Source organism: Anas platyrhynchos, chromosome 2 (assembly GCF_047663525.1).
Source record: "Anas platyrhynchos isolate ZD024472 breed Pekin duck chromosome 2, IASCAAS_PekinDuck_T2T, whole genome shotgun sequence".
NCBI classification, from domain to species: Eukaryota; Metazoa; Chordata; class Aves; order Anseriformes; family Anatidae; genus Anas; species Anas platyrhynchos.
In genome coordinates this window covers 140884436-141005000 of record NC_092588.1, presented here as the reverse complement: position 1 = coordinate 141005000, position 120565 = coordinate 140884436, and the positions used below count along the sequence as shown (strand labels likewise).

The following is a 120565-nucleotide window of genomic DNA, read 5'->3' as shown; positions in this document are numbered from 1 at the left end:
CCCCAGCTCGCGGTGCAAACGAGCAAAGAAATAAGCGAAGCCCCCCCCCCGGCTCCCGAGCCACCCTCCCGGCCCGGCTTCAGCGTGTTTGTGTGGGTAAGTAACTCCTCTAATTGCTATTGGAATAGATCCATGCCATCCGCGCTAGGGAACTAACTGTGTCTATCTAGGTTAATGCAATTAGCATGCACGCAACATATTGCTCCCACTTTGCGGCAGCTTTGAAAAAAAAAAAAAAAGGGGGTGGGGGGGGTGGGGGGGGAGGGAGGGAGGAAGACGACAGCGAGAGCTGATGCACGGTGTGTGATGGGCAGTAATTATACCTTGGCTCACCAGGGTCGTTCCCAGCCGCTGGGACAGCCCAGCGCTGCCTGCCCGGCCCGGGCATCTGGGGCTGTGCCGAGCCGTCGGGGCCGAGCCGCGGGTGCCACGGGAAAATCAGCACCTGCGGCGCCGGGCCGAGCCCCCCGCCCCAGCACCGGGCCCCCCCCTCGACCCCCCCCCCCCCCGGCCCTCGCTAGTGGCATTTGCAGCCCCCCTCCTCCTTCCCCAGCCCCCGGGCAGGTGCAGGGCCGGCCCCCCCGGCCCCGTGCAGCGGTGCAGCCCCCCCCCAGCACAGCCCCTTTGCCACCAGTTGCCCGACGGCTTGTGTGTGTGTGTGTGTGTCCCCCGACACTGCGGCGTTCCCAGGGTGACAGCGGGGGATGCTCCGCAGGTGGGGGCAGCCCCATCTCCCCTCTCCGGGGTTTTTGGGGAGAGCTTTGTCCTGCTGGGGGCGACGAGCCCAACCCCATGACCGTGGAGATGGGGCAGGAGGAGGGGGGGGGTGTCGCAGGGACAGGGGGGCCCTTTCTGCTTGGAAACCCCAAGCGGAGCGAAGGCGCTGAAAGGAGGGGACCTCCTGAAGTCAGACAAAGACATCACTTGGAAACACTTGGGCAAGGGACGGCAAAAGGGGTGGAGAGAAAGGGGAAAGTGTCCCCCCCGCCCGCCCCGGCCCCCCGGCCCTATAAGAGCGGCCGCCCCGGTGGGGTAGGGGCTGGGACCGGGGCCGGGCTGCGCGGGGCTCCCTCCCCGCAGCCTCTTCCCCCAAACACAGGGCTCCGAAAGGTGTGCTCCGGGTTTATTATTAACAAACACAGGAAGAGTCCACGTGCGGCAATAAATTATTTTCACAGGTTCCGGCGTTATTATTATTATTATTAATTATTATTTTTCCTTTCCGAAAAGGTGCTGGTGGAATAAAACTATTGCATATCTTAAAAAAAAAAAAAAAAAAAATCAGGATAAATTATATAAATTATACATTCAGAACAGACGATTCTACCTCATTGTGGCTACTCCGTAATAAATAGATAAATAAAGTTGATTGCCCTTAAGAGTCTGAATCTTAATTTACAGCGGAGGTCTCCACGTACAGCATGTACAGGGCGGGGGAGGGGGGGCGCGCAGCCCACCCTCACGCCACGAAGTCGAAGGGGGGCTCGTTCTCGATGTCGTTGAGGGAGGCTTTGTTGGGCACCTTCCGCGGGTCCTCGGGGGTCCACACTTTGGCTGTCCGGATGATGTTTTGTTCCTTGAGCTGCTTTTCGTCAGTCCACGACAGCGAGTGGCCGGCCAGCGGGGGGAGGCCGTAGTCGGGGTCGCTCGGGGAGGGGGATCCTGGTGGGCAGGAGGGTTGAGGTTTTTTTTTTTTTTTTAGGAGGGAGGAGAGAGACAGAGGGTTATTGCCGGGGCCGCCCCGCCGCGCAGGTGAGCGCCGCATTCCTGCGGAGCCGCGACGGGGCGGGCCGGGCCGGGCGATGGGAGGCCACTTACTTGTGCCGCGGTGGCAGATGATGATTTTCTTGGGCTGGCTGGGGCTCTCGCTGCCGGCGCTGCGCAGCGGCAGGTCGGACTGCACCAGCTCGCTGAGGAAGTTGATGTAGCCGATGGCCAGGCGCAGCGTGTCCACCTTGGAGAGCCGCTTCTCGTAGGGCAGCGTGGGGATGTGCGAGCGCAGCCCCTCGAAGGCGTCGTTGATGGACTGCATCCGCCGCCGCTCCCGCACGTTGGCCGCCTGCCGGAGCTGCTGCAGCTCCGCCTCGGAGCGCACCCGCCGCCGCCGCTTGGCCGAGCCCAGCGCCTGCAGCCGCCCCCCCGGCGACAGCAGCGCCGCGCCCGCCGCCCCGCAGCACTCGTAGGCGAAGCCGGGCGAGGCGGGCGACGGGGGGAAGGCGGCGGCGGCCGCCTCGCAGCAGTAGCCGCCGTCGGGGTCGCCGCCGTCGCGGTAGTACTCCTGCAGCTGGCGGCTCAGCAAGTCCACGTCGGGCTCCAGCAGCCCGTCGGCGCCCAGCGCCTCCCGCGGGGCGGGCTCGGGGAAGAAGTCCTCCTCGTCGAAGTAGGGGGGCGAGGAGAACGAGTCCAGCCCCCCGGGGAAGTGCTCCAGCAGCACCGTCTCCATGTGCCACCGGCCGGGTACGGTAAAGGAAAGGGGGGGTGGGGGGAGTGCAGCCCCGACGGGGCGCGCCTCCGACGGCTCCCGACGGACCGCGAGCGGCGGAGCACAGAGCGGAGACGTTGGCAGCGGCCGGGGGGCGGGGGGGGCCCTGTCCCCTCTCCCCTCCCCTGCCCTCCCTCCCCTCCCCTCCCCGCCCCTCCCCTCCCCTCCCGGCCGGGCCCGGTGCCGCCGCTCTCCGGGGAGGAGGCCGGAGCCGGCTGGCGCGGCGGGGCCGGCACGCGAGGGGCCTTATAGCGACATCCCCGGGCGCGTGCCAGTGACCGCCGCCGCCAGCCAATCAGCGCCGCACGGGGGAGACGCCCCCCCCCCTTGTCCCCTTGTCCCCTTGTCCCCCCCCCCTCCCCTTCCTTCCCCTCCCGTCCCTCCCCGTCGGGGCTGGCGGCGCCGGGGACGCGGGGACCCGTCGGGGCTGCCCGCGGGAGAGGGGAGGCGACTTCGGGAGCCCCGAGGGGGCGGGCGGAGAGGGGGGACCCTGATGTAACCCCCCCACAACAACGCGGGTCCCGCAGCCCCGGGGCTGAGCAGGGGTGCGGGAGCCCCGACGGCGCCCCCCGCACGTCGAGGGAGCGGCTCCGGGGCGCCCCGCGGGCCCCCACCGGGAGCCCCGGGCACCGAGCGGCTCCCGAATAAATCCCCCCGGCTCCCCCAGCCCCGCCGCGGGTGCTTTTGCTTTTTTTTTTTCCCCCACCCCCGCTCCGATCGCCCCCTCGGATCTCGGAGCTCGCTCGGTTAATAATTCCCCGAGCGACTCTCACTGATGAAAGCGGTGCAAATTCTCACCGGGGTGAAATGGATTACCCGGCAGATTAGGGGAGGATTATCTCCGGCATTAGCGCCGCGATATTCCGCCCGGCAAAGCCTGTCGAGGTTGATGGAAAGCGACTTCCCAGCGCTCTACCAGCGCGGGCAGAGATCAAACCCCGAAGGGAAAGGCACCCCGCTCTATCAGCAGAGCAAGACAGGGCCAGCTCCACAAAAATAATAAATGACCCGACTTCAAAGCGCCTGACAGCACCGTGATAACGCCGGGGAAAACGTGTGAGTCACAGGGGGGGGGAACAAAGAGCTTTGCACGGCGACTTCTTGGAAAGCCCTGCCGCCCGACGGGCAGCATTTACAAACCGGGCCGGGAAGGAGGAAACCTCCCCGAGAAACCGGGGCATCCCCCGAGAGAGGGGCAGGGAAGGTGGCAGCCTCCGTGCTCGCCTGGAGGCAGCCTCGACCCCGCGGGAGACGCCCGGCACCGTGCCCCGACGGGGCGCACCCGGGCTCCGGAGCCCCCGGGACAAAGCTCCGGGGGATTTCCTGGCCACGCCGCTGGCGCCGGGCCCTCTGCCAGGCGGCCCCGGGGATGGCGAGCCTTTGGGTCGGTCTTTCAGCTGAAGAAGCGCTCCAGGTCGTTGAGCAAAGCACTTCGAGTGGCCCCTGTCACCGCACACTCCTGCGCTGATTCACGTCTCGCAGCACGCTCCGTGTCCTGCTGCACGTCACACAGCCCGGCACCTGGAGCGGGGCCAATCCCCAGAAACAGGATTTTTTTTCCCCTTTTTTTTTCTTTTTTTCCTTTTTTTTCCCTTCTCAGAGCCTTCTCCCAGCGCTGTGTCCCTGTCCCTTGCCGGGACATTTCTCCTAGACGCTTTGCGTGGTGGTGAAGCATCTTCCCGACATCCCAGCCCGGCGGCTGCGGGAGGGGATGGGGAAGGAGGAGAACAGCAGCATCTCCGCCTGTGCCCGGCGCGGCCGCAGGTGGCCGGGGTGACCCTGCCACGCTGGGCACTGACTGTCGTCGCCTCTTGGTCGTGGCACGACACACGGGGGACATAAAACATAGGTGGGGTGCTGGGGAGACCCTATAGGGCCGCTCCTTCGGGAAAAAAGGTCATTTTGGGGGGCGTTGTGGGTGCCCCAAAGCCACTCCGGGGCCCTCGGGGCGAGCAGGGGGATATTTTGGAAACCCGCTGAGCTGGCAGCATTGAGAGCACCTCAATCCAGCACTCACGGGCTGCCAGGGAAAAGGATTTCGGGGACTATCGCTGGAAGCAAAATGCTGGGGACGCCCCACACCACCCAGACCCACAGCGGTGCCCTGGGGGCGTTAGGGGACGCGTGGTGCCGCTGCCTCCTCTTCCTCGCCGGGACACCTTCATGTGCAGGGCTGGGTGAGGCGGCGAAACCCCTGTCCCTGCGGGCTCGGCTCGGGGACAGCAGCACCCGGGGCCGCGCCGGGCTGAGCCGTGCCCGCGGGGCGCTGCGGGGACAGCTCCGTGCAGCAGGGACCCAGCCGCATCCCCGGAGAGCAGCCTGGCGCGGGGACCTCTCCCCTCGGGTTGCCCAAGGCTTTACGAGAAGGAAACCTGCGAAAAGCGGGAGGGAGCGGCAGCAGCAGCACAGCCCCGGCAGGGCCGATGCACCTGGGCAAGCACCGCCGGTGTGGCTAACGCCCACCGTCGGGGCGGCAGCGAGGCTGCCCGGCACCGCCCTGCGGCAAAGAAATTGTTCGACGGGCGCCCAGCACGCCGGTATTTCTATTCCCCGGGTGCAGGAAGGGGCGAGGGGGTCCCCCAAGGGCCACGTTTGCTCCCCTCCAAAAGGCGAGGAGCACAAGGGGAGCCCACCCGGCAGCCTCCCCGGCGGGGCTGGCCAAGTGACCAGGAGGGCCTGGGACAAGGGACAGGGAGAGGGACCTCGGAGGAGGGAAGCAGCACCGCTCGCCCTCGCTGCCTCTCGCTGGAGGCTCCCCGAGGATGCTGTGCACTCCCCGAGTCCCCCTTTCAGCTTCAACTTCAGCCCCCGGCTGTGCGCCCACCGTGGACCTGCTTTGGGCACCGTTTTGTCCCCAGGGGCTGGGAGACCCGTCCCGACTGCGAGTACCCGTTGTGGAACCACAGGTGGAACGGGGCGAGCAGCAGCGAAGCCCAAAGGGCAGCAGAACCACAAGTCTCGGGGGCCAGGTGTGTGGCCCTTTCGGTCCAGAGCCTTCTGAAGCACTTCCAAACCCATTTGGTTTGGGTATAACCCAGGAAAATGAACCCTCTTAGAGCTAAGGTAAGGCCCCAGATGTCCTGGTAAGGCCACAGGGACACAATAGGGCAAATAAAGAGTATGACTTTTTTTCTTTTTTTCGCTGGATTATGAAACGCACCGGCTGCTATTGTGACTCTTTGGGCTCTTTCAGAGGTACACTTTTTGGTGCAGAAGGGAAGCAGGAGTCTTTTAAAAGACTAACCCTGTCAAAGCTGCCCCGACACCTGTACGAATGCCATTTTGGCAGGAAAGGAGAACGAACACAAAGCAATCCCTGATTTCAAACGGCACTCGGGCTAATTGAAAACACAGCATCTCCTCCCTCCCGTTTCCCGTTAAAACAGCCATTTACCGCATTGCACCCCCGGGGGGGCTGCCTGCCTTTTTTTTTACACCCCCCCAACGCACCGAGGGGGAGGCGAGCGGCCCCACGGCCACCAGCGCAGCCCCCCCACCCCCGTCCACGCGTGGCCGCTGGCACCGGGAGGGCGCAGAGGCTCCCGAGCCCTCCGCCGGTGCCTTGCCAAGAGATGAGGGCTGCGGGGAGCCCTCCCCGTCCCCCTCCACCACGGGAGGGCCATAAATAAGGCGGGGACGAGGCGCTCCCCCCTCGGCGCCGCTCGTGGGGCGAGCGCTGCGCCGTGGGGAGGAGAGGAGGCACCTGCAGCCGGGGTCGGGCTCCCCTCGGCGCTGGTACCTGGGCGCCTGGCTGGTAATGCAGCGTAAAGAGCCTCCTTTCAGGCTCTTTCAAGGCGAGATCGCGGAGGTCAGCGAGCCTACAAACCCCCCTCTGTCGGCCGCACGGCCCGGGGTGCCAGCGCGGCAAGCTGGAGAGCAGGCGCAGCCCATGGGAATCCCAACACTTGTGCCGGCGGCGGGCGGCGGGCGGGGGGCGGAGGGAGGGCTCCCCCGGCCCGCCTTTCTCCCCCGCTCCCCCGCCCCGAGGAGCCGCTGAATGTAACAAATGAGCTGCAATCGATCTGCGGGCACGGGGGAAAATCAAATTATATGGTGCGGCCGGCGAGGTGCGGCCGGGCGGCTCGCTCCCCGCCGGCTGCCGCTGCTCCGCTCCAGCATCCCCCGGCTTTCCTCCTCTCCATCCTCCATCCTTCCTCCTCCCCATCCTCCATCTTTCCTCCTCTCCATCCTCCATCCTTCCACCTCTCCATCCCTCATCCTTCCTCCTCTCCATCCTCCATCCTTCCTCCCCCCCATCCTTCATCCTTCCTCCTCTCCATCCCCGACCTTCCTCCCCCCCATCCTTCATCCTTCCTCCTCCCCATCCCCTGCCTTCCTCCTCTCCAACCCCTCAGCGCTGCCCACCCTTGCCCTGCTCCCCCTGGGTTGCCTCCGGGACCACCTGCCCGTGCCCGGGGGTGTCTCCCGGGGCTCTCCGAGTCCCCAGGAACCCATCCCAGCCCCCCCGGAGCCTCCCGGCCCCGCCGTCGGTGCGAGCACCCCCGCCCCGTCGGGCAGCCGGGGGCGCCGCGCCCGCCGCCGCCTGGGAGGGCAGCACCTGCCGGGGGGGCGAGAGGAGGGGTTTGGCAGCGAGCTCGTACCTGAGCCCCCCTTTTTTTATTATTATTTTCTGCCCCCAGACGTGCCCGAGCCGGGCCCGAGCAGCCCGTTCTGCTTGGGAAAAAAAAAACCTCGGCCGAGCCCGGCGTTTGTCTGCGGCAAAGCTGCCGTCCATGGGAATCTCGCCACTTGTGCCGCCCGCAGCCGGGAGGGGGCTGTGCTGCCTTTACAAAAAGAGACACAATTAAGCAAAATGCTCAATGAACATTATAAATGATGTGCAATCGCCTCGCAGATTGCTTAGCAAATCAGATTATATGGTTGCCCACGGATGATTTCCATGCGCTTTAAAACGCAAACAGGTACTTTCTGATTTTGTTTTCTGTCATCCCCCTTCCCCTTTTTTTTGACCAAAAAAAAAAAAAAAGTGCTTTAAACGTTGCGGAGAAATGCCACACGCTGAAAGGCGGCTGTGTGAATATTCACGTTCTCCTTTGTTCGCCCCTGGATTTCACAATAGCCTGGGGAGGGCACGTCCACTGCGCTCTTGTAAATTTACCAACCCCTGACTAAAACCGCCAGGCACCTGCTTGGCAGAGCACAAAGCTGCCCTACGTTTCCACCAACAATTTACTGTTTCGTCGGCTTCTAAATCGGCCTGACAACAGAGGGGCGCAACGCTAGCTTCGTTTACAGCAGGGGGGGCGGCCGAGCTCGGGGACATTTCGGGAAGGAGCCCCGCGCACGGCGGCGCTCCGAGGGGGGAAAGGGTCCCTGCGGAAGACCCTGGCCGCACTGCCCTCTCCTCTCCTTCCCTCTCCTGCTGCAGGATCCCCCAGCTGAGGACCTGCACAGGACGGCCGCCGTGCCTGCAGGAGGGTTTGCTGACAACAAAGCAAAGCAGGTGACGACGGAAAATGCGAAGCGGGTGAGCAGGGGAAGCGCAGGCTCCACGCTGTAACGTGTGAAGCCAGGCTCCCCGGCATCAGCTGGAAGGAGGCACGGTGGCTGGGCTTCACTTTTCTTATTCCTGACGATTTCTCCAGGCTGAGCCCTGTCCCAATGGATGATAGGATATTTTTCCATTCCTGTAAACTACCACTGTCTGTTCCACAAGTATATCAAGCACTAAATTAAGTAGAATTAAGTTTTTCCTCTCATCGCTCCCCTTTGTGGGCCAGAGACTCTTTCAGTTCTCTAATTTCCTCCCTCACTTATGATCATTTGTTCTTGTGCAAGTGTGGGGTCCCATTAAGAAACCCATACTCTGCGCCCACAGGACGTCCCTTAGGTTTATTTACAGTTTCCATGTTCCTTCCTGGCTCTCATCTAGACAAGGTAAGAAAACCATACTCAGTACTAGACAGATTTAAATCACCTTTCCCTGACCTTTCCTAAGATCTTCTGGGACAATCAGATCTGTAGTTTTACGCATTTGTCCATGAGAGCCCTCACAGCTCCTTGGAGAATGCCATCAGCCCTTGCCTTTCTGCCAACAACCCTCGTGTACCACGAGCGTAATACTTACTTTTGCCATGGCCATGTTCCTTCAGTGGCTTATAGCCACTTGGTCATTAACTAGTGCCCCAAGGTCTTTTTTTTCTTCTCTATCTGGCAAGGATTACAGACACCGCAGCCCTCGTACATGTTCTTATCACACACCCAGGGTGCATGACCTCAGTACTGGATTTACTTTCTTCTTTGTCATCCTGCTACTCACAGCCATAGACTTCCCCCTGATGATTTTTTCAGGACTCCTCAGCTCTGAGATGCCCTTCCTGCTCTGTGACTTTGTCAGATGTTGTTAGCAGATTCCTTCTTCTGTTCTGAAAGTGTTCAAGAAAATTTTCCATTGACTCCATACGACCAAAGAGGTGACTACCCTGGGCCATGGCATGGGTCCATCCAGTCCCCTCACCTCTCTGTGACTGTGCCAAGAGCTCAGGGACTTCTTTTTTGCAGAGACTGCTTCTGTGTGACTAAGAGCTCTTAACAGAGCTCTTTCTCTTCTGGGAATTTGTCTAATGGCTGTTAGAACTTAAGCAGCACGTAGTTTTAATACAATTATTAGGTCCTGCTCAGTAGAGCTGAGTTTTGAATGGCTGATTCCTGTTTTGGAAGCAGGTACAAGGCTTAGAGGTGCAGGTAGAGCCTAAAAAGGCCTAAAAGCACCTGAGGGGTTCCCATTCCTCCGGATTCTCTCATCAGCGAGTGTGGCACCCCACCAGTGTGGCTCCTGAGGAAGCGTCCTACACAGGTGATGATTTGTTGAATAGTCTTGGCTGTAAGTAGACATGGAAACTATCCTGATGACTTTTAGCTACGAAGACCTGCCTTGGTCGTTGAGTTCAAAGAAAGGATTTCCAGTGGAGATCCCTCCGTCTCCACTTCTAGGTGCAGTGAGGTTCTTCTCCAGCCCAGAGGTAGGTGCCTTCAATTCCCTGGCTCCTTGCTGAGCCCGCTGGCTCTCTCTTGCATTCTTTGTTGATCACCTGCCTCTCACCATCCCGGGAGCCTTGGGGCTGGGTGCCCAGCACCTACAATTCAGGCATTGCAAAACCACATCTCTGCATCCATTTAGCCCTGAGGCTTTTATCATTGTGGCCAATTATTAACCAAGCCAGGGACATGAAAAACATCTACACGAGGAGATGCTGCATTTTCTTTGGAAGTTGTCCACACATTAATTGTGCTGTTTACCTCGCCTGGCACCTCTTCTCCTCTGCCCACCTTCTGGTAGGCAAGGGAGAGCATTGTTCACCCCTCTCTCGAAGCACCTTTCTCATCATGAGGATTGCTATCGTGTCACCTCGCAATGATCTCTTTCTGAGACGAAGCAAGCTCCCTTCCCTTCAGAGTGTATTTTTTAAACATCTTAACAGTTTTTGCTGTTCTCTGCTGTTTTTCCCTAGCTTTTCTTCAAATGTCCAAACTGGACACTGTACTTAAGCTAAGCCTCAGCAGTGCCAAGTAGAGCAGAATAATTACCTCAGTGTTTTACCCAAGACACTGCTGCTAATATATCCCCAAACAGCATTTGTTTTTCTGCATGAGTTTTATTTAGCTTTACCCACTGTGTGGCTCACTACAGCCAGTCAAACCATCCCGGCAGTATTGCTGCCTTATCAGTTCTTCCCCATTTCACAACCCATGCATTTGGTCTGTCTTTTGTTTTAAAACTGCATTTCGTATTTGTCTTTATCACACTCAGGCTTATTGATTTCAGACAGGCTCTCCAATCTGTGAAGATCAATTCGAGTCCTGATCCTGTTCTCCAAATCAACCTTTCCCGGCCTGTCCCAGCCAGCGCTCCCAGGAGTTGCATTATGTGCTCCCTTTTCCAGCAATTTACTGTCAAAAACACTGGGGCCACAACAGATGCATGCAGGACCCCACTTGGTACGTCCAGCTTTGACAGTGAACCACGGCTCAGTGCTCCCATATGATTCAAACAAGATGTGCTCATTCTAATCCCTATTTCATTTAGATCTCATTACACAATTTTGTTTATAAGAAGAGCAAGTCTTTTGACGCTAACAAAGTCAACACACATCACATCTACCCCTTTACACACTTGGCTAGTTAGTCCTTCAAATAAGGACACTGAATTAATTTGAAGTGATATGTTCTTGATTAATCCCTTTTGATATGTGCTACTGCCTTCTTATCGCTTATGTGCTTACAAATTGATTAATAATTGACTCTCATTATCATGGTTATGCTGATAGATTTACACTTCCCAGGATCCTCTTCTTTGCTCTTTTTTTGGGATTGTAAACACATGCTTCTGGCATCAATGTCCTGTGGGACCTCAAGCAAGTGACTTAGGGTGTCAGTCATTACTGCCTATAACTTCAGTCACTCAAAAGCTGGACATGAATTAGGAGACAGATTCAGGTCCTTACACACAGGAATATGACACACACGGTCCATCATCACGTTAAATACTATACAGCATCCAAGACATTTCCCGAGGCTCACAGATAGGACACAGGACCCACCTTTCTGGAAGCTCAGCTGGAGGCTGTGCATACCTGAGAGAATTAAAAATGGGATAGGACATGTGTTAAAGTGACTGAATCCCTCAGTTGTTCATTAAGAGTCAAGGAAAAAAAATAATGGCTGTAACAAAACACCTTCAGTAGGGAACTTTCTTTAGCTGGAGTCATTTGGGCTTTGGAGGTGCCACTTCTTTTTCCTAGGTAATACAAGGAGCCAAAAGTTTTTAGCTTCAGGTTAGAGGTCTCATATTTAGCCAGCTGCATGTTTTACAAGGCATTGTGACATTTAAAGGTTCAAATGCCCAGTAAAAGCTTTGTATTATCTAAGTGCCTAACTTGCAGACTGGCCCATGTTTATTCTCTGATTTTCAGTACTACTCAAGATACACAGGGCAGAAAGTTAGTACTGAAATCTGGAGTACCTTCTTTACACACTTATCGCTCTCTAACAATAATCAAGAGAATCTGCACTGATTAAACGTTAGTTTGGGTGTTTCTGTTCATTGAGAAGAATCCAGATTTTTATAATTCAGCCCTATCTATTAAGTGCAGAAAAACAGACTTTTGACTCACAGGGTGTTGTGAAGTAACCACATGAAAGCTTACAAGGCACTCAGATCTACGGTAACACAACCACGTGTACCCAAGGCAGAAGGTTTTGATGTACCCCTTAGTAAAGAATGCAAAACTGGAAACTCCCCTGTGCTGCCCATAGCCCCAAAATGTATTATGACCTTCCACGAGATCTACAGATAGGTCACTGATGTCCATGAATTAAGAGAACATAAAACATCAAATTGGGTAACAACTGCCTCCTATTTGTTACTGAGATGCTCAAGATCTCTTCCGGACATCATGAGTCCCAAGGGTTCATGACCACCACAAACCCATGGGTTTGAGCTGCATGCATGCACTCATGCTCATCTCATGTGCAAGATCTCTATGATGAATTGTAACTAAACAAACAAGTGTTTGTGCCTTTATCTGCAAGCTGTCCAAAATGTGCAGGAATAATTCCACTGCCAGTTACATATGGGCTGTTTGATTTAATCCATGCCTCCATCGGCTTCCACATCAGTAGATCCACAAGGAGTTATCATCTAACAGTTCAGATCCAAATGAGCTGCTGCAGTTTCCCACCCCAGCATGAGGACTGAACCCGAATTACCCTAGGCCACCTGTCCCTGCTCACCACTGCAATGTACAGTAGAGGGATTTAGCCCTTATTTGTAATCTTTTGTCTGCAGCGTTGTTGTTTGGGTGGGGCTGCACCTGTTCGTGGGGAGTGGGAATCCCTTAATTAACACTGTGGGGCTGGGCAGCGAGAGCAAAGGCTTAGGGGAATGCGTGTGAATCCAGTGCCCTCTTTATGCCATGCCAACTTCAAATCCTCTGCTGGCCTTTATGGCTCAGCTCCTGCATTCCCAGGACTTCTGCTTGGTATTTCACACAAGGGATTTTCCGTTCTTTAGAAGGTAGAGATGCTGCCTCCCTATATTTTGGATTCTAGGGGTCTGCAATTGTTCAGGAATAGCTGTTGAAGGACAATAATAGATTTTACGATGTACTTTTGGCTATGGCATCACCAGTTCTTCCCTGCAACCAAAAGCAAATTGAGTTCATACAGTGAGCATGTCTCCAGTGCTTTGAAGTGTCATGTTAGGAAATACAGCCTGAGCCATAAAGTTGATCCAGGTTATACATGCTACTGAATGCTCACAGATGATGCAGCCCCAATTTCTTCCCTCACTAATCCCAGTTACCTACTAAACCTCTCATCCATGTCACTTCATTTTGGTGACCCCTCATTCCCTCCCTCACCCCTCCTGGACTCCTCTCTGTCCTTGACACTCAACCTCCCAGTGCCCAGAGCTGCCACCTCCTTTTGCTAGCCATGCCATTCCCTCCTCTCTCTCCTTGCTCAGGCTCTGCCTTTTTCAAGTCAAATGTTGTCGTCTGCCACCAAAATGCCAGCAGATAAAATGCAGAGGCTGTGGGAACTCTCCTCTGTTTATCACCAGAGACTTCTGAAGATGGGAAGGCAGACTGCAAGTAAATTCATGCCTAGACCTTGCAGTCCTGGGCTGAACTGTGCTCTGTTAGAAGGAAACCATGGTGTACTTGGCTGGCAAACTCTAGCAAGCTTCTTTTACGTGTGAATAGAGACATACCCAAACCTCACAATGCACCCAGTTTATTCTAGCCATCATATTAAATGTACTCTTTTTCCTGGTCAGCTCTCCACCTGCCACTTCTGGTGATTCCTTGGAAACTGAGGCTTTGTTTCTAAGGTGCAGAGCGGAAAGGAGCACGCCAATTTTCAAGTGGTCAGTAAACATCACACTTTATTTGGGAGAGGTTTAAAAGAGCCTTTAGCTTCACGTCCCTTCCTCAGGGGATAGAAGCCAGAGCTGCAGGCGGGTTTTCCAGCTGAAGTCCGTGAAGCCCTGAGGATCTTCTCTTGTGCTAAAGGGACTGTATGAGCGGCAGGCTTGTGAGGCAGCTCAGCCACTTGCAAACCTGCTATTATGTATTTAAAAAACACACTTATTTTCCTGGCATTTTCAGCCCCCACCAGCCAAAGCTGCTGCCTCTGGGCGCAGGCCTCGCTGGTCGCCCTCAGGAAATGGCGCATTTCTGGCGGGCAGCCAGGGAAGCATGGAAAATGTGGCCGAGGTTTTGGGCACAAAACCCACATTTTGGTCCCGGGTTTGCCACGGCTCCGGGCTCCCTGCACATCGCCGTGCTGCCCTACGGGCCCGGCGGCTCTCGCCCCGTTACCGGCCCCGGCAGCGCCGCGGCCCGGGCTCGGTTCTCTGCCGCCATCTCGCGACGCCGAGCGGGAGGGCGGCGGGCTGGGATGGCGCTCGGCCCCGCCGCCCTGCCGGCCCCGGGGAGCCCTCGGGAGGTGCTGAGGCTCCTCGTGAGGGCCCGGAGGGGTTGGAGGTGCCGTACAACACATCATTCCCCTTGAGCAGGGTGACACGGGTGCCCTGGGCCTGCTACCTTTGCTCCTTGCTGCAGGACATAGCACCCGTACTCCCCTCTCCAAACTTAACCCAAATCACATTGTCCGCCCTTGGCAGCGTGCAACTGAGGATCCGACACCCATACCTTCTTTGAACCTGTCCTAATAACCATGAAGATAAACAGGGTCGAGAGCCAGCTGTAGGGAGTTTATGCGGCAAATGAGAGGTTCAGATATAAGATTGATAGCAATTAGATTGCCACCTGCTATCTCTTTAATCCGTATCCTGGATTTTTAATTGGGGGGGAAGGGTGGGCTCTTGGCACATGAATACATAAGGACTATCTTAAAAGGCACAAAACATTAGGATTGCATCCCTGTCATCACAAGTGGGGCTGCCCCAGTTTTTAGTTTTAGCTTCTACTGTGAATTTTGGTCCGATTTTTCAACAGTTTTGCCTTGAGCCTTCTAGGATTTCTGTACTCTAGACTCCTATACATAAGTTTATTTATTTACTTATGTATTTTGCAAATGCAGATGATTTCATTTTAGGTTTGGCCAGCTCTCTCCCAGTTTGGCTTCCTGACAACCTTCTGCCGTCAAGTGGCCTGCATTCATTTGCATTGTGTGTGATTTTCAGCAGGTCCCTATCCGAGGCCTATTCCTTCTGGCTGTTACCCAGGTGAGCAGTCCTACTGCAGTCAGCGCGATAATAGCTTCCAGTAATTGGTACTTCCACAGGTTTGCAGGGTCAGGGCTTGCTTCTTCCCCCGCTTTGGATAGCTCTAATCTGCTTTCAAGTCATGCTTCATCAGAAAAAGGGAATGCCAAGAATTTTGAAAGGTTTGCTATCAGGTTCCACAAAGGGATATGCTTGGGAGAAACATGTTGATTTTGTTGGAGAGATACATAAAATAGACTATGATTTGCATAAGGAGCTACTGAGAGGGGAACTGAATGAGGGGCTGAGGGAAAGGTTTTCATTGACTTCAAAGAGTATTGGATCAAATCCACACTGAGCATCTGCAACTTCCTTTGATACAACAACAAACTGAAGATAACAAGCCTCTTCTCTCCATACACGCCGTACCTAAGGAATTATGTGGAAAAAGACTTTGAGACTGGCACCAGCGAGTTTCAGAAGAGAAAGTAGGTCTGTATAATCTATTCGGGAGAAGCTGTAGTTTCTAAGTGATCTAGGGTTGCAGCAGGTCTGTCTGAAAGCAAACATACCCTAGAGGTCACTGCAGAGCAGCCATCAGTCACTCTGCGTTCTGAGCGAAAATTGTCAGATTATTCTGGAATATAAAACTAAATTAAAAAAAAAAAAAAAAAAAAGTATTTTCATGTAACCCTGAGTAGTCACTGTTCATCCCTCTCCAAAACCATACAACTATATGCTATACCTCCACAAAGCAGGTTCACAAAACCTTATCCCATCATCTTTCTCATCGAGAACACCACCTTCTTTGTGCTATACCCTCCACTTCATACTCCTACTTACTCCCTATGCAACACCTCACCCCATGAGGTCTTCCTGCTGTGGTGCAACCCAGCCTCAACATCATCATCATGCCTGCATCACACCTCCCCAGCACCCACAAGCTGCTGCTCCACCATGGTCCCAACAAAAGGTTTAATTTGTCCTTTTCCAGCCAGTAGGTTAGTTCTTATAGCAGATAGGTCCCTGCAGGTCATCACAGGTAGAACTGAACCCTTCTGTTTGGCTGTAGTAACTTTGGAGGAAGTGGTTAAGGGCTTAGTTAAATTCCACTGAAAAGTGGAGGAGTTTTGCTATGTCTCTTTGGAGTGGTTCATTTGCTGTCTGTGCTGTAGGCAACACTTTTATCAGCACTTTCCGCCTATTCTTGAGGCAGGTGTACAGCAATAAGGTGAAACCTTGCAGAAAAGAAGACAAATTGGGGCAGGGGTGATAGAAATAAGAAGAGCAATGGGGCCAAAGTAATAAGCCATCACAAACATTTCTACAGGCCTTTTCAACTGTGGATTTCAAACAATTTGCCAGAGTTAAAAGAATAAGCCTCTCAGCAGTGCTCATAAGTCCGAAATACATGCCGTTTCTTTCACCTACTGCTTAACTGCTGTCACCCCTGAATTCTGTGTCCTGAATTAGGACACAGAAGCTGTTCATTGCTCAAGGCAACAACGCCTGGCAATTTAGGGTGTGAGAGGCTAACTCAAACTGTAAGACAAGGCAGCATTTAGAGTCTAGAGTTGGCCAGGCCACTGCCTTACAAAAAGAGCCATGGATCTTTAAAACCAAGTGGTCAGGCCCTCAGTTTGACGTCCTAGCTGATAAAACAGGAAAGGTGAAAGCAGGGGCAGAACCAATCTTTTAACAGCTGGCTATAGGAGAAGACAAATTTGTAAACTGAAAGAGGGACAAAGAAAAAACATTTACCCCCTGCTTTTAATAGAGATTCATTCATAAAAGTAAAGTGAAGGCTACAAGGTCATAGAAAGTTACATGTGATCAGTTTTTGGAAAATGCTCTTCTTACAGACCAAGCCCAGAGGCAGCGGCTATTTGGACTATTGCCAAGGAGAAGTGTCATGGAGGCCCTTTTTTTTTCCTTCTCTGGGGGGCTAAGGAAACTCCAGCTAGACATATTGTACATGACAAGGTTTAATGACCTTTGTTCATAATGGACCCAAGCGTGAATACCCAAGTGCATTCAGGAGAGGCCCAGGACTAAGAGGTAATGTAAAGCCTAAAATAGAGAGTGAAGATTTTCTGGATTGGGAATAGGGTCATTCCTGGGGCAGTGGATGTGTGAGGGGTTCATTTTGCACCTGGTATTCTGATTAACAGTGCGGTCAATCTCCTAAATTTCTCAAGCATGAACACCTGCTTCTAGTTCTGTTCAGATCCTGGACCTTCATAAGACTTTCTCCTTCAGCAATCCAAGAAAATGCAGTGGTATCCCATGGCTCAATCAGAGCTGTCCCCAGGAGACTGTCACCTCAGGGAGGAGAGACCTCAGCTCACCCATTCCTGAGAGCTCGCTGCGACCTCTTTGCCTGCCATCTTCTACGTGCTTTCAGTCCACTGTCCATATCCTCATTCTTTAGCACTGACTCCTGGAAAGGAAAGCAGTTGTGCTGACAAACTGTGCATGCAGGGAAGGCAAGCTGGGTGAGCACATCTGATGCTGCTTCCCCAGAGCCTTCAGGCCACCCCCAGCACACGCAGGTAGCTGCTGGCTCAGGTGGGCACACAGCTGGTGTCCGATCATCTCTCTGGCACCAGGAGGAGCAGACTGGGGGAGCCAGGAGGGCTCAGGCGCAAGGCGAGTGCAGTCTGGAAAGCCAGCATCAGGGGGATATTACAAAGGGATTTCTGGGGAGGAGAGAGGAAGGATACCACAGAGCAAAGGGAAGCCGGAGGGAGGGTGAGGGGGGAGGAGAGGGAGAGAGAAGACAGTATAAGGGAGGATAATAATGAGCATGAGTTTCTTTTTCTTCTGCCCAGTGGCAAGCTGCCAATCCCTTCCAAACACATTCCTCTGCGCTACTAAAACCAATCCCCATGGACACACCTGCCTTGAGACAAATTCTTTCAGTCTTGAAAAAATCTGGGCACTTCTTCAATAAAGAGCTTTGCTTTTAAACTACTTTGCCTTTGTGAATTTTGGCAGCAGCTCACACTTGGAGAGCTTTTGAGAACCCTTTCTGTAATCAGATTTCCCTGCCCTGCCGCAGGGACTGCAGGCGAGTCACTTCCCACAGCTGTCCCTCAGCTTCCTATTCTGTGACATGTGGCTCACCACTGCCTCAAAGGGCTGCGGCGAGGCATCATTTGTGTGTAAAGAGCTGTGAAATCCATGAGGCTGATGGGGTGCTGAGCATTACACGGCATGCTGTGAGCGTAGTGTTACCACAGCTCATGGCTTGGGTACAGTAGGAGGTGGGACGGGCACAGGAGCATGGCTGGAAAACACTTGGCTGTCCAAAAAGTGCAAAAAGTCACCAAGTGAATGGAGTGAGAGGCAGTTCGGTTGTGTGCTGGCAGGACTCATTTCCACACAGCAGGGCCAAGGTTGAAGATCAGGACATACCAGCACATGAGTACTAAGCCCTCACCATCTTGCTTGAAACCGCAAAACAGAGCAAAACCCAAACAGAGGCTTTCTCAGTTCCTTCTCAGGCACCAACCACATACAAACTGGCTCCTGAGCCATCTCATGCTGAGATGCTCGTTCTGGGATGGCAAAATGCTATTTTTCTCTGAGAAAAGTCTTCCTTCTGGTGCACTTCTGACCAGAATCTGACCAGGGTGTCAACAAGCTTGAAGGACAAGCCAAATGGATTGCAGCATGGTGCCACAGGAAGGAGCATCCCTACAGTCCTGTGGGTACATGGCTAAAATATTGGACATTTCTGGTGAAAGGAGGGTGAAGCTGCTAGTAATACATGAGTAACTTGCTCCTTCCCTCCCAATCTTCCCTCTGTGCTCACAAAGAAAGCCATTCTGCCTCCCAGACAAAGAGGTTACTGTTAGCAAGCTGCTTTGCACCATTTCTATCTAAATCTGGCATGGAATATAAGAACATCAGTTCATTTTAGGCTGCATGGCAGTACGCGGCACAGCCAGAGACTACAACTGCCTGTTTCCTAACCAAGCCTGTGCCACCATTGCTCTGAAAAAGAGCGCAAGCATTGCTCTTTGTGTGCCAACATTGCCCTAATTTGGTTTAGCTCTGGTTTTAATACCATAGCTAGAAAAATGTGTGCTATTTTTACTTCCTCTCTTTCAATAATTCACTCCTCAAAAAACTATCAAAAGAAGTTTTAGAAAAAGTAGGGTCTGAAGATCAGGATGACATTAGGAGGCAAAGTCTGATTCTGGCTTGGCTGCAAATTTAATTTGTAGTCTTGAGCAAGTCAATTAAATTATTCTTATTGAGCCTTCCCTCAGCAAAATGGAGAACAATTACTTGCTTGTAGAGATGTTACAAAGACCGAGAAAGGCTTGGAATAGTTTATTTAAGATGTTAAAATCTCCTCAGAATTATGTAGAAACATAAATTAGGGTATGTAAAAAGGTTATTTAAGACACAATGGGAGAAAAATTATCATCACTGAAACTAATTAATGCAATAGCAATGTTGAAAGACTTCTCACACGTAAAGAATGGCACGCTGACTTAAAATCACCTGGTAGAGTATATTCATATCAGAGAAGCAACTGTTCTTTATTTGCTTTGGTGGAACAAAGTCAGTGCAGATGCACAAGGTACAACTCTTGTGGCCTATGACACTCTTTAGTAGCGTCTTCTATTATTATCATTCATTTATGCCCTCCAGAGGGACCTGAGAGGTGGGCCTGCACGAACCTCATGAGGTTCAACAAGGCCAAGCACAAAAGTCCTGCATCTGAGTCAAGCACAAATACTGGCTGGGTGGAGAATGAATTGAGAGCTGCCCTGAGGAGAAGGACCTGGTGGTGTTGGTCGGTGAGAAGCTCAACATGAGCCAGCAGTGTGCACTTGCAGCCCAGAAAGCCAGACGTACCCTGGGCTGCATCAAAAGCAGCGTGGCCAGCAGGGCGAGGGAGGGGATTCTGCCCCTCTGCTCTGCTCTTGTGAGACCCTACCTGGAGTGCTGTGTTCAGCTCTGGGGCCCCAGCACAGGAAGGATGTGGAGCTGTTAGAGCAGGTTCAGAGGAGGGCCACGAGGATGATCAGAGGGCTGGAGCACCTCTCCTATGAACACAGGCTGAGGGAGTTGGGGTTGTTCAGCCTGGAGAAGAGAAGGCTCCAGGGAGACCTTACAGCGGCCTGCCAGTACCTAAAGGGGGCTACAGGAAAGCTGGGGAGGGACTCTGTGTCAGGGGCTGTGGTGATACAGGACTCTTTCCTCAGGCCATTTTGCTGTATGAGAGAGGAGGCTTCAGCTGCCCAGCTCAAACAGCCAGTTGCCTACCATGATGTTCAGAGGCGAAAGGTAATTGCTGTCTGGGCTCAGGCAAGCTTCTCCACTCAGTCATAGTTATGAACTTGCCTGTTCACTATGAGGTGGTCTCTGCCAACCATTCATATCCCAGGTGCTGAACTGAGGGCAGTTTGCATGCAAGTCTGTGGCATTTCCTCTTTCATCCTCAGAAGGTGTCAGTGAGATCTAGTGTCTGCGGGGACAGATAAGAAATGTTTATTTTGCCAGTTCCCATACTAGTTATGCTGATCTAAAAGAGAACCCTTTTCATCACAAAATGACTGTGCACGTCTTAAGGAAAGCGTAGGGAAATTTAAAACCACTGTCAGCACCCTGATGTAAACCCACCCAGATGAAACAAAACTCCACATTAACAAGCGACAGGAGGTATCCAGCTCCACTCCACGCTGCTATCTGCAGCCACAAAGAGCACTCTAGCTTGGTATCCCTCCCAAAAACTCAACACTTGGGCAGGTGCTGTCTGATCTACCAGCACCTGGCTGAACAGAGGAGTCCAGCTAGCTCTGATGACAACCTACCCGTAACCATCTCCAACACTACATCAGACATCAGACCAGTAGCAGCATCTATTCGCACTGCTTCATACCTCTGAGGACCTCTGTGCAATTTTGTTTTAGGCTGGCTGTGGTTATAACAGTGCCCATATGATGTTTGTATATGAGTTATGAAATTGTAGAGTTCTCCCTTAGAAAGCACCAGGAGAATGAAAAACTGCAAAGCTCCAAGACACAAGATTAAGAGCAAAAGTAATAGAGCTCTGCTTTCTAAAGACATTGAACACTTTTAAGAATACACCAGGCCACAGAAGTCTAAGTAAATGAACACACCCTTTTTATTACTGAGGCAACCGAACCAGGGAGAATGGAAACAGCCTGTTATAGGTGAAGCCAAATGAGATGTTGCCTGGTAACTCTCAGCAGGGAGGCATTTAAACCCAGCCAGTTTCATGAAGCTGATGTTCTGACTCAGAGATGATTTTCTCTGAAAAAAATAAATAAATAAATCTGAAAGCAGGAAAGCTCAATTTAACAAGCATATGATTTATTTTCCTGTTACAGAAAACCATGGTGATAATGCTTGGAGGAATTCAAAAGTATTTACAAACTTATAAAAGGAAGAACAGACTAGGCATGTTTTCAACAAAAGGATCACTTTACTGAACATGTTTTTTGATGTTGCTTATTTCCCCAAATACAGAAAACTTCACATTATTTTTTTATTTTTATTTTCAGATTCTGAAACTCCCAAGTGATAAGAGAAGTTTGGAGATATTACACAGATCATTATGTTATTATAGTATTATTTCTGTAAAAGGAAGTCCCAAGACCAAAGTCTACTTCATCCCTGCTATTGGACAGAGAATCAAAGTCATTGATTTAAAAGAAGAAAGACTCCATGTCTCCACTGGTTGGTTCCATTTCCTGGAACAGTTTTAAATAGGGTCTCCTTCAGGACTTTGGCTTTTATGGATTCCCAGAAAAGTCATTGACTTGGGTAAAGGTCTCTTGCATCAGGGGAAACTAAGCCTCAAAACTGATTTGGATGTTCATGTTATTTTCAGTTTCATTTAGGAAGATTTGATGATTTTATAGAAGTAAAAGCTCTGGCATGATCTGTCGATGTGCAACTGTGTTCCTGGGTGCCACAACTACTGTTCAGCATAGGCAAAGTCCAGTTTAGGAGAGCATTTCACTTGAAAGGTCTCCAGACAGTTAATGATGATATAAATGTGAACTATTGAATAGATTTTTGTAAATTAAAAAAAAACAAAAACAAAAAAAAAAAAAAACAAAAAAAACAACAAAAAAAAACATAAATAGATCAACACACCACACTAACGATGAAAGGCAAGCTGCCAAAGAGCTGTCATAAAAATGTGTATTTTATCAACCCCAATAGTAGCTAGAAAGCAAAGTTGCAACAGTGTAGTTGCAAAAATTTGAGTTCTGTTAAAAGCATGTTTTTCATAATCCTGTTGTATGAGCAGTGACAAGAAGATCTATGAGCCACAGAGATCCACTTCTTACTGACATGAGCTCAGTCTGAAGCTTAATGAAACACTGTTGGTACAGATCCTCTGCCCAGGAGGTGTGGGACCATTATCAAAGACATGGCCTAGATGGCCGTAGCATTGCAAGAGAAACAACCATCTTCAGCTTCCCAGGCACACATCTCCCTCCAGCCTCAAGAAGATGGTGTTGTAGTTTGTACAGAGCTGCTCCGTGATTGAGGCTGAGCACTGGAGGTGGAAGGAGGGGAGAGACAGCTCCCTCACCTCTCCTTGTCAGCAGTACAAACATTCCCAAAAGGACCTCCTTTCACAGGATGAATCTACAACCAGATTATGACTCACAGGAAAAACCCTCAGTTCACAGATCTTAGCGACAGGATGATCTTCTAAGAAGGAGAGCAAAGCAGATACAGAGAGTGTCTGAAGATCTTTGTCTGTAGGATGGACACTGAACATATAAATAGACTGGAAAGGACAGAAAAGATAAACCCATTGGGGGGTGGGTCGGTTTGTGATCAATTCAAAGATCTGTATGCAGATAATCAAAGCAATGCTTTAAGGACCTACAAGTGTATCTTTTTAGAGCAACATTCATATCTGTGCACCTCAAGGAGGTGAAGAGCATGGCTGATTAGCAGGTAGACAGTGGACAGCATGGATAATGGAGACCTACCCGAAGACCTCTGGCACCGAACACAGGAGGTGGATGGACCAGGAGTGCCCGTGAGTAGCATTTAAAGATAGGGCAGCATGAACCAAATGTGGGGTATTAACGACAGTGTGGAGCCAAATCTTGGACACCACATAAAACACAGAGGCTAACATATGAGAATGTAAAGGGTAGATACACAAGTGGAGATCGTAATGCATAACAGAGTTCATAACACAATACAAGGAACTGGTTACGTGCTTATAAAGGAGGTCTGTAATTAGGATATAATTTGTTACACTTGGTAGCAATGATACTCCAACAGTTACTTGACCATACTGTTATGCTGGTACCTATTGTGCTGTCCTGGATGAAGATGAACCCACTGGTGAGATGGGTGGGTGGGTGAGTCTTTGGGAGAGGTAAGGCTAGAAATACATTCTGAAGTAATCACTTGTGGCCAGTGGGTAAATGTCTGACCCCAAACAAACATGTCCCAGAAGACAAATTCAAAATATTTTAATGCCAGATAGTATAGGAAAAAAATGGGAGGATCTAAAAGTCTCAATATATAATGACAATTACAAGTTAATTGAGACACTTGCTGTAGGTGCCTCTCATGGGTCAACTGAGGATCCCCCCTCACACTTCTTCCAAAATTACCAAAATGGGAAATTTCCAAAAATGGGAAAAAAATATACCCTGAATAGCTGTCAGGGGTTCATTATAAAGTTGGAAACAAACAAACAAACAAACAAATAAACTAAACCACCACAAAAATGGGAATGATTGAAGGGACTGGCCCTTTCCAGTCTAGGAGAGAGATGACTGAGGGAGTCGAAGCGGTGGCCACAGAAGGGGAACTTCTCTGAAGGAAGAGAACCCCTGGAAGGCAGCTGTGAGGATGCAGGGAGCATCAAGGCTGTTCAGGGCAAATAGTCGTAAGCTCATAGTGCTGCAAAGCAAACCTAGTTTTCTCCCCAGTGCCTGAGCAGCAGTAGGAAGACCCGAGCATTGCACCTCATTACCCAGTGAGGATGTGGAGTCTCCATCACTGCAGAATTTGTGAATGGCTTAAGCAAACATTTGGTAGGTCTGAATTAGGAAGCAGTGACCCTGTGACTGGGCGAATGGGTGGACTGAATCTCAGAGTACCTTCTGTTGTCTGTTGGCACACACTGAAGGTCACTGGAGGGCCTCTGAATAAATTATCTGTCCAAATGTCATCGCATAGCTATACTGGAATAACTACACTCCCCCCAGTCACGTCATTTTCTTCATCCAAAACCAACTGTATGTGTTTGTTACCTAGAAATCTACTCATGTATTTCATACCAAGAAGTGAGACTGAAGATTTCCAATGATACTGCAATCTCTGTATTTAGGTGGATTCATTAACACAAAGAAAAGCTATCTGTTAAGATTTGTGTCCCCAGGTATCACCACCAAAATGAACATACCTGTATGCAGACAACTTCAGTTCTAGCTGATCTCAGTGATCTATCTGGTCATCTCACGGTACTGGTATTACTTTCAGCTCTGTCTCAAGTACCATAAGCCTTGGAAAGCGATGGCCATCCAGTCCCAGAACCATACTTCTTTTCTGAACCACAGCAGAAAACAGATATTTATGTTAATTAAGAACAGAGATATAACAAAAACATCTGTTTTTAATAAGAACATCAGCTTCTTTCCTCATCCCTGTCTTGTAAGACTATTAATAATATTTGGCACTGTAGACGTTTTCTCACTGGCACCAAACTGTGCTAGAACCTCTTTTCCAAAGGGAATTATTGATCAGTCCACAATGGGAGCTTTTGCCTCCCCATTTCTATTTCACCAATAGTCTGGCACTTTATAAAGTTTGTTAAAAAAGTGGTTTCCACTAACTAGACACATTGACAGCTCAACTACACCTGTAAAGCTATAGTTTAAGGCCTGGCACAATACAACACAACCTCAGAGAGCAGAGTTTAGAAGAAGAAATGACATGTAAGACAAAACCAGAGTGAGGATGGAAAAGGGCTGGGTTGGCTCACCAAAGCAGCTTCTTGGGTGATGGTGGCTTCTGCATGCAGTCAGCAGTGCCACCGTCAGCCAAGCAAGCTGGTAAATCAGTCAGCAAGAGCCTCACTCAAAACTTCAACCAACCAATGAAAAATTAATGACAGCACAAAGATCTGCTTTTCCCAAGAGATGACCACAGCCATCAGAAAAAGTATGGTAGGTTGTTCCCTTGTGGGTGCCTCCTTTTAATATACAGGATTGCCAGTGCTCCTTAGTTGCATATTAAAACTTCGAGTGTGTTGTAAATAGGATCAGAAAACATTTGGGGGTTTTAACACAGAGAAATGTGAACATCCCGGGAATTACAAGTGAAGAATTCTTCACTTCTTGCTAGCGTAGGGTGACTTAGAGGGACTTAGAGACAGAAATGAAGGCAGACTCGCATGTGGGTCCTTTCCATGATTCTATTCAGGGATATACTGTAAAGTTTAAAAACCTCATAGCACAGGGCTTTCTGGTTATGCGATGCCTTCCTTGTCACTGTTAGGACAAACCAGGTTGCCCATGCTCAGCCTCTGTCCCCCTTTCACAAACGCCAGGCTCTTACTGGCACCTAGTGGTGGACGGAGGCACCAACACCAGCCACGAGCCTTGCTGTCATTAAGGCGATGATTGCATTATTGAATGTATGATTTAAAGCAAAATATCCAGTTAAAAGAGCCATGTGCATTTTTCTGCGATATTAGTATCACGAAGAAAAATCTGAGAATCTTCCTTGCAATACATTTTAGAGAGACATGATAAACAAGATGGCCCAAAAGCTTAAATAAAAAAAAAAAATCTAACCCAAAGCTCGGTGTTACAGCTTCAGAATGCATTTTATAATTAACTGTATGTGGCTTTCTCGGAGCAATGTAACTATGGAGATGAAAGAAGATTTGCAAACAGAGAATGACCAAAGGCTAGTGTTTGCGTGGGCTGTTGCTCAGTCTGTTACGTTAATCCATGAAGACAGGTGAGAAATGCACTCCTACCTCCTCCCCCTCCATAAACCAGGGAGAAATAAGACACAGAAGCAGGCAGCACCAAAGCAAACACACTGTGCAGATTCTCCTTTCTCCTGAGAGGGTACCTAGAGGTCCAGGCCCATTTCTTTCCAGCTTTCTGCCATCCATGCTACAAAACCTCTCAAACACCATGCCCGCCAGGCACAGGCCCCCAGAGAGTCACCTGGGCGAGCACAAATGCCCATACAGCACTTCTGAATCTCCCTGACATGTACCTGTGCAATTTCCTTTCTATTTTCAACAGATTTCAACAGGAATTCTTCGTTTACAGACACGAGGATCCTTCTGCTCATCCAGACATGGGGAAGACGTACCAGGTTCCTCCCTGAAACCCTGCAGAGCCAGGAGAGGTCTTTCTGCTGTAACACTGTGTGGGTTTTGCTTCTGACCCCGACTGACTCTGTCCCTTACACGCCGCCCACAATACTTGAATTTATTGTAGATGTTTTCCACTGCTAAAGGATCAATCTTCTGAGCTGTTAAACCAGCTCTCCGCAGAAATGGTCTCTGTGTGGTTTTACTAACAGTAATATCACTTAGATTCCTTAATAGAAACATTTTAGTACCCCAAAATATTGCTGTTCAAGATCATATTTGTCCTTTGAAGTATTTCACCACTTAATTTATGGATAAATGGACTTTCCCTAAACATATGCATTAGATTAGCCTTCGACACACCATTCCGCCAGCACATGTCATTTACTTTGATCCCTATTTCAGTCGTCCTGGATGGAATCCAGATAATTCTAAAAAGTGCTTTTTGCTGTATGAATCTCAGCTGTAGGTTTATGGTTCGCTGAGGGTTTAAGATTTCATTAAAGCACCACAATTTGCTATCTATAAAGGTTAGGGGTTTGTTGCATGTATTTCTAACTCTTTCAAATGAATATTTGGTAGCAGAAGGTAATAAATTATGGCATAAGTATATACACAACCATGTATACTTTGAAAGAGAGGAGGAAATGCTTTACATTTACCTGTAGCTAATGACCTAATGCATTGGAAAAAGAAAGGACATTTTTAATGCACTAGGAAATAAATGTGATGAATGAATCTCTTATCAAACACCTTTTTATTTTTTTCCTTTGTGATTGTTAGTGTCCTTCACAACATAATACATTCATGGAAAAAAAGTATTTTCTGACCATTTTGCACATTTAATCATTTTCAATTTCCTTAAAAGGTTTTTTCTTTTTTCTTGTTGTTGTTGTAGTTGCTTTTTTGTTGCTTCTCCCCCCCACCCCCGTATCAGTCTTTAAGGATTTGCATTATTTTATGCTTTAAACAAAAGTACCTATATTCTCTGAGAGCTAGATATTACAAAAAGCAGCATGACTGTTTGGTTATATTGTTGTTTTGTTATTAGTTTAGCAGCAGAAGCAATTCCCTTCAGTGCTCACCTCTCTTCGTGTCTGCCTGTCAATATCCATTGTCTAACACAAAGATTGCCTAAATTGAAGGAACATTTGAAGGTATTGAAGGAACTCTTCCACAGCTGAGCAATTTTAAATTTCTCTAATTTATCTGAATTTTCCATAGGTACTTTTTGGTTTTGTATTTCTCCTTAGAATATTCTGCAATGCTGCACTAGCTTCTGAAATCAAAAAATGTTTATTACCGACCTCCTAAAGAAAAACAGACATTACAGCAAATATTCATATGTATAACAACAGCTTCCTGTACTTGGCCAAAGGAAAACTAACCGTTCACAGTTATCTCCAATTTTACCAATTAATTGCTTAGTTCAAGTTTATCTTTAAGACAGCCATTTTAATACAGTTTTCCCCCCTCTTATTACCCAGGTATCTTGTCCCTCAGCTTTCCACTTGAAATTCTGATCTCTGATGCATCCTTTAAGGTAAAAATAAAAAAGATGACACACACAAAAAAGGGTGGATCATTTCATATTTCATATTTCATATTTCATATTTCATATTTCATATTTCATATTTCATTCCATATTCCTTTGGACTCTCAGCTGGAAATGTATAAAGGCTATTTTCTAGATCAAAAATGAGGAACTGTCCTTTCTGGTTCAGTTACAGAGAACAGAACACCATCTGCATGTCCTACTCTGAGGCACTCTATTTCCTTTTACTCAGACTTTAATGAAGTTGCAGAATATATAGTATTGTAAAGAGCACAGAGGTTAACGGCAGAGTCATTTGCAGCCAGAGTTTTAAAAGTAAAGGAAGCTAAAAAGGCAAAAATAGTGGAATTTAATTTAGGGAACAAGAAGGGGGTGGGGGCAGAGAGGGGGTCTCAGCTCCAGCACGAGGGGCCTGGCAATGAGACCATGACAAGAGCTGTGCTGGGGCATACCAACGGCTGGTGGTGTTCTGCATGCCGGGAGATGGCTACAGAAGAGCACAAGACCAGAGCAGACACATGGTGATATTCAGCACAAAGTATTTTGTGGCAATCTGTGTCTTAGAGACTTCTTAAACAGAGAATTATTGTCAACCAGAGAGAAATGCAGACCTGAATGCAACAGCTCTGCTGGCCCCTGGAGACCTTACATGCTCCAGAAGAAGGCATGGCAGGTACCTATAGCATTGCAAGTGTCCTGGAAGGGCCACACAAAGCACTCCAGCACCAAAGAACTGTTCTTCTCTCCTAACTGAGCTTTCCACTCCTCCCAAACAGACACTGCACCTCCTGGCACAGTCGGGACGTTTTCATGATGCTGTGAAATCTGAAGGACGTTACCTGAACAGGGGGTAGCACACACAGCAGTACCTTCCTGGTTCTGTGTAGTTCAGATAGATCCCACTAAATAGCTTCTAAAAAGGGATGAAAAAAGGGAAGTTAATAATGTAGGTCTTTAAAAGCTCACCATCTGGAACAAGCATGTAGGAATCAGATTCAAAACAGGAGAAAAACCATAAAAAGAAGGCTTCACAGGGGGGCTTTGAAGAACAAACATTAGCAGCCCAAAGAAACGAAGGGGAGGATGCCTTTGGATTAATAGCGAAGACTACCCCCTGCCCCCAGAAACTTCGAGAGCAGTCAGACACATAAATCACCCAGGTACCAGCGCTGGAGTCACGACCTCCGAGGAACTTGCAAAACATGCAGGATCCCAAAGGGTGAGCTTTTGGTACGGGGCTCCACAACTTCAAAGTGGCTCTGCAGAGGGACCTCCTCCTCCCTGCACAGCCTGGAATGAGGATCCTTGCTGCTGAGATAAGGACCTGGGCGCAGCTCGCATGGTTTCATCCCACGGTGCATGCTTTGCGTGCAGAGCTGCAGGCTCTGGGCTGGAGAAGGCCTGTGCTCCCCTGGGGCCTCACTGGCTAGTTACTGATATTATTACTAATATTAGTAATAAAGAAATCATAGAATCACAGAATGGTTTGGGTTGGAAGGGACCTTAAAGATCACCCAGTCCCAACCCCCTGCCATGGGCAGGGACACCTCCCAGCAGACCAGGTTGCCCAAAGCCCCATCCAGCCTGGCCTTGAACACCTCCAGGGATGGGGCATCCACAGCTTCTCTGGGCAGCCTGGGCCAGGGCCTCACCACCTTCTGAGCAAAGAATTTCTTCCTAATATCTAATCTAAATTTCCCCTCTTTCAGTTTAAAGCCATTCCCCCTTGTCCCATCACCACACCCCCTGACACAGAGTCCCTCCCCAGCTTTCCTGTGGCCCCCTTTAGGTACTGGCAGGCCGCTGTAAAGGTCTCCCTGGGGACTTCGCTTCTCCAGGCTGAACAACCCCAACTCCCTCAGCCTGTCTTTGTAGGAGAGGTGCTCCAGCCCTCTGATCATCCTCGTGGTCCTCCTCTGGACCTGCTCTAACAGCTCCAGAACAGAAGAACCCTCCATGCTGAGAACCAGCGTCAGTGCCACGCGTCTCACTCCCGGCCCCGGGTCATCAGGGGAAAGCCTGTGAAGAAACCACATGGCAGCAACTCCCTGAAGCAAGTTTTTCTGTGGTCCTCAGCAGCTTTGGTTACTGGGGCTCCATTCCTTTTTGGGCTACAGCCCTAGGGAAGGGGGACATGGTTACACAGGGGGACACACGGCAGCTGAGCGGAGGTCACCCACCACAGCACAAACCTCCAGCAACGCCTCCTGTCAGTCTGTACACGGTGAGCAGTGGATTCATGATCAGGAAAGAATTAACAGATTGGCTGAAAAACAATGAGGAATAAACTGTTCTAACAGCTTCCTTAACCAGGCGTGTGCCAGAAAACTGAGACTTACATCCTTGCTCATCCGCCATCAGCACAGCTTAAACCATGGGGAAAAAGCTCCCGTGTTCTGCCAGAGGTGGGGTGTTTAAAATGGTGAGCCTGGCAGGTATCAATTGCTTCTCACCACCACAGGTTTAAAATCAAATCAGCACTGCTGCCAGAAGCTGCAGCATGTACTCTAATTTGTGCAAGGGAAAAAGAAATCCTGCCGAGGCATTTATCTGGGGCTGTTATGGATTGTTCGTAAGGAGAGCATGGCCAGCATTTGCATGCAGAAACACTCGTGCTTCTTCTCTCCTAAATGCATGTTACATGCATTACTCTTAGTTGTATCGATCGAGTAATTGCAAGGGTGATGTGCTATCTGGACATCTAAGTGGCTGCTTGTTCACAGGGCGTGATTTGCAGCCGCAGCTGCTTTGCCTTTCCCTATAAATACACCTGTAGCAGTACCCAGTTTAATTTGGCCTCCAGTCCTTAAAAAGCAGACCCAAATACAAGTGCTTTTGCCAGTTTAAGCCTTGATGGTGTTGTCTGCTTTTTCTGATAGTTTCATTTCTGGTTAGGTAGTTAATACTGTATGATACAGAACAAAATATTCTGGTTGCAGGGCAACAAAGCCAATAATAGCTTTTAATATCAGATAACTTCGTTTTTATTCTAATTCTTCTAGCACAAATTCTAAACCAAAGCAAAAAAATATATATATATTGTGTGATCAGCCCTGTCTGTGCACACCCCTTCCATTGCAGCAGCCGCGTGTGTAAGGCGTTGAGCTCAGCGGCAGCCGAGGACATCCAGCGCACGGCGTGGGCAGCGCCACGGCTGTCATCGAGCCCCCTGCTCAGCCCCGTGATGCCGCGCACCGCGAGATGGATGGCAGGAAGGCTCCTGGATGATCGCCTCTGCTGTCTGCAGCGGCAGGGAGGGGGGCACGCAGGCGATTAATGGCTTTGTTCTGTATAATGAGACACAGTGCAGTGAAGCCAGAGTACCCTGATAAAAATGCTGGAGATGTGACGCCTGCGAGGCCTTGGACAACAATTCCAGGCTGGGGGGAAAGTGCTGCTGGACACGGAGGAGAGGCTGAGCCCTAGGGGCTGGCAGGGGACAGAGCCTCTCTCCCTCTCCTGGGCAATGTTTTGCCACTTGGGGAAGCAAAACCAGGGGAAGATCTGTCCAAAACCCTTCCAGTTAATCCCTGCTGCAGTGATTTAGTTGAGGAGGGGACTGAAACATGGTAGGGAGGCTTTGGAAGTGAGGGACCCAATGTGACGCTCCCCAAATGGCCTGGGGACAAGGAGCATTGGCAGGCACGGTGCTGCTGCTGGGCCGGCCGTGTCCCCAGGCCGTGCCTGGTGCTGAGGCAGAGCAGGTAATCAATGCAGCCCTCCCTTAAGTATCCAGAAAATGAAGAACGGTAAGAGAAAGAGATTAGTCCTGCAACTTGCATGTTTTAATGTAATTGACATTGATTTAACTGCTGGTTGTTGTGTTCTTTTTTTTTTTTTTTTTTTAGACAAAACTCAATAAAAAATGGACTGTCAATATCTTCCTTACAGCTGTCCGTTGCTGTTGCTACTCCAAAATGCTGCAATTTCGAGGCAACGAGAGATGAAACGAAGCGGAGCAGTTGCTCTGTGCTTTTCCTTGTGCTCTGCAGAGGAGCGCTGTGTATGGGGCGTGCAGGCAGGGCAGCAGCAGGAGCAGAAAGCTTTGGGTTCATCAGCCACAGACACCTCGTCCTCCTCATTGCCCATCTCATTACAAGCTGCTCCTTGATTGCAATGAGCACAGGAGCCGACAGGCAAATCCAGCTGACACCAATGCCTGTAGCCCACGTTTGAAGGCTCACACTTGATGCTGAGTTACACTCGGGCATGGTGTGGTGTTCCTGACCGCTGTCCTGCCTCACCTTGATGCCCCCCAGCTGCTTTTGGCACACATGGGGCACAGGTGAGCAGAGGTAGCAGTGGGCCAGCTCCTCGGCCACCTCACCAGCCCTGTGTCTCCAACAAAAGCCCGACCTGCCACCCTCCCAGCCTCTGCGACAAGTCTTCCTCGAGCAGAAAGCAGCCCTCTCCCTCCCCGCTTGGAGGTGTTTCATTTTTCTGATCTTCAGTGCTGAAAAACAAAATCATTGTCCTGTCATGCCTGTAATATTGCCTCCCATGGTTACAGCACATACCAAGCTTCGTAGCTAGGCAGAGAACAGGCCTGCATTTCTCCCCATAGACTGTTATAAAAGCCAATTAGGCTGTTACTTAATTTTCCTCCTTTCCCCCCCCCCCTCCTCCCCGTATGCACAAGGGGAAGCAGTTGAAAGTCTCCCCTAGCTACAGTATGCAAATTATAAAGTAAATTCTCCCCGAATTGTAATTCGGCTGGTTTATTATTAAAAAATGTCATCGGCAGGAGCTGCACACGGGGAAGGGTCGCTGCTCCGAGCAGAGCTCCTTGCCAGAGGTGTGCAGGGGGAGCAGCCCCCTCCCTGCCCTCCCTTCCCTGCAGTCCCCCCATGCACGAAGCCCCAGCACCGTGCGTGTAGGTGGGCGGAGGCGCGGGTGGGAGGGAAGCGGTCACGGTCCAGGCTATTCTGCTAATATTTATTCAGGCTCTAACCACTTCCCAGCCCAGGCTCTGCCTTGACTGACAGCTCTGGGGACAGGCAGAGCATCGCATCGTGCCTACGCCGGCAGATACTGAGCAGTCAGGCAGGGAGCGGTGAGGGGCGGCAATCACATGAGCCCTTCTCGAATTCAAACCTCTGTTTAGGCAGCTTGTGTTAATAAAGCCTCTCGACGTTACTACCTATGGAAAAAAATACTGAAATGGCAGCGTTTTTATTTTATATGCATCTGTAGGTACTCGGTTTTCCTCTCCTCATCTTGGCACACCTAATGCACGTCCCCTCCTAGGGATGTTCCCATTGAAACCTTTGGGAGCTTGGCATGCAAGGATGTGCTTGGACCTGTCGCTGGCAGTGGTGCTGCACGCCCAGGGCCCAGGAGAAGGAAGAAGACAGACCAGCATGAGCGCTCGGTGGGTAGGCTGTACCTGTGCCTGGCTCCGGCTTCCCCACAGAAATCCCCACTGCTTTTTCAGGAGGTGGCTGGAGGAGCTCCACATCCACCCTCAGTAGTCTCACCTCTCCCCTAACAGCCTCGCTACAACTCCACAGCGTGCTTCTGTCTGCTGAGGTAGCATGAAACTGAGCTCCTGGTACATGCAGGTGCTGTTACCACACACAAATGCTCTCCAAAGACACATGATAATGTTCCGGTGCTGGCTTCCAACGCTGGAAAAGGATTTCAGTAAAAAATCTTTTGGAATTGCTTTCTGCATCTTTACCCTCGGCTCCAGCTGGGCCCAGCAGCAGAAATGCTGAAGCATCATGGAAAAGTACCACCAGTTTCTGGGGGTAAGGAGACTTACACGGATTCAAAACCCACTGCAGCTGACTCATGGATCCTGCTGAGCTTCTTCTGCAGAGCAGCCTGATGTGATTTAGGTCAACGCCATCATCAGAAACACACAATTGTTCTGCCTTATTTGGTTTGCAGCTTAGTATCTCTTTTTGCTCATCACATGCTAAAGGATACCTAATTATTCTGACTTCTGTTTTTAGAGAGAAAAAACATAGTTTGTACCTCTGGAGAAGCTTAAGGAGAAGCCTTCTGCTGGAGTCTGAGGCTGGAATTTGGCCTGCCATGACAAATGCTTGGGTTGGCTTTGACCAAGTGCTCTCCAGAGGTCCTGCCCTGCCGAGGTTATTTGAGGATGTTAAATGCTGTGAGAAGTTTCTTGCAAAATGAGTGAGGAGGTGAATTCAAGGTGCAACGGATATTTTGGAGCTACTCCTTGCAGGAAGGCCCCCTGTTCAGCCAAACTTCATCCCCTTTCATAGCAGACAAGCCCTATGCCAGGCATCAGCTGGGAAGCAATAACTCCAGGCCATTTCCCTGGGCTTCCCCTTGTATGCTCCATCTCATATCATGCAAGTCACTTGAGGCACGTGGACAGAAATAACACATTCCCCAAACCTGTCTGTGTGATTTCTTATCCCCTGTACCTCAAGGCAGTGAAGAACTGTGGTGGCTCTCCTTCCACCCAGCGCCCAGAGCCTGAACAAAGCATTGAACGAGCAATTATTTGGCAGCAAGCGCCGCCGCAGCAGCTTCCTGTGGGTTATCTGAATGGATTTATCACCCTGAACTAAGCCCTGACCATCTGTTCTACCCTCTAATCACAAATGCAGAAAGAGCTAATTCACGGTTGCATCATAAAAAAGTAAAATATAAATGATTTAGGAGTGGGGTACGTTATGTTCCACACTCCAGCGAGGGGAATGGCTGTCCCCTTCCCAGCAAGTGGGAGGACCTGAGGAGCTGGGCTCACCAGAGCAGGTTTGTCTCCTGCTCATTCGTCTTAGGTATATTTAAAATTTGGGATTCACAGAAGTGCAGTCATGAACCTCCTTTCGTTCTCTCTCTGTCATGGTGCTACTGTGAGCAGGCAGCAGAGGTAACGTTTTAGCTGTGAGCTCAAATTTTGTCAGTGTCCATCCTCCTTTGCCCTCTGGAAGTCTACTGAAAAAAAAAAAAAAAAAAAAAAAAAAAGGTGCAATTGAACAACTCATGGGGCTGCATGGTAATGCCTTGGTCCTCCATATCTTGTATGGGGCTCGTCCCGCTGCCACCAGCCCCACTTCCCAGAGAGACAAACTCTGCTCTGAATCTGCAGCAGCTCGAGCAGCCCTGGGGGCTGTCAGTGGTCCATGCAGGAAGGTGATGCGGCACTCAAATGTGCTCTCGGCCAGACACCAGGTCCCCCACTGCCCCACTTGTGAGAGATGGAGCAATGAAGGGGGCCATCATAGAGTAGATGGGCAGTGGGTAGAGGGAGAGGTGGGGGAAAGTACCTCAGAACTAATCATTTGGCACCTGGGGTTTTGGATGTTTTCTAATTATTTATTTATTTATTCATTCCCCAGTTATCTAAAACCAGATGCAATTTCCTCTAACACATATGTTATTTGAGAAATAAGGAACGTCGGAAGGTGGGAGCTGTACAAGAGGTCACTCTAATTAGGAGGATTGCCTGAGGGATTCACAGATGTACAGCGCACAGGGCTGGCCTGCCTACTGTGATTTGCTTTCCTTAAGCTTTTTCTTTCGGCAGTACGTTGAGATTTTGTTATCATCTTTGGTCTCCAGAATATTTACCAGGTATTTGTTGGAAAAGACTAGCCTTCTGTCCCCCAGGAATGAGATGTTTTTCAATTTCATGACCTTTTAACTTAATTTTTAGGATATAAATTACTATTACTCATTCAAAGGTTGCCATACGTAAATATTGTGTTAATGTGATGCTCCCATGGCAAACAAACATGAAGGGAAGGGAACCCAATGCAGGGGAACGTGTTGAATAAAGTTTGGCTGTGGAGTTTGATTGGAGCACCTCCTAAGCTCTAATTGCCATTGTGAAAATGGGTGAAATTAAAAATACCTCTTGATATCTCGTTGCCCCCAAGATAAGAGCCATGGCCCTTCCCTGCTGGCAGAGAATGCACTCGTGCAAAGTGCCTCGAGGTATTGGCACCCAATGCAGCCTTCGGGCCAGTGCTGCAAAGCCCCAGCCCCAGTTAATTCCTGGTACTCAGCTGTCCTGTCACAGGAATTCCCAAAGGGATTTAATACCTGAATATCTCAAAGCTCACCCAGTCTCTAGTATTATGGCCCCTGACTAGTTTTTAATACCTGAAGGCCAACCTGGAGACCTCTAACTCTCTTTTTGGTACCGCAGCTCCTATTCATAGTAAGCAGATCTAGAATTAAACTCATTTATTTCAGAAGTCAACAGAAAAAAGTGTAATGGAAAGAAATTGGGTCTCGGTGTGTGATTCTTCTGCACAGCAGCAAGCACAGATAACTGTGTGTCAAAGTGCTTGTTTGTCAGAGCATACTCTAGTTTTCCAGCTTTAGATGTCATTACCAAAATCTCTGACATCTTGGGACATGGAGCAGAACTACATCTATATCCTCTCATAATTTGTTCCCTAATGCCAATTAAAATTAATGACTTGACATTTCGAAAATCCTTTTGACTCCTGAATATCCTTTTGGCCTTTAAGGCCTCATCTTTCAAAACCAGTCACCAAAAGCATCTTGTTTAGAGAACTTGAAATTAAAAAGTTGAAATTAATACACCTCACGGTGATTACATTTTTTTGTTCCTTCCCCCCTCCTCCCAATCCTTTTATAAGTAGGAAGCGCTGCTGATCTGTAGGATGCAGGTTAGCACAAGAAATTAATATCAGAAAACAGTGAGACAATCTAAGGGCATCTCCTTTTGTTGTCTCTTGGTCTAGAATAGGCCTTTGGCCAGCATGGCCCAGCTCAGGGAGGTAAGATTTTCCAGCTTGCTGAAAAAATATATAAATACACTGGCAAGATCACAGAATCACAGAATTGGAGGGGTTGGAAAGGACCTCAAGAGACCATCGGGTCCAACCCCCCTGCCAAAGCAGGTTCCCTAAAGCAGGCTGCCCAGGTAGACATCCAGACAGGCCTTGAATATCTCCAGAGAAGGAGACTCCACAACCTCCCTGGGCAGCCTGTCCCAGTGCTCCGTCACCCTCACCATGAAGAACAACATTCTTTCGCATGTTGGTGCGGAGCTTCCTGTGATCCATTTTGTGGCCATTACCCCTTGTCCTGTCCCCACAAACCACCGAAAAGAGGTTGGCCAAATCCCTCTGTCTCCCACACTTAAGATATTTGTAAACATTGTTAAGATCCCCTCTCAGTCTTCTTTTCTTAAGGCTGAACAGACCCAGGTCTCTCAGTCTTTCCTCACAGGGAAGATGCTCCAGGCCCCGTATCATCTTTGTGGCCCTCCACTGGACTCTTTCCAGGAGATCCCTGTCTTTTTTTGTACTGGGGAGCCCAGCACTGGACACAGTACTCCAGGTGAGGCCTGACCAGGGCAGAGTAAAGAGGGAGGATCACTTCCCTTGACCTACTGGCCACGCTCCTTTTAATGCACACCAGGATCCCACTGGCCTTCTTGGCCACCAAGTCACACTGCTGGCTCATCCAGCACAGACCACACGTGAGGGCTGCTGGAAGACGGGGTGAAAGCAGCCCCTGCTGGGTGCTCTCTTTGATATGATGGCTTTTCTCATCTCCCTGCATTTCCCTCAACGTTTAGCCAACTTCAAGCAAGAGCTGGCTTCAATTATGCTTTACACGTGGTTTCCGTGGATGACATCTCAGCATGTCAGTGAAACATCAATGAGCTGGAAGAACAAGCTGGTTAATTAGCATGCAAATAAGCTCAGTCCTTAATGAGAGAAAAGCTTTTACTAGCTCACTGTGTTTCCAACACGCTAGTTTCTGCTATGTCCTGCAAATAACATGTTTGTAGGTCAAAGGCATATAGGTGTGCGCATTTTTCCCCTACATTTCTGGCATTTCTGCATGTACCCTACCTGTGCCTGAAGCCTAAATTCTGCCTGGGTGACAGTGGACAAGGAAAGCCAGGTGAAGTTATCCCAATATGCCTGATATCTTTCAATGTCAGAGGCAGCATTTGTATAATAGAAAAATAATTAGCTCATTAAGAGGGCTAAAGAGCTTTCCATTTATCTGCAAAGTTCTGCTCTGATAGCTGTACTGGTAAAGAGTGAAAAACCCATGCCCCGTGTCCACGCAGCTATATTGCAAAGCCCTTGGAAAATGCTGGAGCCCTTTGGCCTTCCTGTCTGGGTGAGGTGCAGCTGGGGTCCTGCGCCCTGGCACAGGAGGAGATGCGTCAGCACAGCCCCAGCAGTAGAGGATCTGCTCTCAGGATACCCCGTGGGTGTTTGTACCCCTTGTATAGTGCTTCTTCCCCGTTTTGGATGTGTTGATGGGCACTCAGCAGTTGGCACGTTTCTGCTGACCACTGATTTCCCAGGGGTAGCCACTGCCTCCAAGTGCTTGCTGCGTGTTCAGCCCACCTCCCAGCGCTTGGGTGGCATCACTGGCCGTTAGGAATCCCCAGCTCTTGCCACAGAGCAATGCTTTATATTTTTTAAAGACAAAAATACCAAATCTTCTAACCAGTTCAGCTCAGTCATCATAAAACCCACCCCAAGGTGTGTGGTGTCATTATTATGAGGATTCATTTTGTTTTGCACCTCATTCCTCTGCTACAGCTGCCACCGAACAGGACATGCCAGTGACTTGGTTGTAACTCCAAGCAGAGCCTGGCCTCGTGTCCCCTTCTGCAGCTCGGGAACTGGCCACAGCCCCACGCCTGCTGTGCAGCAGTGCCATGTAAACCACATTTAGCGCTGTCCCCCCACGAGAGCAGACAGCTTGGGAAATACCTCTGATGGATGAACGTGCCAGGTGGCCCCAGGCAAGGCTGGTCAGGCCATTAAGGCCTATTGCTTTCCTCAGTGCCCGACAATCGGTCATTACAGCAGGATTTTGTAGCCTATATCTCATCCCGTAGTTCCAAACAGCCCAGGGACCCAAACCTGCTCCTGCTGCCTGAACCATCGGCTCCCCTCTGGCTACAGCTGTCGTGTCCATTGTTACGGGGAAAAGATGGGTTATGAGGAATGAAATCCTTTGTAGTACAAAATCAATTGATCTGAATGACTAAATCAATACAGGCCGCTTTGCCGACTGCTGTTTTCGTGTACCATTGAAGTTCTGGAGCTTTCAAATGAAGCTGCCACTGAACCTTCATTCTGGAAGTGCAGAGTTCTGCAGCACCAGGAGCTGGGGCACAGGATTAGGGCCCCCCTTTTCTCTGCCTTTGAGGGCAGAGAAGGAATAATAACTGGAGAACACCTTCTGGAGCTAGTAGGACCCTACAGACCAAAATATTGAAGACTTCTATGGAAGACTTTCCCATTTTGGCCAGCTAGCCAGTCCTTGCTCCACAGGAATGAAAACGTGGGATCGAAGGAAAGAAGCTTTCCACATGTTCTTCTAGTTAATCAAGGAAGATACCAGAAGCAAAAGAGCTGTGCATTTATTATTTCACTTGAAGTTTGGACTTGTCTTTATTGGATACGTCCTATTCTTCAGACTCTTTCCTCTGAGATCAGAAGTAAGAGAGTAAACACATGAAATGGGGACAGGCCCATGAACTCAAAAAGGTGTTTCCAGGAAATTTGCACTTTCTAGCTAGTGGATCATAACAGCTGTCCTTTACTGTTGCATTTAGCAACAGAGGATGGCACAAAGGCATAATTATGTAAGGAAATTGGGTATTTAGAAGGCCTGGAGAATGAACCGCAATGCCATGTAGAGGGTATGATTTCCAGAGACCATTTATTTATTTTTTCCACTCGATGATGAGTCAATTCAGTACCTCCTAGTTGTTCACCTAGTGCATGGCAATGATGTCTGTCAGGGAGTCATAAAGAAACCTTGAGTCACGTTAGGGCTCAAGATCAGCATGGAGCTAGACAGAACATCCTGAGCTCTAGGACACTGATATAGTTTAGGATTAGATTAGTCAGTGATAACCACTGCCTTTGCAGCTAAACTGAAGAACTTTAAAGACATCTCATTAGACCTTGCATAGCATGATTCTTGAAATGAGCTCTACTTACTCCTCCATATCCTTCCATTCAAGGAAACTGTGTAGCTAAATGGTCAGTAACTATCTCTTGTAAATAAGGTTTTAAAATAAAATGGAAAAATTAGATTAGATATTAGGAGGAAATTCTTTACTCTGAGGGTGGTGAGGCCCTGGCCCAGGCTGCCCAGAGAAGCTGTGGATGCCCCATCCCTGGAGGTGTTCAAGGCCAGGCTGGATGGGGCCCTGGGCAATCTGGTCTAGCGGGAGGTGTCCCTGCCAATGGCAGGGGGTTGGAACTGGGTGACCTTTAAGGTCCCTTCCAACCCAATCCATTCTATGATTCTGTTTTTCTAAGATAGTGAGCCAGATTTGTGGAGAAATGAATCATGTAGTAGAAGAGGTGTGGATTCATGCAATAGAGCTATGGATGAAATAATACATCACCATCCAAAATCCATATTCACTAATAAAAGACTTTGTTTGTTTGTTTTCCCCTGAAGCCAAGCTTGATGTAAAAATAAATAAATAAATAAATAGAAAAAGTTACTCTTGGATCTCAAACTCAACACCTGTTTTGCTCCAAGACCCTTGGATCCTTCTCAGGACTGGTAACAGAGATTTACTGGAGAAAGAGTTCATTTCAATTGCTAAATTGCTACTGTGCAAGGGAGTACAGAGTTTGAGGGAGTGACATACTGGCAGCCTTCTGCCATTGCTGTAGCATAGCAATGGGAAATCAGAATATATCTGAAATGTATTCATTCAATAAATTACACAGCAGTTGTTCCTTGCTAACATAAAGATAAAACAAGTGGAAGTTAACCTGGATGCTCCCACTGATCAGGGATCAAGGGTAACAGAGGGGAAGCATGGAAGTGCGGGTCCTGCTGCTGCCAGCGATCTTTACTGCCTCTGCACCTGCTTTGGGGAAAAAATGAAGAATCCATTTGTGTAGCTAGAGGTTTATCTGAGCCAGCAAAGTGGTCTGAAAAGCCTGGAATTATTCATTTAGGATCCTATTAGTTGTGATGCTCTCCACATATGAACAACAAGTAAATGTAGAGAAGTGTGCAGGGTCAAAGCATTAGACCTTCTCGTATCAAAAGCTCTATTGCAAACCAAAATCACATTGACAGCATCACCGATTTCAGTCTGCTGCTTTGCTGGTTCACATTCATTAGAAAAGTCGAAACCATGTCTGACCTTTCATCAACACAATCCAGTTTTGTATTTCTTGATATGCAGATGTGCTATATATTAAAGGTGCTTTTTAATGCCAAATCAAAAGCAAAATTCTTTTTTATCAAAATGAATGGCAGTTGTGCGCATGCAGTGAGTATGAGGTGTGCCCTGGAACAGCCTGCAGTGAGCAGCACGCTGAGCAGGGTGCTAGCTCCATTTGGCAGAAGCAGTTTGAAGCTGGCTATTCCCAGTGAACTGGAGGAACCAAAACTACAGTGTCTTTGTCCTAGCTTCTCTCAGAAGCACAGACATCACAATAAGGATGACTTAGAGGTGCCTTTTTCAAATAAGGGTCTATGGTCCACAGCACTGTCCTGGGATAATCATCTATATACTCTTGTCTGTCATGAAGCTGCACAAGTCTCATTTGGTTTTCAGTCTGTACAACTGCTGGTCATGACGGCTACTTTCATGTATTTGCCCACTGGTTACAGCTGTGGAGGAATGGACCTAGTTTCACTTGCTCTCTTTGCCTAAGAGAGCCTTTTACCTTGCAGGGCAGTGCCTAACCAGGACAGTGTTAGTTGAGGTAGGGTACAGTTTCTAAATGTTACAGTAGACACTCAGTAGTAAGAACACTTCTGGCAGCAGGTACTCGAGCCCTCTTCTCGAGGAACTTGAGACTCTTTTCTCCCAAATAATACTGTTACCCCTCATAACAGGTTGAAGAACCCCTAGCAGCGCAGAGAAATGGGGGCTGAATGTCAGTCCCTGATGCTTTCCTTCCGCTGCTCCCTCACTGCTCCCAAACTCCTCCATGCTGCTCCCAAACTGAGCCTGCAAGGGCTGCCCACAGGCAGCAGCTCGTCAAGAACTGCTCCCACATGGCTCCGTCCCAAGGGGTCCATCCCCCAGGAGCAAACTGCTCCAGCACGGGTCCCCCACGGGTGGGCAGCAGCTCCCCCCAGACCCCTGCTCCTGCATGGGTTCTTCTCCACGGGCTGCAGCTCTGGCCTGGGGCCTGCTCCTGCAGGGGCTCTCCATGGGCCGCAGCCTCCTCCAGGCCACATCCACCTGCTCCACCGGGGGCTCCTCCACCCATGAGGGGGCTGCAGCGTGGAGATCTGCTCCATGTGGGACCCATGGGCTGCAGGGGGACAGCCTGCTCCACCAGGGGCCTCTCCACAGGCTGCAGGGGAACTGCTGCTTCGTGCCTGGAGCACCTCCTGCCCTCCTGCTGCACTGGCCTTGGGGTCTGCAGTGCTGGTGCTCACTCCTCTCTCCCAGCTGCTGTTGTGCAGCAGGTTTTTTTCCCCTTCAATCTGCTCTCCCGGAGGCCTAACCAGCGTCGCTCCCTGGCTTGGCTCTGGGCAGTGGTGGGTCTCTTTTGAAGCCGTCAGGAGCTGGTTCTGCTCTGACATGGGGCAGCTGCTGGGCTCTGCTCACAGAGGCCACTCCTGCAGCTCCTGCTACCAAACCCGTGCCACACGAGCTCTACTAGTCTATATAGTCTATTATTCTATTAATCCTGCATTATTTTCTATGATAGCAATGCTTCAACAAGAGAGATAAATAATATCTATATGTACATACTAATAACTCATTTATATAATAATTAATACTATTAGTAGTAATAATAATATACACTACTACTAATATTAAACTAAGCAGTGGCTAGAATATAACCTGTCAATTAGGTAGCTGCAGACTGTTTTGCTCATCCTTAGGAGAGCATCAAGCCTGATTCCTTCCATTTCCTGAGTGACCCATCTGCCTCCCGAACTGTCATGTAGAAGGAAATATGAGGTCCTTCCCCCTCTGATCCTTAAAATAAGTTGGGTCATCACTCCACTTATGCATGGCCCAAGCCAAATGGTGCGCTCTGGGCATGTTCTGGGAATATTTACCCAGCTGAGCAATGCAAAAAATTTTGAATATTTTATTGTCTGATTCAGCTCTGGAATGAGTGTGATATGGACTGCTCTTGTCAAAGCTGGGGGAATTCTTGACTAAATTGTGGGCACACTACAGGTCTCTGAGAAGCATCAAATAAAAAAGTGTGGCATCTCTTGATTTATGTGACAACCAAACTCCAGTTTTTCAAAATAACAGTTTTGGGGATTTAAATGTTTATTTTCTACCTAGATCCTAGATCTCATTTCTGACACTCAGGTCAGAAATGAAGTGACAGAAACTCAGCTAATACAAAGCTAAAAACTGTGCAAAGCGTAAACCTACCCCCATCTGATATTTTTGAATCAAAGTCTGCAGTATATAAGGTTATGCAGTATTCTTTTCATTTCCCTAGCTTACTATTTTACATAAAGTAAGCTTATGTGTCTAGAATGGATGTTTCACAGTTATTTTGAATAACTTACTTTTTAAATGGACTTTTATTAGAAACAACTGAAATTACTTTGTTTTTCAAGACCTTCTCAAACAAAGAGAATGTCGCATTTTAATGCCAATAGTTCCAATACATAATAATGAAATTCTAATGTAAGAAATCTATACAAAATGAGAGGTAATAGGAAATTAATTCTCTGCCATTTACTGCACTCTGAAAGTTGCAGGTTTCTATATCCAATCATGTCTGTCAGTGAGAGTGTATCACTTTCCATCAGTCTCCTGCCAGCACCACAGCAATGATAAGAAATACATCCTCACCTTCCACTCTGCTCTGCTAGTATATTCTATTTTTTGTTTCCAGAGTTCTTTCATCCTGATTTCTGCATTACTGCTGAACACAAGGTAAAAATTGTACATAACATAAATGTGAATTTATAACAAAAAGATAAATCTTTTCCCCAAAGGCTAAAAGGCTACCAAAAAATTATGCTGCTTGTCAATGGAAGAAGGAGGGAGTATTGTGGCATCGTACTCATAAGCAGTATTGAATACGACAGATATAAGCCTCCTTAAACCAAAATAGACTATACAAGTGACTTGACTTACGCAAACATCAAAAAATTAAACAAACACAGACTACAATTTTTTTTTTTTTTGATGGTCAGGAAGTAAATGCCTCATTGTCATTCTCTTCTGAAATTCAGTTATGCGCAATACTGTCTGCATTGGCTTAACTTTTGTATGGTTTTTTTTGGTCACTTTTCTACAATTAAGTATACTCTTTTGAATGATGCTCCCTTAAATACTACAGTACATTCCTGATAACTTCACCAGAAAGCGTTTACTGGAGTGTTCTAAGCAGTGTTTTACCTGTTAGGTGCACCATCACACTTTGGCAACACCACGTTACCCAAGGCTGTTAGAAGTACAAATTCTCCACCCAGAACTGCTCCCTTCTCAGAGTCCATTTTATCTTCAAGTGAAAAATGAAGAATTTAAAGGGAGATTGAATGCAGCAACTTATCAGTCATCTGTCTTCTCTGTGTCAGGACAAATAGTATTTATGTTCATCCAGAGTATGTTTCTATCCATAATTATTAACTCTGGCAAGTTCCAAGAAATATAAATGGGGTATTTATATTTCAGCCTCTTCAAAGGTTGAAAGTACACTGTTATCCTAATTCTTCTAATTCTCAGTTCTTGTGCTATTTCACACACAAAAAAAATGTGCAATTGTTTTTAGACGACTTGTTATTTCACCAGACATCACATTTTCTTGCTTCATGAACACATAATTTCTGCAATTGTGCATGGGGGTTGAAAGAACATAAGAAAAAAATAAATATATATATGTATATATATATACTGTAGTTTGGAAATAATTTAAACCTATTTAATAAGTAGTATAATGTTAACACATATCAAATATTCTTGATCTACCAAATTTTAATCTATAGTTTTACAATTTAATCTTAAAATAGTACCACCTCCCACACCCAAGTCCCCACAAATATCTAAGAATTGAAGTTGGCTATGTAAAGTATGTTTAATTCAATGCTTAGGACAATGTACCAGATGCAGACATCTGAAGTGAGTTCTCAGAAACAAAGAACATCTTTCAGCTAATGACTATAGAAATATATGCTTCTTTTTGATAACCAGACCACAAGCCCCTTTTGTTTCATAAGTAACAACACTGCAATCATCTTTAAAATGCTTATTTTGGAGAAATTTGGGGATGATTAAATACGTTTGTACTGATCTGCCTCTGCACTTCCCTGTTTCATCAGAAAGCCTGGCTCAAACATTAGATCTACAATATACTCTTGAGGAGGAAGCAGAAGCCCAGTTACTCCTTGTGGAGAGTCATCAACCAATTTAACTTCATTCCAAGCTCTGTTATACTCGCCACGAACTAAACTACAGCCAATGCCAATTCTGTCTGCTATTACCTAAAAAGGAAAGAAAAAGGTGTTAATCACACTTAGCTTGTGCAACATACAGCAAGTGATGCTTAAAAAGAAAAGAAATACTTCAAAGGCCAAGAGCTTTCTTGATAGAGACTGTGTAAATCGCTAAGGTGTTCTGAACTACAGATCTTTGCTGTTGGTTCTGCTTAGACAGTGCAGGCTTATAAATACAATTTTTACCATATTCTGTGCACAGAAATGAAATCCTGAAAGTTTTTTACATTTTTTACAAATGGACACAGATATCCTGTGCTTAGACTGATGTGTCTCTATGAGAGATGATCTGTCCCTACAAAGGTTTCTTTGTAAACATCACAGTCAGAGAACAGTCGAGGGTATGAGAACACCAGTGCTGCTTCAGCACAAATAATTTATTCCCTCAGACCTCCACAAAATACGTCAGGAATGTTCTCTCCCCATGTATACCATAGATTTCAGATTGTACTCTTTCTCCTAGGCTTAGTGTCCTAGGCCTTTGCTTCTTTTCTCCTTTCCATCCAAGGAGGAGTAAAGTCCAGCTAACCAATGGCCAAGGAAGGAGGATGGGACAGATAAGCAGGCTTACGTGAAGCCAGAAAAAGAAATGAAGCTTCCCAGTCCGTGAAACTGGAGCATAAAAGCTGTTATACTCTGTCACAGAATACTGGACAGATACTGAATAGAAATTGTCCCAAGAAGCTTACATTTACAGCATGGGAAAAAAAAAATCAGGAAACTGCATAATTCAATATTTTACAGTTTACAGAAAATGTAAAATGTTTTGACTACCATTCAAATAACTTGGCTTTTTGCCATTTATCAAGTATTCTGCTGATATCACTTAAGACAATTTAATGACAACAAGAATGTTTACAGAACGAAGCGATGCTGGCTTTCATTCACTGGAAAATCAACTTTGCCAGTAAAAAATGACTTAAATATATACACAAGATTTTACATTAATATAAATATTATATTATACTGATGCAAGTATACTTTAGTTTATAATATACATTTAGCAGAAATAACTCTGTGTTGTAAAATAAATGTTAATGTACCTTGAAAAGTAAAGCCCTGTGGTAAAATGTCCCTTTTTTAACTTTCCCAATAGGCACAACATTGGATTTCAGTTCATATTCTATTTCACTTATATGAAGTTCCCAGCTGAAGTCATGTAGTTTTTCTTTTTCGATTGCACCACCCATCTTGTCTGCAACAAACCTGCAACAAATTTACAATTACAACAATTAAATCTATAATGTTTCTTGAATTTATTACAAAAATGCATCAGCAAAATGAAATGTACAGAAACAGCAAGATAATCATATATAAAACATTAATACTGTCTCTACGTGTGCTTGAATTGTTTTATACAGCAGCTGGTATTTTACATATGCTCGCTATTAAATCCAGATAAACCTAACTCAGGTCATTCACATTTGTCACAGACCTAAGCCAAGGTGCAGCAGCTGCCAGCGATTCTGGAGATGTCTGATGTAGGAACCAACTACTCAGAGAAAATCATCAATAAAAGTGAATTTATTGAAGAAGTGGTTCAGAAGCTAATGTTCATCTTCACAGCTAGTGGATTATGTGAGCTATACATGTATACTACAATCCTTAGCCCTAGCATTCATTTGAAGTAATAATAAAGACATGAGAATAAATATGACCAAAATAAAGGTAATGATCCCAACACAGGAAAGCAATGATATCCAGAAAGGGTACTTCAACCTCTACATGTGTTTTCTTACATCAAAGCCAACATCTGGGGGCAAGGGGCTGTCTTTATCCATAAAAGAGAATAGCTCCATCAAAGAAAGAGAAGATCAGAATTCACAATCTGTGCAAACACTGCCCAAAACAGTGCCTTTGGGGTGATTGTGCACAGATAGGATCAACCCCCAATCTGTAAGTCCCTGGCTCCTCTTACCCACACCTTCACCCTGTGCAGCTCCTGTATGTAAAGACCTTCATTCCTCACGGTGTCCTCAGACACAGACATGGGTGTTACTGAGGGCTGTAACTCCAGACAAAGTGTTGCAGAGCTGACATGGGAATCTGAGGCCATTGCCTCAGACCAGGAGAAAACCTGCACCACCACATCTCTATTAACTCTCTGTGCGCAGGTTCTGGCTTCAGTAAATGCGAGGCACTAGCAGGGGCCTTATTTCTAAAAATCTAGGGCCTACAGAGGTGCCGGTACCAACAGCATGGGCACAGGGAGCTGAGGTGACTGGATGTGATATCCTTAACCTGGGAATTAGTGGGTGAGCCTGAAGAAGTGAGGGGCTCCAAGCACTCATCTGCACTGCTTGTGCCTGCAGCCAGCCCTCAATAAAGGGAACAAAGCTTCCCAAGCCTGCATGCACACCACTCCCATGCATGCACAACAAGGTGCTGTGCTTGTTTAAAGGGGTGCAGCCAGCACCACAGCATGTCCCCTAATCCACGCCGGCTCCCGCCCAGCAAGCAACAGCAGGGACCCTGCCCAAGCTGCTGGGGGCTCCATCAGCTGCCCCCTCCTTCCCCTCCCATTCAGCTCACGCCACCCAGGCAGCCACTGAAAATGCCACATGCGTATAAAAATCCCCACAGAAAATATACTACTTCCGTTCCTGATGATTTTTTTTCACTGGGTTGTGTATTTGCAAATATTTCATTGGTGTGTGTGAAGAGCGGACTTGAAAGAGTATTTTACGGATTCCACCTTGAGGAAGGCAGCGTAATTTATACACAGCTGGATAGTTAAGGATGAATACCTGTCTTGTCAAATTTTGCAATCAATGGAAAAGTCATTCCTCATATCATAGCAGACCACTTCATTAAAAATGAAGGTTAGTAGAAGAAACAAATTCTGAGACTCAGCGGGATCTGACGCCAAACTCTCCAGATTCAGGAGGCAGCCAGGAAACTGGTGAGATAGTAAAGGTTAAACTGAGGAGAAGATGAAAGCAGCCACACTGCTTGGAGATGACAGTGATTGGTGCCCAGGCCGAGCAGTCGGGGTAACTAATGAATCACACATTGATAACAACGGTCTGTGCACACATCAGTGTGATCTTCTGCTGCTATTTAACCATCGGGATGTTAATTACAGCAGCACCTAAAAACTACATTAAAAAAATGTCTTGTGCTTTTGGGTCTACAGAAAAACAAACAAACAAACAAAAAACAGAGTTTTGTCGCAGGCCCCAGCTGGGCCCAAGCCCCAGGAGAGCCAGGCCCTCCAGCCTCTGCCCACCATGGGCTACAGCGAGGCTGGCACATTCCCCAGATGTGAACGGCTGCTGTGCTGTCTCAGCTACTGGGAAGGCCTACATGTGCTGCCGTGAAGTGCCGGTGAAGGTATAGGAAGGAAGAAATGGAGAGGAAAAGAGCTGTCTGGGGAAGGTCCAGGCAGAAGGTCACAAAGGCCTCTCAACACCTGACAATCATAGGGCTGCCTAAAAGTAAATGCAAACTGTATAAAGTTCCAGGTGCAAGGAACTAAAAGGACATCTCCTGGGAATCTGGACTTTCTCCTGCAGAGCACTGAATTTTTGCATTTCAGTCAGTTTTTCAATCCTCATCCAAAACTCACTGGAGTCAACAGAAGTGCTCATGGCACTCCTGTTTGTGCTGGGCCATACCCAAGTAGCAGTGACAAAAGAATGGCTTTATGTGCTTCCTTCTAGTCCTTTGTTTTAAAATTCAGGGGAGGAAAAAAGCATTAATTACTGATGTTGGATTGCTGTTCAACAATATTCAGGGTATTATCACAGCAAAGATCACAACCAAGAATAAAGGCAACCTGAATTATCACAAAATAGGTGGAATGTGAGGAGGAATGGAAGTGGACTTAGTTCATGAAACAAGTTCTCTAATAACATTGGGCCAAAGCTGATCTGGATTCCAAGTAAAGATGAGAAATATAAACTGAAAAATGTTGTCCTGCGATGAGAAAGCTAGTATTCTACCAAATGAACATATCAGCATTACTTACGGAAATATAATTTGGTACTCACTGTGCAAGAGCCACAACCTGTTCCCGCGTAGTAGTGAGTGGTAGGATTGTTTTAGAAGCATCATTAATATAATCCAGTAAAACGAAGTCAGGTGGTGGTTGCCATTGTGCATTTTCTTGATTTATTTCATCCTGGACTTTGGATATAACCTGAGTAACATCTATCATTTTTTCCTCTTCTTTTTTCCCCTTCCCTTTTCTTATATAGAAAACAATGTACAGTTATTTAGAGTACTGTAATCTCTGAAGTCCAAATCCTGAACAGGTACCATAACCAAATAGCAGAAGTATAACTTAAATGCTTGTTTTGCTTAGATAAAATACTGTGCATTTCACAGCTTTCATAGCAACTACAAAATCAGTATCTTACCAGGAGTATCATTAAAATCTATACAATCAGACAGCTTAGGATTTTTCATTTCTGGGAACAAGCAGAATTTGTGTTTTGTAAGCATCATGTCTTTTTTCAACATAGGTTTTGAGTAATTCTAGTGGGAAATATGACAAAATGTCTTCTATTTCTTTAACGGGACTGGCTTTTTTAAAGAAAAATAAAAATCCAGAATATTTCCAATATTCTTGGAAGGAAAAGAAAGAAAGGGCCACCAGAGAGTAGTGTGCTTGAGGGCACAATATCATTACTGTATGGTCTTCAAATTATTCTTAAAATTTTTACAATGTACAGCACTCTTAAGAAGGTATTGTACAAATCAGAAAGGCATATACCATTATCAGAAGTCTAATTCAAGCAATTTGTCTTTAGACTACTTTTCAAACTTTTCTTTTACCTATTGAGATTCATCATATTCACAAAAAGACCTTTTCATAGATTTTATAAAGCACATTTTTTAGAAGGACAACCAATTAAGATTTAATCTTCAAATTATAGAAAATTCACCACCCTGTTAAATAAACTGTTCTGGTTATTAATTATACTTACACTTAGAAAAGGAGACAAACTGTTTTCCTTATCTAATTTGACTCTATCTAACTCCAGCTAGGGAACCTTATAAAGGCAGATTAAACCACTACCTACTTGTCCACTTATAGAGGTAGGCATAATGCTTGAGAATAACCTGTTAAAAACAACAACAAAATGAACTACTCCCACCTCTCTGATGTCTGATTTGGCAAGTTTTCAAAATGACAGACTTCTATAGATAGTATAATTCTTGTTCCTTGACCTTTTTGTTCCTCTTTTTCTCCCCAGCTCTTCCCTTTTGTAGACCCAATATTTTACCTTCCCAATGAAAACTGCACTGCTAAGTGGTTGCACTCTTTGCAAATGCAGAGGAGCATAGAAAAGGAGAACTAATGGCAATTAATAGTCTCCAAGCTATTAGGATTCCTGCTATAAGTTCAGTCCAAATGTCCTGCAACACCAGAGAATCAGTGTGAGGAAGATGGCAGCCAATGCACTGTTCTACCACCAAAAGACAGCCATGACGCCTATTTTCTTTCCTTTTTTGCATAACTTAACCTCTCATCTGTCTTTCAAAATGGAGTAAATGAGCATTGGAAAGTATTTCCTCAAATGCTCTACGAGAACATAGTGTGGAAGAAATACACATATATCAGTCTACATTAAAGATAACATTTTAGCTCAGTCATTGTGTATATCAGATACACAACTGTTTGATCAAAAATGTTGCTATCTGTCTATGCAAATATATGTCAAACTATCAACTAGGCACTTCCTCTACATCTAATTCAAACACTTCCAGCAGACAATTATAACTCTCGTTTCTCTTAGCTTTCAACTACAGTTTATATAAACTAGTATCACTTTTCAAAAACAATGGTTTTAAACTGTGTTCAGTGGTACTCTGCAAAATAATGATGAACAAAAATGTATGATCAAAGGAAAAAAATATCTAGAAAAAAGTCTAAGCATGTTCAAGACTTGGAGTCAGCTATTGACCTTCAAGTAACTCCCATATATCTCACAAATTAATAGTAATAATGGTGTATGAATTATGGATTCAAAATGAATGACAATGGGGTTATAAATCATACAACTTGATCATGACATTCAAAAGCAATTATTTCATACTTGAAGAAAGAAGGCTTTGTATCCCTGCAAGTTTACTACGGGGAAATGGAGCCAGGCATTTGTTTTTTCCTATTTTTTTTTCTTGCTTTCTGGAACAGTTATGATCGCTAACAATGCAGTCACTTACTGTGTAATTGACATAAATTACATTAAAAAGCAACTATCTAAGGGTATCCTCACCTTACACAATAATAAACAAATACACGATCTTGTCAGAACAGCTCTGTACTTTGAGACTATGCAAAATGCTCTAAGTCTCCAGAGCTTCTTCTGAAATGAAGAAATCCCCCACAAGTGCACAGCAAATATCATTGGCTTGATCTCTCCCCATCTCTCCTGCTGTATTTAAGTAAACTGGCATATGCTTAGTGTGTCATGGCCAAAACATGCTGAGCATCAGGAGGACCTTCCAAATGAGCAGAAGTTAGAATAGGCCCAGTTGGACACTCACGATGCAGAATTTATTCTTTTGCATCCCGAAATAGGAACCTTCCACAATGTGATTCATTTCAGGTATTTAATATGAAATTGTTTAAACTGAATTCCAGAAGTGCTCGCAGCACAAATAACCAGCCAAATGTAAATGCTGTCCTGTAGCTCAATAACTTTTGGCTAGATTAATCTCACAATTTGGATCCTGGTTCAAAGTCAGAACCTCAACTCTTCACCTTCAGTAGCTATTACCTGTCAAAAATTTGTACTGCAGTTCTGAATGAACCTATACACACACAATTCAGAATGTAATACCTTGAGCCTTTTTCTCTACTGCTACTTTTGCTGAACGAAGATCTCCTTCCAGGTGGCTCCTGCTTTTCCTCTACTGGAGATACCAGTAAGCTATTGAGAACACAAAGCAAGGTCAGTTCCCATTTTCTCTCGTCTTTCTTACCGCAAATTTCACCTCTCACACACACACAGATACATACATACACAGAAATATATAAACAGTGTAAGAAATCAACAATTCTATTAATTAAGGGTCTGTATAGACAGTAGCATATCATAGTTCATGGATGAGCTTCAAGCCAAAAATTGCAAACGCAGTACCTCAGTTCCTATGACAGACACTCTTTACTCAAACCCTGCATTTTGTTATGCATTTTATTAGCATTTTGTAATGTCATCACTCACTAGAATTCACAGCCCTGAGATAGAGCCAAGAACCCCTGTACCACAAAACAAGGAGAATTTGGAAGTCAGGACTGGGTCCCACAGAAACCAGCATGATGCACGGTTGGCTGCCTAAGTGAGCTAACAGGAAAGCTGAGTAGAGTTTTAGGCTGCATCACATTACTCTCAAGGATTAGATACCATCCCTTTGTTTGCAAGGAGGCTGTATTTGGACTGGTTTTGCTCTTCTGAACAATCCTCTGGAACTAGGTGTGTTCTCCTGCCTTCTCTAAAAGGCACCCTTGTGGTGATGACTGTGCTGCTGTTTTACATGGAGTTCACCGGTTGAGCTGGAAGACCATGGTCCAGTTTTCTTTTCCACAGGAACAAGCTCAGGGTTAAATATTTTATATTAAAAGTCATTATGACTGGGACTAGAACTTCAGTCTCGGCTCTGTCAGATAAATGTCCTAACAGCTGAAGCAGAAAGCGCTGTTCATTAAGCTTCATCATTAGTGAAGCTAGTGAAGCTACAATGAAACAGAGTAAGACTGCTAAACCCCAAGCACCCTATGATCAATGTGCAGGTGGGAGGGGTAGGCTTAAATCCTCTTTCTGTACAGAAAGGAAATGAAGTTTACCACAACATTAGAGATTCAGACCTATTTGGTACCAGCAGACATGCCCATCAGATCAGTCCCACAAAAAAGCCTGCTAGGGCTGTACCTACTGAATTGTACGGATTGGAGGGAGCCTTGCAAGTATGAGGCATTTTTAGCCTCATTGCTGTCAAAACTGGGACAGTATTGAACACATCCTTTTCTGCTTTTAGTCAGGAATTTCACTGGAAGACTTTTTATCTAGAAATAAGGATGGATGTAGGCAGTATAGGAACTTTTTGTAGGTGTATGTTCTAAATTGAGAAAGAACTACCCTCATTTCCCTGTGTCTTGGCTGTCAAGCTGTAACATAATTGCATTTCACTGTCTCCTAAGGATACTGAAAGGAAAAAACAGCCAAATAAATGGGAGATGTTCTAATACAGTATGGGGAGGACAAATAACTACTAAGATAGACAAAGGAAGATTAGTGCAATTAGGATGTGAAAGAAAGACTCTAAAAACATATTTAACATTGTATTTGAGCTATTGTACTCTGTTAGGAAACTCTTCATCACTATTTTCAACCAGAATTCTATTTCCAATGGTAGCACAATAATAGAACATTGACAACTAGTAAATCTTAAGACCATACCTTGATTTTTCTCTACTGCTTTTTCTTGAAACAGGTGACAAGGTAGTCTGTTCATAAGATGAATTTTGTGGCTTTTCCTCTACTGCAAGGACACTGAAATGGAGCAAGATGTTTTTGCATTATTATTTGTAGAGATTGTATAGTACGTTAAGCTATGAAAATAGAGCTTTGATTTTAAAGGACAGTAAATATATTCATAAGCAATATATAACTGGAAGGAATAACATAGCAACTAATAAACCTGGTATTGATTCAGGGATCAGAAATGAAATATGGGATACCAATGATGGACACAAAAGTAACTGTAGAGTAAGATTGCTGCCAAGGTGCAAAGGCAATAAGCTGTATCGAGTCAAAGAAAAGAAAACCTGATAGTTAAAGACAAGCTTAGGGATTGACAAAGAGCATGGAAGGTTAACTTGTCATAGATATTCTCAGACATCTTTATGGTGTCATATACAAGCTTAAAAGGAAAGCTAATGACACTGTAAACCAAATATGTGATGTGTTGACAGAGAAGATGATTTTGGACTTGCAAAATACTGGTAGAGCATTCTTTGATCTCTGAGACTGTTTATAGGAAACGAGTCCCAGTTAAACAAGCTCAATACCAACTTCCTGCATTCAAATCTAAGAAGATTTGTTAGGTTGGCTTCAACTTAAACATAGAAGAAATAGACATAGGTTCTCTATCAAGCCTGAAAGCTTTGGACAGCCTCTTGGGACATTATGCTTAAAATTCCATGCATTTGTCTGTACAAGAAGACCATTAAATCACAGATTTCATTGTTGCTTGTTGACATTCAGCTTCAACAACATTATTATTACAGCAGATGACAAGCTTTGTTATAACTAATAAAATAACTGGTGTCCCATCATCAGAAATCAAAGGGTGTTAAATGAATGAGTCTTCATGGCTAAGTTTTCTAACGAAAAGTAGACTGACTCAAGTGAATGAATCTTTTCTATCTAGCGGGAAAAAAAGTTATTTTCCAAAAACCTATTTTATAAAATACAAATCTTTTGCCTTTTAGGACATGTAGCACAGTGCTAGGATTAAAACAGATCTCTCACAATACCAACTATATAGTAGTTTCATATTGGAAGCAGTGGAAATGATAGAAAAATGAGTTATTGCAATAAACGTTGGTAGATCAAACATGACTTACTCTTCTTGTGGTTTAGCATTAATGAAGATTGTGGCCCTACGGTCAGTAAGTTCTTGCATACTCAGTTCCTCCAAAGATAAAAGTTTAATTCCAGGTTTTATCTGCAAGAAAATTAAAATAAAAGGTAAGGCGTTCTGCTCAGTTAAAGATGAAGACAAAAAATATCTTAAAAAGGTATATAAAGAGTCAATCTTTAACAGAAGACTTACATGAGAACTTATAAAACCTGTTCAAAATATATGAAATCAGTTTCTTCCATTTTCACATTTACTCCATTTCTAACTTGTAATATAACTTGTAATTATTGTCATTATGTCATTGTAAAATCTAGGATAAGGAAATGTTCCTGCCTCTGAAGATTTTACAATTTACGATGAAATTTTCAAAAGCAACCAAATGCTTTGGAAGCATGCCTTTCACTGATTTTCAGTAAGAATAGTATTTCTAATTCATCTGGGCATTTTGAAAAGCATTTCTTTGATTTAAACTGAACAGAGCAGTAATTGGGGATACAGAGTGGGGTCAGTCTTTATATATAAACAGTGCTTCGTGAAAGAAAGGGTCATGACCAAGGTGAAAATACGAACCCTTCTTTATGTAAAAATAAATAAACTAGAAGTCTACAGGGTCATTCAGTGTCAGGTTAGTATTAAGTATACTGCAGTGAAAGAGACCAGAAGAACTGAGGTCTGAGAAAGGCTCTGGAAAGGAACTAGGAGCAACACTGCTTACACAGGATTGGGAAGAAGACTGCAACTGGAAAATAGTATGAAGATGATGAGATTTTACCCATGAGGAAAGATAATCAAAAGAAATTAGTATAAAAGCTGGAAAACTGCAGGACAAGAAAACACACCAAGGTATTTTAGGTAGTCAGACTCTAGCTTTTGCTACAGACCTCTTACTTTTGCTAAACTGAGAGGACAATTTTACTCTTTCTAAGTAGAGTAATTTAAAGTAGCTTACCTGACCATAATCATAGAATCCATCAGTAATGATATTACTTGATGATAAATAACCCATCTGGCTGTACTTTTGGGAAAGATTGTTATCAAGTAGTTTTTCCAAAGCAGCTTCACTGAAGTTATTTTTGCGCCCTGTTGACAGATTAATTTCTTCTAGGATGTCTAAAGCACTGTTAAACAAAATACAATAGCTCATCATTAAGTAACCATTAATTGCTATTACACAGTTCAGAGTTAGCGTTACAAAGGCTAAGGTACAGATTCATTTCCAGCTGGTAGCCTGGTGTCCTCTGGGCCAGCAAGGAGCTGGCTGTGCTACACTGAATTCTTTCTCTAGAGGAGAAAAATGCCTTGTGGTGCCAAAAGTAAAAGGAATTCCTTTTGGCAGTTAAACAGTTACATAAAGAAAAGCTGACAGGATACCACAACGTTTTATCAGAAAGATGCTGGGTACCACAGAGAACTGGAAAAAAAAAGAGAAATGTCAGAGTAAAAGGAATAATATTCAGAACTGACCGTACAATACATTGGCAGATTCCAGTTCAGTATTATGCAAGGAGTGAATACTGGTTTAGGGCTGTTCCTGTGCTTGGGGAAGGGGAATTAGGCAGAGATGTGCTGAACTCAGTTTAGCACACGAGCACAAGCAGTTATATCAGCACAACCAGGCTGGCAGTGCTTTTGCAGCATGGAAATAGAAACAAATAATCACAGGGGGATGCTGGAGGACAGGGATTCATTCCTTGGTGCTGAAACCCACAGACTGACAGCTTCTGACCTGAGAAACTCAGGAAAAGCTCACTAAGAAGGAGTAAGGAGGAAGCTTAATCAGGAGAAAATAACATAGTGCAGTTTTGGAAATATTTAGGAAAAAACAATGGAAGAAAGAGGGAGATACGTTTGAGTATGTAAGTGCACACTTACTCAAACACATGCATGTGCATATATGCACATGCAGACATTCTTCACATCCAAAGGAATAAATTTAATACAAAATGAACTCCACATTTATACTGCCTGTTTCTCTCTCTGAACTACACAGGCAGCCTCAGCTGTGGATGTTTTACAGGGTAGACTTCTGAAGGTATGTCAGAAGAAATCCAGAGATAAGTTTTGCAGACAAGGCAAGTGACAACCGTCTGTTTTAGAAGAAAGCACTGGGAGAAAACTGTGGAACAACCATCAGGCTATTTGTCATAAAAGAAATTTCAACAAGATCAGGCAATCAGCAAGTAAGCTAATGCAGGGAAGAAATTTCAAGTGGAAAAAGGGTAAAGAAAAGTCTAATGAGTACAGCAATGTCTAAGACATGACATTAGAGGCACATTTGCACATTAGTCTCATCTGGAGGAAAGAGAAGACAAAAAGGGACAAACACAGAAGCACCAAATATTCTGCGACAATCTGAAAACCAAAAAAGGACTCATGCAGAAATGGAAACCCGGACGCTTCCAACAGGGAAGAAAAAGTAAGGTGCAAAACCAAAAAACCCGCAGGCAAATTGAGATACAACTATTCAGGGACCTGAAACAAAAATAAATGGTTCATATGCTACGAGTCAGAGAGGAAAATGTAGGCCTATTACTCAATGTGGGAAGAAAACTCATAACAGATGGCACAGAAAAGACTGAAGTGTCTGCTGCCTTTTTTGCTTCAGTTTTGATATAATGGTTGCAAGCAGATGCCTAGCAGCAATATTAACAAGGAGGTAAAAACAGTAGGCTTAGCATGTCTAGAGTAAGCCGGAGAAGACAAAGTTTGTAACGCAGAAGACTTTCCCCATAGTACACTATGAAACAGCAAAAGCAAGCTCTGAGCTCTTTATAATTATCTTTGAAAATTTAGGGAGGACAGGCTGGGAGCCAGAAGAGTGGAGAAGGGCAAAGAGGCAAAGACACTACCTAGATTTAAAAAGGAAAACCAAGGAAATGATGGAGATCATTCAGCCAAATTTCAGTCTCCAGAGGACACCGTATCAAATTATTAAATAATCAGTTTGCAAGCAAGCAAGAGATAAGGTGTTAAGAAATAGCCATTATGTATTTGTCAAGAACAAATCATGTAAAGCCAATCTAATCCTTTCTGTGATGGGGTAACTGACTTAATGTATAGGTGCAAGACGTAGATGCAAGATATGTCTTGACTTTGAGCTATGTTTTGACTTTAATAAGTCTTTTCAAATATTCCTATTTGAATACTCATGAGCAAGTCAGGGAAATATGATCTACATGAAAATAACATGAAGTAGTGCCTGACTGGTTGAAAAACTATGCTTAATGTATTATTATCAATAATATGCTGTCAAACTGGAAGGACACATAAATTAGAGTCCTACTCTGATACTGTCACAAAGAAAGGATTAAATAAGAACAGTGCTCTATGCAAGATAGGGAAAATAATTACTGAGTTTTATTTGATGGTGGTATGACCTCAGCTGAAGTACCTCATCCAGGCTGGGAGACAGCACTTCAACATGGCATAAATAAATGAGGGAAATTCAGAGGTGTGTGACAAAATGATACCAGATTTCAAAACAATCTTCAATGTTTTTACTTTGTCATGAAAAGGAAATTGAGAAAGGGCCAGGGAACATGAGAAAATTCAGTAAGTTAAAAAAGCAAACAAACTGCTATAAAAAGGTGGTTATTCAATCCTACTGAAATTAGGACAAGATGCAATTGGATGGAATTACCACAAGGGACATTCAGAATTTGAAAAACCCTTCTAATTGCAAGGATACTTCAGCACCCAAACAGGTTACCTCAGGATGTTACAAAACCCCTTTATAATTGATATTTACAATTGCACTGAGCGAGCAAAAAAATTTCAGTGCACCTGACTCAGTTCCAGGGAGCACACAGATAGCATCCCCTTTGAGGGCGGACCTACATTTTTAAGGTGAATGCAGAATTCCCTGACAGACGGGTTGCAAGGAGCTGTGCAGTAACCAGAGGAGTGTCCAGCAGAGGGAGCAGGGCAATTACATATATTTTACTCTAACAATAAAAGAGTCACCCCGTATAACAGACCTGTGACATAATTCTTACAGCTAAAACAGCTTTTCTAATTCAGATATTAATATATGGATCTTGGAGTTTCTAAGAAGGAATAGAACTGATTCTCTTTTACATGGCAGTTCAGCAAGCCAGCAGCTAACCCGACAAACAATTTGCTGTGCATTGAACTTAGCCTGAAACCTTAATTTCAATTTCATATATATGAGGCACTCGCAGTCCCTAATTTTAATGGATATAAGCACATCTTTGATATAAAGCCTAACTCAGTCACAGGAACAATAAACACTTTTATAACTCTAGACAGTTCTTTCTTCAGACTTGCATTTTTTCTTAAGATTTCTGTTACTTTAAATCAGTGCCATTTCAGCTGTAACATTGGTAGTACAAAAGTAGTTTCTGCTTGCCAAAAAGCATAGCTTATCTTTGTCGTTCTGCTATAACTGCATAAAGACCAACTTAACAGAGTTCTCTCATTAAAATCTTCCCTCTGCCCCTTGATACTATTTCTACTCACCCCAGCCTGCACAGTTCGACAGCGGTGAGTTCATCACTTGCACAGACCATAACAGCCCAACAGGCATTTCTTCTGACTTCTTTGTTTTTGGAATGCAGCAGCTCAACAAGTGGTCCCAGTCCACCTGCATTTCTTAACTACAAAAAACACAAAGACATCGCTGCTGACACAACTCATTTATTCCATCCCAGCAAGAACAGCCTATCAAATTCTCCATCCAAAGCACTCAAGCCTTGTAGACAAGCATGGCTGGGCTGGCAGAAAGACATTTATAGGAATTCTCTGCTCCTGTGAACCTTGTGCAGGCTGGAGCTGAAGAGAGCTTCGGAGTGGTTCAAGACCCACATCTCTTCTGGCTCTGGCTTGCTTTTCAGTTATTAGGTTGCGGTGCAGAAACTGAAAAGACCATGCAACCCAAGACTGCCATGGAGAGTTATCCAGCTCTTTTCTGCATTCTGCTGCCTCCTAGCAACTAATTTACATCACAAAATATTTGAATTTGTATTGTACTGTATGCATGACAATCTTATTAACATCCTATTCTCTTGTGTGCCACAGTATCTTTCCTATACATGCTGGAGGAAATATTGCTCATTTGGATTTCTGAAGAGAAAAACATTTTAAGAACAGTGAAAGAGGTAGATTGATTATCTATGCCCCTTATTCATGTCCTAATTAACAGCTTTGACCCTTGAGAAATCTCTAGCTTATGATCTATGAATGCACACAGCACCATCCTTATTTATGAAAAGAAAATAATATGACCATTGATAAACAGTGAAAAGTTCAACTTGCTGGATGCTACTGATCAAGGGATTAATTATATTTTGAATTTTGTTTGTATTACATTTACTCCACTCGCATCCAGTATCTCATAAATCAAAGTCAGGCATTGCCATTTGGGCCTTAAAAGCAGACAGCAATAAAACACTGAGGGAGAGTAAAGAGAACTTCTCATCTTCAAAATACAGCCTTCAGTTGCAGCTGAAAGAGTTGCAGAAAGAAACCTTCATGTTTAAGGCCCGTAAACATAGATTAAGATATAGCTACAGCTGAAGCTTCACTGGAATCTGTATAGCATGAATTTGTGCAAGCTTGGTAAGTGTGACACAAACCTCAGGATTCAAAACTGTTATAAACAACCGAGGCCTTGAAGAGGGCTTTTACCTCAGCTCTGGCATCAGCATCACAACCCAAGGCAGCCACAAGGAGCACAGCTCTGCTTTGCACTTGGCTGTTGGTTGAGCGCAGCGGCTCCGCGAGCGCACTCATGGCCCCGTGGCTCTGAATGCTTAGGCGTAAGGGTTCTTGCATGGCCATGTTTGTCAGCACTGCAGCAGCATTAGCAACAGCTCCATCCCTCTGAGCATTCAGGGTTTTTACTAGTGGCTCAATTCCTTCAGCCTCAGCAACTGTGCTAGTAAAATAAAGAAGAAAAAAATCTTGGTTATTTTAGGACCATTTTTTCCTCTTAGTGTGTTACGTGTACCAACTAAATTAGCCCTACGTTTCAAGAAGAACTTAAATTTTTGCTTACCTGCAATAAATTGAAAGAGTGATGTTTATATCCAAATTACAATCTGAAATTGAAACTAAAAACTGCATTGTGAAAGCCCTCCTTCTGATGCCTTCCCTAGATCTGACCCACAGTGTGAAGCTCAAGAGGCACAACCTAGGCAGGCAAACCAAGTCACACACCCATGGATTCTTTCTGAGGTTTTGAATGTTGTGCATCTTTTCAAAGATGCTGAAATTCTCTATCTTTAGTTCCAGCCAAATGCTTCTTCAGAGTCTTATCAGCCTTCCTTATAATAATTCTAGCACATTTTCTAATGAGGATTTTAGTGCACAGAGTATCACGTTGCTGCTCTTTTTGCTGTCTCCTTAAATTTCCATGCTAGGATATGTGGGTGGCATAAACACAGCACAGCAAGCTTCTGCCACTCTTACTGAGTAGGTCTACGTGGTGCGGTTCAGTGCAATGTAGAAATTACCGAGCTGGCTTTGTACAAGCTGATTTAGACGGGAGTACAGCAGACACATCAGCACCAAGCTCAGGGCTGGCTATGACTGTGGCTCCACATCACCAGGAGACCCAGCTTAAATATTCCCTCTGCCCCCAGATGACCACTGCAGCCCGTGGCTGAAGGCTGCTGTTGCAGCCACGTTTTAAGCAGCAAATAAAATGGGGAAGAGCGCTGGGGTTTTTGTAAGGACCCCTTCGTAGAGCTAGGTAGGAGAACAGGCAGGCTGAAGCAGCAGTAGTGAGGAGGCGGTACCTTTAGGAAGGAGGCAGCAGAAGGTGCAGGCAGCTGCACTACTGGAAGATGCGTTTGGAGGGCTTAAATGTGACGTGCTGCAGAACTAATAGTCACGTGTGGCTACGGCTCAGTCCCAGCAGAGGGAACTGGCCTATAAGCACCTCATCTTAGCACTGCTGTTCTGCTTCTGGCAGTCACCTGAAGAGTGCCTTTTTTTAAAAAAAGAAAATCAACCTCATATTTAATACCCAAGATAAATAATATATTCAAAAGCAGCTGGTGACGTGGCTTATAATGACAGTAAATTCTTGACTACAACTGATGCAGACCCTGAAGAGAGAACCTGGATCTGGCTGAGGGGAAACTACCATGCTCTGACAAATGTGAATCTGCCGTGCTGAACAGGCACACGCTCCTGTTACCACCTCATTATGTATTCCTTGGATTCCTTGCCACAGGCAAAAGAGACTGCTGGTACAAATAGAGTTTACTTTCTTCAAACACTGTAAGATATTCCATAACTTCAGACTCTTGTTAACCTTCTTGCCAAGGCTTTGCTTTCTGCTCAAGAACAGGCACTTATTTCTTTGCCTGCATCATCTTACCTCTATATCATCTTACGTTCATTTCAGGGGTATTCTTTCCAACGTTACTATAAACCAGCATGCTATAAAAATTGAATTGTCTTCCTTCTGGGTTTGTATATAAAATTTGATCAAATGATTTGAGGCATATGTCGAATTTACTGTCTGCTCTTCGTAATTTTACATTGGGCTCATCTGTTTGTTAAACAAAAGTTGGCAATATTGTTAGCAAAGGAAATGCACAGATGGCAATTTGAATTTCCCTTGCAACTGCTTTTTTCATACCACCTCTTTAGTACATTTTTCCTATATCAAAAACTTAACAAACTCCCCCACCTCTATCCAAGCATATCTGAGCTCTTGAAGCACAGAAGAGCACGCAGTCTTTATAAGCTTTGCTGACTTCCTGGCAACACGTTAAGAGGAGAAATCTGGATGTGAAAAATCTTTTACTGGAACAGCTTCTTACCAAAAATCTAATTAATCTTTTGGTAAATTTTACAATTACAAAGTAAACACAAGCATAAAAGTATAGCATAGGCAAGAAAGAGCTACACTCTCAAAGACCGTCAAGGCATTGATAAAACAAAAACACCTCAGGGATGCTGGTGGTCACTCACTTCTGCAAAGGAGATACAAAGCAGAGTACATGGCAAGCCCTGCCATATAATCGCATTACATGGCAACATAATGCAGATCTTACTGTGAACTGATCTTAGGGTAAGTATCTCCAAACCACGCTTGCAGAGAGGGGGGATGCAGATACTCCTGCGCAGACCTGGAATGAATCAGTAGAGATCAGCAGGGTTTCTTGGGTTGATCTCTGAACCTTGGCTCCAAGGTGGTGGCAGCTGCAGGCAGGGCTCGAAGACGTGTATAAGGAAGGCTGTCAGGCAAGTGGCAGTCCCCAGTATGGAAAAACATGCAAAAGGCAGCAATCCAGGGACTGACATTGTGTAGGGTTATTAGCTGGGGTGCAGTGTAAAGGTATAGGGCCAGTTTGGTGTTGGCTAACTAATCCTCCTGGAGCACCTGTAACTTTAATGCAAGCACTTCAGGATCTGGTCAGAAGTGAATCCAGGTTTTCAGATGTCCTGCACTGTGTTCCTCAGAGCACTCATAGTTGGATTGCTGCATATCTGGGTGTCCTCCCCTTCATTCCCTGCTTGACCAGATAAGAAGAGCTGAAAATGTACTTTTTCTTTTTTCTTTTTTTTTTTTTCAAACTTGGGTAAGGCCACAGCATTTCTAGGATTTCCTGTTAATAGATACTGTCTTTTCTTCTCCCCCAATATTTTATCCAGATTTCCAGCTCCAGTAGTTCTGTAGTTCTACCCAGGCTGCTTTATAGGAAGAAATCCCGTACGCGATTGCATGTAAGGATCAGCTATACAGCACACAAACCACAGCTTTTCAGGAAAGTATCACATTTGGAGCATGTGTATCAATGACACAATGTACGTACACCCATGCAAAGTGAGGGAGAGACTCACCATACATGCACACAGTAAGGTACATCCACAAGCTATCGTACTTACAGCATTGCACAGTATGTACACACATACCTTATCCAGAAAACAAGCAAACAAGCAGTTTTTTCTGTATAGGGAATGCACAGAAATTGCAGTACTCCCAGGATGCATGGGACAGAGGCGCTGTTCATGAATTGCATCCTTGTGTCTCACAGGTGTAACACATCCAGCACTCCTCCAAAGGCTCAACCTACTATTCCTGCACTACACCCAAGCACACGTGGATTCTCCCACAGGAAATCCTACTCAGCACACAGTGCCTATCACACTGCTTCCAGGATGACACCCAGAACGGGGCCGTGCAGCCGACCACATTAGAAGCAGATTTACTGCAATCTGCATAAAGCCCGCGAGTACACAGGTACTTAACAAAAGAGCAAGGTGCCAGCCCCTTGTGCGTTCAGAGCTGACCTCAGCGAGGTACAGAGCACAGCCAATTTTCTCAAGTGCCACTCAACTTCAGAAAGATTGAGAAGCACTGCTTCCGAAGATCATACATATTTATTTCAGCCCTGCATTCTACCTCTGCGTGGATTCATTCTGAATCGCAGCCTCGTGGCTGCAGTTTAATCAAGTAGCACAATGGATCACACGGCAACAAGAACTCCTGTTAGAAGTGACAACAGCAGGTAATAAGAAGGGAAAGTAACCAATACCTTCAGGGATGTGATTTAAAGAGAGGCTGGAACACCTGAGGGAAACACTGTGTCACCGCCACCCACAGCCAGGGAGCTCCAGCTGCTAACGAGACAGCAGTGCCTGACCTCCAGAGGGAACCGAACAAATTAATACAAATAAGTTTTTAAGGCGCTGAAACACTACAACATTAAGACCAAAGTATGGAGGTTGTTCCCTTCCATCTTGGCAGTTACGCACTCTGCAGTTTTTCAATGACAAGGAAAGAAAAGTCAGAGCAAGAAGCTTCCACCTGCACTGGCTTTGCCCAGTGTAGGTGGTGGTAGCCTCTCCCTGCCCACAGAACACATTCCTTCTGCCTCAGACAGAGCCTGCTGGGGTGGCACACTTCATCAGTGCTACCAGTACAGGACTACCTCTTCAAAGGAAGAAGTGAGTGGTGGTCCAGCTGAAAAAAAAATATAGAGACACTATTATATAGAAAGTATTCTACTATAGCAATAGAGTTCTTCCTGATGCAAAAAAGAGTAAATTATATACATCCTAATTTTATTGTTTGCTTTTGTTGTTTTTTTCTTCATGTGGTGTAGAGACCCAAAATACATCAAATCAGAGAAAAGATGATGGAAAGGAAGACAGTGACAAGGGAAAAAAAAAAGAGGATGTCACATTTGCAACATCAGTTTCTTTGAGAAGTGGAAGCTGACTATCTGAATCACAAGAAACTCAGACAAGATAGGTCTAGGGTTAAGTTAAAGTTAAAATAATTTGAATGTTATGATACAGAAATGCCTGGTTATGATCATTAGGGCGCCTAACCTCACAGGGCTAGGCATTAACCTGAACCAGAGTGTACAGTACAATTCTGATTACATTTGGATTGTTTCAAATGAGTACATACAAGAATAGCTAAAATATTTTTCTCACTTGGCATTGGAAAGGCAAACATTATATATTCAGATACTAAAAATTTATCTTAAATGATTAATTTTAAATATACATGATAGCATAAGTTATTAAGATATTTACTTGAAAATTCTCTAAAAGATCTCTCAGGACTCAATGAATAAATGCTGAGAGTTTGAGAAAAAGAAATGTTTTGTTCACTGTTTTTATTGCAAAATTCATTTCAAAGTAGACAATAATATTGTTAACAAAAGTTTCACAACACAAACTGTTTTTAAACAGTTAAGCTGTAAATGCATATTAATTTCATTTAACTGAGTATTTCATTGTTTTAATTGTCTGCGGTGCAATAGGAAAGCTCAGGGACTGGTAGAGTGTTGTGTAAACAACCAGTAAAAATCAGAATAAAACTACAGATTTTTTTTAGGACAGCAAGCTCTCTGGGGCAAGAACTATCTCTTTGTTAGCATCACATCAAATCTAATAGCTCTGCTCCCCGATTAAGCCTCCCAGCCATGGCAAGAAAGGCAACGGATTATTGACTTCCTCAGTGCATAGGGATGGGTCCAGCCAGCATTTCTTCCTGAAGAGAAGGTTCAGCATAACAGAGAGAGAATAATGTTCAAAGAACCTCTGAAACCACCGAGACCGCCCCTCCAAACCCCAAAGTAGGCAACCTCACGTGGAGCAGAGACAGAGGGGAAGAGCTGTGGTGCAGCTTCACATCACTGTTTGCTCTGGGTTGTGCTTAATTAACACTTGTGAGATTGACAAGTCATAAAAACCATAAAGTATATTCATGTCTGCTCCTTCTACCACTACTGAACATAAATTGGCTTGTACTAAATTTTATTTTTGATTCTGTTCTATTCCTTTCTCCCTTTCTTGACTAAAGAAAGATTTAACAGAATTTTTGCTCAGAAAAGAATTAAAATTTTCCTCCTCACAAAAGCCATTGGACTCCTTATGGACTTCATTTTCTGAATACATTTGCAACTGCATGTTTAATTTCTGTGCAAAATTACTGTGATTGTGTGTGAGGTGCTTAGCTAGCCATTTATGCATGTGCATATCTCATTTTCATACATAATTGCATGTAAATTATGCATAAGAATTATGCATCTAATTACACACACATTTTTTTAAATCAACTCTGTGTTAAATCGCATGACTTCTTTTTCACACAAGACGTTTTTGATCCAGCTCTATTACATAATTTCTGACTGTAAAGCAACTTCAGAGGCTGAAAAAGAACATCACAACCAGAAGTTGAAAAAACCTCAAGAAATACATTCCTTTTTCTTCCTTAAATGTATTGGTTTGTTAATTCTTTATTTACCTTCTTATGCCATTTGAATAATCACATACAGTAAATGTCTTCTGCATTTACCAAAAATCTCACTTTGCAATTTAGATATTTTCATAAGCAATGACTGTTTTATATAGTCACTCTTATTTTATTTAATGACTATCATTACTTCTGCTTTCTTCACTATTCAAGGGAAACTAATGTCAGTATGTTTATTCCAAGTAAGAGAATCTAGCACATGGGAATCTTATCTACAATTTGGGGACCCTTTGTACTACAATAAAAATATTGATTATATCAGCAAACAAAATTCATTTTTCATTTTGGGAACAGAGCCCTCCATTCCTATTTTTTAATGGCAAGTACCTTGTTAAAATATCAACAAACCTAAAACTCAATAAACCTCACGGTCTGGAAGCAATCAAACCTTAAACTGTCTGGGCTAGCAGAGGCCGTGATATCTGACTCTCACTGAGCGAGACACCGATATTTTCTAAAATCTGACATTGAATTCAGCTGACAGAGTTACAAAGATCTCACTTCCAAAACTCCAGTATAGCTAATTTGGATTTGAAATATTACAGAGACATTGGTAATGAACTGGTAATGATTCTGTTCATGGTATCTGAGCCTTTCAATTATAATATTTTTTGCAGTCTTTATAAAGAAGTCCTGACACTTCTGCTGTTAGAAGAAGGGCTTGAAATTCAGAAAAAGCAAGCCTTTTTGTCCCTTAAAAATCCCATGTAGCTTCAGCCAGGATAAGCTCATGAAAAAGATACTATCCCCCCTCTTTTTCTTTTTTCTGATTCAAAAGGCAGTGCATGCAAAAAATCAATAACTCAGCACAAATGTTGAGAGTCTGTAATCCACATTGTCAAAAAAGCAAAATAACAGAGAACATTCAGGAGCTGTCGGAGCAGCTTTATGGAGGTGTAATGAAAGGAAAGAAAGAGCCCGAGCAGGGTCCACACAACTCATCTGAACACAGGGACCGAGCCACCAGTGGCTCCTCTCCATCTTCGGAAGCAGCAGATGAGGAGGACAACAAAGCTGTGCCAAGTCAGCCTCCACAAATAGCACTCGGGCTGTGAAACTTGAGCCCATCTTTCATTTCTGGATAAGTCTTTTTTGGACAACTGCTAACTTATCTCAAGTGGCAGCAATCTGTTTTGCCCTGCTAAAGGTTCAAGCATTTAGGATGATCCAAAGTGGATAAACTATTACACCATTTTCTTATCTCATCTCTAAGAAACTACACATACACTACTACATTAAGATAACTTTCCATGCTGCACGTCTAAAGGTTTAAAGCCACTTGGAAAGCTTAATTTAATTCCCTTGTGTGTATGATACCCTCTAATTAGATAACATGCCCCAGTCAGTGCACAGGCTAAATTCACAGCAACACGGAAGTTTGCATGATCAGAACTGCTACTTCCTTCTGTATGATTTCATACTAGATTAAAGTAAGTTCAAGCATATACTTTAATAATTCGTATTTAATTAGATTTGTAATATATAAACAGCTACAAAGAAAATGTGCATGCAAAACCATCGACAGACTTGCCAGAAATGTACTCAAATGTAAGATAACCCTTGGCACCTTTAATTCATAAAAAGTATAATTCATCTCAGTGTGTACCACCGAATGTCATCGTAGGGATACACACTCAAGAGAAATCAGCCTATTTGCACCACATCATAAAATGTAGGTTGTTTTTTTTGTTTTGTTTTGTTTTGTTTTGTTTTGTTTTCCCTAGGCTTAGGAGTCTTCATCCAGGAGGGATCCAGAAAATCCCACTGTGATCCCACAGAAATCTACCTTGTGAAGTTACAGGTGAAAACACAGATGCTCTGAAGGAAACTCCAAACTAAGCTACAACAAAATGGATCATATTGCAAGGCTTTGAGGGTAGGAGAGTATAAACAGCCCCAAAGATTTTGTTCTATTCCACAAGGCAAAACTTCTATTTAGTGTCTGCAATTTGGAAGCATTCTATTTTCTATCTGAAACCGATACCTCATAAGCCTCAGGATGCTGTGACATGAGATTCGTGTTAGAGATTTGTGTTAGACCAATGTGGAGCATTAGTCTCTGTTTTCAATATAACCCCTGAAAGCAACACAGTTAAAAATAAATCAACCAGGAAAATACATAAATGTATTATCATCATCATCATCATCATTATTATTTTGTGAAAAATGAGCTGTACCAGGAACAAAATGCAGTCTTCAGAGAAACGTTACCATATACCCACACCTTCACAAATCTAGGAGAGAACAGCAGCTGGCTGAGTGAAACACCTGTCAGCGGGGGATGATTTAGGGTACTATCCACAAGTTGTGCATCAGTCATCCGATGCGTTTCTGCATGACATCGCTGCATCAGGCATTGATTCAGCTTTTATGCTAAGGGAGAAATCTACCATAAAACACTTGCAGTTTTCAATCAAGTCAATACGTTACTTGTAAGGAGAAGCTTGTGAGATCTTGGGTAATGGCCATGCTGTCTTTTCTGTTTAGAAAGTACCTATCACACTACAGATATACGGTGAGAGAAAGTCAAACCAGGAATCTATTCATGGCATCAGTTAACTGGATGTACTTGTATAGGGCTCTGCAGAACGGGTGCTAATGTAAAAATAACAGTTCAAACCACAAAACCCAACAAAATCCCTTTTCATTGCGGAATAATAGCTCAAAAATGTAATTCTGTCACTAGGGGTCAGTATTAAAACATATTACCTTTATTCAATACAGTTAGAGGAATTCCATTGTTGATTTCCTCCTTCAGCAACACAAACTTGTGTTGAACCATAAAAAAGACAAAACCTCTATTATGGATTATTGCCTATTTCTGTTTTTAAATTTAACACTCACATGCTAGACATTTTTTTATATTCTCATAAATTAACACATTCATGAAATACTGACTCTTCAATTTTCATCCATTTACGTGAATTAGTACCCATTGACAGTCTTGAAAAAGAAAATTGATAATTAAGTTTTCCATTTTCTAATAGGCAAGATTACTACCTAATGATATTACTACTTAATGGTAATAATCATTACTTTTTAATGATATAAACAACAGCTGAAATGTAAGGAAACTGGACAGTCTTTAAATTGAGTCCTTGACAGCCAGACCCTTCTCAAAAATAATAAAAATTTCTTGTGGATAATGATAATCTCCCTTTAAGAGGGTGAGCCCTACAGGTGAGCCCTATCCACTCATAAGAGACTAAGGATGTATTTTGGGTCGTTAGATCAGGATATGAATTTCAGTTTGGAATAGATGCAAAACCCACTGAAGTCAAGGGAGAAACTAATTTTCTCCTCACTGGGCATTGCCCCTAAGCAATGAGATCCCAACCTATGTTCCTGTTCCAAGCCTACTCCCAGATCATGGAAATCTTCGTACATCTCACAAAGCACACATTCAGATGCTGTAATAATGCCTGTAAATGCCTATACAGACATAATTTTCCTGCTGTAAACAGGTCCAGAGATTCCTCTGAAGAATTCAAGAATTAGAAAATGAAGTAACATCAAGCTTGCTGACTTTGCAGTTTTTGGGATGATATTTTATTATCTTGAGTCCGGATAGGATTCTTAGAAATATGTAACATGACACTAATTATAAACCCCAGGAGAAATATTCTGCCAGATCGTCAGGCTGTCGGGTACCACAATTTCCTGCAGTACTGAGTACAGATGAACAATATTCATCCCTTTCCTTCTTCCCCCAGACCAAACCAACTGAGTGCTATCGATTTTGCATTTAAAATAAACAATTAAAGACCAATATTATTGAGGCTGATAATTAATTTTCATGTTCATTAGAAAGCTGAAAATTTTCATGTTTTTCTTTAGTGGTAACTCCAGTAGATGCCCACAATTCAGCCACTGGCAGATTTATGAGGCCAGCTACTAGAAATGGCATTTGTGCTAAGACAATACTGAAGAAAATGGTTGGCCAAATTAACTAATGCCTAACTAGTATATTTGAGATCTTATTTCTACGTGTTACTTCTAACCAATATCATGCTTATATTTAACACAGTTAGATTACCCCAAATACACGATGAGAAAAAGTAATTGGTTATACTTTAAACAAGAAAATAACGGCAGAGGAAAAAGTAAAACGTTTGTTCTGTAGCTAGTTGTGTAACACAGAACAACTTGTTTTTCTGTCCAATAGATGGCACTGCTGTTTCTTTATTTGTGTTTAATTCTTCAATTTGCGCATAATGCACATTACTGGAGTGACTGTGCCTACATTTCCTGATGCCTGGACACATCAAAAATGGACAGATTTCATAGACTATAAAATGGCATTCAGCCATCCAAATAACTGTATACAGTTTTCAACAATGCAAGTTAGTGTTCTGGATTTAAAAAATGTAAAGTGGATGCAAATACCTAGTTGAATACAATTCTTTTCTTCCCAGAAGCAGGCAAACAGAAACAAATTCTGGCACATATCTGAAGGATGGCCTCGGAGCTATGCGCATAGTAACATCCCCAAACCATTTCTTTGCCATATGTTAGAGTAAGTACATGGGATTCTAAACTGCAGCATACTTCACAATTTTATTTTTATTTACCCAACTATTTTCAGGTTAACAGTTTATTATCAGTATACAGAACTGCTTCAATTCTCTCATACTTTATGATAAAATTTGGATAAAAGCATCATCAGAGGGCATTTTACTCCTGTATTTTTTTTCTATGTGTTACTGAAGCATGACCACATCAGTTATGCAACAAAAGCTTAAATGATGGAATATTTTTAAAGTTATTTGCAGTAATTTTTATGTATCCTGGTGGATATCATATTGAAAATCTATTTTTTCCAGTACGCCTGAAAACTCAAATTGTTGGTATTGGATTCATGTTCTCTTCTGCTCTAGACCTTTGCTTAAAATACTGCGAGGGCTGGAGTCATTGATTAATTTATTTACTTTTGCCAAATAACAGTTGCTTGGGGACTGGTGTGAAATGACAAGCTGGTCTCTGTCCCGTACATTGTGAACAGGTGTTCTAATTACAAAACCTCCACCATATTTGACACCTTTATTAGCTGTCTCAGTTGAGAAACAAAGGATTGATTGGGCAAGGGTACAGAACTAGCCTTTCATTGCTGTGGGGAAGCACCTAGAGGTCAAGGTTAATATACATTAGTGGGGGGCAGTATTGCCCATTGCCTGTGCTGCTCTTGTGTTATTAATCAATGGAAGACTTTATCCTAATGAGCTGGCTGGAGTGGGAGCCTTAATTACACGTTTCTTTTAACTTGTATTTTCTTCCATATTATATGAGAAGCAAGCAATGTTACTTGATCAAATATTCCTAAGAACAACAAATCTCTGGCAAAAATCACAGTTTTGTCCCGTTTACATTCTGTAATATATACTGTGCACAAAGAAAGGGCAAGCTACTCATCCTTCAATTAATATTAACACATGCAAAAATGGGCACTAAATGAAATGTGGCAGAACACACATATGAGTTCAACAAGACTGAATTTTATATTCTGGCTGGTAAATAGTGAAAACATATTTACAGTAAATAGTCTTCCCCTCTACTATAGCCATTTTCTTGTTCTTGCCATATAAGGCCTTCCTCATACTATTAGCTTTATGATTTAATATTCTTGGAGGGTTTTTAACAAGAATCTAATACATAGCCAATAAAAGGGCACTAGTCTCATTAGTCCCATTTGGGACCAGAATATTGTCAACATAATTACACAGCAAGGTCACATCATTATAAAAGTGTATCAGCATCTTCATTATATATACACTTATTTTCAGTGGTTTACAAGGCATACACACAAAATACTCCAGAATGAAATATGATTATGGTAACTCAATCTGGGATTCATTTTTTCCACACTAATTTTTTTTTCTTAATTACACAAATGTAGAATACATATGGGCCAGATAGTCAGTCAGTGGGCTGGAACTACACCAGTTTGTATCAGCCAAGGGTCCAATTCTATATATTCATTTGTAGATCCTAGTCACACTTGGAGCCATCTATGACTTATTAATGGTTTTGATTTAGAAATGAAGCTTTGAAGTAATTATATAGTCACATGGCATTCATCCAATATACATATTTAATGTAAATTATTGCTTCCTGATTTTCGCAGAAGACCTGTGATTAGATTATCTTGTGCTTGCATATTGTAGTTGGAGCTGGATTGCAAAGACAGAGAAGTATATGCAAGCCACCTTTACAATTTTCTGACTCTGTCTAGCAAGAAACAAATACGGCCTCCATTATAATTCGGAGGAACAGAGACAGCTATTTCCCTGCCTGAGGTCTCAGAGAATTGTTCTAGCAGTTGAGCTAAACAATGTCCTGACTATCTCCTTGGCAAAAGAAACTGAATGAGTTGGCATAAGCTGCTATACCAACTCAAAACTCTCCAGAGACTCCCTTTTCACAATGCGAAACCTCAAAGGGCTGTGCTACGAAAACCAGCTGTAGCGGGGCTGAGAGTCTGACCCCTGGACTCCAGTACTGTGCTCTTTTTATGTGTGCATGACTCCCACTGACACCAAATGGAGAGTCATGCACATGAGGAGAGCAGAAAATCAGACAAAAAAAAATCTCCTATGCGAATCTGAGAACAGAGTATTATTCTCTTGTGTCAAATTATGGCTCCATCTGGTAACATTAAGTGAATACTGGTGACTATTAGAGCTGGATCAATAAATTGAAACAAATAATTTATTTGGTGAGTTATTTTACTTTTTCACTTCAAAGAATGCTTGTGAATGGATTACAACTTCCTTGAGTATATTCCAGGAAACTTTTAAGGAATTTTATTTTATGGTTTGTTAGTTACATGTGATTGCTCATATACGTCAGACTGCTCTGTTTCTTTTCCTTGAACAGAACTTTTAATAGAGTTGGGATAGCAGAACTCTCCAACTGACAGTAGAATTTAGTTGGTACAATTATTTTGGAGCTTACAGTCAGCTAACCAACCTTTGCTAATTATTCTGGATACTGAAGTTACATTTATTTTCTTTTAGAGAGTGCACTGTGAGTATTCTCTATTACTTGGGAAACAAAAAGAAAAAGAAGGTTGGTGCTGATATTTAGAGTAACTGAGTGTATAATGTCTCAAATCGGTCAAAAAAAAAAAAAGCTGCAGGAACCATCAAATTTTAAAGGATGCCTTACTGATTTTGAATTTAAAAAATAAGTAATAGTAATCCCACATTGAATGTCTTAGATTATGAGGCATATTTTCCTCATATGTTCTCTTCAAAACATGATTTGTGTCTCTGCTTTCATTACATCTGCTTCATACCTTTCCCTGATAGAGCAAATGTTAGTGGAAATAATGTAAGTCTTGTAACACTGATGAGAACCAACCTAATCCAGCCAACTCATAAACACCAAAAAGAGCTTTACAGACACACTCAAACAGATTTTTTATGATAAGGACAAGATGAGACATTCATTAAAAATCAAAACATTATAACTTGTGTTCAGATTAGTGTTTTAAATAATTAATTATTGCAGACTCACCTTGAATTGCTAGGACTGGCTGTAGTCAGATTAGCTAATGCTATGACTGCAGCTTCTTTCACCTCTTCGTTGTTACTGCTTAGCAACTCTACCAGCTGGGGAATCCCTTTAAAACAAACAGTTGTATACATGAACCTTCAAATAAACCACGACAATCTGCAAAATCGTAACATGTTCCTTACAGAAGGAAAATGCACAGACTGCCAGTTTGTTCCTTCCCACCTTACTTACCCTGGAGTCCAAACACACGTTTGCTAGATAAATTCTCACACATGGCAGAAATTGCTTGGGAAGCAGCAACTTTAACTCCATCATTATCAATTTCCAAAAGGTTTATGAGGCAGGTCTCAACCTCTTCCTCATTTAAGATTTTTCTATTTTCAGCTTTAAACAAAAAAGAACAATAGCATTAATCTGCATTTGTTTTCCAAATCAGTGAAAGGACATGAATTTGATTTCATATACTTGTTTCTAATGTAACGCTTGCTTTTGATACCATGGAAATTAAAACATTTTGCTAGGAGGCACCAGCAATTAAGAAATGTGCACAAAGGACCTGATCCGAAGCCCATTAGACTTCAGTGAACTCTGAATCAAGCCCAAAAGATGCCTATTAAATACAGCTTTAAACACACACAGCCCAACAGAATGCACTTTAAAACTTAAATTCACATAATGTCAACAGACATGATGAAAAGAGATTTTTCCATTCGGTAGATCGTACTTACTCAGGACCATATTTACTCCAGTTTATGCTAACAAAGTTCAAATTCATAAAATGAAGAACATACTAGTAAATGTATAACTGAATTTAGTGGAACACCAGTTAGCATGCTCTCAGAGCCAAAAAAAGGCAGGGGGAGTTAAAATTGAATTTTAAATTCTGTATAGCTTGCAGTCCTTCATTAGAGCACACAGTGCAGAGAATTTCAATTTCATATTTTTGCCTGGTCACGCAGGGTTCACTGATGACCAACTATATGCAGCAGCTAAGAAAAGCCACAGATGTTCCTCTACATAAGTAACAACAGAGAGTCTCTGCAAAGTACCTACAGGAGTCTGACGAGTATGTTAACAACCTCACTTAGCCCCAAATGGATTAGATCAGAAGTCTGGAGGACACGTCCAAACTCTCTCCTCTCCCAGTATGCACGTATTTGTTAGAAACTGCTCTAAGTCAAACTTTCTTAGCCAGAAAGACACTGCACAGCATATAAACTGTACCGTTAAGAGTCAAGCAAAAAGAATTTAACTATATGCATAATTTGAAGTGGATTAATTACATGTTTGAATTTATATCTACATGGTAAAACTTTCAAATGTATCAAAGAAATTCAGGAACCTAGAAGTCTGTAAGACTTTGTCATATTTGGAAATTTTACTAATACTTGCTAACGCTTTCATGGATCAATGCCTTATGCGGTTAGTTGTCTAATCAATTAAAAAAAAAAAAAAAAGAGAGAGAAAGAAAGAAAAGAAAAGCAGTGGAAGTATCCTTTTAAATAAAACTGAACTTACGGAGAATAGAAGTAAAGAAATGTAAGCCCCCAAAGCCAAATAAAAGACAATTTCATTGAAAACCTAGGTATGACCAAAAAAAACACAAAAGGCTTACTGCACGTACATGAGAAGCTAGCTGTTTTGTCCTCACTAGCTCAATTTTAACTGCTTTTAGAATCATCTGAGATATGCGATTGAAATCTGAACATAAAACACGCAGCAGATAAAACAGGGAGGATTTTAAGCATCAGCAGAACCTTGGCCACAACCTTGATGTGTATCAGCCAGCTCTCAAGAGAAGGCCTTAATTGGGATTACAGACCGTTTTGACAAGTAATCAAGTATGCCCCTGGCCTGTTGCTTGCCAAAGTAGTCCATAATCCCTAATAATGATCTCTAGAGGTTCTTCATGCCTCAGTAATTTGGTTCTTATACACCAAGTTACTTAGTACTATAGAGGTTTTCCTTAAAATTGTTCTTGTTTTTAAAGACAGTTATGATGATAGATAAACATTGTTTACACAGTCATTTTAAAGATAATTTTAAAGATATTTTATGCCTGTATGAAGTCAGAATAATCATCATTATAATAATATGAATAATTTTTGAATGAGTAAAAATAGTGATTTAAAGTATTTTAAACAGAATGAAGAATTTTTCAATAATGAGGAAAAACAGATTTTGAATCTCCTGTAAGCAATATGCACCTATATTTAGCCAGCTAGATAAACAGAAAATTATTAACATTTTAAGATCCAGGTACCAATTCTATTTAAGGGAGGAATATTTTCTGTTGATCCTCTCTCTGCTTGTACAAGCTTTTCCCTTTGGTTTTTATACTAGAAATGAAAGAATGAAGAGTTGAAAAGCATCCTTTCTGTTAAAGCAATTCTCATGTTCAGTGCCAACACCATATCTACAGTGCCTAATTTCTTGACCCCTAAGTCATTTGAATACATTAATTTAACACTAAGTAAAATACTCAGGGTGGATAAGATACCCAACCACTAACACTTCTAACACTAACACTTCTGTGTAGTACTAACACTTCTGTCCAGTGTTTCATAAATTGGTCCCATCACAAGCTAACCTTTGTTTTTCAGTGTGTTTTCCTGTTTCGCCTTCTTACCCTAAAATTGTGATCAAAGAGTTCAGCTGATCATCCATTCAGCTCATGGATGTCAGTTTATGGAATTATTTATATCAATTTCAAATGAAAAAATGTTGTCATTAAATAGTATCATAAACTTCCACTGATCTTGAGATAACCCAAGTATATAAAAACTTGTATTGTAAAAAAACAGATGTTAATCAAGTTACAGAGCATATTTAGTATGCTCTCTTTTGAAAAGATTTGCATTTAGATGCATGCAAAGAACTCAGAGAGCTTGAAACCAGAATTTTGGCAGAGTGAAGCCAAACTTGAGTGAGCATGATCATCACTTTCTCCTTACACATTCCCTAGCATTTTGCTGTTGTGGTGCATCTAGTGTTGGCAGAGGAAAGTCAGGCCCTCCTGAAACAAGTCAGGATAATCCACTCACAGGTATTCAAAAATTGACAGCTTTAAATTATATTTTGCATTCTGAGGTGATTGCATTATTTGCTGTGCAAGGAAGGAATCACAATAAAATTCAACACTAATAGAACTACTGATAGATTGATATATTAAATTCAAAATTATGTTACAGAACAAAACAGATTTCCAGTGTCAAAAGGATAATGATTACAGAAATTTGATCAATTTTAACTCACTCGAACAGAGTAGCACCCTGAAGATGCTATTTAAAATTGAACATATTGTTTGTGCCACATAAGTTATTCTGAAACTGAGAATAGCTCTTAAGGGTTAAGCTTGTCTTATAACATAAAACAACAACAAAAAGTTAAAGGAATCCTTTCTAAAGGGCTCAGAGGGGCATAAAACAAAACTGTTTGCCATGATAACACCATGGAAAAAAAAAAAAAAAAAAAAACAGAAAAAATTTCAAAAACAGACACTGCCGTATACCTGCCTGACAGGATTAAAAAAGACATTCATGTTCTGTCATAGCAGAAGTAAAATACTTCATTTAAGGAAATACAATACTTTTTTGCATGCAGGAATATGCATGCAGGAAATGTTCGTAAAATACAACCATGATTATCAAATCTGAAGAATGTGGGCAACCTTATGGCTATTGCAAATTTAATGAAAAGCCATATAAGAACTTCAAGCTGTGTTGTGTTATAGAGGACTCCCTCCAAACCTCCAAAAAACAGTAGGCTGGGGGTGGGCAAGAGGTGGAGAGGGGACATCACCAGGGCAGCTGACCTAAACCGATCAAAGGGATATACGGTGTCCCTCAGCAATGAAAGGTGGGAAAGGGGAAGGAGAGGTGGGGGCTTTGCTATAAAGGTGTCTGTCCTCCCAAACAGCCGCTCTGCGTACTGAAGCCCTGCTTCCCAGCACATGGCTAAACATTGCTTGATGATAGCAAGTAAAGAATGTTTTTTCCCCTCTCTCTGTGCTTCCACATGGCCTTTGCTTGTTTTTTTATTTTTTTTCCCCTCTTCCTTTTCCCTTTAATTAAATTATCCTTATCTCAACCCATGAGCCTTTTCTTTTCTTCCCAGTGTACTTTCTTCTCCCCCTCTTCTTTTGAGGAGGGGGAGTGAGAGAGCAGTTGTGGTGGAGTTCAGCTGCCCAGCTGGGTAAAACCACCACAAGAGGCTGCTTGGTGTATTTACAACAAGGATATAAACAAAACAATACAAAACAAAAAACAAAACCAACAAAAAACAACAACAACAACTGCATGTTGTGACAAATATTTCCATTATCTTATTGTCTTTGGACTATTCCTTAAAATGGCCCCAATGCCACTTCTCTTTCCACTGGAAGCCCAACTTTAGAGCAGCAGCTCGTGGTATCTGTAATAAATTCAGTGCTTCTGGGGGCCATGTTGAGCAGCACCTGGACTGTGTTTCTCCTGCGCCACTACAACACGTTGCCCTTTATCTAACTGGCTGTCACCAAAATTCTACAGCTGGGGAGCCAATATTTTAAATCTTCTGATCTATTTTCCCATCTTGCTCCATCCATACCAACTGTCATAGGCTGAAGAAGAGAGCAAACCTTTATAATGAAACCACATTGACTCCATTTGTAAAGATACATGACAAGAAGATGCATCTTCACTGACGGTAATATTCCATGATATAAGATCATACGCTGTACTGCAATATATTACGTGTACTTCTTGCCACCGCGCTTTACAAATGTTGTGTTCAGACATGCTTCTACTAACAGCTGCTAAAATATTAGGCCACAAAAACTGAAAAAAGGAGTGAAAGAGGGAAAGAAGGCTACGCTTATTTGAAAATAAATATGAAAAAGGATGAAGATGCAATAGAAAGTCATAGGAGCAAATATAAATCTACTTAGCATACTACTTACAAGCCTGTCACAGGACTATAAAAATGATACTGACAGTCCTAAGTAGCATAATAAAATAACAATGCAGGAAAAATACACAAAGAAAACACTGGCATAAGACGGTTCCTTCCTATCTCTGATACCTAAACATAAATGAAAATAATTTTCTGTGATTTGCAAAGCTTCCAACAAAGAATGATAAAAGCATACAGAAACACAGAATACTAGGAAAGGTAGACTCTATTATTTTAATATATCATTTACAAACAAAATAATTACAAATAGAAAGTCAAACTAAGGAAGGTGAGAAAAGAAGTGGAAAGATAAAATGGGGAAAGAAGAAAGGAGGTCTGAAATACTGTAGAAAGGAGAGATTGTTTTAGCCATGCATTGAATTAGACAGCATATTTGTAAAATAAACCTAAATTAAAGACATGACTCAACCATGAGATGACAGAAATATGAACAAAATATTTAAGCTCTGCTGTCATAGTTACTGTCATCAAAATCCCTCGACAGAACCAAAATCTTCTATAGACAGAAGTATATTATTTCTTACATTGCATTTTGTTATATAGCAGTCCTAGGCATATGTTGCAACTCAGAAACCAATGTATGGAAGGAATTTCAAATGTAGATTTATTTAAAGATCATCCTCGTGGGCAAAAGTGATGAGTATGTTCTGCCTAATTCAGAATTCCTTGGTGAATTATAGAAAAGTCTATAAAAAGAACCATAGGACGAATAATTATAAAAAGATGACAATGAAACTATTTAACTCCACTGGGAATATTAATCTGCAAGCCATTTGAAAGGCTTTTTTCATGTCCCTGTTAAAGGAATTTGTATTTGAAATTGCCTGACATTTAGATGAGCAGTTGTATGCAAAAGGAGCTAAGCTTGTGATTAAGTCTTAACTGATATTGATGAGAAATTGTGCCAGCAGAGGTGACAGTTTAAGATGGTGGTGACTTGGCGGTTATCTGGCATCAATAAACAAAATAAAAAGGTTGTATTTTCAGAGGTCCATTTTTCTTTAGGAAGTCAGCATTTTGCAAGAATCCATTATATTTAAAAATAAGTTAAGGCAAAATCTTAAAATATTCATATATATGTATTACCCAATTGTGCTCTGATTGCCAAGATTCATCATTGCAATTCTTTCTTGGCAATGTTTTCCTCAGCACAAGTACTATCCTCAACCAGATAAGACAGCCTCATTCTGGATGAAAATTTACTTCACAAACAAATTCACATACACAGATTTTTAAAAAGTCACATACAATCATAAGCTGCTTTGGCAATTGCCTTTGCTGCATTCTTCTGAATATCAGGAACAGTAGAGTCTCCTACAAATGAAAGCAGCTTTTTAAGGCCTCCTGTCTGCTGAATCAATTGCATAGCATGCACATCTTCAAGACAATTTCCCAACACAGCAAGAGCTTCCACATGTAGATCGTTAAATTCCTAAAAAGGAAAAAATCCCATAAAAAATAACCTTCAAATCAGGATTAAAATATCTCAGGCTTTTAACTTTGTAGGATAATTGTCGTAACTTTCTTTAGGACATTTTGTTTATATTACAAAATACATATTTGCATATTTATATTAGTCACATACTTTCCTTGATGTGTCTTAGGATTGAACACAACTTACTAAAAACAGTTAACAAAAAGAAAAAGAAAAAAAAAAAAAAAAGAAAGTGTCTCATTTATATCTAAATATGTTAGGCAGGTATTCAGAAAGGACCTGTCATTTTGGAATTTCAAAAATGTCACAAATTTCTCTATTTCTCTATTATATTTCCCTAGGTGACATCTGAAGTCAAGATGCACAAAAGTGAGTCTCATAATAACATAAACAATGAAAATTCCAAGGTAGGAAATTATATTTAAAGCCATGAATATCAAAGGAAATGCAGAAAACAAGATCGGTATTCAAACTGTGAGCCACTACCAGAGTTCACCATCTAATAAAAAATTGAGAAAACATAACATTAAAAGCTACATGGTGAGTTTTTCCTGATATTTACAATAGTTTGAGAAATGGACTGCAGATGCAAAACAATATGGCAACAATTTTAATCCCTTTGCTACCTCTTCTACTAAATTAGGTATCCTAGCTTATCTTGTTTCTATCATAGTTAGCTCCAAGTAAGGAACTGGTTTTTCTGTTATCACTCTCCTATAACACCAATATTTCTCATTAGTTATACAAACAATAGTGGCAAGAACAAAAAACTCTTAAGGCAAGTAAACTGTACATTGGTTTCCAGTATCTTCAGAAGACAATCTAATCCTTGATTTTCTCCCAGTATTATCCTGGTTTCTCTGTCTTTGCTAATGACTTCTAAGGTTTGAAGGGCTAACAACTGAATAACTGGGTATTCGGATTTCAGTAGTTCCAGCAAGGGTGGAATTACATTCAGTTCAGAAACTGCAGCACGGCTTTGAAAATCCTGTAGCAAAATATTCAACAAAGAATGTCAGTGAAAATACAGCAGTACAGCAATTACTGACTTTAGAGAAAAGAACGCCAAAAATCTGATTTCAAACATACAAAAACGAGCCAATACAGAAGAACATCAGTTTCTGAAGATTTCATTTTTCTTTGCTAAGAATCAAACTGAGTATGATCAACCTCCCCCCTAACCTTAAAATACAATTTTTTTTGCTTTACTGAAGTATACCCTACAGTATCTAGCTATGGCTAAAGAAGTCTGTTTACTCTTGGTTTTGCCATGTTTGTCTCAACACACACATTTTTTTGAGAAAGTTTAAAAAATTTCGTTTCATCATTTTTATTCATCTCAGTGGGGGAGAAACTAGTTTTAACAGTACACTGTGGTTGCCTGGTTACTTCTTCTTTTGTTTCAGTAATTATAAAATAATGATTAAAATTTTCAACTTTAAACAATGTATATACTGCTTAATAAAAAGACAGTAGTAGATTATATTAAAATAGAAAAAAATATAAATAAATTACAATTTGCTTTTAAATAGCTTATTGCACATGTGCAGCATGCAATTATCCTTATCAATATAAGCAAGCACCAGGTGCAGTTATCCAGATATACCCTGCAACAAAGACAGGGAGATAGTAAAAGAGGAGAAAGAGTAAAATGTGATTCTGAATAGACATGCTCTGATGCCCCAAAAGAGATAGAGTTATAAACTGAATTCATTACTGAATTGATTCGCTTAAGCCTTGGAAGAGAACTGACATACAAATGCACCATTCTTTTGCTAAGCAGCATATGGATGACAATAGTGCTTAGTGTGAAAGTAGCCAATAACAAATCTATTCCTCCAGTATGGAAAGTAGCTGTTGACAGCAGTCACCTATCATTAGGAAGATGTTCAAAACCTGTGACTATGGACATGCTGGCCAAGACAAGGCACAATGCAATTACTACTATAGTTCTAGAATTATTCCAACCTTTTGGATACACAGGTTATAACTCCCATTACTAAGACTAATATTTTCCAAATAAGAAAACATATTCCTATTTAACTGAAAACACATCTGAATCCAGTTCTGTTCTCATGCTGCTGTACGGCACAGATAACTGCATTCAGTTGAATAGTAGTACAGTGAAATGAGCTGTATTCACAGTTAATCATAGAATCGTGGAATGGTTTGGGTTGGAAGTGATCTTAAAGATCATCCAGGTCCAACTCCTCTGCCATGGATGGTGACACTTCCCATTAGACCAGGTTACTCCAGCCTGGCCTTGAACACTTCCAGGGATGGGACATCCACAGCTTCTCTGAGCAACCTGTTCCAGGTGTGACATTTAATGTTTTAAAATACATTGATAAGTCCTAAAGAGTAAAGGAACCAAATATTTTAAAATTATTAACCCCACTGAAAATGTTTATCTCTCTGTAATTTAAAACAACAGTAAACTTCACCTGTACCAGGAGATAGATACATTCGACTGAATTCTTCTTAACATCGGGATCAGGACTATCTAGTAGTCTGATAAGTGGTTCTAATCCACCTTGCTCAAATATTTGTACTTTAGTAGTATATTCAACAGCCATTTGTGCCAGACACAGAGTAGCAAATTCATGAATAACCACATCTTCTATAGGAGAAAAAAAAAGAAAGAAATATTTTGATCAAGTTTATTCAGCACAATATATGCTCACTAATCTGGTGGTTTAAAACATTTTTGAAAGTAAATAAACATTAGCTGTTAATCATACCTTATTTCTTCATAAACTTGTTGCTCCATCTGTACAGCATAAAACATTACTCAGTGAAAAAATGAGCTATGCTTATAAAAGTGATTACCTATTTAATATATATTATGAAAAATCATAAGTTACATGGAGGATTTTATTAAATTGTCTGATCAAATGACAATAGAAAAATATTTTTGAGAGTATTTTTGCACAAGGAATATTGTAAGCTACCTTCTGGCACCAGGTGGGATAAAAGTGCATTTGTGACATCCAGTTCCCTCAGTAACTTCTTGACGTCATCTACAATGAAATAAATGCACACATGAAGTCTTTCATTTGGCAAGCTGGATAGAGTAAAGAAACAGATTCTGCTCCAAGGGGAATGTACTTAAGGTTACTCCCTGAGTGTCAAAAAGAATTGACTGGAAATGACACATAGCTGAAGTTATACCAAGATCATAATGGGCCCAGAAAACGTACAGGAGATTTTCAAGTACAAGACAACATTCTTTGCCATTTCATAGAAATTTTCTCTACATTTCATTGAAACTTCATTCAATATACTTGTCTCTAGTAGGTTCTTACTGCATGTTGCATGGTTTTAGTTGTCAAGGAAGTCATACTCCAACAGTTAAAACTATTTGTACTTAAAATAAACAAACTAAAAACAATCCTTCCTTTATTTAATTTTCAAGCCTTCACTTTCTAATTTTCTGATAACAGAGCCCACTTTGCAAATTGAAAACATTAATTACACAGGTCTTATTGAAATCACAGCAAAGACTCCCAGAAGCATTTTTCTTGTTAATGGCAAACTAGCAAAACTACAACCACTAAGCAGAACAAACAAGAAACATTTGGGACAGACTTCATGTGATCTTACAGAGCTGTGTTGTTACTATCAACACATTGCAGTGCTGAAATGCAAGAGAAATGGTACACGATGAATGTACTTATAAGGAAATATATATATGTGTGTGTGTGCATATAAGTGGAAGATCTTCAGCCATGCAAATCCATGTTTGTGTAGGAAGCCACGGTCTGAAGGGAATAACTGCATGCTAGCATGGAGTTGAAAGTCAGGTAAAGAGCATAAGATCTAATGCAACATGAAAAGCAGGTAGCAGTTGGTGAAAAGATATAAATAGCGGTTAGGATATCATCATGAAAGACAACTGGGCAAATCATCTTCCAAAATAAGACCTGATTCATTATATTGATTGGGTATAGGTTTACAAAGCGATGCTAAAATAACTGCCACTGAAACTCAACCTTATGTCACTTATGTTTTCATCTTCCTTAGGTATGCTTACACTCTGCTTACTGAGGCTTGATCAACTGGCACTCAGCCACCCAGCATGAATGTAATACATACCTTAGAAAGAGGTACAAGAAAATCTGCATATACTGTGGTTAACTCATCTAACAATGGTAACGGCTACACAAGATACACTGGCTTGCCATGACTGAAATGTCTCTGAGAGATAGGTTGAATATCACTAGCTCAGATACAAGTAACAAATACCTACACAGCAGCACTGACCTGCCAAAGAAGCTGTGTAAATGTGCATGTCAATGCTTCAGAGTTCAGGGCTTTTTTTTTTTGCCATTGACACTTGAGTTAGCTGCTATAAATTTAACACTTTTTCTCCATTATCACTACAGTTATACCAGTGCCTCTAGTCACAACTGATATTTAACCATGCCATTTTTTTTATGTACATGATATATACTACTTTATCCTTCTCTTCCAATTTTTGTAAAAGAGGAGAGTGTGTTATTTCAACACTGGTTGGGCATCTTACATAGTCTGGGTTTCTCTGATAGAGAATTCCAGTACAAAACTCTTTCAATTTATTCCTGTCAAAACAAAACTAATGACTGGTGGGAAATTCACTTCTCTTGTATTTTTTTTTTCCAAAATCAGTGGAGTTCTCTCTAGCAAAACTAGATCCTTTGTTTTGAGTTGCTAATATTAGAAAAAAAATCACATGAGCCACCTATTGCTTTGATGACCACAACCATACACACTGAAAAATGTCAAAAAATTGAGACTCTTACGATTAGAAGCCATGATACCAAATACCATCATGGCATTTCTGCGTACAATTGGATCTTCATGTGAGATGAGTTTATACAGACGTTCCACTGCTCCAAGACCAAGAAGTGTCACTTTGTTTTCATCACCTAAAGAGTAATTAGGTTAAAAGTAAGAAATGTAACAAGCTCACAGTTCTAATACAACAGAGTAAAATAGCTACCATCTTTCACTGGACCACAGAAACATAGGAAAAAAAAAAAGATTGGACAGGACCATGGGCACTCCTATTCAAGATAGAGCAGGAAAAAACCTTGTTCTCACCATCATGGGACACGTTCTGCTCTCCTTACTCAGGCAGCGTGGGGCTGTGCTCTTGCCCCTGAGGTCCTGGTCCCTCACCTGCTCTGCTGTCACCCTGACTGCTTGTTCCCATCCCTTGTGGAGCAGCCAGTCCCTGCTGCTACCTGGGAACACGGTCTAGCTGTAAGAGTTGTGGGGACACCCACTGTTAACTGAGCTTACAGATAATCCAGAACAATTGCCCTGAAAGTGAGGCATTTCACTGGCATGGTAACTGGATGGATAAAGTATTACTACACAACAGATCACCGCAGGAAAGGATGGTCCCATATGGCTCTGCAGAGAAGTAAGGAAGAACCTGTCAGTCCTGTGCCAAGTGGTGGGGAAGGATAGAGGCCGGTTTGTCATCATCATCAAGGGTCATTAATTCCTTTAACCTGTTTTTGGATATGTCTTGGATATGTCTTTGAATATGTCCTTAAAATGTTTTTGGATAAAGCTACTGGTTACAATAGGGTTCATCTCAACCTGGATATTTTTATGAAAGTAATATAAAGTGTATATGTAAAGTAATATATATATAATTACAATGTAATTGTAATTTCATTGTAAGTAATATATTAAGTAATATATGATAAAAATAATTACTTCAAGAAACATTAAAAAAAGAAAAAGTATTCAGAAGCCAGAAGTTCCAGTGCTAAAGTTGACTATTCAAATTAAATTATACCTTCTCAATGAGCACAGTGGCTAGTCTTTAACAACATCATTACACACTAACGCTTCCTTAGGATCTGTATATCAATTCTCTATGATTAATTTATATTTTTAAAGCAAAGGATGCCTCTGTCTGTTGGACAGCCAACTCATTTATTAGAGATTACCACAGTAGTACAAAGGATAGCTTCCTACTTAGTTAAGTGTAGGTGACTGATATTGCTATGAACCTCATTTTATTTTCCTGTTTTCTTGCATCCTAAATTTACTTTCCTAAAGCAACTACCAGGATTTGGATCATTAAATCTAACCTGAGATTTTTACCAACAGACGTGTTTTGTATGATTACAGCCTTCTGTTCCCTGCTCAAAACAAACAACAACAAACCCTACTCCTATTTTCGGTTCCCACATCATTTTTATAATTAATTTTACAATGAACTGTGGGAGAAGCTGCCGATCCTTCCTGGCTACAAGACAGCAGTGTGAGAAGAAACTGGAGAACTGTGCTCATTCTCAAGCCAAAACACAATTAAAACACAAGAACTAACTTTTATTGAGGGATGGAACTTAAATTACTAACATCATTTAAGAAATAAATTAATTTCAATGTGAAAACAACCCTTCTCTTTTGCCACAGTGCAAAATTATGGCCTAGAGAGTCTACAAAGAGTACAATAATTTCTACATGAACAATTGAAATGACTGTTCATTTAGAAGACACAGAAAAATTAAATTTCCATCCTCTTGCAGCATACCATATGTTACTGTGGACAGCAGGGAAGAAGGCAGCAAGAGTTTATGGTATGCAGTTCATAGCTGCTTCGCAACATTTCAAATTCTCTCTTTACATACTAAAAATTTGCTTGCATGTCCTCAGCCAAGTTTGCCACTGTAAGCTGAACGTAGACATCTTCCAAAATCTAGGGATTCCTAACCATCAGAGCCTTCAGATTTTCTCTCGTAACTTCAGCTGTGTTGACAATTGCCATCAGCACAATAATCAGCATATAAAAACATATTTTTTAAGAACACAGATTAAATGGAAATTAATATATAAAGAAGATTAACTATACCAAGAATTCTATCAATGTATACCAATTTGAGTGGCTGGCAAGGTATGAGAAGGCAACTTTGGAAATGATAAACGAGTAGGAAACTCAGCAAACTATGTGCTACATCCCTTTGAGCCTTTCTTCAAAGCTGTCTACAGGGCACCCGGAACATGATGCTTAGTTATGTATAATGCAAGGACCTTTGGAACATGTGGAATCTTGGAGGCTTGTTAGATTCCCAATACATACAGTAATAAGCTTGATAAAGGAGGCTGAGAGATCTTCAGTAAATTATCTGTCCCAGTACTGTCATGTGGATATATGCAAAAGTAACAGAAGTAGGCTAAAAAGTAATTTTCATTCACAGTACACAGCTCACTGAGATATACAGACTTGAAATAACTATTTCTCCATTTTCAAATATTTAGTTGTTTAATTTAGTACAGAAGTTTCAAACTGTAACATAAGAAGGAGAATCATTTTCCCAGAAACAGGTCTGTTGCTCCTAACAAAACAGGTACAGGTTATATCTAAACCAAACTCTATTGAAAAGATAATATAATTTTCTACAATAAAATGCTAAAAATCTACATGTAAATCAAAGAACTTTTTTATAACTTCAAATACAGGAGTGACAGATATTTCAGGAAAAAAAAAAAACACACAACACAAAATTTTGACAGAGATCTTTGAAATGAAATGAAGACTTTATTGCTAGGAAAATAAAAAATTCTGAACTACTATCAAAACACAAACAAGGCAAAGGAAAGCTTATTGCAAAAGGACTAACCTTTTGACGCAAATTTATATATAGCATCACATGCTTTGGCCAAAACTTCTTCTTCAGGAGAACTAAGCATTAGCACGACTGTTGCTGCGGTTTTGCTTTCAATCAATAGAGGATCAAACTAGGGAAAAAAAAAAGGAAGAATAGCTTGTTTATATTGAGCCTTACTGTGTGCTGCAGTAGACTCCATACTTCATTTAAAATACAAACCAAACAAACCAAACAAACAAACATAAATTTGAGATTTACACTGAATTAGAAATATTAACAAGTTGTTATTTACTTGAAGAAATTCAATTTTTAATAACAATTTGAGATGTTGAAAAATAGGAAAGAATAATTGCCTTCATACAATGATGATTCCGTCTACTATGACGATTTTGGAAAAAACTTGACCATTCACTATACATCCAGGAACTTTTGAAGGCAATAGACTATTTAACAAAAGAGCATCCTATAGCTTCGGAATCAACCATGGGATGGGATATTTTATGAGTTGCTGTGCACAGAAACTATGAAGTTGTATGTTGTATAAGGAATAGGATTTGGTCATTCCGTGGCACTACCATAGATGACCCTTCCTTTGCTTTCAGCAACTCAGTTCACTTCTCAAACACTAGTTTACCATGATCCTGTATACTAGCTGAAGTATTTCTATGATAATCCATGCTCAGTCAGCTAGAAACGATGCAGCATTCACTTCCATTTCTGACCTCATACAGAAAGAAAATTTCCAACAAATCTGTCTGCTTTCACCCTCTTGATAGACTTTGGAAATAACATCTCTTGAGAAAATGAACTCTTCTGAAAAAGCTTTTCGTTCTTTAGCACAACTCAAGAATTTCCAAGAAAAATACCCATTAAAAAGTTTTAAGTTAATTTGGATTTAAAATACGGACTTATATATGCATAAACTCTCATCTGTCCCAATGCTTTTGACATATAGAATATCTGTTTTGCATACAGAAGCTACTAGATACTGGAGTCATGCAGAATCTCTCAATATCAATGTACCTATCTTTAAAATACAGCACATCAATCATTTAGGATAGCAATATACTATTACAATGTATATTTATGTTGTGTATATCTTAAAATGTCTATAATTTGTTTTACTTCATTTTAAAACACTTTAATAGCTACATCAGAGGCACACGTTGCTGAATATCAAGGGCATGTATACATATATATGTCACTTGTCAATCAAGGAAATTTTTTGGAGCAAATATTCAACAAAGTTATGAGTGTGCTAGAAGGAAAATGAAAAATGAAGTGTTTTTTTTCAGCTCACCCAGACGTGTTCCAAAATTAGGCAAAATATGATATGGACTTCTAAATCCTTATTTTTGGTAGGTTCTTAAATCTAAGTAATTTCATCCTCTTCTACAAGGCACATCACACAAATTAAGTCTGCAAGATCAAGATCCAGGTTTCCCTAACAGTTCAGAGGTTGCCTGGCTAATGTGTTTAACTGCTCTCCCGACCTTCAAGTAGGTCCGAAAACCTGAAGACCTGTCCAACTTCATGCTTGTTGAGACAAGTTGGAGGCAAGGGACAAGCTGTGGAACAAAGCTCCTTTTTTATAATCAGCTTATTGCACCAGAAATCATTGTACTCAGTAATGACTTGGCAACAAGGTTTAAACCAAACAGAGGCACAATGGTCCAAGTTACATCTTAATGATGGGCCTAAAACAAAGGAATTCATTTTGGGAATCTTCTTTTTACATTGTAAGGAGGCAAAAAGTTCAGCTTATTCCAACAGCTCTCTTTATTGATTCACTCTAGCCATATGAGAGACATACAGGAGAACCAAGAGACGCGTGGAACTCCCTTTATCCACCCTCACACATCTCTACTTCTGCACATATGTGTTCCTTGCAGAGAGAGAACAGAACACAATACTTCAAGCAAGCACTAGGACGTTAGCAGAGACAAAACACTTTTTCTGGGAAAAAAGGTGTTTGAGTCCATTCTAGCCTATTATTGAACCCACTCCTTTGAAACAATGACAGATAGAAGAGATGTTATTTGAAACATATATTTATACTTCAGCTTGTAAAAAGGTCATGATGCTTCAGGTAAGAAGTTCAGATTCTTACATACTGTAAATTTAAATGATTACCATTAGTATTACATAAATACTAAACAGATGTGGCAGAGTCATTAACCAAACCCAGATGTACACACGCTACCTTCCAAATCTTTTGCAAATTGAGGACTTTTAGTATACAGCACACAGCAAGACGGAGAAAAGAGAAAAAAAAAAGACTTTGGCAGGGAGAAAAGGAAGCCATTTATGACTGTTCCTTATGGGCTACAGCCAGCATGCATCTCCCTTTGTGAGCAGGTAGCTCTCCCATACAAAGGGGGGAAAATTGCATACACACATCTAGATTAAATTTTGCATTTTGATTTTTCATTACTAGAGAGCATTAGGACGATGTCTAAATTCTTACTGCTTTAGCAGTATGGGTACACTCCACCTGTAAATTGCAGCTGACATGGATATAGTTAAATCTGTGGAACAGAACTTCCTTCTGATACAAAAAGAGACCTAACAGATGATAACCTTTTGATGCTGAAGTTGTATTTGTTCAGCTTGGCTGATTACTCCTCTATGACCAACAAAGATATATTGTCAATAATCCTTATGTAGGTGTGGAATATAAGCTTGTTAGGGCACTTTTTTATTCTACTGAAAGGTTTTTCACAACTACAATTTTCCATTTCCCTGCAGCTGCTCCTCAGGGGTACACCTCTGGTATAGCACCTCATGGGTTGAAGCAATGACCTGGACATCCACAAAAGACCTTGCAGTAGATCAGAACCCTTTCCACACCTTGTATGCCCTCCTTCCACACATCCCTGAAGGTGTTCTTCATCCCTACTGGCTGTAGGGCTCCATCAATAAAACATTCCGCTATGAAGTAAAAATATAAATAATAAAAGAATAAATCACAATCTACATTTTCTCCACAGCAATTCAAAATGGACTCCTGATAGCTGTCCCAAGCAACTACAGACATTTTAATTACATTAGGCTTTGAATGAAAGGTGATATATAGAGAGGCAGAATCAAGCCCAACCCTCTAGAAACTTCATTGGCATCTGTAGGGCCGAATCTGGCCAAATACGTGGCAATGGGATGAAACAGTAATTTTTAGTAAAGGACGTTAGTGCTTCAGAGAAACATAAATCAAACACAAAGATTGATCTCACATAAAGGTTAATAAGAAATGAAATATGAAATAAGAGTTTTAAATCTCTGTTATTTATTTACATTGATCTAATAACAAAATTGCTGTTATGTTGCTCCATTTTCTTTGCCTCTCATGTTCACAGGTAATTGTATAAACTACAATTCACTGATAATTCCTAGACTTAAATCACAAGTTAACTTATGAGCTGAGTGAAATTGGTCTAATCTCTACCCATTTGTATACATACTTGATTTGCTACTACTCTGTGAAATATGCAACAGAGACTCAGAATCACTTTTGGCTGAAAACACAATAAGAACAATCACCAATATTTACATGCATTTAAGAAGTCAGCAGTCTGAGTGGGCCAGTGATTTGCTGGAAGTAACATTCGCAGTCAAAAACACCATAGAAATAGATGTGACCTTTCCTTATCATAATGGCAGCATAGCTAGAGTTCCCTTTTTTGCTATCACAACTTGCTCCTAAATCTTCATACATCATTGCAGACTCTTCCTTGAATGGCACATACAGGACAGCCTAAATGCTAGAACAATATGCCTGAACTGACAAATGGCATTGAATTAAATAAACATGGGCATCTGGATTATAAGCAACAACATTCCCAGCACTTGATTTGTGCTGAGAAAAAAGCAAATGAAAAGGGAGAACAAAAATGCTGTAATTCAAAAACTGTAGCTCTGATCATAGTATTTGTGTGCATTCCACTTTGAAGCCATTAGAAACTGCAGAGTATTTTTTTTGCCTTCCATCAACTTCACTCAGTTAAAATGCTAAATTGAAGGCAATATATACATTTACAGTCAGACCAAAGGTCCATCTAGCCCAGCATCCTGTCTCTGAGACAGGCTTATAACACATGGGCAACCAGACTATTAAACTTTACTTGCATTCTCCCTCAGATTCCAGCACTCAGCAATGTAGAGAGCTAGTGGTTTTATCTATCTGTGTCCAAAAAGTCAAAGAAAAATTTTCCACCAGTTTATCTGGCAAATAGTTTTGAAGCCATTTATATTCAGGCCACCCTTAATACTCTGAGACACAAGTATCAGAGTTTAAGTCTTAGACAAATAGTCGTGCCTTTTCTTTGTTTTAAAAATATCACCTGACAATTTTATTTGTCCTCCACAATTCATTCACTGTGGAGGAACAATGAAATAAATAACATCCCTCTCTGTATGTTCACATTTTTGTAAGCATCTATGATATTCATCTTTAGAGTCATTTCCTTTTGGGAATGAAGAAACCTACTCTCTCTTTGATCTTTCCTGATATAGAAGTCACTCTGATTATTCTTGTTGTCTTTTTTAGTATTTTTCGAGTTCATCTGTACCCTTCTTGATATGGAAAAATCAGAACTGTTAATGGCATTCAACATACACAGGTATCACACATTTGTTAGTCATATAGTGTTTTGCCTTTTATTTTTTTGTAATTTGAAATATTGTATTTATTCATTTTTTTACCTACTTAGTACTGGCTGCCGTTTTCATGAAAGAATCCATGTGCATTCTGAGAGGCTGGATGGCACAGACTGCAGAACAAAACGCGATGACAGTCCACTGGCAACTTCTTTCATTAAGAAACCAGAATGGTGATTTGTTTTCTAACCTTTGCTTTCTATTTTGTTAACCAGATGTTGTAGCCAGGGAAGGATTTTCTTTTTATCTGTCAGTGTTTATGTGAATAAAAAATCTAAATAACTGTATCAACCAGACCACCACGATTCCCTTGCTCACTGACTTCTCCCTCTACAGAACTCAAATGGATTTCTGAGACAAAGCTTTCCTTTACAAAAGCAATATGGGTTCCCATTACTATCATATTTATCCATGCAACTTTTTTTTTTGGGGGGGAGAAGGGGAGGCAATCTTTCCTACTAACTAACCCCGTGTAGTAGACAAACTTTCTGCTCTGTAATTACTAATGTATTTCTTTTTGAAAATGTTTTTTTCTGTTCTCCATTCCTCTAGTACAAAGGGTACACATTAAATACCATAAGAAAGAGTACCTCTATTTCATATTCTAGTCATTTTACAGTTAAAATAATTCATTCACATTAATTTCAGGTGATTTGCTGCATAGGTGTTTTTTTTTTGGACAAATAATTACTTTTTCTTTATGGCTTTAATCACCCAGTAGTCCCCCTCTAAGAAGTTTCTTGCTTCTAGTGATTTTGGAACAGCTTTACTGCTAGTTTTTGTATCCTTGCTGGATCTCTCCCAAAATATTTTGGTGCATCGTGTCATTGTGCTTTTGCTTTTCATTTGTGAGTGTAAGTTTTTTCTGTTTTGCTTTCCCATTTAGATGCAAATCCCACCTTTTGAAGAATGTATCTATCTCCTATTATTCTATTGTTTAATCATTCTATTTTTATTTTTTTTTAAAGATCCTTTAAAAGCCCTTTTTGAACAAAATGACTAAAGGTCTTCTTTATCCTTACAGCTTTCACAGACTCTTTAGAAGAATTACCAATATCTTTCATAATCCTCAATCCCTTATCTTTTGCCTAGAAAAAAACTGAGTTAACATATACTGCTATCTATTTCACTTCTGTCCAAGTATAATCTCCAATACTAACAATACAAAACCGACATACTCCATTGAATCATTGAATAGTTGACAATGATCACCTCTGGAGATCATCTAGCTCAAAGCAGGGTCACCTAGAGCTCCAGACTAGGCACAGTCTGATTCTGAATATCTCCGAGGATGAAGACTCCATTCACAACTTCGCTGGGCAACCTGTGTTCCATCATTTGTCAGTAGCAGATTTTCCATTTGTACCTCTTGCCTCTCATATGTTCACTGGGCACCAGTGAGAAGTCTGGCTCTGACTTCTTTACTCTCTCCCACCAGGTATTTGTACACATTGACAAGATCCCCTCCAAGCTTTCTCTCAAGAGTGAACGGACTCTTCAGCTCTCAGCCTCTCCTCACATGACAAATGTTCCAAGCCTTTGGGCATCTTTATGGCCCTTTGCCAGGCTCATTCCACTAAGCCCATGTCTCTATTCTTCCGGAGAATCTAGAATTGGACTTGACACTCCAGATTTGGTCTCACCAAAGCTGAGTGAAAGACTTTAGTCATCTCCCTCAAACTGCTGTGGCAACACTGTTTAACGTGCCCCAGGATGTTGTTAGCCTTTGCCACAAGTGGACATTGCTAGTGAATATTGAACTTACTGTACACTCAGACCACCAGGTCATTTCTTGCAAAGCTGCTTTCTGGCTGGTCATCACCCAGTCTGTATTGGCTATTACTCACCCAGGTGCACGACTTTGCACTTTTTTTAATGAACTTACTGAAATTCATATTCTCTCCATTTCCCTAGTCTGTCAAAAGCCCTCTGAATGGCAGCACAACCATTTGGTGTCTCAGCCACTCCTTGCAATTTCGTATCGTCTGTGAACTTGCTGAGGATGCACTCTGTCTCATCAGTCAGGTCACTAATGAAGAGGTTAACCCCTGGGCACAATAGTAGTCACTGGCCTCCAGCTGGGCTTCATGCTGCTGATCACAACCCTTTGAGTTCAGCAGCTCGGCTTGTTTTCAATTCACCTCGCTATTTATCTTATCCATACTTTATCAGTTTGTCTATCAGGACATCATGAAAGACAGTGTTGAAAGCCTTACTAAAGTCAAATTAATATTTAGGTTTCTTATTGATTGCTCAAAAGAAGGTGTTTCTGTGGAGTCTGAATTTCAGGAGTTGACAGTGCCACTTCTGTTCCTCCAAACTTTTGACTTGTAACATGACTGTTGTGAGTGAAGCCATCTTCAAAAATACGCAGGGACTTACTGCTTTCTTTCATGGAAAATGACTCAGTACTTTCTCCAGTGGTAACCTTAAGCTTCTAATGCCTGTGCCCTAACTGAGAATCAAATAGTAATACTGTCCAGACCAAACTTACGGAAGGTGTCATATGAAAAGTTCCTATTGACCTATGTCAAAGCTAGCATATTTTCTCTGCCTGACATATAGTCTTAAGGTGATCCATATAGAGAAAGAGACTCAAATGAATATATATATATATATATTTTTTTTTTTTTTTTCTGGAGAAGACCAGCCCTCAGAACATATAATAGTTAAAAAATAAATAAATAATGGAAATTTGTGAAAAGAGGGTCCTCATGAATACTCTCTGAAGAATATAAGCAGTGGTTGGTCTAGGATATGTGTTTTCCACCTGTTCCTAGAAAACTATAAAAAAACAGCGGTCATCTGCACTATCATATATTCTCAGAGAATCCCACATGCACAAAAGCCCTCTTATATGAATCTGTCCACATTATCTCAAGGCTTCTTTTCTTGGACTTGACATTTTCATAAGCAGCTTATCAATCAGAAGATAAAAGCTAATATATCAGGTATTTTGTCTGCATCTCATTTCCTGCCATCTGAAATATCCAGGTGAAATGTAAAGGTTTGAAAATTGATTTTACATGATCAGTGTTAACAATATTCTCACAGCTAGAAGATTTTCTTGGTTGATAGTAAGTACTAATCAAGGATCTATTTTCATATTTAATACTGTTTTGCTATGCAACATTCCGTTATTTTCTCCTGATAGGGCTGCTAGAAGAGATATGCTAGCCTGAAGTACAATAAGGGTAAGTGTCTAAGCCAAAACCCACAGATGCCATCTGGAGTTCACTCTTTCCAATGTTTTCCGTTTTAATTATTTTATTAACCTCTTTCATCAGTTTATTTTTTTTCAAATGTTGATTATCTTGTCTAACATTATTCACAGTTTATTGTAGTAGGTAGAAGGCTATACTGTACTTTTCTCCAGAAACAAATGGTGGCTTCTGAATCCAGAAACTGTGATGCTGTTTATATTGATTTTCTAGACATTTACTAAAATAGTCTCATTACTTTGGAGGGGGTTAGCTTATCTGTATGCCATAATCTATTATTATGCCTTTCCATTTTTTTTCTTAGATTATAAAATTTTAATTCTTCAGGACTGTTTTAGTTGGATTCACATGTATCTTCTTAGTGTCTCCTCCTTGGTTTTTGGGTTATTCCATACAGAAATGTCTTTATATCAGTTAACTCTCTCATGTTAAAGGTTTATCTCAAGTCTTCCTTTATAAGGCTTTATTATTGACTGTAGCTTTTCAATTATATTTGTAATATTCACCTTTCCACAGAACAGTTGTGCAAGAACTGACAACTGCTCACCCTCAGTGACATCATGGCGTTGGGTATTTGAGTTCAACCATAATGACTTCTGTCATTGTCTTCCTTAAAATTATTTATGTTTATCTAACACTGAAATCATGATGTAAATTTTGCTGATCAATTTTTCTATGACCTTTGAAAAAGATCTTGCAGTAGTGTTGCTCGTAATGGACAAAAAACCTTTAAAAAAAAAAAAAACATAGTAAATTTTGCATTTAATTTTATGCTCTTTCAGGGACTAGATGAGGTCCCAATTCTTCATTAACTTACTCAATATCTGTTGCAGAATTTGTGTTATATTTTGTTTAGCGTTTCAGTCTCATTTCTTCTACTTCTTTCTGAATAAACCAATAAGACTTTAAACCTGTATTTTGAACCTTTTTTTTTTTAACATAAAATCACAAAAAGTGTGCATAAACTAGTGTCAGACTTTTAAATAAATAAATAAGTGTAGTTTATGAGTTGAATACTCTTGGCTCAAAAGAACTAATTATTCCATACTTGGCGTCAGCTCTAGTACTTCTCACTGTTGCACTTCCAATGATACCAGAAAAACTGCTGCTAGAGACTGTGTATCTTTGCAAAAGATCTAGAACACATAGTACTGTCATTCAAAATATCTGTAAAACTTTTGTATTCAGTAAAAAACTCCACAGATTCATCTAGGCTTTTAACTCTTTCATCCTAGGCAATGTCTCCACAGTTCAAAAGAGGGGCAGATTTCAGGTCTCTGCTGTTTTGTCCTTTGATTTTTACAAATGGAAAGCTAATACAGCTCTTCAAATAAAAAGAAGCCTGGATTGTTTCATACATTACTACTTGCAAAGCCTGCCAAAGACAACAATCTTCACAAAGAACTACACATGCCCAGTCACTCTGGTTTGTATGCTGTCCAAAAAAAGCAGAAACAGAATCATCTTTAAAAGACATTTTTAGAATAATGCGTGTAAGTTCCATAGTAAGGAACTATGTAAGGATGGTAGAGCTGGGTCTATAATTGTGTAATGTTTATTTTATAGCACGTAGCAGTTTATAAACTTACCACATCCTTGGGTGGAGGCTCTACTTCCTTCTTCACTTTTTTACCCATTCTGAAAATAAAAACAAAAAATAAAAGCAGAAAAACAAACTTCCTTCTATGTCTTAAGAATCAGCTTACCAGTGATTTAGGAAAGCTTTTAGGACAGATGTTCGCATTCATTTAATGCATCTAATCAATTTGAGGAATTCTTTGACATCATAATTTCTATGCACGAAGATATCCGTTTTAAACAGTAAGGTTTCTTTTGTCCAAAACAACAAACTTTCTAACACTTGAATGCATTTTGTAAAATATGTCTATCAACTAAACTAAAAAGAGAGATGCAAGACATCACGGGCTCAAGCTGTAATGTGGCACAAACATATGGCATGCACTGTCATATGTTAGTTTTGTGTACATCTACAAATTGTACGTGAACATGAAGGTCCTGCTAGGGGACCTGTTTCTCCATGTTCATCTATATGTGGTGGCAAACATTCTACACAGCTGCAGAACGTACAAATAAGTTCTACCTTAAAAATGGGGTTCAAATTCAATTCAAATTCTCCACCCATATTTTACGGAAGACAAAAATCAGGTCTGCAGTTATTAAGAAACAGTTTTGCACAGCACAATTTTCACTGATTTTTTAAAAGTTATATTATTTACACCAAGTCCAACTTCTGGCTTCTGCTTTTTTTTTGTATTAGCACATGTGCAAGTGAACCTGGAAGACCTTCTCAGCTGCATCTAATAGCAGCTTCTGAAGCATATGGATGTAATAACCCCATGTGGACCTAATTTCATATGGCTTGCAAAACTTCAGCCGAGAGCCTTCCAGTTAAGCTATGGGCAAAAAAGTAAAGAATAACACGACCCACTAGCACTAGCTATGCACACAACATAGACCAAGTTATGCCAAATTTAGATTCATTTTAACACTCTGTAAAAGCAAAATGTGCACTCAGTACCCCTGAGTAACTCCCTGGTTAGTTCTCAAGGGGAAACCACACCTTCACCCTCAGCCAAGACTACCCTGACAGCTTTCCTGTGGTATATGAGATTATTATCTTCTGCAATACGAGCTGTTGCCTGGCTGATTACAAAACACAGTGCTATAATTTATTGTGTTCATTAAAAACTTGGAGCTTTCCTTGAATCCTCTGACCTTTTTCAGGTATTGTTCCTTTACTAGCCTCCCAAAGAAACTACAACACAGCAGTAGCGATACCAGCTGGTAAGCACGTCTGAAAATTCTGAAATTTAGAACTGAATTTTGAAATCTGAAATTTAGAACTTCATAGGCTGGTCACAAACTATGGCTTTGAGAGGAAGATCCATATAACCAAAGATTCTTCGGCTCCTATCTGCTTTACCCTTGCACACATATACAGGCACACGTATGAATACACAACACACTACAATTCAGTGTTTCAAAGAGCACAGTTTTGGTTAGGGACCAATCAACATATAACTGTGCACCACTTTCTTTTAATGCTCACAGATTCAAATAATTATGCATAGTCCAACACTGTGAATCACTACAGCTTTTAGTTGTAAATATTTCTTCACGCTTATATAAATGTATCTAATGTCCAAGAACATTGTCCAGGAACTTGAAAGTTTTTCTCCATGTTCAGAAACATTTGGTTCCTTGGTAATATTAAAAAAGTGGTATCATCTGCAGCAAAAATCACAGATAATTGGATAATTACTGTGGATTATGCCCTTCAGGCTGTTTCTTACTGCAGTTTTTATTCTGGATTTCAATGCCTTCTGCCATCAGATGTTGGTGTTAGCTTGGTCCCTATAAAGCTCTCTGTATTCTGCCTCAAGTCAGAGAATAACTGCTATGACGCATGTGGAACTCTTTGACTTACTGAAAATTAAAAATCTGCCTTCCGTATTCAATTTTCATTATCTCAGACAATCATTGAGTTCATGTGCTGAAAAGCTACTGGCCCATAAGTCCACTTCTTATTCAAAACCCCTCTCTCTCCATAACTGTGTACAGTCTTCTTCTAAGTAGACCTACAGAATGTGTATCTGATTCTCAGCTTGGTATTCTAAATATTTTGAATTCAGACAATTTTTTAATGGGATTTATATTTTTCAGTGTAATTAAATGCTGGGTCTATGCTATCTGAAAGTCTTACTTTAAAAGCTAAAACTCTATTCACTAGTGACTAAATGTAATTAAATCTTTATAACAAAATAAAGAATATTCTTCTCTAAGTAATATTCTCTACTTCATGTTTTTTAATTTTCTAGAAGGAGTGTAATTCTTCACATATGTCTTGAGATTAAAGGGCTGATTGCTTAAATCATGTAGCGCTAGAGGTAATAAAGGACTTTAACAAAACAGATGTAGCCAACGCATGGTCAAGCAGTCTATGAAGTTATCATTCTGTGCTACTTCCTGTCCTCCACCTGGAATTCACTGATTTCCTTAGTAGATAAATTAGCCTGTTCTAATCTGCTCCCACCCAGTTCCAGTGGGGTGATATGATCAGATGTTGTCCCCCAACCAGCAGGGCAGTCGTTAGGTCTAACTACATCTCATTCCTACACAAACTGCAGCCCCCAAAGCTTTCCCTCAGCTGTGGCATTTCCATCTTTCACTCTGAACTCCACAAGGGCCTCCTGGTTTTCTACGGGACCAGAACTACCCCAGCCTGAGCAACCCGTTCACTTCAGTTCATTCAGAATCCAGAAACTCTGTGTGGAGGTCCAGTAAACTCAATCAAGCATTGGTACTTAAATTAGTCACTCTCCTTTACAGTCAGTGGAGGTCTATTCAGTACATCCAATAGCTGTTAAGGCAGCTCAACCTAAAGTATGTATCTAAAATTCATCAGGTAAATTGCACCTCGAAAAAGGACCATTTTTTCTTCTGACCAAAGCCAGAGCCTAGAGCTGCTAGCTCATACATTGACAAAAATCAGTGAGATAGACATATTACCCTGTTTCTCCACAACAATCCACATGCCAGGCTATGCCTGGCTGATGCTATCACAGCAGACTGAGCTTTAGCAGAACTAGGCACACGACATAACACAGCCTTGTCTTTTTTAAAGGGGCTGAAGGAACAGGCCCATCTCCAGTAACATCTCCATGACTAGGACATTTTGCCTGTAAATGGAAAATGACTTTAAAGAAGGTCACGAATGTGTACTTTTTAGTTCAAAAGCAGAACCCTCTAACCTATTGGCTGTTGTATCATGACCTGGCATCTATGCATCTCCAAATAAAACAAGGAAAATGTATTTAGTTTTTGAGAGATTTCTTGTAGATGCCTGCCCAGTGGAACAGATCCTAAGCACCAGATCTGCAGATAATGATGGCCATGATTCCTGTACTTATTTTACTGACTTGCTCTATAAACTTCTTTGCACAGTGTGAATCATTTCCTACACTGCAAATCTGAGATAGCCACCTATTTCTACTCACTATACCAAAATAAATAAATAAATCTGGCTTTCGATCTCACTGGTTAGAAGCTGGGAGACATTAAACATTGCTGCTTTTAACTATAGATGACTAAATGCTTTATTGGATTAGCAGAGTATTAGTTTTATGCTCTATGACAGATGACTTTTTTAAATTAAAAAAAAACAACACACCTATCATCAGATTTTAACACCTTTTTTGTCAATACTTTTTTTCACTAGCGAGTGTGCACAGTTCATTATTATTATTTTTTAAATACAAGATAATGGTTAGATAATGAGCATTAATTTAAAAAAGATAATTAACAAAAGTATTTTTCAATATGAATCTGACTTTGAAATATGAGGAAAGTTTTACAGTGGCTGTACTAGTCAAAATAAGGAAATTTTGTAAGTACTTCCTTTACAGTATGGGGTGTACGTTGGCATTGTCAGAGTCCTGTTGCATGCACTTGGAGGCCATACTATTTTGGTTTTAATTTATACAACGCATTTACACAGTAACTACCTGTTCAATTTGCATCTTCTGTTTTCTAAGCCCTTAAATAACTGACACAGTAACCTAAGACCCTGCACATACTGAATGTTAGTGAGACATGAGGTAAGGTGCAAGAGTAAGTCAAAGACACAGATGACTGCAAAACTTACCTCGTTGTCACAGACTCAAAAGTCCCTCCAGAGAACAATTATTCCTATGGAAAAGCAGGGCAAAGGAGGATTTAAGAAAGGCTTCTAATACATTACTTATTACAAAATCCCCTTTGGGATCTGACAGTACCATGCTTTCAGGAAGTCTGAAGCTGTGTTATTACAACCTGACCATGATCACAGAATCACAGCGCAGCTGAGCTTGGAAGGGACCTCTGAGAGGCCATCTGGTCCAAGCCCCTGCTAGCAGAGCCACCTATATCTGGGTGCCCAGGATCATGTCTAGGCAGCTTTTGAAGATCTCCACAAACTCTCTGGGCAGCCTGTGCCAGTGCTTTGTCACTCACACAGTAAAGAAGTGCTTCCTGACCTTCAGACAGGACCTGTGTTTCAGTTTGTGCCCACCGCCCCTTGTCCCGTCACCGGGCAGCACTGAAAAGTTCCTGGGTCTGTCTTATTTGCACCTTCCCTTCAGTATTTATACATGGGGAATCTTTATTGATAAAATCCCTGCTGAGCCTGCTATTCTATAGGATGAAGAGTCCCAGCTCTCTCCATCTTTTCTCATAGTAGACATGCTCCAGTCCCTTCATCATCTTCATGGTCCTACCACACTGGACTCTCTCCAGTGTGTCCATGTCTCTCTTGTACTGCCAAGGCCAGAACTGGACACATTACTCCAGGCGTGGTCTCATCAGTGCTGAATCGAGGGGAAGGATCACCTCCCTCCACCTGCTGGCAATACCTTGCATAAAGCAGCCCAGGACAGATTTAGCCTTCTTTGCTGCAACAACACATTGCTAGCACCTGATTGTCAAGTTCCTCCCCAAAAATGATGAACACGCAAGATTCTTTAGAACAACCAAGTGATATTTAACCAATGTCAATCTGTCTAGCCATTTTAAGGGAAGTCTTGCTGTTTTTTCTTGTCTCAGACACTCAAAGCTTTTTCTTTGCTAACAGTGGAAACCGCCTATAAACTGGTCCACCTCACTGATTACGTCAATCGATTTCTGTATGGACATGCTAGATCTGCTGCCTTGCAGTGCAATCAAAAGGAAGACGACAAAGTTATAATCCCAGCATTAGCAGACAATCTCACTCCTTTCCTGAATCCATGAACTACATACAAACGTCTTTTGTATGGCAGCTTAAACATCTTCATCTTTCTCATCATTCTCTGACAACTTTGTCATTATTCCACATTGTTATGTGATTATCTTGAAATTTGCATATTTCTTTCTCCCAAATCTTTCTTTTGGTTTTCATCTGTCCTACTCCTTAATTGCAGACCAAGAGATTCCCCTTTCTTCTTAACCAAACTACCCTGTGTTTTCTACTTCTATGAGGACTACAAACATTGATACCCTGGGGAAACTTGGCTTTGGAGAAGGAAAGAGTTAAGAGAGATACCAGGCCTAATTTAGTATTTGGTTCCAGAAGATACATGCTGTATGAAAATAGTACATCACATATGAGACCAATTAAGACACCTTCAAATCCGCTAGCTGTTTTATCTGTGCTTACACGTATATTAGGCAAGAAATGACGAGGATTAAGTGAAGAATTAGCTACCGTGCAACAGATGTTAACTAGCCCAACTTCACTAGAATCTGTTCACAGATTCAAGATCGTATCTTTCGTTTTGATTCAGCTGAACAAAGTCAATCCCATTCCAGAAAAATAAATAAATAAATAAATAAATAAATAAATACACTCTGGTCATTCTGAGAGTTTTAATGATCTATTTGTTTCTAAATAATACACGAAATTATACAGAGCAAAGGAATCACAAAACAATTAACAAAATACTGAGAGATACAGAGTGGAGTACTCCATACCTTTAAACACAAAATGAGTTTCCAGTTAGGTATCGGGTTGACCAAATAGCTGAGAGAAAGAAAGGGGGGAGGAGGAGGGAAAGGAGGGGAATTTTAGGCTAGCTAAAGAATAATACAATTACTTATTTAAAACCTCAGAACTTTCAGGATGTACTGGTACTGCTTATTTGCATTTCAGTATCACGTTAACATTTAGCTGTTACTTTCAAAATTCCAAAGTACAGATGCTTAGATTTTGAAGTTACCCAAGTTATTTGATTCCTTAACACAATGCTGTAAAAATATGCAAAATTTGTGATAAAATTTTGATACAGTAGTTTCTGATACCAGTGCCTTTTTTCATGCTGCCCAAGGACCACACTTCACTGTTTTCTGAAGCTGAACTTCTTGGCACACCAAGAGGTGCACTAACTAAGGAGTATCTCACTCCTTAGCTTAAGGAGTAATGTATGAAAGACGGTGTATGAAAGTTCATAAAATGAAGTAACAGGAATTAACAAACGTGACGGCATTCTTTACAAATCACAGAGCAACTGAGAGGCCTCAGCTCAAAAAACCCTCCTTCACTGAGTAAGAACAGTCTTCCATGGCAGACTGGTATCCTGCCTCTGGTGATAAGAGCCAAATGCTTCTGATAAATTCATGAAACCAATCCCAAAAGTCAGTTTTCCTCCATCTGTTACTGGTTTTTTATTTCCCTGAAGTACAAAGGTTTAGATCTCCTGAAGTTTTTATGTTCTTTCTCACAATAGTAGCTATTTTTACTGTCCACATCAATGCTTAATCCCTTTACTCTTCATTCTATGACACACTATGGCACAGGTCCAATTGTCAAGTGTACTTTACAAGCAACTACTCCTTAGATTTAAAAAATATGTAAACAGTTTATTCAATTCAACACAACATTCCTTTGTTCTTGTATTACAAATTTAGTTAAAGGATACCCTGACTTGATCCTTTCTACTTTCTTTTATAATTTCCTGTACATTCTGATTTATCACCTTTCTAAACGGTCTTAATTATTTTTTCCATACAGCTTTTCCAGACATATATGTTTCTTGTCTCAGAGCCCCTCTGTGACTGTTAAATCTTTCTCAGATATGAATAACCTAACCCTGAATACCATAATCAATTCTAGAGCACCACTGATTTATTATAGTGACATTACATCTTTTTGAGGATTAATTTTTAGCCAATTTCTTCAGCGAAGATTTTCACTAAGCCATCCACATATGGTAAACAGGTCATTTCCCCAGTAGGTTACAGTTAACTCAGGTTCACTACTGAAGAATACAGTGTTCCAAATATTCCTGGGAGCATAAACTATATTCCATTCACCACCAATTAATTTTATTTACCATGGTGTTACCAGTTACACCATGATACAAGAATCAGGATAGCTCTCAGATGTATCTAACAACCTTCTTAAATCTTAATTAATACAAACTATTTCATCTCAGTAGAAAATTCTGATTTCTCTATGTTATTGTTCATTTCCAAATTATAATGAATATATTAAATAACATCAAACCCAGGATCTATCCTTGGAGAATCCAGGCTGTGACAACCCAAATGAAGGAGAATTTTAGAAATTATGAGTGTGATTTTAAATGTCTCACTGAGACACAGTGAAATCCCACATCCCATGAGAAAGAGTCTAAGAAAAATTGGCTTAATCTAAAAAAAACAGAGAGAGAGAGAGAAGTTATGCAACCTTTTCCTGAAGAATAATAGCAGGACATTTCTCATATAGAAGTCAAAGCTGGTCTGCCTTTGGAAGAAGCACATTTTAAAGACAAGTAAAAATTAAAGACACGCTGAAGTTTTTAAGCAGTTGTGCCAATGTACGTGTCTTAAAACAAATGCTTCCATCTGCCAGCTTTGTAGGGACATGGGGCTGAACGTGACATTCTGAATGGTCAGATTCATTCCTGCCTGTCACATGCACCACGTCCCATTAATCCCACCAGATAACTCTAACGCTCTACCTTAAAAAAAAAACACAGTAGGTATTTTGTTTCCACTCCTCTCACTGAAAAGCTGTTGCTGAGCTGATTGCTCAGAAGAGACCTTTTTTAGTTTTCAGTGTCCATTTATTCATGGCCAGTTTATTGTATTCGTATTGTGTTTGAGCTTTTGTCAATTACTTCCCTTCCTTTACTAGCACATAGCAAAACATGTTACTTACACTAAATATTTATACTATTGGAAACACCTCAAGCGGGTCACTGTCACATTCATGATTTTTATGGTTACAAGGGCAGACCTATCACTTAATTCAGATAATCAGAAAACGGCAACAATAATCAAAAGCCTAAAAATGGTTAAGATAATATAGTATTGGAGTATGTTATATAGATGACACATTCAGGTTAGTAACAGATTACAAAGGAAGGTTTCTGTTCTGCAGACGATGCTCCTCTGCCAGCAAGCCCCTACTTGGTGTTGTGATGCCTGCCTGCAGATGCCCCCAACCTCTGAAACATCCAAAATTCGGTGAGATTTGCTCCCCCACAGCCCACCCACCTGTTAGCGGTATTTAGGGTAAAACACCTGTCTTTAAGGTTTAGTCTCTCTCATTTCCCCCCTCTCGTCTATTATCCACACAGCTTTAGGTGCGACACCTCTCACGTTGCTGTCCCCCACGAACTCCGCAGGTAAACCTCACAGCTTTATTATAACCCTGAGACTACACTACTTTCCTCACTGGTGTAGGCAAAGCAGTAAGCCTGAAAGAAACCTTAAGAAACAAAGCACCAACCGGGCGTTATTCCTCCGCCACCGGCTCTCCCCTCAGCCCCCCGGCCCCGCTCCCCGATGGCGCCGCCGTTCCCCTGTTGCTAGGAGGCGGCTGCGGCGCATGCGCTGGGCGGCGGGCGGGAAGGTGGCGCCCGCGGCCGGGCGCCGCTGAGGGGAGCCCGGGATGGCGGCCCCCCCGCCTCCCCTCGGCTCCCTCAGCCGCCCGGCGGCGGGTCCAAGCGGGCTCCCCGTGGCCCTGCCGCCGCCTGCAGCCCTCCCTGTGTCACTGCAGAGCGCTGTGCCGCCCCCTTTACCCCGCCAGGCCGCGCCCCGGCTGCTAGAAATGCGGCTTTTTGCTTGTTTTTGGCCGCAGTGTGGCGGGGCAGGAGTTCAGGGAGGGCTTTGGAGGGGGGAGCTGAGGGTACAGGGCAGAGGGAAGCGAGGATCCTGCTTCTGGCCCTGGATTTTGCTGTAAGCAGCCGTGGGAGAGGGGAAAATGGCAAATAATGGCACGCAGTTGAGTCCCCTTTGCAATTTATCCCCACTCAGGAGTGCAAGTGGCAATTCTTTTAGGGAAGGGCTAAGTCTTTAATACAGGTGGGCTGGGGTACTGATGAAAAAATAAATCCTTAACTTCTCTAAATGAAAGAGAAAGGCTAGTTCCTCACACAAGTAATACTGAATTCTTATGAAAATTAATAAATATATACCATCTGTTTAAAAACTAAAAGTTCTCCTGTGCATCCTTCCATCATATTCTTTCTTTCTTTCTTCCTTCCTTCCTTCCTTTCTTTTTTGGCTCATATTATTCTTGTTTCACTGTCTGCAGAGCATTTGTGGGAAAATAAAAAGCCGTCGGTTCTTGGGAGCAAGCAGATAAAACAGTTATGCAACATAGAGCAAGGCAGAGGCAAATCTCTGTTAGAGCATCATGCATGGTGGCCCCGCAGTTAAGACACCAGCACAGAGCTTTGTTAGAGGACCAGAAGAGTTATCTCCTTTCTATTATCAGCTTTGGGCTGATGATGGAGAAAGCCATGCCAGATAGTTGTGCTATTTTCAGAACAAGAATTCATTGTCGTATTCTCTTTTGCCAGCTAAGGCTGTTTTGGAGTGAATGCTAAGCCAAATTCTGAAATCGAATAACATTTTCTAACTTCAAATTGCAGTTTAATTGCCATCAGTAACTGCAGAAGCAAATGGGAACAGGCAAATATAATCATTTTTGGACCTCAAAATCGGGTAATAATAGGTAAAGACATTACAGCTACTATTAACTCTCTCCTGTGATCTCTTTTTTATCACATATCTCATTCCTTTCTTCCCAGATTTTTTATTACGTTGCACTGCAAGTATAAATTCAGTTCTATTTTTATAATCCATATCAATCTGCAGAGATCGTAGCACAAATAGGTCCAGGCCTTGTTGGTTTATTCTGTGATAAATGTGATTACAGTTGTAGCAGAAGAGTTGGTGGGTCATTTTTAGTTGTAAACAAGCCCCATACATAATGGTGTCTTGTTCCACTTTTACCATCACCACTCCCGTAGAAAACGTAGAGATTTACGATCACCTTCACTAGAAACAGCTGCGATAACAAGTCGGAGCCATTTATACTGATCTGTATCTAACCAGAGAAATCATACTGAAGATCTAAAGCCAGTCTCAGACTGACTGACTCTCCATGAAGTCCCACTGATCTTTGATAGTTACAATGGATATTAGAGACAGGGAAAGAAGGGGGAAAAAATGTAGCTGCTTGGTAGAGAGAGGCAAGTCACCTGCTTCACAAACTTCTTGTGGGTCTTTATTTTTCTAAAGAGGCACTGCAGATGACAAATGTAAGGAGAGATGAATGTAACTACAGAAGGCAAAGATTTGGGTTTAAACTCTGTGCTGGGGCTGGCTGGGATGGAGCTAATTTTCCTCACTGCAGCTAGTATGTTGCTGTGTTGTAGATCTGTGGCTAAAACAGTGCTGATAACACTCCCGTGTTTCAGCTGTTGCTGAGCAGTGCTTGCACAGCATCAAGGCCTTCTCATTCTCACACTGCCCCCACAGTGAGGAGGCTGGGGGTGGGCAAGAGGCTGAGCTGGGACAGCTGACCCCAACTGACCATGGGGTTTTTCTGTACTAATATAGCTCAGCAATAAAAACTGGGGGGTAGTCTCACCAAAGTAGCCATTGCCTGTAAACTGGCTGGACATCAGTCTGCTTGTCAGAGCTGGTGCCTTTACATCATTTATTTTTCCTTTTTTGTCCTTCACTTATTGTGCTATCTTTATCTTGAACCACATTTTTTTTCTCACTTTTGCTTTTCCGATTCTTTCTCCCATCCCGCTGAGTGTGAGTAGTGAGCAAGTTGCTGGTGAATGCATAGTTGCTGGCTGGGATGAGCTCACCAGAAACTCAATGGTCTCTATAACAATAGCTTTCCTTTTACATATCTTCGGTGGTGATTGTTCTTATGGCTATTTCAAACATAATTCTGGCCAATCTCCACTTAGTTACATCTTTATTTCCATCTAAACTGTCGCACAAACTTTTGACAATGTAGAATCCACGTGAAAAGAGAAGTGGTAATCAGGTGCGCAATTGCTGTGTTTCAAGACAGTCCTGGAACAAAGGGTTTAGTTACTTGAAGATAAAAGTGCTTCGTGCAGATTGGAAACAGTCACACAAACTCTATGAAGAGCATGCATCTGCATTGTGAAGTAGACAGGCGTACAGACAACAGCAAGAAGAACAGCAACAGATGACCTGGAGAAAGATGAGCATGCTTCAGAGCTTCTCCTCAGCTCTGTTATTCATGCCATGTTTACAGGTCTAACCTCCAGGACCCTGAAGCACCTCCAGGTGTGTGCTCTTGTGGCATTTTGACTCCACGCCAGGTGAGACACATCCCTTCTGTGTTCTTTAGCCCAGTATGGATTTCTGTTCAGTTGTGTGACTGGAAGTTAAAGACTGTGAGCACATTGTGGGCACTTTACCTACTCCACGGTCTAGATAAAAGTGGTATTGTCATGCCATGGAAATGAATTTTGCAGAGATTATCTTTTCTGTCTTTATTTCTATCTGTGTTTACCATGGGTAAGAGGCAATCAAGCACTGTGTGACAGCCATATAATTGCAGTATTGTTATTATGTTTTGGCACAATTGTACAAATATATCAAGGAAAACATTTTTTTAATTTAATGTTGTGAAAATATTCTGAGGGTGTCATTAAGTAACAACATACTAATAAGGAGAAAAAGGAAGACGACTAATGAGAACAGTTACAAAATGTCATGAAAATTCACAACTTTGACCAATATTCACAAATGACAGAAATATTTTACTGAAAGTTAATTTATTCTAGCACTACAAAAATATACACGAAACAGGATAATACAGATTGCATTAAAGATAGGAGATTATGAAATTAAAGAGTTTTCTAGAAACTAAATACCTAATAGAGTGAATAAGGACTTTATTAACTACACGTTTTAATGAAATTTCTTCTGATGATTTAGCTTATGACAAAGCCACTACCGAATTTGTATGCTTTCCTGTGAAGGAACAGCGCCAAATGTCCTATCAATTTGATTAAATTAAGGCTTCTGCAAAAATAAATCAAGTGTGGATTAAAAACATATCTGAAAGAATATTATGGAACAACATTTTTAATATTTAATTTCATAAGGTCTTTAAGCACATAAGCTACTGCTAAATCAAAGTAGTTTTTGAATTTAAGTGTTGGAAATTTGCATGTTGAGGTGTTTCAAATTATCTTTCTAGTGTTACTGAAAGCACCACTGGGGGAGTTGTTTCTCATTTCCTGAAACATCAGAAGTGGAATTATTATTTGCTGGATTGCTTGTCTGAAATAATTCTTTTTTCCATTTAAAAAAAAAAAAAAAACACTCATATTTTATGCTTTAAGAAATGCATGATGACATACAGTACATACAGTCTTGTCATATAGCTTGCTTTATGTCAGTCTCAGAAGACACTTAAAAGGAGCTTTCCTTCTCTGACAAGAAGCAGCTGGCTTTGGGAATAATGAATTTACAACATATCATCATCTCATTTCAGTTTGGTATATTACTTCTCACATTAAAATACCCAATATCGATGTAAATTGACCTCTTTCTCTAGGAAAAAAAAAAATAAAAAATGAACAAGCCTTTCATTCTTTTGGCTTGCAAGTGAGATTTGTAAGTCTTCATTTTCTGCAGGCACCCTGCCTTCACCAAGGGTATGGATTGGATGGATTGGGACTACTCAAAAATGCCCTCCCACTGCAGGAGTATTTTTTGGCAGGTTTTCCTTTGATATGACATTCCAGGTGGTTCAGCAGTGAAAGTTTTAATCTTGGAGCTGAGGTCTCAGCTCTGCCATAGACTTCCTGTATGATTCCAAATAAACTCATAAAATGAAACCAATTTGGTTGTTTAACTGAAATGACTAAATACATTTGAAAATACCTTAGCATTTCTATACCTGAAATTCTGGCTATGAAACAGGATACTTCTGAGTGACAGGACATTATCATGCAGAGTGTTTTGAGCTGATGTTCATTAATGTCCTCAAATACAGTTGCTGCAGCACAGAAGCAATACAAAATTAGGAAGGGTATGCCTCAGTGGTATCTGGTGAATCAGTAGGTGGCACACTTGTTTCTTAGGGCATGTGTATCTTAAGAAAATGAGGCTGTATTTTAAGTCACCTTGCCGATTATATTTTTTGGTTTATAAAACCCAACAGCTTAGCTAACATAAATGGACCTGATGTCTAAGGTGGTGAAAACTGTATGTTGTCAAGAGATGTTAAATGATGACTGTAAGGAAGGATTGAAGGAAGGGTTTACTGAAGGAATCACCTTTTTGACCATACATCTAAAATATCGGATAATTCTGCCTAAATGTTTTCACAGCGTGTTAGCAAACATATTTTAAAGCATCACTTGTTTTCAAAGACACAGATCCTTCTTAAAGCTAAACTGAATCAATTCTCCAGCATATTACTAAGTGTCATCCTGGACATCCTAGGATTGACATCAGATGTTCTCAGAGGCCTTTCTCTCTTGTGTTGATGAAGGAACACAGAGACTATGTTTTAATAAAGTTTTTTTTTTTTTTTTTTTTTCCCAAATTTCAGTTTACAACTTCAGCCTTCAGAAATAAAGTGCTCTGTAGTATCCTCAGGACAAATTATGCCGTATCATTTCCATTCTTATAGCAACACTGTTCCCGGTAAGCCTTGCCAAAGGCTGTGTTTCGACAAGGAATGACAACTCTGTTCTTATCTTGGCTTTGAAGGCTAGACTTGCAAAATATAGAAGATAGTTTAATGAATATTTTTAACTTGTTTCACTACTGTAGTATTCAAAACAGAATATTTTCTTGGTCAAAGTCTGCTCTTTTAATTATAGATTTAGAATTCTCATTTCTCATTCATCGTTTTAATGTTTTGCTTCCTTTGTATTCCTCCCTTTGTTTCTTGTTTGGAAGGGAAATTGAGCAATTTTTTTTTTTTGCTTTTCTTTAGTTCCTCTTCATTAATCTACTCTGTAATTTACATAACTTTCTCAACTCTGAAAACAGTCTAGAGTACAGAATTACATTTTAATTTTCCTTTTGCTTACTGTGTAACTTTAAAAAAGTTGAGGCAAAATAGGTCTGCAGCTGAGAGAGGGACAAGGAGTCTTTAATGTAGGGATTTTTCTTCTGAGTTTGGAAATCCAAAAAGAAGCAAACATTTCTAAGTTTGAAGTTATGCAAAGAAAAGTTATACAAATAAGGTTTGCTGAAAAATGTGGTAGTTTCAATGAAAGCTCTGATTTTTTATTCACTGAAAATGCTCTTTGGGTTTAGAAAATTAGTTCAGAGATTAAAAAATCTCTGGTTATTGAGCTTATTACCTCATATATTGCTATTAAATGTTATTTATCTCATTCCTTAATTTTAGCTGGGATACCTCTATCCCTTGTGCTATTAGATGTTTAGCTGTAAGAGTGTGTAAATCTGTTATTTCTGAAATATTTTTAAGTCAGATATTTAGAGATACCAAACTATCTTCAAACTGCTTTCCTCTCCCCTTCATAGTCAGGATTTTTTGTAGAAGTCAGAGCATCTATTTACTCCCACGCCCAACTAATCTTTAAGGAAACACTTGTTTTGGAATGTTTTTGCCAGACTCAGCCTGGAGATGAGAATCCAGCATCTTCCTGGCCAACCGCTTAATGAGCCCATGGGTAACTTGAAAGGTGCCAGCAGTGCTGTCTCCAAAGCCTGTTGGTGGTGCCAGGCCCTATCGTCAGAATAATGTAATTCACAGCTTGAATATAGGTTTAAACTAGCCAAGCTCTTGTATTTTTGCTCCTATAAAAGCTAAGCAGAGTGAAAGATGAGCGCATGAAGGGAAACTAGCAGTGCTTTAGGACAGTCACCCTGCAACCACGTGGAACTGAGGCTCTTGTTTTAACTTTAAATTATTTTTAATTTCAACCACATTTCCTAGCTTGATTACCATCCAGTTCTTGGTTGTGTGTGTGTTTTTTTGTTTGTTTGCTTGTTTGTTTTTTCTGCATTATTTGCATTGAAAACTTTCCTGACATGTTGTCAGCCTACCAAAATGTTACCTATTTCTGGATATTAAAAATTTGGTCATCAGCCCGGTCATTTGAGGTATTTTGGCAGAGTGCATTCAGGAGCATTTGCTAGGGCATCTGCGCTGAATGTTACAGAGCTGTGTTTAGTTTAGGATGCTGAACAACCAACATGTTGTGCAACACAGCCCTCCTTTGTCTTCTGCTTTTTCTTTTCCGGTAGAGCTTGTTGGATCTTGCACTCCCTTTGCCTTTAGTGTAAGTACACATTCTGTACTTGCCTAGTCCTGATTTCTGAGTCGATACGTACTCAGAAATCACAGCTTAGCATTTTTTTTACTAAGCATAAATCAGAATGAGACTACATGCTATGTGGTTTTGTAAAATCACTGTTGTCCAGAGTAGTAAAAATTTGTGTTCTGTTGCCTTACATGGACGGATACTATGAACACAGAAAAAACTTTCCAGACATGGACATCCCCCTGGACAGCAACGTCAAGGTGTGGTTTCTAATGCAGAGGGTATTGAAACAGGCTTTTAGAGTATATATAATGGTGTTTTGGTTCCCTTTGTGTGTCAGGTAGACACACACATGACTGTACCCAGACTGAATGAGAGCTGCTTCTGTGCACCCTGGGATCTTTTCTTCACTGTCCATATCCAGGGACCTTATTGAAGAAACCAAAGCAGGGGATAAGAAGGGGAAAGATGCAAACTGGAGAGCTCATAGGTTTTGGTCTCTGATACAGGATGCGTGCAGCTGAGCACACAAAAACCAGCAGCCCTGGGCCCACTGTTTTCAGCTAATGCAGGTTTGGTTCTTGTCGGATGCCCAGGACTTTTGTTCTGGAGAGTCTGGTGTTGGGCAGCTTTCTTTTACAGTAATATAGATCAGGATCTGAAAAGTTACCTGCTAACTTCATGTCTCTGTGTTTTGGTGATCATTTAAAACAATTTCTTTACATGATGTGTGCTCTAATAGATTGGCCTTTACAGATAACGCACTGCAGCACACAGCACGATGTCACAGCATTGCATCTCAGCCTGGAAACCTTTGCAAGTTGTCTGAGATAAATAAAAAAGATAAATGTGGTAACTGTATATATTTCCATAATATATGGAGCCTCATGTCTTCACTAACCTAACTAGGAAGCCACCAGCAAGTGGTGCATCTAAAAGCTTTTTTTTATTATTATTTTTTTAGGCCAGATGGTACTGTCTCCTTTTTCATTGTGGTTACCCTGAAGTCAGAGACACTATCACAGACAATGTAGAATTGCTAAGCAGTGTTTAAATACCTGTTCTGTGTCTTGTTTGTATACTTTCTGTATGTTCTTCCCTTGTACCATGCGCAATTAGCTAATAGTGAGGCTCTGTAGTCTGGAATCAAGCTAGAGACACACCATTAAAATATAATCTTGTTTATTTAGAAATCGTTTAAGTAATGTCCTCTTTGCACATCCACAGACGTTTCTTTGCTCATAGTTCCAAGCCTCTTTCCAGACAGCCCTGTCCCAAAAACTGTTGATGCCAGGCCTACATTACTGCTTGCTGCATGTTGCATATCCCCTGGGGTTGGCACCAAATTCCAGGTCCCAGTGCCAGGTACACACACCTGGCTCAGTCACTGGTGGGATCTAGCTGCACCCTGAATTTTGGGCAACGGCTCTTACTGTTTCTTGGTTTTGGAAAGCCACTTAGACCAAAAAAAGGGGGACTTCTTGCATGCTGAAAATATCACCGCTGTCACGCCTGTGCACTTACATGAGTGAGTTTTAGCAAGCTCTCTTCACAATGTTTTAGTTTCTTCAGTGATTTATTCATTTATTAATGGTGTAATTGCAACGTAGTAAGAGCAAAAGGTAATGGTAAAGGTAAAAAGTGAAAGGATAGAATATAAGAGATAAACAAAACCAATTACAGTAGTAAAAGAGCACTGTGAGTAAATAGCATTGGGGTCAACACTGGGGCTCAAAGGAATTCAGCCTGCTGCTGAGCACCACAAGATGCAGCAGGCATCTGCTTGTGTTTATCCATGTAGCTGCCCCCATCTACCTCTCTGCAGACTGTGCCTGTGTCAGCCTCGGTAATGTGGAGGCTTTTCAGCTCTGGGATTTACTTGGCTGTTGGCACAGCAGCTCAGTATTGCATGGGCAATCCAGGAAGCCCTAATAAAACAGGAACACGTGAATGGCCAGGTAGAAAGACAGGATAAGTTGAGCTTTTACTGGAGGTATTTGTAGGCTCTCTTCACTTAGCAGAGTGAAGGAGCCAGCTCTGATTCTGAAATAAATACTCCTTATGTTTACAATAACAGTTGTTTTTTAATCTCTCCCTAAATGATATTCTTTCAGTTTTAATGTGTGCTGCTACCTCAAAGCATTGCTTGTGTAAAATTTTGCTGTTGATGATCAAGGCGGTGTGATATGTTTAACAGACCTATATCTCAAACCTCTATCTCATTTGATATCACAGGAAGTCATTGTGATGATTGCTTGGTTTTGTTGGGTTGTTGGTTTGTTGTTTTTTTTTCCATTCACTGTGCCATGATTTAACATGAGACTGATAGAACCAAACTTTATTTCAAGTTCTTTTTATAAGATGCCTGATTTGAAGATATGCTGGATTTGTGATTATTTACTTTCTAACCATTTAAATCTATGTGCTAAAACTGTGTTTTTCACTGCTTGCTGGTTGATTGTAGTTATGTGTTAAATTTGATTATAGGGGAGAGGAGCTTGCTTTCTTGCAAAGGCAAACCAGTCTTTGAAGCTGGCTAGTTTCTTCTTGCAGTCCTTCCAAAGTTTTAAGTTTTACCTTCATCATTGGACATCTTCTAGACTCCTTATATGAAAGTGTGTGCTTAATAGCTTCTCAGATAAAAGTAGCCAAGAAAACTTTTTTTTTTTTTCTTTATCAGACCAAGTTTTAAGACGTATTTCAGTTGCAACACTGGTTGTGCAGCCCATGCCTTTAAGCAAAGGGTTAACTGTTTGTCTCCTTGTGTCAGTTCCTCAGTTGGTATGGATTAGTGTAGCTGACTTCAGCAGAACCAGCTCTATTTTCAGCAGCTCAGAATATAGTCTCTTGGGCTGTTTTAGTATTAAACAAACTTGTTCAATTAGCAACAATTACTTCTGACAGTGAAAGGATAACAGAGGATTCTGCTCGCAGGTGTCCGTCTTTGATCTTAGCCCATTGAGCCATTTAATGATTTTGTTTGGCTTGGTGCTGCAAGCTATCAACTAGACAAAACAATTTTTAAAAAATTAGTTCTCTAATTTCTGAAGGCCTTCGTCATTAAATGTTCATGCCAAGATCTCCGTGTGCATGTCTGGGGAGGCGGCAGCAGCAAGAAGAACTGCAATGAGAAAGAGCAGAAATAAAAGGGATGCAGGGGGCACAGATGAGGCTGAAATGGATCACTTGATGACAAAGCTGAAGCATAAGCAGTCAGAGAAATAAATCAAAGGACAGAATTGCTTATTCTGTTGGATTTCCCTGCATTCATGAAGGAGGCAGGGACATATGCTTAGGATTAAAGCTAATGTGCCTTTCAGACAAAAAAATCATTCTCTGGGGCTTATGCTTTCTGTTCTCAGACCTCTTGAAGTTAACATTGAAGTCATTAGCAATTATACAGGAGAAGATTCAGCTAAATATCCCTTCAGGTCTCCCTGGCTGGACCTAATGAATCTGGATGCAGCGTTTCCCCAGCTGACAGTCTGATAACACTTCATATCTCTAGCTAGCTCAGCTCTGCTGCACAGTGTTACAGCAGAGTTCCTTCTCTTTTGTAAAGTGTTTGTGAATTTATACACAGAAAAAGGCTCAGAGTAACATCAGTACTGTAGACCAACGCAGAAATACTGATGTGCTTTAGAACAAATATTACTTCATACTTGGCAGGCCTATAGATAACCAAAACTTTTTTTTTTTTTCCATTTTCAGGAGTGCTTCATGCCAGTTTGTGTTTGCTTACTTCACCACTGAGAGCAGTAAATCAGTGCAAGTAAGTCATAGTGAATCATGCTTATTAGCAATTAATACCTGATAAGATTTCAAAAGTGTTAGTAAACTGAAACAACTGGCAAGGATTTATACATTTTTATAAATTACATTTAGAGTGTTATTCATAATATTCACTTCTATCGATCTCAGAATAATGTAGAAACCCTAACACAGTTATTAACTATACATATTTCTCTCATTATTCTGACAGGTTTATCAGAACAGCATATTTCAGATTTCTGTAAATTATAACAAGATATGACAGGCAGGCTAGATAAGAAAGGATACACATCTTCACAAGTAAAACCTGGAATAATTATATAGTGTACTTGGTAAGACAGGAATCTTGTTGAAATGAAAGATGAAGAAAGAAATTATAACAATTTCAAAGCTGTAGTCATTTTTAACTGAAGATTCTACTTATTTTTCCACTTGGCAACTGTTATATTAGCTATAGCATAGGGAGATCAAATGAAAATGGAAAAACAGGAGGCTTTTTCACACTGCAGGCAACTGTAATGGGTTCTACCAATTTTTATTTGTCCCTTTCATTGTGCTAATGAGACTCTCTCGGTTATAAAGGGTTTCACTTGGCTATTGAACTTTCTGCCAGTCTAGAAATTGGCTAGTGCTATATAGCTGTATTGTATGTTTTAGCACCTGTTGTTATGGTCATTACTCAGGGATACTGACAATTGCCCTTTGGTCTTTTGTACATGCTGTTCTTTCCAGCTTCTCTATGGCTTATTGTTTTTCGTGCTCTGAACCTGTCATCTTCCCAGTCTGAATAATTTCCTCACTATAGGACAGTTAGTGTCTCATCAGTCAAATACTTCACTGTGGAAGTGATTTATTCAGAGCTGTGGGGTTTTACAAATCAAGATCACTTTCCCGAATGACACAAATGATACCATTACTAAATATAATACTGGGGGATTTATTGCACGGTCTGCTTTATTCTAAACTCCAAGTTCTGCACGTTGTATGGCATCAGGTATCAGTGCTCTCAGGTCCTGTTTATTTTGGTACCTGTGAGAATGCTGTGCTAGGTCAGGGGACAGAGGGAGCACTGAGTGGTGGGCTAACACGGAGCTGGGCTGCATCCAGAAAGTGCACCCCTCAGTAGGACCTCTGAGAGCAGAAGGCTCTTTTAGGACAGCACGGGCATGCAACAGCTTCATTCCTGCTCCATGATTTCATGCACCAAATCAAAGCATCTGTGTAAATGCTGAGTAAATGTGTGCGTTGGATCCCCAGCTGCAAGAAAATGCCAGGCAGGAGCTAACTGCATGAGCCCTGCAAGCAGCATGAAATACTTGGCAGGTCTGAAGTCTAAATTCAGTGATGCTGTGAACCCAATTGCCACAGACTCACACCCTGCACAATCACTCGCATCTCTCAGATAGAAAAGATAGAAGGTTAGACCCACACTGTGCTTCCCGGAGCAACAGATAGCAAGAAAACAAGTCAGATATTTTCAAATTCTCTACTGAAGAAGGACAGAATATTGTAATAACATTAAAGCAAAAATACTGACTGTTATAACAAGTGATCTAAAACCAGAAAAGAATCCTTTACTCTAAGTATGGTCACGGGTTGAGCTTTATTTCGGAGTGTGTGTATAAGCTGGTCATGGCTGTCAAGTTCAAACTGTAATTAATATGTTGTGCTAAATGATGATGATGTGGATGCATTGGGGGTATTCTGGTGAGTTCAGTACACAAATGTTTGGACTGATATAGACACTATTATTTAAGATTTTGCCAGTGGTTATATTCACAGATATTAATAATTTAACGCAGTTATTTATAATCTAGCACCTCTTAATCTTCTGGCAGGCAAAGTTTTCTATAATTTTGATGTACACTGATTTCATTTTTTTCAAACACATTCCACAGAAATTTTGGCACCAAGTTGGCATTTGTATCCTTCCTCCTGTATCTTTTTTTTTTTTTTTAATTTTCCACTAAAGATTTTCAAGCCCCAAATGAAAAAAGATATAGGAAGTGACCAGTGCTTACTTCCTTTGAAATTAAAACCAAATCCTCATCTCAGTTCTAGTCAGTGGGTTTAAGTTCTGTTGACTGTGTAGCCTGGAGTCCAGCCACAGATGTTCCTGATGCCCCATTACATAGACAAACCAGTACAAAGCTAATGTATTAGTTATATAACTTATCTTTCCTTACTCCATCTTTATTTTTAAGACCACTTTGAAAAAGAGTAATTTTCTGTGTTGATATATCAGTATGGAATTTATTTCTTCCCTTTTTGGTTTGGCATAAGATAGACCAAAACATCAGGTTTTATGTGGGTGATAGTCCAAAATGGACAGAGGTAGTGAAAGGATGATATCATTATTTGCAGTTTTTATTCTGAAGAGATGAAAAATGCAGAGTTTTTGTCTAGTAAGTGCTTCTGCTTTCTCTAACAAAGTTGTGGACAGATAGTTGAAAACAGATACCCTGTAACTTACAGCTTGATATCCAGCTTGAGTGATATCATGGTCTAAACATGTTCCAAAATAATGGAAAGAGCACAAGAAACAATCAAAGTGTGGGTCCTTCCGGTGAAATGCACTGCATATGTCTGACTATCACATATTTCTGGGAGCTATAGCTGATTAACACATTTGGCTGTTACTTGGAAGAGCAGTAGGTGATATCTGCTCAAGGACAGAACTCGTGTTTTTGGAGAGTATCACGGGATGTCGTGCCAAAGGTGGCAGGAACTGGACTCACTTTCCACTCCAGCGTGCCAACGACTGATTCACCTAACGTATGAAATTGAATAATACCTGGTGACAATTTTTTTTTCATTCCTCTGGATTTCTTACAATTTTATTTTAATCATTTCAGTGTATTTTATAATTAGTTTATTTTTTTATTGTTAATATATTAATTAAAAAGCTATGTATAAGCCATGGACTTAGCTGCCTGCACAGAAAGGTACCACATGTCTTTTCAGCCATCGTAGGCCTCTCCCAATGCAGCCGCCTTTGGCCACGCGTGGGCCACTCCATCACAGAGGCTTTTGAGGTTACAGTGGCCACCACTGGTAACGACAGACATGGAGAGCACTGAGGTACTCAGCAACTTCTTTGCCTCCGTCTGCACTGGTAGATGGGCTTCCCAAGCCTTTCATTTCCCTGAACCCATAGATGGAGGCTGGGGGAGCAAAGTCCCACCCACTGTACGTGAAGAACAGGTTCAAGACCACCTGGTGAATCTAAACAGGTACAGGTCTGTGGGACCTGATGACATGAATCCCAGGGTCCTGAGGGAACTGGCTGATGGAGTTGCCAAGCCTCTCTGCATCATAGCTGAAAAGTCCTGGCAGTCAGGTGATGTCACATCATGCCTCTACTCTTCAACAATTAAAGAATTGAACAAAGAGCACTACTTGTCAACAATTAAAACAATTAGGAGACATTTCTTCTCAGGAAGAGCAGTCAGGCATTGGGACGGGTTGCCCGGGGAGGTGGTAGAGTCACCATCCCAGGGGGGGTTCAAGGAAAGGTTGGATGTGGTGCCTGGGGACATGGTTTAGTGGGTGACATTGGTGATAGGAGGATGGTTGGACCAGGTGATCATGAAGATCTTTTCCAACCTTAATTTTTCTATGATTCTATGATTGAGAACCTGAGATTCCTTCAGGTAGCTGCCAAATGTGTCTTAAGACCAGTTCTCTCTTTGTAGTGACCTGCTGGAGACCATGGGAGGTACACAGGACTCTAGGACATCTCAGATGCCACCACAGGTGCCTGTGTATGCAAATCAGACCTTTGGGAGTGACTTTTGTTTGCAGATTTCTGTGTCTACATAGGGAAATCTGCACGCGTTACTGTACTCACTGGAGTTGTTATACTCGGTGGCAATCTAGCCAGGACATTGAGTGAAAGCTAGAACAAAACTGAGCTCATCCCAGCACAAACACCTAGAGCCAATTCACAGCCCTCAACAGAGCTATCTAGTGTTATCTGAGACGCCCTGTGGTA

General features: G+C 42.0%; 3 protein-coding genes and 1 long non-coding RNA gene across 15 annotated transcripts; 1 reads left to right on the top strand and 3 right to left on the bottom strand.

Annotated features, from left to right (window-relative positions):
* Positions 1–1309: 1309 nt before the first annotated feature.
* On the bottom strand, positions 1310–2443 carry PTF1A (pancreas associated transcription factor 1a). Its single transcript, XM_072034134.1, has one exon. The coding sequence runs from the start codon at positions 2441–2443 to the stop codon at positions 1460–1462; it is 984 nt and encodes a 327-aa protein (XP_071890235.1). The 3' UTR covers positions 1310–1459.
* An 18474-nt stretch (positions 2444–20917) lies between these two features.
* On the bottom strand, positions 20918–25851 carry MSRB2 (methionine sulfoxide reductase B2). The gene is given in 4 exon segments (XM_072033969.1): positions 20918–22135; positions 22261–22316; positions 24106–24248; positions 25785–25851. Coding segments are annotated over 4 exon segments (393 nt in total). The 3' UTR covers positions 20918–22008.
* Positions 25852–44413: 18562 nt separating this feature from the next.
* ARMC3 (armadillo repeat containing 3) lies at positions 44414–106107 on the bottom strand. Of its 12 annotated transcripts, XM_038175301.2 has the most exons (21): positions 105993–106091; positions 101391–101434; positions 97315–97363; positions 90702–90782; positions 87864–87981; positions 85023–85148; positions 83193–83261; positions 82686–82861; positions 81035–81229; positions 80055–80238; positions 74085–74237; positions 73854–73959; positions 60239–60488; positions 59072–59208; positions 55542–55710; positions 54576–54676; positions 53407–53499; positions 51790–51879; positions 48991–49188; positions 46042–46204; positions 44414–44986 (listed from the first exon to the last, which is right to left on the bottom strand). In XM_038175301.2, exons 4-21 carry the CDS (start codon positions 90723–90725, stop codon positions 44777–44779), a joined length of 2562 nt encoding a protein of 853 aa, XP_038031229.2. In that variant the 5' UTR covers positions 90726–90782; positions 97315–97363; positions 101391–101434; positions 105993–106091; the 3' UTR covers positions 44414–44776. The 12 variants fall into 12 exon arrangements, with proteins under 12 accessions (XP_038031229.2, XP_005030658.4, XP_021134958.4 ...); XM_005030601.6 differs by lacking the exon at positions 90702–90782 and having other exon boundaries at positions 105993–106106; XM_021279283.4 differs by lacking the exons at positions 90702–90782; positions 105993–106091 and adding an exon at positions 104946–105971.
* A 1521-nt stretch (positions 106108–107628) lies between these two features.
* Positions 107629–119387, top strand: LOC106020362 (uncharacterized). The gene is made up of 4 exons (XR_002406741.4): positions 107629–107769; positions 108795–108861; positions 116512–116572; positions 118470–119387. It is a non-coding gene; the product is annotated as an uncharacterized lncRNA (long non-coding RNA).
* Positions 119388–120565: the final 1178 nt, after the last annotated feature.

Excerpts from the sequence above, each read along its gene's own strand:
- PTF1A (XM_072034134.1), bottom strand. The coding sequence starts at position 2,443 with ATGGAGACGGTGCTGCTGGAGCACTTCCCCGGGGGGCTGGACTCGTTC.
- ARMC3 (XM_005030601.6), bottom strand. The coding sequence starts at position 97,362 with ATGGGTAAAAAAGTGAAGAAGGAAGTAGAGCCTCCACCCAAGGATGTG. Across the intron at positions 60,489-73,853 it reads GCCAGTCCTAGCAATTCAAG|CACAGTTGCTGAGGCTGAAG; the intron begins GTGAGTCTGCAA and ends TTATTTTACTAG. Across the intron at positions 59,209-60,238 it reads ATGCTGATGCCAGAGCTGAG|TTAAGAAATGCAGGTGGACT; the intron begins GTAAAAGCCCTC and ends TGTTTTTTGTAG.